Raw genomic sequence first — 144179 nt, forward strand, 5'->3', positions numbered from 1 at the left:
TCGGCGATGAAACAAAGAAATTGCGTCGGGATTTAATACAAAAGCCACAATGCCGACTTAAGTACAAGAGGAGTAAATCTTTTCATTGTTTGTGGTTTGTTTTGCATGATTCCTGTGAGATCATTATTAGATTCCGATTGACTACAGCAGCTTTACTCTACCCCTTGGACCTTCACATTGACGATGAATCACAGAAATTGCGTCGGGATTGAATACATAAGGAACAATAACGACTTAAGTACCAGAAGAGTAAATCTTCTCATTGTTTCTGGTTTGCTTTGAGCGTTTAATGGGAGATCAGTATTAGATTCCGATGGACTCTAACCTTTTTGGATCTTCACATTGACGATGAAACACAGAAATTGCGTCGGGATTTAATACAAAAGGCACAATGCCGACATAAGAACAAGCGGAGTAAATCTTCGTATTGTTTGTGGTTTGCTTGGAGCGTTTCATAGGAGATGAGTATAAGATTCCGATGCACTACTGCAGCTTTACTCTATCCCTTGGTCCTTCAAATTGACGATGAAACACAGAAATTGCGTCGGGATATAATACAAAAGGCTCAATGCCGACGTAAGTACAAGAAGAGGTAATCTTCTCATTGTTTCTGGTTTGCTTTGAGCGCTTCCTGGGAGATCAGTATTAGATTCCGATGCACTACAGAAGCATTACTCTATCCCTTGGACTTTCACATTGACGATGAGATACAGAAATTGCGTCGGGATTTAATACAAAAGGCACAATGCCGACTTAAGTACAAGAAGAGTAAATCTTCTCATTGTTTGAGGTTTACTTTGAGCGTTCCCTGGGAGATCAGTAACAGATTCCGATGCACTACTGCAGCATTACTCTAACCCTTGGACCTTCACATTGACGATGAAACACAGAAATTGCGTCGGGATTTAATGCAAAAGGCACAAAGTCGACTTACGTACAAGAGGAGTAAATCTTCTCATTGTTTGTGGTTTGCTTGGGGTGTTTCCTGGGAGATCAGTATATGATTCCCATGCACTACTGCAGCTTTACCAATACCTTGGACCTTCTCATTGACGATGAAACACTGAAATTGCGACGGGATTTAATACAAAAGGCACAATGCCGACATAAGTACAAGAAGAGTAATTCTTCTCATTGTTTATGGTTTGCTTTGGGCGTTTCCTGGGAGATTAGGTTTTGATTCCGATGCACTAATCTAGTTTTATTCTATCCCTTCGACTTTCACATTGACGATGAAACACAGATATTGCGTCGGGATTTAATACAAAAGGCACAATGCCGACTTAAGTACAAGAAGAGTAATTCATCTCATTTTTTGTGGTTGGCTTTCAGCTATTCCTGGGAGATCAGTATTAGATTCCGATGCACTACTGCAGATTTACTCTATCCCTTGGACCTTCACATTGACGATGAAACACAGAAGTTGTGTCGGGATTTAATACAAAGGAGACAATGCCGACATAACTACAAGAAGAGTAAATCTTCTCATTTTTTCTGGTTTGCTTTGAGCGTTTCCTGGGAGATTAGGTTTGGATTTCGATGCACTACTTTAGTTTTACTCTATCTCTAGGACTTTCACATTGACGATGAAACACAGATATTGCGTCGGGATTTAATACAAAAGGCACAATGCCGAATTAAGTACAAGAAGAGTTATTCATCTCATTTTTTGTGGTTCGCTTTGAGCGTTTCCTGGGTGATCAGTATTGATATTCCGATGCACCACTGCTGATTTTCTCTATCCCTTCGACCTTCGCATTGACGATGAACACAGAAACTGCGTCGGGATGTAATACAAATGGCACACTGCCGACCAAACTATCAGAAGAGTCAATCTTTTCATTTTTTGTGGTTTGCTTTGTGCGTTTCCTGGGAGATCAGTATTAGATTCCGATGCACAACTGCAGCTTTACTCTATCCCTTGGACCTTCACATTGACGATGAAACACAGAAATTGTGTCGGGATTTAATACAAAACGCACAATGCCGACTTAAGTAGAAGAAGAGTAATTAATCTCATTTTTTGTGGTTCGCTTTGAGTGTTTCCTGGGAGATCAGTATTGCAGTCCGATGCACTACTGCAGCTTTACTCTATCCCTTGGACCTTCACATTGACGATGAAACACAGAAATTGTGTCGGGATTTAATACAAAAGGACAAATGCCAAGTTAAGTACAAGAAGAAAAAATCTTCACATTGTTTGTGATTTGTTTTGAGCGTTTCCAGGAGGATCAATATTAGATTCCGATGCACTACTGCAGCTTTAATCTATCCCATGGACCTTCACATTGACAGTGCAACACAGAAATGGCGTCGGGATTTAATACAAAAGGCGCAATGTCAACTTAAGTACAAGAAGAGTAAATCTTCTCATTGTTTGTGATTTGCTTAGAGTTTTTCCTGGGGGATCAGTATTAGATTCCGATGCACTACTGCAGCTATACTCTATCCCTTGGACCTTCACATTGGCGATGAAACACAGTTATTGCGTCGGGATTTAATACAAAAGGCACAATGCCGACTTAAATACAAGAAGAGTACATCATTGCATTGTTTGTGGTTTGGTTTGAGCGTTTCCTGGTAGATCAGTATTACATTGCGATGCACAACTAAAGCTTTACACTATATCTTGGACCTCCACATTGACGATGAAGCACAGATATAGTGTCGGGATTTAATACAAAAGGCTCGTTGCCGACTTAAGTACTAGAACAGTAAATCCTCTCATTGTTTGTGGTTTGTTTTGAGCGTTTCCTGGGAGATCAGAATTATTTTTCGGTGCACTACTGAAGCATTACTCTATCCCGTGGACCTTGAAATTGACGATGAAACACAGAAATAGCGACGGGATTTAATACAAAATACACAATGCCGACTTAAGTACAAGAAGAGTTAATCTTCTCATTTTTTGTGGTTTGCTTTGAGCGATTCCTGGGAGATCAGTATTAGATTCCGATGCACTACAGAAGCATTACTCTATCCCTTGGACTTTCACATTGACGATGAGATACAGAAATTGCGTCGGGATTTAATACAAAAAGCACAATGCCGACTTAAGTACAAGAAGAGTAAATCTTCTCATTGTTTTAGGTGTACTCTGAGCGTTTCCTGGGAGTTCAGTAACAGATTCCGATGCACTACTGCAGCTTTACTCTAACCCTTGGACCTTCACTTTGACGATGAAACACAGAAATTGCGTCGGGATTTAATACAAAAGGCACAATGCCGACATAAGTACTAGAAGAGTAATTCTTCTCATTGTTTATGGTTAGCTTTGGGCGTTTCCTGGGAGATTAGGTTTTGATTCCGATGCACTAATGTAGTTTTATTCTATCCCTCGGACTTTCACATTGACGATGAAACACAGATATTGCGTCGGGATTTAATACGAAAGGCACAATGCCGACTTAAATACAAGAGGAGTACATCATTGCATTGTTTGTGGTTTGGTTTGAGCGTTTCCTGGTAGATCAGTATTAGATTGCGATGCACAACTAAAGCTTTACACTATATCTTGGACCTCCACGTTGACGATGAAGCACAGATATAGCGTCGGGATTTAATACAAAAGGCTCGTTGCCGACTTAAGTACTAGAACAGTAAATCCTCTCATTGTTTGTGGTTTGCTTTGAGCGTTTCCTGGGAGATCAGAATTATTTTTCGGTTCACTACTGAAGCATTACTCTATCCCGTGGACCTTGAAATTGACGATGAAACACAGAAATAGCGACGGGATTTAATACAAAATACACAATGCCGACTTAAGTACAAGAAGAGTTAATCTTCTCATTTTTTGTGGTTTGCTTTGAGCGATTCCTGGGAGATCAGTATTAGATTCCGATGCACTACAGAAGCATTACTCTATCCCTTGGACTTTCACATTGACGATGAGATACAGAAATTGCGTCGGGATTTAATACAAAAGGCACAATGCCGACTTAAGTACAAGAAGAGTAAATCTTCTCATTGTTTGAGGTTTACTTTGAGCGTTTCCTGGGAGATCAGTAACAGATTCCGATGCACTACTGCAGCTTTACTCTAACCCTTGGACCTTCACATTGACGATGAAACACAGAAATTGCGTCGGGATTTAATGCAAAAGGCACAAAGCCGACTTATGTACAAGAGGAGTAAATCTTCTCATTGTTTGTGGTTTGCTTGGGGTGTTTCCTGGGAGATCAATATATGATTCCCATGCACTACTGCAGCTTTACCAATACCTTGGACCTTCACATTGACGATGAAACACTGAAATTGCGACGGGATTTAATACAAAATGCAAAATGCCGACATAAGTACAAGAAGAGTAATTCTTCTCATTGTTTATGGTTTGCTTTGGGCGTTTCCTGGGAGATTAGGTTTTGATTCCGATGCACTAATCTAGTTTTATTCTATCCCTTGGACTTTCACATTGACGATGAAACACAGATATTGCGTCGGGATTTAATACAAAAGGCACAATGCCGACTTAAGTACAAGAAGAGTAATTCATCTCATTTTTTGTGGTTGGCTTTGAGCTATTCCTGGGAGATCAGTATTAGATTCCGATGCACTACTGCAGATTTACTCTATCCCTTGGACCTTCACATTGACGATGAAACACAGAAGTTGTGTCGGGATTTAATTCAAAGGAGACAATGCCGACATAACTACAAGAAGAGTAAATCTTCTCATTGTTTCTGGTTTGCTTTGAGCGTTTCCTGGGAGATTAGGTTTGGATTCCGATGCACTAATTTAGTTTTACTCTATCTCTTGGACTTTCACATTGACGATGAAACACAGATATTTCGTCGGGATTTAATACAAAAGGCACAATGCCGAATTAAGTACAAGAAGAGTAATTCATCTCATTTTTTGTGGTTCGCTTTGAGCGTTTCCTGGGTGATCAGTATTGATATTCCGATGCACCACTGCTGATTTTCTCTATCCCTTCGACCTTCGCATTGACGATGAACACAGAAACTGCGTCGGGATGTAATACAAAAGGCACACTGCCGACCAAAGTATCAGAAGAGTCAATCTTTTCATTTTTTGTGGTTTGCTTTGTGCGTTTCCTGGGAGATCAGTATTAGATTCCGATGCACTACTGCAGCTTTACTCTATCCCTTGGACCTTCACATTGACGATGAAACACAGAAATTGTGTCTGGATTTAATACAAAAGGCACAATGCCGACTTAAGTAGAAGAAGAGTAATTCATCTCATTTTTTGTGGTTCGCTTTGAGCGTTTCCTGGGAGATCAGTATTGCAGTCCGATGCACTACTGCAGCTTTACTCTATCCCTTGGACCTTCACATTGACGATGAAACACAGAAATTGTGTCGGGATTTAATACAAAAGGCACAATGCCAAGTTAAGTACAAGAAGAAAAAATCTTCACATTGTTTGTGATTTGTTTTGAGCGTTTCCAGGGGGATCAATATTAGATTCCGATGCACTACTGCAGCTTTAATCTATCCCACGGACTTTCACATTGACAGTGCAACACAGAAATGGCGTCGGGATTTAATACAAAAGGCGCAATGTCAACTTAAGTACAAGAAGAGTAAATCTTCTCATTGTTTGTGATTTGCTTAGAGTATTTCCTGGGGGATCAGTATTAGATTCCGATGCACTACTGCAGCTTTACTCTATCCCTTGGACCTTCACATTGGCGATGAAACACAGTTATTGCGTCGGGATTTAATACAAAAGGCACAATGCCGACTTAAATACAAGAAGAGTACATCATTGCATTGTTTGTGGTTTGGTTTGAGCGTTTCCTGGTAGATCAGTATTACATTGCGATGCACAACTAAAGCTTTACACTATATCTTGGACCTCCACATTGACGATGAAGCACAGATATAGCGTCGGGATTTAATACAAAAGGCTCGTTGCCGACTTAAGTACTAGAACAGTAAATCCTCTCATTGTTTGTGGTTCGCTTTGAGCGTTTCCTGGGAGATCAGAATTATTTTTCGGTGCACTACTGAAGCATTACTCTATCCTGTGGACCTTGAAATTGACGATGAAACACAGAAATAGCGACGGGATTTAATACAAAAAACACAATGCCGACTTAAGTACAAGAAGAGTTAATCTTCTCATTTTTTGTGGTTTGTTTTGAGCGTATCCAGGGAGATCGGTATTGAGATTCCGATGCACCACTGCAGATTTACTCAATCCCTTGGACCTTCACATTGACGATGAAACATAGAAATTGCGTCGGAATTTAATACAAAAGGCACACTGCCGACCTAAGTACAAGAAGAGTCTATCTTCTAATTGTTTGTGGTTTGATTTGAGCATTTCCTAGGAGATCAGTGTTAGATTCCGATGCACTACTGCAGCTTTACTCTATCCCTTGGGCCATCACAGTGACGGTGACACACAGAAATGGCGTCGGGATTTAATACAAAAGGCACAATGTCAACTTAAGGACAAGAAGACCTAATCTTCTCATTGTTTGTGGTTTGCTTTGAGCGTTTCCTGGGGGATCAGTATTAGATTCCAATACACTACTGCAGCTTTACTGCATCCCATGGACCTTTGCATTGACAATGAAACACAGAAATCGCGTTGGGATTCAATACAAAAGGCACAATGCCAACTTAAAAACATGAAGAGTAAATCTTCTGATTGTTTGTGGTTTGGTTTGAGCGTTTCCTGGGAGATAAGTATTGGATTCCGATACTCTACTGCAGCTTTACTCTATCCATTGAACCCTCACAATGACGATGAAACACAGAAATAGCGTCGGGTTTTAATAGAAAAGGCAGAATGCCGACGTAAGTACAAGATGAGTAAATCTTCTCATTCTTCGTGGTTTGCTTTGAGCGTTTCCTGGGAGATCAGTATTAGATTCCGATGCACTACTGCAGTTTTACTCTATCCCTTGGACCTTCACATTGACAATGAAACACAGAAATCGCGTCGGGATTTAATAGAAAAGGCACAATGCCGACTTAAAAACAAGAAGAGTAAATCTTCAGATTATTTGTGGTTTGGTTCGAGCATTTCCTGGGAGATAAGTATTGGGTTCCGATGCACTACTGCAGCTTTAATCTATCCATTAAACCTTCACATTGACGATGAAACACAGAAATAGCGTCAGAATTTAATACAAAAGGCACAATGCCGACGTAAGTACAAGATGAGTAAATCTTCTCATTGTTTGTGGTTTGCTTTGAGCGTTTCCTGGGAGATCAGTATTGAATTCCGATGCACTACTGCATCTTTGCCCTATCCCTTGGACCTTCATATTGCGCTGAAGCACAGAAATTGCGTCGGGATTTAATACAAAAGTCACAATGCCGACTTATGTACAAGAAGATTAAATCTTCTCGTTGTTTGTGGTTTGCCTTGAGCGTTTCCTGGGAGATCAGTATTAGATTGCGATGTACTACTGCAGCGTTATCCCTTGGATCTTCAAATTGACGATAAAACACAGATATTGGTTTTGGATCTAATGCAAAATGCACAATGCCGATCAAGTACAAGAAGAGTAACTCTTCTCAATGTTTGTGGTTTGGTTTGACCGTTTCCTGGGAAATAAGTATTCTATTCCGTTGCACCACTGCAGCTTTACTCTATCCCTTGGCCTTCACATTGACGATGAAACACAGAAATCGCGTCGGGATTTAGTACAAAAGGCACAATGCCGACATAGGTACATGAAGTGTAAATATTCTTATTGTTTGTGGTTTGCTTTGAGCGTTTCCTGGGAGATCAGTATTAGATTTCGGTGCACTACTGCAGCTTACTCTATAGCTTGGACGTACAAATTGACGATGAAACACAGAAATAGCGTGAGGATTTAATACAAAAGGCGCAATGCCGACTTGAGGACAAGTAGAGTAAATCTTCTCATTGTTTCTAGCTTGCTTTGAGCGTTTCCTGGGACATCAGTATTAGATTCCGATGCACGACTGCAGCATTACTCAATCCCTTGGACCTTCACATTAACGATGAAACCCAGAAATTGCGTCAGGATTTAATACAAAAGGCACAATGCCTACTAAAGGACAAGAAGAGTAAATCTTCACATTGCTTGTGATTTGCTTAAAGCGTTTCCTGGGAGATCAGTAATAGATTCCGATGCACTACTGCAGTTTTACTCTATCCCTTGGACCTTCACATTGACAATGAAACACAGAAATCGCGTCGGGATTTAATAGAAAAGGCACAATGCCGACTTAAAAACAAGAAGAGTAAATCTTCAGATTATTTGTGGTTTGGTTCGAGCATTTCCTGGGAGATAAGTATTGGGTTCCGATGCACTACTGCAGCTTTAATCTATCCATTAAACCTTCACATTGACGATGAAACACAGAAATAGCGTCAGAATTTAATACAAAAGGCACAATGCCGACGTAAGTACAAGATGAGTAAATCTTCTCATTGTTTGTGGTTTGCTTTGAGCGTTTCCTGGGAGATCAGTATTGAATTCCGATGCACTACTGCATCTTTGCCCTATCCCTTGGACCTTCACATTGCGCTGAAGCACAGAAATTGCGTCGGGATTTAATACAAAAGTCACAATGCCGACTTATGTACAAGAAGGGGTAATCTTCTCATTGTTTTTGGTTTGCTTTGAGCGTTTTCTGGGAGATCAGTATCAGATTCCGATTCTCTACTGCAGCTTTACTCTATCCCTTGGACCTTCACATTGACGATGAAGCACAGAAATTGCGTCGGGATTTAATGCAAAAGGCACAATGCCGCCAAAATACGCGAAGAGTAAGTCTTTTCATTGTTTGTGGTTTGGTTTGAGCGTTTCCTGTGTGACATGTATTAGATTACTCTTTCCCTTGGGCTTCACATTGACGATGAAACACAGAAATCGCGTCGGGATTTAATACAGAAGGCACAATGCCGACTTAAGTACAAGAGGAGGAAATCTTCTCATTGTTTGTGGTTTGCTTTGAGCGTTTCCTGGGAGATCAGTATTAGATTCCGATGCACTACTGCAACATTAACCCTTGGACCTTCAAATTTACGATGAAACACAGAAATTGGTTCGGGATCTAATGCAAAAGGCACAATGCCGATCAAGTACAAGAAGAGTAACTCTTCTCAATGTTTGTGGTTTGGTTTGAGCGTTTCCTGGGATGTATGTATTGGATTCCGATGCACTACTGCAGCTTTTCTCTATCCCTTGGGCCTTCACATTGACGATGAAACACAGAAATTGCGTCGGCATTTAATACAAAAGGCACAATGCAGACTTAAGTTCAAGAAGAGTAAATCTCCTCATTGTTTGTGATTTACTTTGAGCGCTTCCTGGGAGTTCAGGTTTGGATTCCAATGCACTACTGCAACCCTTGGAGCTTCACATTGACGATGAAACACAGAAATTGCGTCGGGATTTAATATAAAAGGCACAATGCCGACTTAAGTACAAGAAGAGTAAATCTTCTCATTGTTTGTGATTTGATTTAAGCGTTTCCTGGGAGATCAGTATTAGATTTCGATGCACTCTTGCAGCTTCACTCTATCCCTTGGACCTTCACATTGACGATGAAACACAGATATTGTCACGGGATTTAATACAAAAGCACAATGCCGACTTAAGTACAAGAAGAGGTAATCTTCTCATTGTTTTTGGTTTGCTTTGAGCGTTTTCTGGGAGATCAGTATTAGATTCCGATGCACTACTTCAGCTTTACTCTATCCCTTAGACCTTCACATTGACGATGAACCACAGAAATGGCGTCGGGATTTAATACAGAACGCACAATGCCGACTTAAATACAAGAAGAGTAAATTTTCACATTGTTTGTGGTTTGCTTTGAGCATTTCCTGGGGATCAATATTAGATTCCAATGCACTTCTGCATCTTTACTCTATCCCTTGGACCTTCACATTGACGATGAATGACAGAAATTGCATCGGGATTCAATAGAAAATGCTCAATGCCGACTTATGTAGAAGAAGGGTAACTCTTCTCAATGTTTGTGGTTTCCTTTGGGCGTTTCCTGGGAGATTAGAATTGTATTCCGATGCCTACTGCAGCTTTACTCTATCCCTTGGCCCTTCACATTGACGATGAAACACAGAAATTGCGTCGGGATTTACTACAAAAGGCACAATGCCGACTTAAGTACAAGAAGAGTAAATCCTCTCATTGTTCGTGGTTTACTTTGAGCGTTTTCTGCGAGATAGGCATTAGATTCCGTTGCACTACTGCAGCTTTACTGTATCCCTTGGACTTTCACATTGACGGTGAAACACAGAAATGGCGTCGGGATTTAATACATAAGGTAAAATGTCAATTTAAGTACAAGAAAAGTATATCTTCTCATTGTTTGTGGTTGGCTTTGAGTGTTTCCTGGGGGATCAGTATTAGATTCCGATGCACTACTGCTGCTTTACTCTATCCCTTGGACCTTCACATTGACGATGAAACACAGAAATCGTGTCGGCATTTATTAAAAAAGGCACAATGCCGACATAAAAACAAGAAGAATAAATCTTAAGATTGTTTGTGGTTTGGTTCGAGCGTTTCCTGGGAAATAAGTATTGTATTCCGATGCACTACTGCAGCTTTACTCTATCCCTTGGACCTTCACATTGACGATGAAACACAGAAATTGCGTCGGCATTTAATACAAAAGGCACAATGCCGACTTAAGTACAAGAAGAGTAAATCTTCTCATTGTTTGTGGTTAACTTTGAGCGTTTCCTGGGAGATCAGGTTTGCATTCCGATGCACTACTGCAGCTTTACTCTATCACTTGTAGCTTCACATTGACGATGAAACACAGAAATTGCGTCGGATTTAATACAAATGCACAATGCCGACTTACGTACAAGAAGAGGTAATCTTCTCATTGTTTTTGGTTTGCTTTGAGCGTTTTCTGGGAGATCAGTATCAGATTCCGAATCTCTACTGCGGCTTCACTCTATCCCTTGGACCTTCACATTGACGATGAAACACAGAAATTGCTTCCGGATTTAATACAAAAGGCATAATGCCGACTTAAGTACAAGAAGAGTAATTCTTCGCATTGTTTCTGGTTTGCTTTGAGCGCTTCCCGGGAGATCAGTATTAGATTCCGATGCACTATTGCAGCTTTACTCTATCCCTTGAAACTTCACATTGACGATGAAACACAGATATTGCGTCGGGATTTAATACAAAAGGCACAATGCCGACTTAAGTACAAAAAGAGTAAATCATCTCATTTTTTGTGATTCGCTTTGAGCGTTTCCTGGGAGATCAGTATTAGATTCCGATGCACAACTTCCGCTTTACTCTATCCCTTCGACCCTCACATTGACGATGAACACAGAAACAGCATCGGGATGTAATACAAAAGGCACACTGCCGACCTAAGTATCAGAAGAGTCAATCTTCTCATTGTTTGTGGTCTGCTTTGTGCGTTTCCTGGTAGATCAGTATTAGATTCGGAAGCACTACTTCAGCCTTACTCTATCCCTTAGACCTTCACATTGACGATGAAACACACAAATTGCGTCGTGATTTAATACAGAACGCACAATGCAGACTTAAGTACAAGAAGAGTAAATTTTCACATTGTTTGTGGTTTGCTTTAAGCGTTTCCTGGGGATCAATATTAGATTCCAATGCACTTCTGCATCTTTATTGTATCCCTTGGACCTTCACATTGAGGATGAATGACAGAAATTGCTTCGGGATTCAATAGAAAAGGCTCAATGCCGACATATGTACAAGAAGAGTAACTCTTCCCAATGTTTGTGGTTTCCTTTGAGCGTTTCCTGGGAGATAAGAATTGGATTCCGATGCCTACTGCAGCTTTACTCTATCCCTTGGACCTTCACATTGACGATGAAACACAGAAATTGCGTCGGGATTTAATACAAAATGCACAATGCCGACTTAAATACATGAAGAGTAAATCTTTCCATTTTTTGTGGTTTGGTTTGAGCGTTTCCTGGGAGATCAGTATTACATCCAGATGCACTACTGCAGCGTTATTCCTTTCACCTTCACATTGATGATGAAACACAGAGATTGGGTCGGGGTTTAGTTCATAAGGCACAATGCCGACTTAAGTATAAGAAGAGTAAGTATTGTCATTATTTATAGTTTGCTTTGATCGTTTCCTGGGAGATCAGTATTAGATTCCGATGCACTACTGCAGCGTTATCCCTTGGACCTTCTAATTGGCGAGGAAACACAGAAATTGCGGCAGGATTTCATTCAAAAGTCACAATGCCGACTTAAGTGCAAGAAGAGTTAATCTTCTCATTGTTTGTGGTTTGCTTTGAGCGTTTCCTGACAGATCAGTATTAGATTCCGACGCACTCTTGCAGCTTCACTCTATCCCTTGGACCTTCACATTGACGATGAAACACAGAAATTGCTTCCGGATTTAATACATAAGGCACAATGTCAACTTAAGTACAAGAAAAGTATATCTTCTCATTGTTTGTGGTTTGCTTTGAGTGTTTCCTGGGGATCAGTATTAGATTACGTTGCACTACTGCTGCTTTACTCTATCCCTTGGACCTTCACATTGACGATAAAACACAGAAATCGTGTCCTCATTTATTACAAAAGGCACAATGCCGACTTAAAAACAAGAAGAGTAAATCTTCAGATTGTTTGTGGTTTGGTTCGAGCGTTTCCTGGGAAATAAGTCTTGGATTCCGATGCACTACTGCTGCTTTACTCTATCCCTTGGACCTTCACATTGACGATGAACCACAGATATCGTGTCCTCATTTATTACAAAAGGCACAATGCCGACTTAAAAACAAGAAGAGTAAATCTTCAGATTGTTTATGGTTTGGTTTGAGCATTTCCTGTGTGACATGTATTAGATTCCGATGCGGTACTGCAGCTTTACTCTTTCCCTTGGCCTTTACATTGACGATGAAACACAGAAATCGCGTCGGTGTTTAGTTCATAAGGCACAATGCCGACTTAAGTATAAGAAGAGTAAATATTGTCATTATTTATAGTTTGCTTTGATCGTTTCCTGGGAGATCAGTATTAGATTCCGATGCACTACTGCAGCGTTATCCCTTGGATCTTCTAATTGGCGAGGAAACACAGAAATTGCGGCAGGATTTCATTGAAAAGTCACAATGCCGACTTAAGTGCAAGAAGAGTTAATCTTCTCATTCTTTGTGGTTTGCTTTGAGCGTTTCCTGGCAGATCAGTATTAGATTCCGACGCACTCTAGCAGCTTCACTCTATCCCTTGGACCTTCACATTGACGATGAAACACAGAAATTGCTTCCGGATTTAATACAAAACGCACAATGCCGACTTAAGTACAAGAAGAGTAAATCTTCTCATTGATTGTGGTTTGGTTTGAGCGTTTCCTGGGAGATCAGTATTACATTCGGATGCACTACTGCAGCGTTATTCCTTGGACCTTCACATTGACGATGAAACACAGAAATTGGGTCGGGATGTTATACAAAAGGCACAACGCCGACTTAAGTACAAGAAAAGTAACTCTTCTCAATGTTTGTGGTTTGGTTTGAGCGTTTCCTAGGAAATAAGTATTGGATTCCGATGCACTACTACAGCTTTACTCTATCCCTTGGACCTTCACATTGACGATGAAAGACAGAAATGGCGTCGGGATTTAATACAAAAGGCGCAATGGCGACTTAAGTACAAGAAGAGTAACTCTTCTCAATGTTTGTGGGTTGGTCTGAGCGTTTCCTGGGAGATCAGTATTGGATTCCGATGCACTACTGCAGCTTTACGCTATCCCTTGGACCTTCACATTGACGATGAAACACAGAGATTGCGTCGGGATTTAACAAGAAGGGCACAATGCCGACATAAGCACAAGAAGAGTAAATCTTCTCATTGTTCGTGGTTTGCTTTGAGCGTTGCCTGCGAGATAAGTGTTAGTTTCCGGTGCACTACTGCAGCTTTACTCTAACCCTTTAACCTTCAGATTGACGATGAAACACATAAATTGCGTCGGGATTTAATACAAAAGTCACAATGTTAACTTAAGTACAAGAAGAGTAACTCTTCTCAATGTTTGTGGTTTGGTTTGAGCGTTTCCGGGTAGATAAGTATTGGATTCCGATGCACTACTGCAGCTTTACTCTATCCCTTGAACCTTCACATTGCGATGAAGCACAGAAATTGCGTCGGGATTTAATACAAAAGTTACAATGCCGACTTATGTACAAGAAGAGGTAATCTTCTCATTGTTTTTGGTTTGCTTTGACCGTTTTCTGGGAGATCAGTATCAGATTCCGATTCTCTACTGCAGCTTTACTCTATCTCTTGGACATTCACATTGACGGTGAAGCACAGAAATTTCGTCGGGATTTAATGCAAAAGGCACAATGCCGCCTAAATACGCGAAGAGTAAGTCTTCTCATTGTTTGTGGTTTGGTTTGAGCGTTTCCTGTGTGACATGTATTAGATTCCGATGCAGTACTGCAGCTTTACTCTTGCCCTTGGCCTTCACATTGACGATGAAACACAGAAATCGCGTCGGAATTTAATACAAAAGGCACAATGCCGACTTAAGTACAAGAGGAGTAAATCTTCTCATTGTTTGTGATTTTGTTTAAGCGTTTCCTGGGAGATCAGTATTAGATTCCGATGCACTACTGCAGCGTTATCCCTTGGACCTTCAAATTTACGATGAAACACCGAAATTTGGTCGGGATCTAATGCAAAAGGCACAATTCCGATTAAGTACAAGAAGAGTAACTCTTCTCAATGTTTGTGGTTTGGTTTGATCGTTTCCTGGGAAATAAGTATTGGATTCCGATGCACTACTGCAGCTTTACTCTATCCCTTGGACCTTCACATTGACGATGGAACACAGAAATTGCGTCGGCATTTAATACAAAAGGCACAATGCCGACTTAAGTACAAGAAGGGTAAATCATCTCATTGTTTGTGGTTTACTTTGAGCGTTTCCTGGGAGATCAGGTTTGGATATCGATGCACTACTGCAGCTTTACTCTATCCCTTGGAGCTTCACATTGACGATGAGACACAGAAATTGCGTCGGATTTAATACAAAAGCAAAATGCCGACTTAAGTACAAGAGGTGTAAATCTTCTCATTGTTTGTGGTTTGCTTTGAGCGTTTCCTGCGAGATCAGTAGTAGATTCCGGTGCACTACTGAAGCTTTACTCTATTGCTTGGACCTTCACATTGACGATGAAACACAGAAATTGCGTCGGGATTTAATAAGAAAGGCACAATGCCAACGTAAAAACATGAAGAGTAAACCTTCTCATTGATTGTGGTTTGGTTTGAGCGTTTCCTGGGAAATAAGTATTGGATTCCGATGCACTACTGGAGCTTTACTCTATCCCTTGGACCTTCACATTCACGATGAAACACAGGAATGGCGTCGGGATTTAATAAAAGAGGCACAATACTGACCTAAGTACAAGAAGTGTAAATCTTCTCATTGTTTGTGATTTACTTTGAGCGTTTCCTGGTAGATCAGTATTAGATTCCGATGCACTACTTCGGCTTTATCCCTTGGACCTTCAAATTGACGATGAAACACAGAAATTGGGTTGGGATGTTACACAAAAGGCACAATGGCGACTTAAGTACAAGAAGAGTAACTCTTCTCAATGATTGAGGTTTGGTTTGCGCGTTTCCTGGTAGATAAGTATTGGATTCAGATGCACTACTGCAACTTTACTCTATCCCTTGGACCTTCACATTGACGATGAAAAACAGAGATTGCGTCGGGATTTAGTACAAAAGTCACAATGTTAACTTAAGTACAAGAAGAGTAAATCTTCTCATTGATAGAGGTTTGCTTTGAGCGTATCCTGGGAGATCAGTATTAGATTCCGATGGACTACTGCTGCATTACTCTATCCCTTGGACCTTCACATTGACGACGAAACACAGAAATTGCGTCGGGTTTTAAAACAAAAGGCACAATGCCGTCTTAAAAACGAGAAGAGTAAATCTTCTCATTGTTTGTGGTTTTGTTTGAGCGTTCCCTGGGAGACAAGTATTGGATTCCGATGCACTACTGCAGCTTTACTCTATCCCTTGGACCTTCACATTGACGATGAAACACAGAAATTGCGTCGGGATTTACTACTAAAGGCACAGTGCCGAGTAAGGTACAATATGAGAAAATCTTCTCATTGTTCGTGGTTTTCTTGGAGCTTTTCCTGTGTGATCAGTATTAGATTCCGATTCACTACTGCAGTTTTACCCTATCCCTTGGAGCTTCACATTGCGATGATGCACAGAAATTGTGGCGGGACTTAATACAATAGTCATAATGCCGACTTAAGTAGAAGAAGATTCAATCTTCTCAATGTTTGTGGTTTGCTTTGAGCGTTTCATGCTTGATCAGTATTAGATTCCGATGCACTAATGCAGCTTTGCGCTATCCGCTGGACCTTCGCATTGACGATGAAACACAGAAATTGCGTCGGGAATTAATACAAAAGGCTCAATGCCGACTTAAGTACAAGAAGAGTAACTCTCCTCAATGTTTGTGGTTTGGTTTAAGCGTTTCCTGCGTAATAAGTATTGGATTCCGATGCACTACTGCAGCTTTACTCAATCGCTTGGACCTTCACATTGACGATGTAACACAGATATAGCGTCGGGATTTAATACAAAAGGCACAATGCCGACTTAAATACATTTAGAGTAACTCTCCTGAATGTTTGTGGTTTGGTTTGAGCGTTTCCTGCGAAATAAGTGTTGGATTCCGATGCACTACTGCAGCTTTACTCTATCTCTTGGACAATCACATTGACGATGAAACACAGAAAATGCGTCGTGATTTAATACAAAAAGCAGAATTCCGACTGAAGTACAAGAAGAGTAAATCTTCTCATTGTTTGTGGTTTGGTTTGAGCGTTTTTTGGGAGATAAGTATTAGATTCCGATGCACTACTGCAGCTTTACTCTATCAATTTGACCTTCACATTGACGATAAAACACAGAAATTGCGTCGCGAATTAATACAAAAGGCACTATGCCGACTTAAGTACAGGAAGAGTAACTCCTTTTAATGTTTGTGGTTTGGTTTGAGCGTTTCCTGGGAAATAAGTATTGGATTCCGATGCACTACTGCAGCTTTACTCTATCCCTTCGAATTTCACATTGACGATGAAACACAGAAATTGCGTCGGGATTTAATACAAAAGACACAATGCTGACTTAAGTACAAGAAGTGTAAATCTTCTCATTGTTTATGATTTGCTTTGAGCGTTTCCTGGGAGATCAGTATTAGATTCCGATGCACTACTGCAGCTTTACTCTATCCCTTGGACCTTCACATTGACGATGAAACACAGAAATTGCGTCGGGAATTAATACAAAAGGCAAAAGCCGACTTAAGTACAAGAAGAGTAAATCTTCTCATTGTTTGTGGTTGTTTTGAGCGTTTCCTGGGAGATCACTATTAGATTTCAATAAACTACTGCAGCTTTACTCTATCCCTTGGACCTTCACATTGACGATGAAACACAGAAATTGCGTCGGGAGTTATTATAAGAGGCACAATGCTGACTTAAGTACAAGAAGAGTAAATGGTCTCATAGTTTGTGGTTTGCTTTGAGCGTTTCCTGGTAGATCAGTATTAGACTCAAATGCAATACTACAGATTTACTCCATCCCTTGGACCTTCACATTGGCAATGAAACACAGAAATTGCGTCTGGATTTAATACAAAACGCACCATGTCGACTTAAGTACAAGAAGAGTAAATCTTTCCACTGATTGTGATTTGCTATAAGCCTTTCCTTGGAGATCAGTATTAGATTCAAATGCACTACTGCAGCCATGCTCTATCCCTTGGACCTTCACATTGACGATGAAACACGGAAATTGCGTCGGGATTTAATACAAAAGGCACAATACCAACTTACGTACAAGAAGAGTAAATCCTCTCACCGTCTGTGGATGGCTTTGAGCGTTTCCTGGGAGATCAGTATTAGATTCCGAAGCACTACTGCAGCTTTACTGTATACCTTGGACCTTCACACTGACGATGAATCACAGATAATGCGTCGAGATTTAATTCAAAAGGCTCAATGACGCCTTGAGTACAAGAAGAGTAAATCTTCTCATTCTCTGTGGTTTGCTTTGAGCGTTACCTAGGAGATCAATATTAAATTTCGATGCACTACTGCAGCTTTAGTCTATCCATTGGACCTTCACATCGACGATGAAACCAAAAAATTGCGTCGGGATTTAATACAAAAGGCAAATGCCGACTTAGGTACAAGAAGAGTAAATCTTCTCATAGTTTGTGGTTTGCTTTGAGCGTTTTCTGGGAGATTCGACTGCAGCTTTCCTCTATCCCTTGGACCTTCACATTGAGGATGAAACACAGAAAGTGTGTTGGGATTTGATACAAAAGGCACAATGCCGACTGAAGTACAAGATGAGTAAAACTTCTCATTGTTTGTGGTTTGTTTTGAGCGTTTCCTGGGAGATCGGTATTAGATTCCGACGCACTACTGCAGCCTTACTCTATCCCTTGGACCTTCACATTGACAATGAAACACAAAAATTTTGTCGGGATATAATACAAAAGGCACAATGCCGATTTAAGAACAAGAGTGAGTAAAACTTCTCATTGTTTGTGGTTGGCTTTGAGCGTTTCCTGGGAGTTCAGTATTACATTCCGATGCACTACTGCTGCTTTACTCAATTCCTTGGACCTTCGAATTGGCGATGAATTCCTGAAATTGTGTCGAGATTTAATACAAAAGGCACAATGCTGACGTAAGTACAAGAAGAGTAAATCGTCTCACTGTTTCTGGTTTGCTTTGAGCGTTTCCTGGGAGATCAGTATGAGATTCCGATGCACTACTGCAGCTTTACTCTATCCCTTGGACCTTCACACTGACGATGAATCACAGATAATGCGTCGAGATTTAATTCAAAAGGCATCATGCCGACTTAAGTACAAGAAGAGTAAAACTTCTCATTGTTTGTGGTTGGCTTTGAGCGTTTCCTGGGTGGATCAGTATTAGATCCCGATGCACTACTGCAGCTTTACTCTATTACTTGGACCTTCACATTGACTATGAAACACAGATATTGCGACGGGATTTAATACAAAAGGCACAATACTTACTTAAGTACAAGAAGAGTAAATCTTCTCATTGTCTGTGGTTTGCTTTGAGGGTTACCTGGGAGATCAGTATTAAATTTCGATGCACTACTGCAGCTTTAATCTATCTCTTGGACCTTTACATCGACGATGAAACACAGAAAGTGCATCGGGATTTAATACATGAGGCAGAATGCCGACTTAAGTACAAGATGAGTCAAACTCCTCCTTGTTTGTGGTTTGCTTTGAGCGTTTTCTGGGAGATCAGTATTAGATTCCGATGCACAACTGCAGCTTTAATCTATCCCTTGGACCTTCACATTGACGATGAAACACAGAAATTCCGTCGGGATTTAATACAAAAGGCACAATGCTGACTTAAGTACAAGAAGAGTAAATCTTTTCATTGTTTGAGTTTGCTTTCAGCATTTCCTGGGAGATTAGTTTTAGAGTCCGATGCACTACTGCAGCTTTACCCTATCCTTTGGACCTTCACGTTGACGATGAAACACAGAAATTGCGTCGGGAATTAATACAAAAGGCAAATGCCGACTTAAGTACTAGAAGAGTAAATCTTCTCATTGTTAATGGTTTGTTTTGAGCGTTTCCTGGGAGATCACTATTAGATTTCAATGGACTACTGCAGCTTTACTCAATCCCTTGGACCTTCACATTGACGATGAAGCACAGAAAGTGCGTCGGGATTTAACATAAGAGGCACAATGCCCACTTAAGTAGAAGAAGAGTAAATCTTCTCATAGTTTGTGGTTAGCTTTGAGCGTTTCCTGGTAGATCAGTATTAGATTCCAATGCAATACTACAGATATACTCCATCCCTTGGACCATCACATTGACAATGAAACTCATAAAATGCGTCTGGATTTAATAAAAAAGGCACAATGCCGACTTAAGTACAAGATGAGTAAATCTTCTCATGGTTTGTGGTTTGCTTTGAGCGTTTCCTGGGAGTTAGCAATTAGATTCCAATGCACTACTATAGCTTTACTCTAGACCGTGGAGCTTCACATTGACGATGAAACACAGAAATTGCGTCGGAATTTAATACAAAAGCACAATGCCGACTTAAGTACAAGAAGAGTAATTCCTCTCACTGTTTGTGTTATGCTCTGAGCGTTTCCTGGGAGATCAGTATTAGATAGCGATGCACTACTGCAGCTTTACTCTATCCCTTAGACCTTCAGATTGACGATGAAACACAGAAATTGCGTCGGGATTTAATAGAAAAGGCACAATACTCACTTAAGTATAAGAAGAGTAAATCTTCTCATTGTCTGTGGTTTGTTTTGAGCTTTTCCTGGGAGATCAGTATTAGATTTCGATGCACTACTGCAGCTTTACTCTATCCCTTGGACCTTCACATTGACGATGAAACACAGAAATTGCGTCGGGATTTATTACAAGAGGCTCAATGCCGACGTAAGTACAAGAAGAGTAAATCTTCTCATAGTTTGTGGTTTGCTTTGAGCGTTTCCTGGTAGATCAGTATTACATTCCAATGCAATACTACAGATTTACTCCATCCCTTGGACCTTCACATTGACAATGAAACATATAACTTGCGTCCGAATTTAATACAAAAGGCACAATGCCGACTTAAGTACAGGAAGAGTAAATCTTCTCATGGTTTGTGGTTTGCTTTGTGCGTTTCCTGGGAGTTCGGTATTAGAGTCCGATGCACTACTGCAGCTTTACCCTATCCCTAGGACCTTCACATTGACGATGAAGCACAGAAAGTGCGTCGGGATTTAATACAAAAGGCGCAATGCCGAATTAAGTACAAGATGAGTTATCTTCTCATGGTTTGTGGTTTGCTTTGAGCGTTTCCTGGGAGTTCAGTAATAGTGTCCGATGGACTACTGCAGCTTTACCCTATCCCTTGGACCTTCACATTGATGATGAAACACAGAAATTGGGTCGGGAATTAATACAATAGGCAAAAGCCGACTTAAGTACAAGAAGAGTAAATCTTATCATTGTTTGTGGTTTGTTTTGAGCGTTTCCTGGGAGATCACTATTAGATTTCATTGCACTACTGCAGCGTTACTCTAACCCTTGGACCTTAAAATTGACGATGAAACACAGAAATTGCGTCCGGAGTTATTATAAGAGGCACAATGCCGACTTAAGTACTGAAGAGTAAATCTTCTTCTAGTATGTGGTTTGCTTTGAGCGTTTCCTGGTAGATCAGTATTAGATTCCAATGCAATACTACAGATTTACTCCATCCCTTGGACCTTCACATTGACAATGAAACACAGAAATTGCGTCGGGATTTAGTACAAAAGGCACAGTGCCGACTTAAGTACAAGAAGAGTAAATCTTCACATAGTTAGTGGTTTGCTTTGAGCGTTTTCTGGGAGATCTGTATTAGATTTCGATGCCCGACTGCAGCTTTCCACTATCCCTTGGACCTTCACATTGAGGATGAAACACAGAAAGTGTGTTGGGCTTTGATACAAAAGGCACAATGCCGAATTAAGTACAAGATGAGTAAAACTTCTCCTTGTTAGTGGTTTGCTTTGATCGTTTTCTGGGAGATCAGTATTAGATTCCGATGCACTACTGCAGCTCTACTCTATCCGTTGGACCTTCACATTGACGATGAAATACAGAAATTGCGTCGGGATTTATTACAAGAGGCACAATGCCGATTTAAGTACAAGAACAGTAAATCTTCTCATAGATTGTGGTTTGCTTTGAGCGTTTCCTGGTAGATCAGTATTAAATTCCAATGCAATACTACAGATTCACTCCATCCCTTGGACGTTCACATTGACAATGAAACACAGAATTTGCGTCGGGATTTAATACAAAATTTACAATGCCGACTTAAGTACAAGAAGAGTAAATCTTCGCATGGTTTGTGGTTTGCTTTGAGCGTTTCCTGGGAGTTCAGTGTTTGATTCCGATGCACTACTGCAGCTTCACTATATCCCTTGGACCTTCAAATTGACGATGAAACACAAAAATTACGTCGGGATTTAATACAAAAAGCACAATGCCGACATAAGTACAAGAATAGTAAATATTCCCACTGTTTGTGATTTGCCATGCGCGTTTCTGGGGAGATCAGTATTAGATTCCGATGCACTACTGCAGCATTACTCTATCCCTTGGACCTTCACATTGACGATGAAACACAGATAATGCGTCGAGACTTAATACAAAATGCACAATGACAACATCAGTACAAGAAGAGTAAATGTTCTCATTGTCTGTGGTTTGCTTTGAGCGTTTCCTGGGAGATCAGTATTAAATTCCGATGCACTACTGCACCTTAACTCCATCCCTTGGACCTTCACATCGACGATGAAAAATAGAAATTGCGTTGGGATTTAATACAAAAGGCAAATGCCGACTTAAGTACAAGAGTAAGTAAATCTTCTCATAGTTTGTGGTTGGCTTTAATCGTTTTCTGCGAGATCAGTATTACATTCCGATGCACTACTGCATCTTTGCTCAATTCCTTGGACCTTCAAATTTTAGATGAATTACTGAAATTGTGTCGGGATTTAATACAAAAGGCACAATGCCGACTTAGGTTCAAGAAGAGTAAATGTTCTCATTGTTTGTGTTTTCCTTTGAGGGTTTTCTGGGAGTTCAGTATTAGATTCCAATAAACTACTGTAGCTTTACTCTATCCCTTGGACCTTCACATTGACGCTGAAACACAGAGATTGCGTCGGGATTTAATACAAAAGGCACAATGCCAACTTAATTACAAGAAAAGTAATTCTTCTCATTGTTTGTGTTTTCCTTTGAGGGTTTTCTGGGATTTCAGTATTAGATTCCAATGAACTACTGTAGCTTTACTCTATCCCTTGGACCTTCACATTGACGATGAAACACAAAAATTGCATCGGGATTTAATACAATAGGCACAATACCGACTTAAGTACAGGAAGAGTAAATCTTCTCACTGTCTGTGGTTAATTTTGAGCGTTTCCTGGGAGATCAGTATTAGATTCCGAATCTCTACTGCAGCTTTACTCTATCCCTTGGACCTTCACATTGACGATGAAACACAGATAATGCGTCGAGACTTAATACAAAATGCACAATGACAACTTCAGTACAAGAAGCGTAAATCTTCTCATTGTCTGTGGTTTGCTTTGAGCGTTTCCTGGGAGATGAGTATTAAATTCCGATGCACTACTGCACCTTAACTCCATCCCTTGGACCTTCACATCGACGATGAAACACAGAAATTGCGTTGAGATTTAATACAAAAGGCAAATGCCGACTTAAGAACAAGAGTAACTAAATCTTCTCATAGTTTGTGGTTGGCTTTAAGCGTTTCCTGCGAGATCAGTATTACATTCCGATGCACTACTGGATCTTTACTCAATTCCTTGGACCTTCAAATTTTAGATGAATTACTGAAATTGTGTTGGGATTTAATACAAAAGGCACAATGCCGACTTAGGTACAAGAAGATTAAATCTTCTGATTGTCTGTGGTTTGCTTTGAGCGTTTCCTGGGAGATCAGTATTTAATTCAGATGCACTACTGCACCTTAACTCCATCCCTTGGACCTTCACATCGACGATGAAACACAGAAATTGCGTCGGGACTTAATACAAAAGGCTAAATACCGACTTAAGTACAAGAAGAGTAAGTCTTCTCGTTGTCTGTGGTTTGTTTTGAGCGTTTCCTGGGAGATCACTATTAGATTTCAATGCTCTACTGCAGCATTACTCTACACCTTGGACTTTCACATTGACGATGAAACACAGAAATTACGTCGGGATTTAATACAAAGGCACAATACCGACTTGAGTACAAGAAGAGTAAATTCTCTCATTGTCTGTGGTTTGCTTTGAGTGTTTCCTGGGAGATCAGTATTAGATTCAGATGTACTACTGCAGCTTTACTCTATCCCTTGGACCTTCACTTTGACAATGAAACACAGAAATAGCGTCGGTATTTAATACAAAAGGCACAATGCCGACATAAGTGCAAGCGTGAGTAAATCTTCTCATTGTTTATGGTTTGCTTTGAGCGTTTCCTAGGAGATCAGTATTACATTCCGATGCACTATTGCAGTTATACTCAATTCCTTGGAACTTCACATTGACGATGAAACACTGAAATTGCGTCGGGATTTCATACAAAAGGCATAATGCCGACTTAAGTACAAGAAGAGTAAATCTTTTCATAGTTTATGGTTTCCTTTGAGCGTTTCCTGGCAGAACATTATTAGATTCCGATGCACCACTGCAGCTTTTCTCTATCCCTTGGACCTTCACATTGACTTTGACACACAGATATTGCGTCGGGATTTAATACAAAAGGCACAATGCCGACTTGAGTACAAGAAGAGTAAATCTTCTCCTTGTTTGTGGTTTGCTTTGAGGGTTTTCTGGGAGAACAGTATTACATTCCGATGCACTACTGCAGCTTTACTCTATCCCTTAGACCTTCACATTGACGATGAAACACAGAAATTTCGTCGGGATTTAATACAAAAGGCACAATGCCGACTTAAGTACAAGAGTGAGTAAATCTTCTCATTGATTGTGGTTTGCTTTGAGCGTTTCCTAGGAGTTAAGTATTACATTCCTATGCACTACTGCAGCTTTAGTCTATCTCTTGGAGCTTCACATTGACGATGAAACACAGAAATTGCGTCGGAATTTAATACAAAAAGCACAATGCCGACTTAAGTACAAGAAGTCTTCTCAAAGTTTGTGGTTTCATTTGAGCGTTTCCTGGGAGATCAGTATTACATTCCGATGCACTACGGCAGCCTTACTCTATCCCTTGGACCTTCACATTGACGATGAAACACAGAAATTCCGTCGGTATTTAATACAAAAGGCACAATGTCGACTTAAGTACAAGAGTGAGTAAATCTTCTCATTGTTTGTGGTTGGCGTTGAGCGTTTCCTGGGAGATCAGTATTACATTCCGATGCACAACTGCAGCTCTACTCTATCCCTTGGACCTTCACATTCACGATAAAACACAGAAATTGCTTCGGGATTTAATACAAAAGGCGCAATGCCGACCTAAGTACAAGAAGAGTAAGTCTTCTCTTTGTTTGTGGTTTGTTTCTGAGCGTTTCCTGGGAAATCAAATTAGATTCCGATGCACTACTGCAGCTTCACTCTATCCCTTGGAGCATCACATTGACGATGAAACACAGTAATTGTGTCGGGATTTAATACAAAAGGCACAATGCCGACTTAAGTACAAGAAGAGTAATTCTTCACATTGTTTGTGGTTTGATTTGAGCGCTTTATGGGAGATCAGTATTAGATTCCGATGTACTAATGCAGCTTTACTACATCCCTTGGACCTTCACATTGACGATAAAAAACAGAAATTGCTTTGGGATTTAATACAAAATGCACAATGCCGACATAAGTACAAGAATAGTAAATGTCCTCATTGTTCGTGGTTTGCTTTGAGCGTTTCCTGGGGTAACAGTTTTAGATTCCGAACCACTACTGCAGCTTTACTCTATCCCTTGGACCTTCACATTGACGATGAAACACAGAAATTGCGTCCGGATTTAATCCAAAATCACAATGCCGACTTAAGTACAAGAGTGAGTAAATCTTCTGATTGTTTGTGGTTGGATTTGAGCGTTTCTTGGGAGATCAGTATTACATTCCGATGCACTACTGCAGCTTCACTCAATTCCATGGACCTTCAAATTGACGATCAAACACTGATATTGCGTCTGGATTTAATACAAAAAGCACAATGTCGACTTAAGTACAAGAAGAGTAAATATTCTCATTGTTTGTTGTTTGTTTTAATCATTTCCTTGGAGATCCCTATTAGATTTCAATGCACTACTGCTGCTTTACTCTATCCCTTGGACCCTAACATTGACGATGAAACACAGAAATCGCGTCGGGATTAATTACAAAAGGCACAATGCCGACTTAAGTACAAGTTGAGTACTTCTTCGCATAGTTTGTGGTTTGCTTTGAGCGTTTCCTCGTAGATCAGTATTAGATTCCAATGCAATACTACAGATATACTCCGTCCCTTGGACCTTCAAATTTACAATGAAACACAGAAATTGCGTCGTGATTTAATGCAAAAGGCACCATGCCGACTTAAGTACAAGAAGAGTAAATCCTCTGACTGTTTGTGATATGCTATGAGCGTTTCCTGGGAGATCAGTATTAGATTACGATGCACTACCGCAGCCTTACTCTATCCCTTGGAACTTCGTATTGTCAATGAAACACAGAAATTGCGTCGGGATTTAATACAAAAGGTAAATGCCGACTTAAGTACAAGAAGAGTAAATCTTATCATTGTTTGTGGTTTGTTTTGAGCGTTTCCTTGGAGATCCCTATTAGATTTCAATTCAGTACTGCAGCTTTACTCTATCCCTTGGACCCTCCCATTGACGATGAAACACAGAAAAAGCGTCGGGATTTATTACAAAAGGCACAATGCCGACTTACGTACAAGATAAGTAAATCTTCTCATTGTTTGTGGTTTGCTTTGAGCGTTTCCTGGGAGATCAGTATTAGATTCCAATGCACTACTGCTGCCTTACTCTATCCCTTATACCTACACATTGACGATGAAACACAGAAATTGCGTCTGGATTTAATACAAAAGGCACAATTCCGACTTAAGTACAAGAAGAGTAAATCTTCTCAATGTCTGTGGTTTGTTTTGAGCGTTTCCTGGGAGATGAGTATTAGATTCCGATGCACTACTGCAACTTTACTCTATCCCTTGGACCTTCACATTGACGATGAAATACACAAATTGGGTAGGGATTTAATACAAAAGGCACAATGCCAACTTCAGTGCAAGAAGAGTAAATCTTCTCATTGTTTGTTGTTTGATTTGAGCGTGTCCTGGGAGATCAGTATTTGAATCCGATGCACTACTGCAGCTTTACTCTCTCCCTTGGACCTACACAATGACGACGAAACACAGAAATAGCGTCGGGATTTAATACCAAAGGCACATTGCCGACTTAAGTACAAGAAGAGTAAATCTACTCATTGTTTGTGGATTGATTTGAGCGTTTCCTGGGAGATTATTATTAGATTTCTATGCACTACTGCAGCTTTACTCTATCCCTAGGATCTTCACATTGATGATGAAACACAGAAATTGCGTCAGGATTTATTACAAAAGGCACAATGCCGACTTAAGTACAAGAAGAGTAATAATTCACATTGTTTCTGGTTTGCTTTGAGCGTTTTCTGGGAGATCAGTATTAGATTCCGATGCACTACTTCAGTATTACTCTATCCGTTGGACCTTCACGTTGACGAAGAGTTTGTGCTTTGAGCGGCTTCTGGGAGACCAGTATTAGACTCCGATGCACCAGTGCAGATTTACTGTATCCCTTGGGCCTTGACATTGACCACAAAGCACAAAAAACGCATCGGGATTGAATACAAAATGCAAAATGCCGGCTGAAATACAAGAAGTGTGAATCTTATAAGACTTTGTTTTTCGAGCGATTGCTGATTAACCAGTATTAGATTCCGATGCACCAGTGCAGTTTTACTGTATCCCTTGGACCTTGACATTGACCATGAAACACAACTATTGCATCGGGATTGAATACAAAAGGCTGAATGCCGACTTAAGTACTAGAAGACTGAATCTTTTAAGAATTTGTGCTTTGAGGGGCTTATGGGATACCAGTATTAGATACCGATGCACCAGCGCAGGTTTACTGTATCCCTTGGACCTTCACATTGACCATGTATCCCACAAATTGCATCGGGATTGAATACGGAGTGGACATTGCCGACTTAAGTACAAGAAGAGTGAATCTTCTAAGAGTTTGTGGTTTGACCTCCTGGGAGACCAGTATTAGATTCCAATTCATCTGTGCAGGTTTACTGTATCCCCTGAACCTTCACATTTCCCATGAAACACAGAAATTGCATTGGGACGGAATACAAAAGGGACAATGCAGACTTAAGTACATGAAGAGTGATTCTTCTAAGAATTTGTGGTTTCTTCGGTTCCTGGGAGACGAGTATTAGATTCCGATGCATCAGTGCAGGTTTACTGTATACCTTGAGCTTTTACATTGTCCATCAAACACAGCAATTGCATCGGGATTGAATACAAGAGGCACAATGCCAACTAAAGTACAAGAAGTGTGAATAATCTAGGTGAGAGTGCTTTGAGCGACTCCTCGGAGACGAGTATTAGATTCCGACGCACCAGTGCAGTTTTACTGTATCCCTTGGACCTTCACATTGACCATGAAATACAGAAATCGCAATGGGGTTGCATACGAAAGGCACTATAAAGGCTGAAGTACAAGAAGAGTGAATCTTCTAAGAGTTTGTGGTTTGAGCGGCTGCTGGGAGACCAGTATTAGGTTGCGATGAACCAGTGTAGGTTTACTGTATCCCTTGGACATTCACATTGACCATGAAAAACAGAGAATGCATTGGATTGAATACAAAAGGGACAATGCCGACTTAAGTACTGGAAGAGTGAATCTTCTATGTGTTTGGGGTTTGAGTGACTCTTGGGAGACCAGTATTACATTCCGATGCACCAGTGCACGTTTCTGTATCCCTTGGACCTTAAAATTGACCATGAACCACAGAAATTGCATTGGGATTGAATGCAAAGGGGACAGTGCCAACAAGAGTACACCAAGAGCGAATTTTCTAAGACTTTGTGGTTTGATCGGCTCGTGGGAGACAAGTATTAGATTCCGATGCACCAGCGCAGGTTTATTGTATCCCTTGGACCTTCACATTGTCCATGAAACACAAATATCGCATCGGGATTGAATACAAAAGGCACAATGACGACTTAAGTACAAGAATAATGAATCTTCTAAGAGTTTGTGCTTCGAGCGGCTTCTGGGAGACCAGTATCAGATTCCGATGCACCAGTGCAGGTTTACTGTATCCCTTGGACCTTCACATTGACCATGAAACACAGCAATTGCATCGGGATTGAATACAAATTGCACAATGCCAACTTAAGTACAAGAAGAGTGAATCTTCTAAGAGTTTGTGGTTTTGGCGGCTCCTGGGAAACCAGTACTACATTCCGATGCACCAGTGCAGGTTTACTGTATCACTTATACCTTCACATTGACCATGAAACTGTGCATTTGGATCGGGATTGAATTCAAAAGGCATAATGCCAGCTTAAGTATAAAAAGAATGAATCTTCTAAGAGTTTGAGGTTTGAGCGGCTCCTGGGAGGCCAGTATTAGATTCCGATGCACCAGTGCAAGGTTACTGTATCCGATGGACGTTCACAATGACCATGAAATAGTGGAAAGTGCATCGTGATTGAATACAAAAGGGACAATGCCGACTTAAGTACAAGAAGAGTGAATCTTCAATGAGATTGTGGTTTGAGCGGCTCCTGGGAGACCAGTAGTAGATTCCGATACACCAGTGTAGGTTTACTGTACCCCTTGGACCTTCACATTGACCATGAAACACAGAAATTGCATCGGGATTGAATACAAAAGGAATAATGCCGACTAAAGTACATGAAGAGCGAATCTTTTAAGAAATTGTGCTTTGAGCGGCTCCTGGGAGACCAGTAATAGATTACGAAGCACCAGTGCATGTTTACTGTATCCCTCGGACCTTCACATTGAATATGAAACACAGCAATTGCATTTGGATTGAATACAAATTTCACAATTCCAACTTAAGTACAAGAAGAGTGAATCTTCTAAGAGTTTGTCTTTTGGGGGGCTCCTGGGAAACCAGTATTACATTCCGATGCACCAGTGCAGGTTTACTGCATCCCTTATACCTTCACATTGACCATAAATCTCTGCATTTGGATCGGGATTGAATTCAAAAGGCATAATTCCAACTTAAGTATAAGAAGAGTCAATCTTCTAAGAGTTTGTGGTTTGAGCGGCTCCTTGGAGGCCAGTATTAGATTCCAATGGACCAGTGCAGGTTAGTGTATCCATTGGACATTCACAATGACCATGAAAAAGAGAAATGGAATCGTGATTGAATACAAAAGTAACAATGCAGGCTTAAGTACAAGAAGAGTGAATCTTCATTGAGATTGTGGTTTTTAGCGCTCCTGGGAGACCAGTATATATTCTGCTGCACCAGTGTAGGTTTACTGTACCCTTTGGACCTTCACATTGACCATGAAACACAGAAATTGCTTCGGGATTGAATGCTAGAGGGATAATGCCGACTTAAGTACATGAAGAGTGAATTATCTAAGAATTTGTGCTTTGAGCGGTTCCTGGGAGACCAGTATTAGTTTCCGTAGCACCAGTGCTTGTTTACTGTATCCCTCGGACCTTCACATTGACCATGAAACACAGAAATTGCATCGGGATTGAATACAAAAGGGACATGGCCGACTTAAGTACAAGAAAAGTGAATCTTCTAAGAGTTTGTGTTTGAGAGGCTCCTGGGACACCAGTATTCGATTCCAATGCACCAGTGCTGGTTCACTGTATCCCATGGACCTTCACATTGACCATGAAACACACATATCGCATCGGGATTGAATACAAAATGGACAATGCCGATTTAAGTACAAGAAGAGTGAATAGTGTAAGAGTTTGTGCTTTGAGCGGCTCCTGAGAGACCAGTACTAGATTCCGATGCAGCAGTGCGGGTTTACTGTATCCCTTGGACTTTCACATTGACCATGAAACACAGAAATTCGATCGGGATTGAATGCAAAATGGAGAATGCCGACTTAAGTACAAGAAGAGTGAATGTTCTAAGAGTTTGTGGTTTGAGCGGGCCCTGGGAGACCAGTATTAGATTCCGATGCACCAGTGCAGGTTTACTGTATCCCTTGGACCTTCACATTGACTATGAAACGCAGCAATTGCATCGGGATTGAATACAAAAGGGACAATGCTGACTTAGGTACAAGAAGAATGAATCTGCTAAGAGTTTGTGGTTAGTGCGGCCCCTGGGAGACTAATATTCGGTTCCGATGCACCAGTGCAGGTTTACTGTATCACGTGGACCTTCACATTGATAATGAAACAGAGATATTGCATCGGGATGGAATACAAAAGGCGCAATGCCGACTTAATACAAGAAGTGTGAATCTTCTAAGAGTTTGTGGTTTGAGCGGCTCCTGGGAGAAAAGTATTAGATTCCGATGCACCAGTGCAGGTTTACTGTATCCCTTGGACCTTCACATTGACGATGAAACACAGAAATTGCATCGGGATTGAATACAAAAGTGACAATGCTGACTTAAGTACAAGAAGAGTGAATCTTCTAAGAGTTTGTGCATTGAGCGGATCGTGGGAGACCATTATCAGATTCCGAAGCACCAGTGCAGGTTTACTGTATCCCTTGGACCTTGACATTGACCATGAAGCACAGAAATTACATCAGGATTGAATACGAAAGGGACAATGACTATTAAGTACAAGAAGTGTGAATCTTCTAAGAGGTTGTGGCTTGCACGTCTCCTGGTAGACCAGTATTAGATTCCGATACACCAGTGCAGGTATGCTGTATCCCTTGGACCTTCACATTGACCATGAAACACAGAACTTACGTCGGGATGGAATACAAAATGGATGATGCCGACATAAGTACAAGAAGAATGAATCTTCTATGAGTTTGTCGTTTGGGCCGGTCCTGGGAGACCAATATTAGATTCCGATGCACCAGTGCAGGTTTACTGTATCACTTGGACCTTCACATTGACCATGAAACAGAGAAATTGCATCGGGATTGAATACAAAAGGGACAATGCCGACTTAAGTACAATAAGAGTGAATCTTCTAAGAGTTTGTGGTTTGAGCGGCTCCTGGGAAACCACTATTAGATTCCGATGCACCAGTGCAGGTTTGCTGTATACTTGGGACCTTCACATTGACCATGAAACACAGCAATTGCGTCGGGATTGGATACAAAAGGCACAATGCCAACTTAAGTACAAGAAGAATGAATCTTCAAAGAGTTTGTCGTTTGATCGTCTGCTGGGGGACAAGTATTAGATTCCGATGCACCAGTGCAGGTTTACTGCATCCCTTGGCCCTTCATATTGTCCATGAAGCGCAGATATCACATCGGGATTGAATACAAAAGGCACAATGCCGACTTAAGTACAAGAAGAGTGAATCTTCGATGTGGTTGTGGTGTGATCGGCTCCTGGGTGTCCAGTGTTAGATTCCGATGCACCGGTGCGGGTTTTCTGTATCCCTTGGACCTTCACATTGACCATGAAACCTAGAATTTGCATCGAGATTGAATACAAAAGGGACAATGCCGACTTAAGTAAAAGAAGAGTGAATCTTCTAAGCGTTTGCGGTTTGATCTGCTCCTGGGAGACCAGTGTTAGTTTACGCTGCACCAGTGCAGGTTTATTGCATCCCTTGGAACTTCACTGTGACCGTGAAACACAGAAATCGCATTGGGATTGAATACAAAAGGCAAAATGCCGGTTGAAGTACAAGAAGAGTGAATCTTCTAAGAGTTTGTGGTTTGAGCGGCTCCTGGGAAACCAGTATTAGATTCCGTTGCACCAGTGCAGGTATGCTGTATCCCTTGGACCTTCACATTGACCATGAAACACAGATATCGCATCGGGATTGAATTCAAACGGCACAATACCAACTTAAGTACAAAAAGAGTAAATCTTCAAAGACCTTTTCCATTGAGCCGCTCCTTCTAGACCAGTATTAGATTCCGATGCACCAGTACAAGTTTACTGTATCCCTTGGACGTTCCCATTGACCATGAAACACGGCAATTGCATCGGGATTGAATACAAAAGCCACAATGCCAACTAAAGTACAAGATGAGTGAATCTTCTAACAGCTTGTGATTTGAGTGGATCCTGGGAGACCAGTTTTGGATTCCGATCCACCAGTGAAGGGTTAACTGTATCCCATGGACCTTCACATTGACCATGAAACACAGCAATTGCATCGGGATTGAATACAAAAGGCATAATGCCGATTTAAGTACAAGTTGAGTACATCTTCTCATAGTTTGTGGTTTGCTTTGAGCGTTTCCTGGTAGATCAGTATTAGATTCCAATGCAATACTACAGATATACTCCATCCCTTGGACCTTCAAATTGACAATGAAACACATAGATTGCGTCTGGATTTAATACAAAATGCACAATGCCGACTTAAGTACAAGAAGAGTAAATCTTCTCATGGTTTGTGATTTGCTTTGGGCGTTTCCTGGGCGTTCGGTAATAGATTCCTATGCACTACTGCAGCTTTACGTTATCCCTTGGACCTTCACATTGACGATGAAACACAGAAATTGCGTCGTGATTTAATGCAAAAGGCACCATGCCGACTTAAGTACAAGAAGAGTAAATCCTCTCACTGTTTGTGATATGCTATGAGCGTTTCCTGGGAGATCAGTCTTAGATTACGATGCACTACTGCAGCCTTACTCTATCCCTTGGAACTTCGTATTGTCGATGAAACACAGAAATTGCGTCGGGATTTAATACAAAAGGTAAATGCCGACTTAAGTACAAGAAGAGTAAATCTTATCATTGTTTGTGGTTTGTTTTGAGCGTTTCCTTGGAGATCCCTATTAGATTTCAATTCACTACTGCAGCTTTACTCTATCCCTTGGACCCTCACATTGACGATGAAACACAGAAAAAGCGTCGGGATTTATTACAAAAGGCACAATGCCGACTTAAGTACAAGATAAGTAAATCTTCTCATTGTTTGTGGTTTGCTTTGAGCGTTTCCTGGGAGTTCAGTATTAGAGTCCGATGCACTACTGCAGCATTACCCTATCCCTTGGACCTACACATTGACGGTGAAACACAGAAATTGCGTCGGGAATTAATACAATAGGCAAAAGCTAACTTAACTACAACAAGATTAAATCTTCTCATTGTTTGTGGTTTGTTTTGAGCGTTTCCTGGGAGATCACTATTAGATTTCAATGCACTACTGCAGCTTTACTCTATTCCTTGGACTTTCACATTGACGATGAAACACAGAAATTGCGTCGGGATTTATCACAAGAGGCACAATGCGAGCTTAAGTACAAGAAGAGTAAATCTTCTTATTGTTTGTGGTTTGCTTTGAGCGTTTCCTGGGCGTTCGGTATTAGATTCCGATGCACTACCGCAGCTTTACGTTATCCCTTGGACCTTCACATTGACGATGAAACACAGAAATTGCGTCGGGATTTAATACAACAGGCAACATGCCGACTTAAGTACAAGAAGAGCAAATCCTCTCACTGTTTGTGATATGCTATGAGCGTTTCCTGGGAGATCAGTATTAGATTCCAATGCACTACTGCAGCCTTACTCTATCCCTTATACCTTCACATTGACGATGAAACACAGAAATTGCGTCTGGATTTAATACAAAAGGCACAATTCCGACTTAAGTTCAAGAAGAGTAAATCTTCTCAATGTCTGTGGTTTGTTTTGAGCGTTTCCTGGGAGATGAGTATTAGATTCCGATGCACTACTGCAACTTTACTCTATCCCTTGGACCTTCACATTGACGATGAAATACACAAATTGGGTCGGGATTTAATACAAAAGGCACAATGCCAACTTCAGTGCAAGAAGAGTAAATCTTCTCATTGTTTGTTGTTTGATTTGAGCGTGTTCTGGGAGATCAGTATTAGAATCCGATGCACTACTGCAGCTTTACTCTCTCCCTTGGACCTACACAATGACGACGAAACACAGAAATAGCTTCGGGATTTAATACCAAAGGCACATTGCCGACTTAAGTACAAGAAGACTAAATCTACTCATTGTTTGCGGATTGATTTGAGCGTTTCCTGGGAGATTATTATTAGATTTCTATGCACTACTGCAGCTTTACTCTATCCCTAGGATCTTCACATTGATGATGAAACACAGAAATTGCGTCAGGATTTATTACAAAAGGCACAATGCTGACTTAAGTACAAGAAGAGTAATAATTCACATTGTTTCTGGTTTGCTTTGAGCGTTTTCTGGGAGATCAGTATTAGATTCCGATGCACTACTTCAGTATTACTCTATCCGTTGGACCTTCACGTTGACGAAGAGTTTGTGCTTTGAGCGGCTTCCGGGAGACCAGTATTAGACTCCGATGCACCAGTGCAGATTTACTGTATCCCTTGGGCCTTGACATTGACCACAAAGCACAAAAAACGCATCTGGATTGAATACAAAATGCAAAATGCCGGCTGAAATACAAGAAGTGTGAATCTTATAAGACTTTGTTTTTCGAGCGGCTGCTGATTAACCAGTATTAGATTCCGATGCACCAGTGCAGTATTACTGTATCCCTTGGACCTTGACATTGACCATGAAACACAGCTATTGCATCGGGATTGAATACAAAAGGCTGAATGCCGACATAAGTACTAGAAGACTGAATCTTTTAAGAATTTGTGCTTTGAGGGGCTTATGGGATACCTGTATTAGATACCGATGCACCAGCGCAGGTTTACTGTATCCCTTGGACCTTCACATTGACCATGTATCCCACAAATTGCATCGGGATTGAATACAGAGTGGACATTGCCGACTTAAGTACAAGAAGAGTGAATCTTCTAAGAGTTTGTGGTTTGACCTCCTGGGAGACCAGTATTAGATTCCAATTCATCTGTGCAGGTTTACTGTATCCCCTGAACCTTCACATTTCCCATGAAACACAGAAATTGCATTGGGACGGAGTACAAAAGGGACAATGCAGACTTAAGTACATGAAGAGTGAATCTTCTAAGAATTTGTGGTTTCTTCGGTTCCTGGGAGACGAGTATTAGATTCCGATGCATCAGTGCAGGTTTACTGTATACCTTGAGCTTTTACATTGTCCATCAAACACAGCAATTGCATCGGGATTGAATACAAGAGGCACAATGCCAACTAAAGTACAAGAAGTGTGAATAATCTAGGTGAGAGTGCTTTGAGCGACTCCTCGGAGACGAGTATTAGATTCCGACGCACCAGTGCAGTTTTACTGTATCCCTTGGACCTTCACATTGACCATGAAATACAGAAATCGCAATGGGGTTGAATACGAAAGGCACAATAACGGCTGAAGTACAAGAAGAGTGAATCTTCTAAGAGTTTGTGGTTTGAGCGGCTGCTGGGAGACCAGTATTAGGTTCCGATGAACCAGTGTAGGTTTACTGTATCCCTTGGACATTCACATTGACCATGAAAAACAGAAAATGCATTGGATTGAATACAAAAGGGACAATGCCGACTTAAGTACTGGAAGAGTGAATCTTCTATGTGTTTGGGGCTTGAGCGACTCTTGGGAGTCCAGTATTACATTCCGATGCACCAGTGCACGTTTCTGTATCCCTTGGACCTTCAAATTGACCAAGAAACACAGAAATTGCATTGGGATTGAATGCAAAGGGGACAGTGCCAACAAGAGTACACGAAGAGCGAATTTTCTAAGACTTTGTGGTTTGATCGGCTCGTGGGAGACAAGTATTAGATTCCGATGCACCAGTGCAGGTTTATTGTATCCCTTGGACCTTCACATTGTCCATGAAACACAAATATCGCATCGGGATTGAATACAAAAGGCACAATGCCGACTTAAGTACAAGAATAATGAATCTTCTAAGAGTTTGTGCTTCGAGCGGCTTCTGGGAGACCAGTATCAGATTCCGATGCACCAGTGCATGTTTACCGTATCCCTTGGACCTTCACATTGACCATGAAACACAGCAATTGCATCGGGATTGAATACAAATTGCACAATGCCAACTTAAGTACAAGAAGAGTGAATCTTCTAAGAGTTTGTGGTTTTGGCGGCTCTTGGGAAACCAGTATTACATTCCGATGCACCAGTACAGGTTTTCTGTATCACTTATACCTTCACATTGACCATGAAACTGTGCATTTGGATCGGGATTGAATTCAAAAGGCATAATGCCAGCTTAAGTATAAAAAGAATGAATCTTCTAAGAGTTTGTGGTTTGAGCGGCTCCTGGGAGGTCAGTATTAGATTCCGATGCACCAGTGCAAGGTTACTGTATCCGATGGACGTTCACAATGACCATGAAATAGAGGAAAGTGCATCGTGATTGAATACAAAAGGGACAATGCCGACTTAAGTACAAGAAGAGTGAATCTTCAATGAGATTGTGGTTTGAGCGGCTCCTGGGAGACCAGTAGTAGATTCCGATACACCAGTGTAGGTTTACTGTACCCCTTGGACCTTCACATTGACCATGAAACACAGAAATTGCATCGGGATTGAATACAAAAGGAATAATGCCGACTAAAGTACATGAAGAGTGAATCTTTTAAGAAATTGTGCTTTGAGCGGCTCCTGGGAGACCAGTAATAGATTACGAAGCACCAGTGCATGTTTACTGTATCCCTCGGACCTTCACATTGAATATGAAACACAGCAATTGCATTTGGATTGAATACAAATTTCACAATTCCAACTTAAGTACAAGAAGAGTGAATCTTCTAAGAGTTTGTCTTTTGGGGGGCTCCTGGGAAACCAGTATTACATTCCGATGCACCAGTGCAGGTTTACTGCATCCCTTATACCTTCACATTGACCTTAAATCTCTGCATTTGGATCGGGATTGAATTCAAAAGGCATAATGCCAACTTAAGTATAAGAAGAGACAATCTTCTAAGAGTTTGTGGTTTGAGCGGCTCCTTGGAGGCCAGTATTAGATTCCAATGGACCAGTGCAGGTTAGTGTATCCATTGGACATTCACAATGACCATGAAAAACAGAAATGGAATCGTGATTGAATACAAAAGTGACAATGCCGGCTTAAGTACAAGAAGAGTGAATCTTCATTGAGATTGTGGTTTTTAGCGCTCCTGGGAGACCAGTATTTATTCTGCTGCACCAGTGTAGGTTTACTGTACCCTTTGGACCTTCACATTGACCATGAAACACAGAAATTGCTTCGGGATTGAATGCTAGAGGGATAATGCCGACTTAAGTACATGAAGAGTGAATCATCTAAGAATTTGTGCTTTGAGCGGTTCCTGGGAGACCAGTATTAGTTTCCGTAGCACCAGTGCTTGTTTACTGTATCCCTCGGACCTTCACATTGACCATGAAACACAGAAATTGCATCGGGATTGAATACAAAAGGGACATGGCCGACTTAAGTACAAGAAGAGTGAATAGTGTAAGAGTTTGTGCTTTGAGCGGCTCCTGAGAGACCAGTACTAGATTCCGATGCAGCAGTGCGGGTTTACTGTATCCCTTGGACTTTCACATTCACCATGAAACACAGAAATTAGATCGGGATTGAATGCAAAATGGAGAATGCCGACTTAAGTACAAGAAGAGTGAATGTTCCAAGAGTTTGAGGTTTGAGCGGGTCCTGGGAGACCAGTATTAGATTCCGATGCACCAGTGCAGGTTTACTGTATCCCTTGGACCTTCACATTGACTATGAAAGTCAGCAATTGCATCGGGATTGAATACAAAAGGGACAATGCTGACTTAGGTACAAGTAGAATGAATCTGGTAAGAGTTTGTGGTTAGTGCGGCCCCTGGGAGACTAATATTCGGTTCCGATGCACCAGTGCAGGTTTACTGTATCACGTGGACCTTCACATTGATAATGAAACAGAGATATTGCATCGGGATGGAATACAAAAGGCGCAATGCCGACTTTTTACAAGAAGTGTGAATCTTCTAAGAGTTTGTGGTTTGAGCGGCTCCTGGGAGAAAAGTATTAGATTCCGATGCACCAGTGCATGTTTACTGTATCCCTTGGACCTTCACATTGACGATGAAACACAGAAATTGCATCGGGATTGAATACAAAAGTGACAATGCTGACTTAAGTACAAGAAGAGTGAATCTTCTAAGAGTTTGTGCATTGAGCGGATCGTGGGAGACCATTATCAGATTCCGAAGCACCAGTGCAGGTTTACTGTATCCCTTGGACCTTGACATTGACCATGAAACACAGAAATTACATCAGGATTGAATACGAAAGGGACAATGACTATTAAGTACAAGAAGTGTGAATCTTCTAAGAGGATGTGGCTTGCACGTCTCCTGGTAGACCAGTATTAGATTCCGATACACCAGTGCAGGTATGCTGTATCCCTTGGACCTTCACATTGACCATGAAACACAGAACTTACGTCGGGATGGAATGCAAAATGGATGATGCCGACATAAGTACAAGAGGAATGAATCTTCTATGAGTTTGTCGTTTGAGCTGGTCCTGGGAGACCAATATTAGATTCCGATGCACCAGTGCAGGTTTACTGTATCACTTGGACCTTCACATTGACCATGAAACGGAGAAATTGCATCGGGATTGAATACAAAAGGGACAATGCCGACTTAAGTACAATAAGAGTGAATCTTCTAAGAGTTTGTGGTTTGAGCGGCTCCTGGGAAACCACTATTAGATTCCGATGCACCAGTGCAGGTTTGCTGTATCCTTGGGACCTTCACATTGACCATGAAACACAGCAATTGAATCGGGATTGGATACAAAAGGCACAATGCCGACTTAAGTACAAGAAGAATGAATCTTCAAAGAGTTTGTCGTTTGATCGTCTGCTGGGGGACAAGTATTAGATTCCGATGCACCAGTGCAGGTTTACTGCATCCCTTGGCCCTTCATATTGTCCATGAAGCGCAGATATCACATCGGGATTGAATACAAAAGGCACAATGCCGACTTAAGTACAAGAAGAGTGTATCTTCAATGTGTTTGTGGTTTGATCGGCTCCTGGGTGTCCAGTGTTAGATTCCGATGCACCGGTGCGGGTTTTCTGTATCCCTTGGACCTTCACATTGACCATGAAACACAGAATTTGCATCGAGATTGAATACAAATGGGACAATGCCGACTTAAGTACAAGAAGAGTGAATCTTCTAAGTGTTTGTGGTTTGAGCGGCTCCTGGGTGACCAGTATTCGATTCCGATGCACCGGTGCCGGTTTACTGTATCCCTTGGACCTTCACATTGACCGTGAAACCTAGAATTTGCATCGAGATTGAATACAAAAGGGACAATGCCGACTTAAGTAAAAGAAGAGTGAATCTTCTAAGCGTTTGCGGTTTGATCTGCTCCTGGGAGACCAGTGTTAGTTTACGCTGCACCAGTGCAGGTTTATTGCATCCCTTGGAACTTCACTGTGACCATGAAACACAGAAATCGCATTGGGATTGAATACAAAAGGCAAAATGCCGGTTGAAGTTCAAGAAGAGTGAATCTTCTAAGAGTTTGTGGTTTGAGCGGCTCCTGGGAAACCAGTATTAGATTCCGTTGCACCAGTGCAGGTATGCTGTATCCCTTGGACCTTCACATTGACCATGAAACACAGATATCGCATCGGGATTGAATTCAAACGGCACAATACCAACTTAAGTACAAAAAGAGTAAATCTTCAAAGACCTTTTCCATTGAGCCGCTCCTTCTAGACCAGTATTAGATTCCGATGCACCAGTACAAGTTTACTGTATCCTTTGGACGTTCCCATTGACCATGAAACACGGCAATTGCATCGGGATTGAATACAAAAGCCACAATGCCAACTCAAGTACAAGATGAGTGAATCTTCTAACAGCTTGTGATTTGAGTGGATCCTGGGAGACCAGTTTTGGATTCCGATCCACCAGTGAAGGGCTAACTGTATCCCATGGACCTTCACATTGACCATGAAACACAGCAATTGCATCGGGATTGATATACAAAAGGCATAATGCCGACATAAGTACAAGAAGAGTGGATCTTCTAAGAGTTTGTGCTTTGAGAGGCTCTTAGGAGAGTAGTATTAGATTCCGATGCACCAGTGCAGGTTTACTGTATCCCTTGGAGCGTCACATTGACCATGAAACACACCAATTGCATCGGGATTGAATACAAATTGCACAATGCCAACTTAAATACGAGGAGAGTGAATCTTCTAAGAGTTTGTGGTTTGGGCGGCTCCTCGGAAACCAGTATTACATTCCGATGCTCCAGTGCAGGTTTACTGTATCCCTTATACCTTCACATTGACCACGAATCTCTGCATTTAGATCGGGATTGAATTCGAAAGGCATAATGCCAACTTAAGTATAAAAAGAGTGAATCTTCTAAGAGTTTGTGGTTTGAGCAGCTCCTGGGAGGCCAGTATTAGATTCCGATGCACCAGTGCAGGGTTAGTGTATCCGTTGGACGTTCACAATGACCATGAAAAAGAGAAAAGTGCATCGTGATTGAATACAAAAGGGACAATGCCGTCTTAAGTACAAGAAGAGTGAATCTTCAATGAGATTGTGGTTTGAGCGGCTCCTGGGAGACCAGTAGTAGATTCTGATGCACCAGTGTAGGTTTACTGTACCCCTTGGAACTTCACATTGACCATGAAACACAGAAATTGCATCGGGATTGAATACAAAAGGGATAATGCAGACTTAAGTACATGAAGAGTGAATCTTTTAAGAAATTGTGTTTGAGCGGCTTCTGGGAGACCAGTATTAGATTCCGAAGCACCAGTGCATGTTTACTGTATCCCTCGGACCTTCACATTGACCATGAAACAAAGAAATTGCATCGGGATTGAATACAAAAGGGGCATGGCCGACTTAAGTACAAGAAGAGTGAATCTTCTAAGAGTTTGTGTTTGGGCTGCTCCTGGGAGACCAGAATCAGATTCCAATGCACCAGTGCATGGTTACTGTATCCCTTGGACCTTCACATTGTCCATGAAACACAGATATCGCATCGGGATTGAATACAAAAGGCACAATGCCGACTTAAATTCAAGAATAGTGAATCTTCTAAGAGTTTGTGCTTTGAGCGGCTCCTGGGAGATCAGTATCAGATTCCAATGCACCAGTGCAGGTTTACTGTATCCCTTGGACCTTCACATTGAATATGAAAAACAGTAATTTCATCGGGATTGAATACAAATTGAACAATGCCAACTTAAGTACAAGAAGCGTGAATCTTCTAAGAGTTTGTCTTTTGGGCGGATCCTGGGAAACCAGTATTACATTATGATGCACCAGTGCAGGTTTACTGCATCCCTTATACCTTCACTTTGACCATAAATCTCTGCATTAGGATCGGGATTGAATTCAAAAGGCATAATGCTAACTTAAGTATAAGAAGAGTGAATCTTCTAAGAGTTTGTGGTTTGAGCGGCTCCTGGGAGGCCAGTATTAGATTCCAATGCACCAGTGCAGGTTACTGTATCCGTTGGACGCTCACAATGACCATGAAAAAGAGAAATGGAATCGCGATTGAATACAAAAGTGACAATGCCGGCTTAAGTAAGAGAAGAGTGAATCTTCAATGAGATTGTGGTTTGAGCGGCTCGTGGGAGACCAGTATATATTCTGATGCACCACTGTAGGTTTACTGTACCCTTTGGACCTTCACAATGACCGTGAAACACAGAAATTGCATCGGAATTGAATACAAAAGGGATAATGCCGACTTAAGTACATGAAGAGTGAATCTTCAAAGAATTAGTGCTTTGAGCGGCTCCTGGGAGACCTGTATTAGATTTGGAAGCACCAATGCATGTTTACTGTATCCCTCCGACGTTCGAATTGACCATGAAACACAGAAATTGCATCGGAATTGAATACAAAAGTGACAATGCTGACTTAAGTACAAGAAGAGAGAATCTTCTAAGAGTTTGTGCTTTGAGCGGATCCTGGGAGACCAGTATTAGATTCCGAAGCACCAGTGCAAGTTTACTGTATCCCTTGGACCTTCACATTGACCATGAAGCACAGATATTGCGCCAGGATTTAATACAAAATACACAATACCGACTTATGTACAAGAAGAGTAAATCATTTCATTGTCTGTGGTTTGTTTTGAGCGTTTCCTGGGAGATCAGTATTAGATTCCGATGCACTACTGCAGCTTTACTCTATCCCTTGGACCTTCACATTGACGATGAAACAGAGATATTGCGTCGGGATTTAATACAAAAGGCACAATGACGACTTGAGTAGAAGAAGACTAAATCTTTTCATTGACTATGGTTTGTTTTGAGGGTTTCTTGGGAGATCAGTATTAGATTCCGATGCACTACTGCAGCTTTACTCTATCCCTTGGACCGTCACATTGACGATGAAACACAGATATTGCGTCGGGATTTAATACAAAAGGAACAATGACGACTTGAGTACAAGAAGATTAAATCTTTTCATTGTCTCTGACTAGCTTTGTGCGTTTCCTGGAGATCAGTAATAGATTCCGATGAACTACTGCAACTTTATCACTTGGACCTTCACATTGACGATGAAACACAGAAATTGCGTCCGGATTTAATACATAAGGCACAATGCCGACTTAAGTACAAGAGTAAGTAAATCTCCTGTTTGTTTGTGGTTGGATTTGAGCGTTTTCTGGGAGATCAGTATTACATTCCGACGCACTACTGCAGCTTCACTCAATTCCTTGGACCTTCCAATTGACGATGAAACACTGAAATTGCGTCGGGATTTAATACAAAAGGCACAATGCCGACTTAAGTGCAAGAAGAGTAAATCGTCCCATTGTTTCTGGTTTGTTTGAGCGTTCCTGGGAGATCAGTATTATATTCCGATGCACTACTGCAGCTTTACTCTATCCCTTGGACCTTCACATTGACGATAAAACACAGAAATTGCGTAGGGATTTAATAAAAACGGCACAATGACGACTTAAGTACAAGATGAGTAAATCTTCTCATAGTTTGTGGATTGCTTTTGAGCGTTTCCTGTGAGATCATATTAGATTCCGATGCACTACTGCAGCTTATCTCTATCCCTTGGAGCTTCACATTGACGATGTTACACAGAAATTGTGTCGGGATTTAGTACTAAAGGCACAATGCCGACACAAGTACAAACGGAGTAAATCTTCTCATTGTTTGTGGTTTGCTTTGATCGTTTTCTGGGAGGTCAATATTAGATTCCGATGCACTACTGCAGCTTTACACTACCCCTTGGACCTTCACATTGCCGATGAAACACACAAATTGGGTAGGAATTTAATACAAAAGGCACAATGCCAACTTGAGTACAAGAAGAGTAAATCTTCTCATCGTTTGTTGTTTGATTTGAGCGTGTCCTGGGAGATCAGTATTAGAATCCGATGCTCTACTGCAGCTTTACTCTATCCCTTGGACCTACACATTGACGATGAAACACAGGAATTGCGTCGGGATTTAATACCAAAGGCACAATGCCGACTTAAGTACAAGAAGTGTAATAATTCACATTGTTTCTGGTTTGCTTTGAGCGTTTTCTCGGTGATCAGTATTAGATTCCGATGCACTACTGCAGTATTACTCTATCCGTTGGACCTTCACGTTGACGAAGAGTTTGTGCTTTGAGCGGCTCCTGGGAGAGCAGTATTAGACTCCGATGCACCACTGCAGGTTTACTGTATCCCTTGGACCTTGACATTGACCACAAAGCACAAAAAACGCATCGGGATTGAATACAAAATGCAAAATGCCGGCTAAAATACAAGAAGTGTGAATCTTATAAGACTTTGTGGTTTGAGCGGCTCCTGATTAACCAGTATTAGATTCCGATGCACCAGTGCAGTTTTACTGTATCCCTTGGACCTTGACATTGACCATGAAACACAGCAATTGCATCGGGATTGAATACAAAAGGCTGAATGCCGACTTAAGTACAAGAATAGTGAATCTTCTAAGAGTTTGTGCTTCGAGCGGCTTCTATGATACCAGTATTAGATACCGATGCACCAGCGCAGGTTTACTGTATCCCTTGGACCTTCACATTGACCATGAAACCCAGAAATTGTATCGGTATTGAATACAAAGTGTACATTGCCGACTTAAGTACATGAAGAATGAATCTTCTAAGAATTTGTGGTTTCATCGGTTCCTGTGAGACCAGTATTAGATTCCGATGCACCAGTGCAGTTTTACTGTATCCCTTGGACCTTCCATTAACCATGAAACACAGAAATCGCATTGGGATTGAATACGAAAGGCACAATAACGGCTGAAGTACAAGAAGAGTGAATCTTCTAAGGGTTTGTGGTTTGAGCGGCTGCTGTGAGACCAGAATTAGGTTCCGATGAACCAGTGTAGGTTTACTGTATCCTTTGGACCTTCACATTGACCATGAAAAACAGAGAATGCATCGGATTGAATAAAAAAAGGGACAATGCCGACTTAAGTACTGGAAGAGTAAATCTTCTATGTGTTTGTGGTTTGAGCGACTCTTGGGAGACCAGTATTACATTCTGATGCACCGGTGCACGTTTCTGTATCTCTTGGACCTTCACATTGACCATGAAACACAGAAATTGCATTGGGATTGAATACAAAGGGGCCTGTGCGGACAAGAGTACACGAGGAGCGAATTTTCTAAGAGTTTGTGGTTTGATCTGCTCCTGGGAGACAAGTATTAGATTCCGATGCACCATTGCAGGTTTATTGTATCCCTTGGACCTTCAATTGTCCATGAAACTCAGATATCGCATCGGGATTGAATACAAAAGGCACAAAACCGACTTAAGTACAAGAATAGTGAATCTTCTAAGAGTTTGTGCTTCGAGCGGCTCCTGGGAGACCAGTATTAGATTCCGATGCACCAGTGCATGTTTACTGTATCCCTCGGACCTTCACATTGACCATGAAACACAGATATTGCATCGGGATTGAATACAAAAGGGGCATGGCCGACTTAAGTACAAGAAGATTGAATCTTCTAAGAGTTTGTGTTTGAGCGGTTCCTGGGAGACCAGTATTAGATTCCGATGCACCACTGCAGGTTGACTGTATCCCTTGGACCTTCTCATTAACCATGAAACACAGAAATCGCATCGGGATTGAATACAAAATGGACAATGCCGACTTAAGTACTAGAAGAGAGAATATTCTAAGGGTTTGCGTTTGAGCGGCTCCTGGGAGACCAGAGTCAGATTCCGATGCACCAGTGCATGGTTAGTGTATCCCTTGGACCTTCACATTGTCCATGAAACACAGATATCGCATCGGGATTGAATACAAAAGGCACAATGCCGACTTAAGTACAAGAATAGTGAACCTTCTAACAGTTTGTGCTTCGAGCGGCTCCTGGGAGACCAGTATTAGATCCCGATGCACCAGTGCAGGTTTACTGCATCCCTTGGACCTTCACATTGAATATGAAAAACAGCAACTGCATTGGGATTGAATACAAATCGCACAATGCCAACTAAAGTACAAGAAGAGTGAATCTTCTAAGAGTTTGTCTTTTGGGCGGCTCCTGGGAAACCAGTATTAGATTTCGATGCACGAGTGCCGGTTTACTGTATTCTTGGACCACCACATTGACATTGAAACACCGAAACTGCATCGGGACTGATCACAAATGGGACAATGCCGACTTAAGTACAAGAGGAGTGAATCGTCTCAGAGTTTGAGGTTTGAGCGGCTTCTGGGAGACCAGTATTAGATTCCGATACACCAGTCCAGCTTTACTATATCCCATGGACCTTCACATTGACCATGAAAAACAGCAATTGCATCGGGATTGTATACAAAAGGGACAATGCCGACTTACATTCAGGAAGAGTGAATCTTTTAAGAGTTTGTCATTTGAGCGGCTCCTGGGGGACCAGTATTAGATTCCAATGCACCAGTGCAGGTTTACTGTATCCCTTAGACATTCAAATTGACCATGAAAGACAGAAATCGCATCGGGAATGAGTACAAAATGGACAATGCCGACTTAAGTACAAGAAGAGTGAATCTCCTAAGAGTTTGTTGTTTAAGCGGCTCCTGGGAGATGAGTATTAGATTCCGATGCACGAGTGCAGGTTTACTATATCCGTTGGACCTACACATTGACCATGAAACACAGAAATTGGATCAGGATTGAATACAAAAGGGACAATGCCGACTTATGTACAATAAGAGTGAATCTTCTAAGAGTTTGTGGTTTGAGCGGCTCCTGGGAAACCAGTATTAGATTCCGATGCACCAGTGCAGGTTTACTGTATCCTTGGGACCTTCACATTGACCATGAAACACAGCAATTGCATCGGGATTGAATACAAAAGGCACAATGAAAACTGAAGTACAAGACGAGTGAATTTTTCTATGAGTTTAAGCTTTGAGCGGCTCCTGGGAGACCAGTTTTAAATTCCAATGCACCAGTGCAAGTTCACTGTATTCCTTTTACTTTCACATTAACAATGACACACAGATATTGCATCGGGACTGATTACAAAAGAGACAATGCCGATATAAGTACAAGAAGAGTGAATCTTCTAAGTGTCTGTGATTTGAGCGGCTCCTGGGAAACCAGTATTAGATTCCGATGCACCAGTGCAGGTTTACTGTATCCTTGGGACCTTCACATTGACCATGAAACACAGCAATTGCATCGGGATTGAATACAAAAGGCACAATGGAAAACTGAAGTACAAGACGAGTGAATTTTTCTATGAGTTTAAGCTTTGAGCGGCTCCTGGGAGACCAGTTTTAAATTCCAATGCACCAGTGCAAGTTCACTGTATTCCTTTTACTTTCACATTAACAATGACACACAGATATTGCATCGGGACTGATCACAAAAGGGACAATGCCGACTTAAGTACAAGAGAAGTGAATCGTCTCAGAGTTTGAGGTTTGAGCGGCTTCTGGGTGACCAGTATTGGATTCCGATGAACCAGTGCAGGTTTACTGTATCCCTTGGGCCTTCACATTGACCATGAAAAACAGAAATTGCATCGGATTGAATGCAAAAGGGACAATACCGACATAACTACAAGAAGAGTGAATGTGCTAACAGTTTGTGGTTTGATCGGCTCCTGGGAGACCAGTATTAGATTCCGATATACCAGTGCAGGTTTACTATATCCCGTGGACCTTCACATTGACCATGATACACAGCAATTGAATCGGGATTGTATACAAAAGGGACAATGCCGACTTAAATTCAACAGGAGTGAATCTTTTAAGAGTTTGTCGTTTGCGTGCCCCCTGGGGGACCAGTATTAGATTCCGATGCACCAGTGCAGGTTTACTGTATCCCTTGGACCTTTAAATTGACCATGAAAGACAGAAATCGCATCGTGATTGAATACAAAAGGGACAATGCCGACTAAAGTACAAGAAGAGTGAATCTCCTAAGAGTTTGTGGTTTGAGCGGCTCCTGGGAGATGAGTATTAGATTCCGATTCACGAGTGGAGGTTTACTGTATCCGTTGGACCTCCACATAGACCATGAAACACAGAAATTGGATCGGGATTGAATACAAAATGGACAATGCCGACTTAAGTACAAGAAGAGTGAATCCTCTAAGACATTGTGCTTAGAGGGGCTCCTGGCAGACCAGTATTACATTCCGAAGCAGCAGTGCGGGTTAACTATATCCCTTGGACCTTCACTTTGACCATGAAAATTAGAGATTAGATTGGGAATGAATACAAAAGGAGAATGCCGACATAAGTACAAGTAGAGTGAATCTTCTATGAGTTTGTCGATTGAGCGGATCCTGGGAGACCAGTATTAGATTCCGATGCACCAGTGCAGGTTTACTGTATCACTTGGACCTTCACATTGGCCATGAAACAGAGAAATTGCATCAGGATTGAATACAAAAGGGACAATGCCGACTTATGTACAATAAGAGTGAATCTTCAAAGAGTTTGTGGTTTGAGCGGCTCCTGGGAAACCAGTATTAGATTCCGATGCACCAGTGCAGGTTTACTGTATCCTTGGGACCTTCACATTGACCATGAAACACAGCAATTGCATCGGGATTGAATACAAAAGGCACAATGGAAAACTGAAGTACAAGACGAGTGAATTTTCTATGAGTTTGAACTTTGAGCGGTTCCTGGGAGACCAGTTTTAAATTCCAATGCACCAGTGCCGGTTCACTGTACTCCTTTTACTTTCACATTAACAATGAATCACAGATATTGCATCGGGACTGATTACAAAAGAGACAATGCCGAAATAAGTACAAGAAGAGTGAATCTTCTAAGATTTTGTGCTTTGAGCGGCTCCTGGGAGACCATATTGGATTCCGATGCACCAGTGCACGTTTACTGTATCCCTTGGACCTTCACAATGACCATGAAACACAGCATTTGGATCGGGATATAATACAAAACGCATAATGCGAACTTAAGTACAAGAAGAGTGAATCTTCTAAGAGAGTGTGGTTTGAGCGGCTCCTGGGAATCCAGTAATAGTTTCCGATGCACTAGTGTAGGTTTACTGTGCCCTTTGGACCTTCACATTGACCATGAAACACAGAAATTAGATCGGGATTGAATACAAAAGGGACAATGCTGACTTAAGTACATCAAGAGTGAATCTTTCAAGAGTTTGTGCTTTGAGCGGATCCAGGGAGCCCAGTATTAGATTCCGAAGCACCAATCCAGGTTTACTGTATCCCTTGGACCTTCACATTGACCATGAAACACAGAAATTACATCGGCATGAATACAAAAGGGACAATGACTAATTAAGTACAAGATGTGTGAATCTTCTAAGAGGTTGTAGCTTGAGCGGCTCCTGGGAGACCAGTATTAGATTCCGATACACCAGTGCAGGTTTTTTTTGTCAATTGGACCTTCACATTGACCATGAAACACAGAAATTAGATCGGGATTGAATACAAAATGGAGAATGCCGACTTAAGTACAAAAAGAGTGATTCTTCTAAGATTTTGCGGTTTGATCGGCTCCTGGGAGTCCAGTTTTAGATTCCGTTGCACCAGTGCAGGTCTACCGTATCCCTTGGACTCTCACATTGTCCATGACGCACAGATATCACATCGGGATTGAATTTCAAAGGCACAATGCCTACTGAAGTACAAGAAGACTGAATCTTCAAAGAGTTTGTGCTTTGAGCGGCTCCTGGGAGGCAAGTATTAAATCTCGATGCACCAGTGCAGGTTTACTGTATCCCTTGGACCTACACATTGACCATGAAACGCAGAAATCGCACCGGGATTGAATACAAGAGGCCCAATGCCGACTTAAGTACAAGAAGAGTGAATGTGCTAAGAGTTTGTGGTTTGAGTGGCTCCTGGCAGACCAGTATTAGATTCCGATGCAGCAGTGCGGGTTTTGCTGTATCCCTTGGACCTTCACATTGACCATGAATCACAGAGATTATATCGGGAATGTAAAAAAAAGGAGAATGCCGACATAAGTGCAAGAAGAGTGAATCTTCTATGAGTTTGTCGTTTGAGCGGATCCTGGGAGACGAGTATTAGATTCCGATGCACCAGTGCAGGTCTACTGTATCCCTTGGACTCTCACATTGTCCATGACGAACAGATATCGCATCGGGATTGAATTCAAGAGTCACAATGGCCACTTACGTACAAGAAGGGTGAATCTTCTAAGATTTTGTGTTTGAGCGGCTCCTGGGATACCAGTATTAGATTCTGATGCACCAGTGCAGGTTTACTGTATCCCTTGGACCTCGCATTGACCACGAAACTCAGACATCGAATCGGGATTGAATAGAAAAAGCACAATACCGGCTGAAGTACAAGAAGAGTGAATCCTCCAAGAGTTTGTGGTTTGTGCGGCTCCTGGGATACCAGTATCAGATTCCGATGCACCAGTGCAGGTTTACTGTATCCCTTGGACCCCTCACATTGACCAGGAAACATAGCAATTGCATCGGGATTGAAAACAAAAGGCACAGTGACAAGTTAAGTACAAGAAAAGTGAATCTTCTAAGAGTTTGTGCTATGAGCGGCTCCTGGGAGACCAGTATTAGACTCCGATGCACCAGTGCAGGTTTACTGCATCCCTTGGACCATGACATTCACCATGAAACACAGAAATCACATCGGGATTGAATACAAAAGGCACAATGCCAACTTGAGTACAAGAAGAAAGAATCCTCTAAGAGTTTGTGCCTGGAGCGGCTCCTGGTAGACCAGTATTAGATTCCGATGCACCAGTGCAGGTTTACAGTATTCCTTGGACCTTGACATTGTCCACAAAGCACAAAAAACGCATCGGGATTGAATACAAAATTCAAAATGCCGGCTAAAGTACAAGAAGTGTGAATCTTTTAAGACTTTGTGGTTTGAGCGGCTCCTGATTAACCAGTATTAGATTCCGATGCACCAGTGCAGTTTTACTGTATCCCTTGGTCCTTGACATTGACCATGAAACACAGCAATTGCATCGGGATTGAATACAAAAGGCTGACTGCCAACTTAACTTCTAGAAGACTGAATCTTCTAAGAACTTGTGCATTGAGCGGCTCCTGGGAGACCAGTATTAGATTCCGATGCACCAGCGCAGGTATACTGTATCCCTTGGACCTTCACATTGTCCATGAATCACAGGTATCGCATCGGGATTGAATACAAAAGGCACAATGTCGACTTAAGTACAAGAAGAGTGAATTTTCTAAGGGTTTGTGCTTTGAGCGGCTCCTGGGAGACCAGTATTAGATTCTGATGCACCAGTGCTGGTTAACTGTAACACATGGACCTTCGCATTGACCATGAAAGAGAACTTGCATCGGAATAGATTACGAAGGGCACAATGCCGGCTGAAGTACAAGAAGAGTGAATCTTCTAAGACATTGTGGTTTGAGCGGTTCCTGGGAAACCAGTATTAGATTCCGATGCACCAGTGCAGGATTACTGTATCCCTTGGACCTTCACATTGACCATGAATTAGAGAAATTGCATCGGAATTGAATACAAAAGGGACAATGCCGACATAAGTACAAGAGGATTGAGTCTTCGAAGAGTTTGTGGTATGATCGGCTCCTGGGAGACAAGTAGTAGATTCCGATGCACCATTGCAGGCTTATTGTATCCCTTGGACCTTCGCATTGACCATGAAGCACAGCAATTGCATCGGGATTGAATACAAAAGGCACAATGCCAACTTAAGTACAAGAAGAGTGAATCTTCTAAGAGTTTGAGCTTTGAGCGGCTCCTGGGAGACCAGTATTAGATTTCGATGCACGAGTGCAGGTTTACTATATTCTTGGACCACCACATTGACATTGAAACACCGAAACTGCATCGGGACTGATCACAAATGGGACAATGCCGACTTAAGTACAAGAGGAGTGAATCGTCTCAGAGTTTGAGGTTTGAGCGGCTTCTGGGAGACCAGTATTAGATTCCGATACACCAGTCCAGCTTTACTATATCCCATGGACCTTCACATTGACCATGAAAAACAGCAATTGCATCGGGATTGTATACAAAAGGGACAATGCCGACTTACATTCAGGAAGAGTGAATCTTTTAAGAGTTTGTCATTTGAGCGGCTCCTGGGGGACCAGTATTAGATTCCAATGCACCAGTGCAGGTTTACTGTATCCCTTAGACATTCAAATTGACCATGAAAGAGAGAAATCGCATCGGGAATGAGTACAAAAAGGACAATGCCGACTTAAGTACAAGAAGAGTGAATCTCCTAAGAGTTTGTTGTTTAAGCGGCTCCTGGGAGATGAGTATTAGATTCCGATGCACGAGTGCAGGTTTACTATATCCGTTGGACCTACACATTGACCATGAAACACAGAAATTGGATCAGGATTGAATACAAAAGGCACAATGCCGACTTAAGTACAAGAGAAGTGAATCGTCTCAGAGTTTGAGGTTTGAGCGGCTTCTGGGTGACCAGTATTGGATTCCGATGAACCAGTGCAGGTTTACTGTATCCCTTGGGCCTTCACATTGACCATGAAAAACAGAAATTGCATCGGATTGAATGCAGAAGGGACAATACCGACATAAGTACAAGAAGAGTGAATGTGCTAACAGTTTGTGGTTTGATCGGCTCCTGGGAGACCAGTATTAGATTCCGATATACCAGTGCAGCTTTACTATATCCCGTGGACCTTCACATTGACCATGATACACAGCAATTGAATCGGGATTGTATACAAAAGGGACAATGCCGACTTAAATTCAACAGGAGTGAATCTTTTAAGAGTTTGTCGTTTGCGCGCCCCTGGGGGACCAGTATTAGATTCCGATGCACCAGTGCAGGTTTACTGTATCCCTTGGACCTTTAAATTGACCATGAAAGACAGAAATCGCATCGTGATTGAATACAAAAGGGACAATGCCGACTAAAGTACAAGAAGAGTGAATCTCCAAAGAGTTTGTGGTTTGAGCGGCTCCTGGGAGATGAGTATTAGATTCCGATGCACCAGTGCAGGTTTACTGTATCCTTGGGACCTTCACATTGACCATGAAACACAGCAATTGCATCGGGATTGAATTCAAAAGGCACAATGGAAAACTGAAGTACAAGACGAGTGAATTTTCTATGAGTTTGAACTTTGAGCGGTTCCTGGGAGACCAGTTTTAAATTCCAATGCACCAGTTCCGGTTCACTGTACTCCTTTTACTTTCACATTAACAATGAATCACAGATATTGCATCGGGACTGATTACAAAAGAGACAATGCCGAAATAAGTACAAGAAGAGTGAATCTTCTAAGATTTTGTGCTTTGAGCGGCTCCTGGGAGAACAGTATTAGACTTCGATGCACCAGTGCAGGTTTACTGTACCCCTTAGACCATGACATTCACCATGAAACACAGAAATCACATCGGGATTGAATACAAAAGGCACAATGCCAACTTAAGTACAAGAAGAAAGAATCTTCTAAGAGTTTATGCCTGGAGCGGTTCCTGGGAGACCAGTATTAGATTCCGATGCACCAGTGCAGGGTTACAGTATTCCTTGGACCATGACATTGACCACAAAGCACAAAAAACGCATCGGGATTGAACACAAAATGCAAAATGCCGGCTAAAGTACAAGAAGTGTGAATCTTATAAGACTTTGTGGTTTGAGCGGCTCCTGATTAACCAGTATTAGATTCCGATGCACCAGTGAAGTTTTACTGTATCCCTTGGTCCTTGACATTGACCATAAAACACAGCAATTGCATCGGGATTGAATACAAAAGGCTGAATAGCAACTTAAGTACTAGAATACTGAATCTTCTAAGAATTTGTGCTTTGAGCGGATCCTGGGAGACCGGTATTAGATTCCGATGCACCAGCGCAGGATTACTGTATCCCTTGGACCTTCACATTGATCATGAAATACAGAAATTGCATCGGTATTGAATACAAAGTGGACATTGCCGACTTAAGTACAAGAAGAGTGAATCTTCTAAGAGTTTGTGGTTTGATCACCTCCTGGGAGATCAGTATTATATTCCGATGCATCAGTGCAGGTTTACTGTAACCGCTGAACCTTCACATTTTCCATGAAACACAGATATCGCATCGGGATTGAATACAACTGGCACAATGCCGACTTAAGTACATGAAGAGTGAATCTTCTAAGATTTTGTGGTTTGATCGGCTCCTGGGAGGCCAGTACTAGATTCCGATGCAACAGTGCAGGTTTACTGTATCCCTTGGACCTTCACATTGTCCATGAATCACAGATATCGCATCGGGATTGAATACAAAAGCCATAATGTCGACTTAAGTACAAGAAGAGTGGATGTTATAAGGGTTTGTGTATTGAGCGGCTCCTGGGAGACCAGTATTAGATTCCGATGCACCAGTGTTTTTTAACTGTATCACACGGACCTTCGCATTGTCCATGAAAGAGATATTGCATCGGAATTGATTACAAAGGGCACAATGCCGGCTGAAGTACAAGAAGAGTGAATCTTCTAAGACTTTGTGGTTTGAGCGGTTCCTGAGAAACCAGTATTAGATTCCGATGCACCAGTGCTGGATTACTGTATCCCTAGGACCTTCACATTGACCATGAATTAGAGAAATTGCATCGGAATTGAATACAAAAGGGACAATGCCGACATAAAAACAAGAGGATTGCGTCTTCTAAGAGTTTGTGGTTTGAGCGACTCCTGGGAAACCAGTATTAGATTCCGATGCAAAAGTGCAGGTTTACTGTATCCTTTGGACGTTCGCATTGACCATGAAGTACAGCAAATGCATCGGGATTGAATACAAAAGGCACAATGCCAACTTAAGTACAAGAAGAGTGAATCTTCTAAGAGTTTGAGCTTTGAGCGGCTATTGGGAGAGCAGTATTAGATTCCGATGCACGTGTGCAGGTTTACTGTATTCCTTGGACCACCACATTGACAATGATACACCGAAATTGTATCGGGACTGATCACAAAAGGGACAATGCCGACTTAAGTACAAGAGGAGTGAATCGTGTAAGAGTTTGAGGTTTGAGCGGCTTCTGGGATACCAGTATTAGATTCCGATGCAAAAGTGCAGGTTTACTGTACCCTTTGGACCTTCGCATTGACCATGAAGCACAGCAATTGCATCGGATTGAATGCAAAAGGGACAATACAGACATAATTACAAGAAGAGTGAATCTTCTAAGTGATTGTGTTATGAGAGGCTCCTGGGAGGCCAGTATTAGATTTCGATGTACCACTGCAGGGTTACTGTATCCCTTGGACCTTCACATTGGCCATGAAACACAGAAATTGAATCGGGATTTAATGCAAAGGGGACAACGCCGACTTAAGTACAAGAAGAGTGAATCATCTAAGATATTGTGCTCTGAGCGGCTCCTGGGAGACCAGTATTAGATTCCGATGCACCAGTGCCGGTTTACTATATCCCTTGGACCTCGCATTGACCACGAAACACAGAATTCGCATTGCGATTCAATGGAAAAGGCACAATGCCAGCAGAAGTACAAGAAGAGTGGATCTTCTAAGAGCTTGTGGTTTGAGTGGCTCCTGGGGAACCAGTATTAGATTCCGTTGCACCAGTGCAGGTTTACTGGATCCCATGGCCCTCCACATTGGCCATGAAACACAGCAGTTGCATCGGGATTTAATACAAAAGGCACAGTGCCAACTTAAGTACAAGAAGAGTGAATCTTTAAGAGTTTGTGCTTTGAGCGGCTCCTGGGAGACCAATAATATATTCCGATGCACCAGTGCAGGTTAGTTGTATGCCTTGGACCTCGACATTGACCATGAAAACATAGAAATCGCATCGGGATTGAATACCAAAGGCACAATGCCTACTTAAGTACAAGAAGATTGAATCTTCTAAGAGTTTGTGCTTTGGGCGGTTCCTGGGAGACTACGATTAAATTCCGGTGCACCAGTGCAGGTTAACTGTATCCCTTGGACGTTCACATTGACAATGAACACAGCAATTGAATCGGGATAGAATAGAAAAGGCACAATAGCTACTTAAGTACAAGATGAGTGTATCTTCTAAGAGTTTGCGCTTAGAGCGGCTCCTGGGAGACCAGTATTAGATTCCGATGCACCAGTGCAGGTTTACTGTATCCCTCGGACCTTCACATTGACAACGAAGCACAGAAATCGCAACGGGATTATATATAAAATGCACAATGCCATCTGAAGTACAAGAAGAGTGAATCTTCTAAGAGTTTGTGCTTTGAGCGGCTCCTGGGAGAACAGTAATAGATTCCGATGCACCGGTGTATGTTTACTGTATCCCTTGGACATACACATTTACCATGAAACACAGAAATTGCATCGGGATTGAATATAAAGGGGACAATGCCGACTTAATTACAAGAAGAGTGAATCTTCTAAGATTTTGTAGTTTGAGCGGCTCTTGGGAGTCAAGAATTAAGTTCCGATGCATCAGTGCACATTTATTGTACCTCTCGTACCGTCACAATATCCATGAAATACAGATATCGCATCGGGATTGTACCCAAATGCACAATGCCGACTTAAGTACAAGATGAGTGAATCTTCTAAGAGTTTGTGATTTGAGCGGTTTCTGGGAGACCAGTATTAGATTCCGTTGCACCAGTGCAGGTTTACTATATCCCTTGGACATTCACATTGACCATGAAACACAGAAATTAGATCGGGACTGAATACAAAAGGCACAATGCCGACTTCAGTATAAGAAGAGTGGATCATTTAAGAGTTTGTGCTTTGAGCGGCTCTTAGGAGACTAGTATTAGATTCCGATGCACCAGTGCAGGTTTACTGTATCCCTTGGACATTGCCATTGACCATGAAATACAGAAATTGCTTGGGACGGAATACAAAAGGGACAATGCCGACTTATGTACAAGAAGAGGGAATCTTCTAAGAGTTTGTGCTTTATGCGGCTCCTGGGATACAAGTATTCGATTCCGATGCACCAGTGAAGGGTACCTGTATCCCTTGGACCTTCTCATTGTGCATGAAACACAGATATCGCATCGGGACTGAATACAAAAGTCACAAAACCAACTTAAGTACAAGAAGAGTGAATCTTCTATAAGTTTGTGCTGTGAGCGGTTCCTGGGGGACCAGTACTAGATTCCGATGCACCAGTGCAGGTTTCCTGTATCCCTTGGACCTTCACATTTACTATGAATCCCAGAATTTGCATCGGGATTGAATACAAAAGGGACAATGCCGACTTAGATTCAAGAAGAGTGAATCTTCTAAGTGTATGTGGTTTGAGCGGCTCCTGGGAGACTTGTATTTGATTCCGATGCACCAGTGCAAGTTTACTGTATACCGTGGACCTACACATTGACCATGAAACATAGAAAACGCATCGGGATTGGATACAAAAGGCACAATAATGGCTGAAGTACAAGAAGAGTGAATCTTCTAAGAGTTTTTGGTTTGAGCGGCTCCTGGGTGACCAGTATTAGATTCCGATGCACCGGTGCGGGTTTACTGTATCCTTGGACCTTCACATTGACCATGAAACACGAAATTCGCATCGGAATTGAATACGAAGGGGACAATGCCGACTTAAGTACAAGAAGACTGAATCTTCAATGTGTTTGTGGTTTGAACGGCTCCGGGGTGACCAGTATTAGATTCCGATGCACCGGTGCAGGTTTACTGTATTCCTTGGACCTTCACATTGACCATGAAAGACAGAAATTGTATCGAGAATGAATACAAAGGGGATAATGCCGACTTAAATACAAGAAGAGTGAATCTTCTAAGAGTTTGTGGTTTGATGTGCTCCTGGAAGACCGGGATAAGTTTCCGATGCACCAGTGCAGGTTTACTGTATCCCTTGGACCTTCACATTGACCATGAAACACAGAAATCGCATCGGGATTGAGTACCAAAGGCACAATACTGGTTGAAGTACAAGAAGATTGAATCTTCTAAGAGTTTGTGGTTTTAGCGGCTCCTTGGAAACCAGTATTAGATTCCGATGCACCAGTGCAGGTTTACTGTAGCCTTAGACCTTCACATTGACCATGAAACACAGCAATTGCATCGCGATTTAATACAAATGTCACAATGCCAACTTAAGGACAAGAACAGCGAACCCTCCAAGAGTTTGTGCTTTGTGCGGCCCCTGGGAAACCAGTAATAGATTCCGATGCACCAGTAGAGTTTCACTGTATCCCATGGACCTTCACATTGACCATGAAACACAGAAATTACGTCGGGATTGAATACAAAAGGGACAATACCGAATTAAGTACAAGAAAGGTCAATCCGCTAAGAGTCTGTGGTTAGAGCGGCTCCTGGGAGACCAGTATTAGATTCCGATGCACCAGTTAAGGTTTACTGTCTCCCTTGGACATTCACATTGACCATGAAACATAGAAATTAAATTTAGATTGAATACAAAAGGGACAATGCCGACTTAAGTGCAAGAAGAGCGTATCTTCTAAGAGATTGTGCTTTGAGCGGCTCCTGGGGGACCAGTATTAGATTCCGACGCACCAGTGCACGTTTACTGTATCCCTTGGACCTTCACATTGACCATGAAACACAGAGATTATATCGCGATTGAGTACAAAAGGGACAATGCCTACTTAAGTACAAGAAGAGTGAATCTTCTAAGAGTTTGTGCTTTGATCGGCACCTGGGAGACCAGTATTAGCTTTCGATGAACCGGTGCAGGTTTACTGTATCACTTGGTCCTTCACATTGACCATGAAACACTGAAATTGCATCGGCTTTCATTACAAAATGGACATGGCTGACTTAAGTACAAGAAGAGTGAATGTTCTAAGAGTTTGTGGTTTGAGCGGCTCCTGGGAGACCAGTATTAGGTAACGATGCACCAGTGCACGTTCACTGTGTCCCTTGGACCTTCACATTGACCATGAAACACAGAAATTAGATCGGGATTGAATACAAAATGGACAATGCCGACATAAGTACAAGATGGATGAATCTTCTAAAAATTTGTGGTTTGAGCGGCTCCTGGGAGACCAGTATTCGATTCCGATGCAAAAGTGCAGGTTTACTGTATCCCTTGGATCTTCATATTGACCATGAAACACAGATATCGCATCGGAATTGAATACAAAAGGGACAATACCAACTTAAGTACAAGAAGAGTGAATCTTCAAAGACATTTTCCATTGAGCCGCTCCTTTTAGACCAGTATTAGATTCCGATGCACCAGTACAAGTTTACAGTATTCCTTGGACCCTCCCATTTACGATGAAACACGGCAATTGCATAGGGATTGAAAACAAAAGGCACAATGCCAACTTAAGTACAAGATGAGTGAATCTTCTAAGAGCTTGTGATTTGAGCGGCTCATGGGAGACCAGTTTTGGATTCCGATGCACCAGTGAAGGGTTAACTGTATCCCATGGACCTTCACATTGACCATGAAACACAGCAATTGTATCGGGATTGAATACAAAATGCACAATGCCGACTTCAGTATAAGAAGAGTGGATCATTTAAGAGTTTGTGCTTTGAGCGGCTCTTAGGAGACTAGTATTAGATTCCGATGCACCACTGCAGGTTTACTGTATCCCTTGGACATTGCCATTGACCATGAAATACAGAAATTGCTTGGGACGGAATACAAAAGGGACAATGCCGACTTAAGTACAAGAACAGTGAATCTTATAAGAGGTGTGGTTTGAGCGGCTCCTGGCAAACCAGTATCAGATTTCGATGAACCAGTGCATAATTACTGTATCCCTTGGACCTTTACATTGACCATCAAAAACAGAAATTGCATCCGATTGAATACGAAAGGGACAATGCCGACTTAAGTACAAGAAGACTGAATCTTCAATGTGTTCTACATCTACATCTACATTGATACTCCGCAAGCCACCCAACGGTGTGTGGCGGAGGGCACTTTACGTGCCACTGTCATTACCTCCCTTTCCTGTTCCAGTCGCGTATGGTTCGCGGGAAGAACGACTGTCTGAAAGCCTCCGTGCGCGCTCTAATCTCTCTAATTTTACATTCGTGATCTCCTCGGGAGGTATAAGTAGGGGGAAGCAATATATTTGATACCTCATCCAGAAACGCACCCTCTCGAAACCTGGCGAGCAAGCTACACCGCGATGCAGAGCGCCTCTCTTGCAGAGTCTGCCACTTGAGTTTATTAAACATCTCCGTAACGCTATCACGGTTACCAAATAACCCAGTGACGAATCGCGCCGCTCTTCTTTGGATCTTCTCTATCTCCTCCGTCAACCCGACCTGGTACGGATCCCACACTGATGAGCAATACTCAAGTATAGGTCGAACGAGTGTTTTGTAAGCCACCTCCTTTGTTGATGGACTACATTTTCTAAGCACTCTCCCAATGAATCTCAACCTGGTACCCGCCTTACCAACAATTAGTTTTATATGATCATTCCACTTCAAATCGTTCCGTACGCATACTCCCAGATATTTTACAGAAGTAACTGCTACCAGTGTTTGTTCCGCTATCATATAATCATACAATAAAGGATCCTTCTTTCTATGTATTCGCAATACATTACATTTGTCTATGTTAAGGGTCAGTTGCCACTCCCTGCACCAAGTGCCTATCCGCTGCAGATCTTCCTGTATTTCGCTACAATTTTCTAATGCAGCAACTTCTCTGTATACTACAGCATCATCCGCGAAAAGCCGCATGGAACTTCCGACACTATCTACTAAGTCATTTATATATATTGTGAAAAGCAATGGTCCCATAACACTCCCCTGTGGCACGCCAGAGGTTACTTTAACGTCTGTAGACGTCTCTCCATTGATAACAACATGCTGTGTTCTGTTTGCTAAAAACTCTTCAATCCAGCCACACAGCTGGTCTGATATTCCGTAGGCTCTTACTTTGTTTATCAGGCGACAGTGCGGAACTGTATCGAACGCCTTCCGGAAGTCAAGAAAAATAGCATCTACCTGGGAGCCTGTATCTAATATTTTCTGGGTCTCATGAACAAATAAAGCGAGTTGGGTCTCACACGATCGCTGTTTCCGGAATCCATGTTGATTCCCACATAGTAGATTCTGGGTTTCCAGAAATGACATGATACGCGAGCAAAAAACATGTTCTAAAATTCTACAAGAGATCGACGTAAGAGATATAGGTCTATAGTTTTGCGCATCTGCCCGACGACCCTTCTTGAAGACTGGGACTATCTGTGCTCTTTTCCAATCATTTGGAACCCTCCGTTCCTCTAGAGACTTGCGGTACACGGCTGTTAGAAGGGGGGCAAGTTCTTTCGCGTACTCTGTGTAGAATCGAATTGGTATCCCGTCAGGTCCAGTGGACTTTCCTCTATTGAGTGATTCCAGTTGCTTTTCTATTCCTTGGACACTTATTTCGATGTCAGCCATTTTTTCGATTGTGCGAGGATTTAGAGAAGGAACTGCAGTGCGGTCTTCCTCTGTGAAACAGCTTTGGAAAAAGGTGTTTAGTATTTCAGCTTTACGCGTGTCATCCTCTGTTTCAATGCCATCATCATCATCCCGTAGTGTCTGGATATGCTGTTTCGAGCCACTTACTGATTTAACGTAAGACCAGAACTGCCTAGGATTTTCTGTCAAGTCGGTACATAGAATTTTACTTTCGAATTCAATGAACGCTTCACGCATAGCCCTCCTTACGCTAACTTTGACATCGTTTAGCTTCTGTTTGTCTGAGAGGTTTTGGCTGCGTTTAAACTTGGAGTGGAGCTCTCTTTGCTTTCGCAGTAGTTTCCTAACTTTGTTGTTGTACCACGGTGGGGTTTTCCCGTCCCTCACAGTTTTACTCGGCACGTACCTGTCCAAAACGCATTTTACGATTGCCTTGAACTTTTTCCATAAACACTCAACATTGTCAGTGTCGGAACAGAAATTTTCGTTTTGATCTGTTAGGTAGTCTGAAATCTGCCTTCTATTACTCTTGCTAAACAGATAAACCTTCCTCCCTTTTTTTATATTCCTATTAACTTCCATATTCAGGGATGCTGCAACGGCCTTATGATCACTGATTCCCTGTTCTGTACATACAGATTCGAAAAGTTCGGGTCTGTTTGTTATCAGTAGGTCCAATATGTTATCTCCACGAGTCGGTTCTCTGTTTAATTGCTCGAGGTAATTTTCGGATAGTGCACTCAGTATAATATCACTCGATGCTCTGTCCCTACCACCCGTCCTAAACATCTGAGTGTCCCAGTCTATATCTGGTAAATTGAAATCTCCACCTAAGACTATAACATGCTGAGAAAATTTATGTGAAATGTATTCCAAATTTTCTCTCAGTTGTTCTGCCACTAATGCTGCTGAGTCGGGAGGTCGGTAAAAGGAGCCAATTATTAACCTAGTTCGGTTGTTTAGTGTAACCTCCACCCATAATAATTCACAGGAACTATCCACTTCTACTTCACTACAGGATAAACTACTACTAACAGCGATGAACACTCCACCACCGGTTGCATGCAATCTATCCTTTCTAAACACCGTCTGTACCTTTGTAAAAATTTCGGCAGAATTTATCTCTGGCTTAAGCCAGCTTTCTGTACCTATAACGATTTCAGCTTCGGTGCTTTCTATCAGCGCTTGAAGTTCCGGTACTTTACCAACGCAGCTTCGACAGTTGACAATTACAATACCGATTGCTGCTTGGTCCCCGCATGTCCTGACTTTGCCCCGCACCCGTTGAGGCTGTTGCCCTTTCTGTACTTGAAACTGTTTGTGGTTTGAACGGCTCCGGGGTGACCAGTATTAGATTCCGATGCACCGGTGCAGGTTTACTGTATTCCTTGGACCTTCACATTGACCATGAAAGACAGAAATTGTATCGAGAATGAATACAAAGGGGATAATGCCGACTTAAATAAAAGAAGAGTGAATCTTCTAAGAGTTTGTGGTTTGATGTGCTCCTGGAAGACCGGGATAAGTTTCCGATGCACCAGTGCAGGTTTACTGTATCCCTTGGACCTTCACATTGACCATGAAACACAGAAATCGCATCGGGATTGAATACCAAAGGCACAATACTGGTTGAAGTACAAGAAGATTGAATCTTCTAAGAGTTTGTGGTTTTAGCGGCTCCTTGGAAACCAGTATTAGATTCCGATGCACCGGTGCAGGTTTACTGTAGCCTTAGACCTTCACATTGACCATGAAACACAGCAATTGCATCGCGATTTAATACAAATGTCACAATGCCAACTTAAGGACAAGAACAGCGAACCCTCCAAGAGTTTGTGCTTTGTGCGGCCCCTGGGAAACCAGTAATAGATTCCGATGCACCAGTAGAGTTTCACTGTATCCCTTGGACCTTCACACTGACCATGAAACACAGAAATTACGTCGGGATTGAATACAAAAGGGACAATACCGAATTAAGTACAAGAAAGGTCAATCCGCTAAGAGTCTGTGGTTAGAGCGGCTCCTGGGAGACCAGTATTAGATTCCGATGCACCAGTTAAGGTTTACTGTCTCCCTTGGACATTCACATTGACCATGAAACATAGAAATTAAATTTAGATTGAATACAAAAGGGACAATGCCGACTTAAGTGCAAGAAGAGCGTATCTTCTAAGTGATTGTGCTTTGAGCGGCTCCTGGGGGACCAGTATTAGATTCCGACGCACCAGTGCACGTTTACTGTATCCCTTGGACCTTCACATTGACCATGAAACACAGAGATTATATCGCGATTGAGTACAAAAGGGACAATGCCTACTTAAGTACAAGAAGAGTGAATCTTCTAAGCGTTTGTGCTTTGATCGGCACCTGGGAGACCAGTATTAGCTTTCGATGAACCGGTGCAGGTTTACTCTATCACTTGGTCCTTCACATTGACCATGAAACACTGAAATTGCATCGGCTTTCATTACAAAATGGACATGGCCGACTTAAGTACAAGAAGAGTGAATGTTCTAAGAGTTTGTGGTTTGAGCGGCTCCTGGGAGACCAGTATTAGGTTACGATGCACCAGTGCACGTTCACTGTGTCCCTTGGACCTTCACATTGACCATGAAACACAGAAATTAGATCGGGATTGAATACAAAATGGACAATGCCGACATAAGTACAAGATGGATGAATCTTCTAAAAATTTGTGGTTTGAGCGGCTCCTGGGAGACCAGTATTAGATTCCGATGCAAAAGTGCAGGTTTACTGTATCCCTTGGATCTTCATATTGACCATGAAACACAGATATCGCATCGGAATTGAATACAAAAGGGACAATACCAACTTAAGTACAAGAAGAGTGAATCTTCAAAGACATTTTCCATTGAGCCGCTCCTTTTAGACCAGTATTAGATTCCGATGCACCAGTACAAGTTTACAGTATTCCTTGGACCCTCCCATTTACGATGAAACACGGCAATTGCATAGGGATTGAAAACAAAAGGCACAATGCCAACTTAAGTACAAGATGAGTGAATCTTCTAAGAGCTTGTGATTTGAGCGGTTCATGGGAGACCAGTTTTGGATTCCGATGCACCAGTGAAGGGTTAACTGTATCCCATGGACCTTCACATTGACCATGAAACACAGCAATTGTATCGGGATTGAATACAAAATGCACAATGCCGACTTCAGTATAAGAAGAGTGGATCATTTAAGAGTTTGTGCTTTGAGCGGCTCTTAGGAGACTAGTATTAGATTCCGATGCACCACTGCAGGTTTACTGTATCCCTTGGACATTGCCATTGACCATGAAATACAGAAATTGCTTGGGACGGAATACAAAAGGGACAATGCCGACTTAAGTACAAGAACAGTGAATCTTATAAGAGGTGTGGTTTGAGCGGCTCCTGGCAAACCAGTATCAGATTTCGATGAACCAGTGCATAATTACTGTATACCTTGGACCTTTACATTGACCATCAAAAACAGAAATTGCATCCGATTGAATACGAAAGGGACAATGCTGACTTAAGTACAAGAAGAGTGAATCTTCTAAGAGATTGTGGTTTGATCGGCTCCTGGGAGACCAGTATTAGATTGGGATGCACCAGTGCAGGTTTGCTGTATCCCTTGGACCTCCACTTTGTCCATCAGGCTTAGATATCGCATTGGGATTGAATACAAAAGGCACAATGCTGACTTATGTACAAGAAGAGGGAATCTTCTAAGAGTTTGTGCTTTATGCAGCTCCTGGGATATAAGTATTCGATTCCGGTGCACCAGTGAAGTGTAACTGTATCCCTTGGACCTTCTCATTGTGCATGAAACACAGACATCGCATCGCGACTGAATACAAAAGGCACAAAACCAACTTAAGTACAAGAAGAGTGAATCTTCTATAAGTTTGTGATTTGAGCGGTTCCTGGGGGACCAGTACCAGATTCCGATGCACCAGTGCAGGTTTCCTGTATCCCTTGGACCTTCACATTTACTATGAATCCCAGAATTTGCATCCGGATTGAATACAAAAGGGACAATGCCGACTTAGTTTCAAGAAGAGTGAATCTTCTAAGTGTATGTGGTTTGAGCGGCTCCTGGGAGACTTGTATTTGATTCCGATGCATCAGTGCAAGTTTACTGTATACCGTGGACCTACACATTGACCATGAAACACAGAAATCGCATCGGGATTGGATACAAAAGGCAGAATAATGGCTGAAGTACAAGAAGAGTGAATCTTCTAAGAGTTTTTGGTTTGAGCGGCTCCTGGGTGACCAGTATTAGATTCCGATGCACCGGTGCGGGTTTACTGTATCCTTGGACCTTCACATTGACCATGAAACACGTAATTCGCATCGGAATTGAATACGAAGGGGACAATGCCGACTTAAGTACAAGAAGACTGAATCTTCTATGTGTTTGTGGTTTGAGCGGCTCCGGGGTGACCAGTATTAGATTCCGATGCACCGGTGCAGGTTTACTGTATCCCTTGGACCTTCACATTGACCATGAAACACAGAAATTGTATCGAGTTTGAATACAAAGGGGATAATGCCGACTTAAATACAAGTAGAGTGAATCTTCTAAGAGTTTGTGGTTTGATGTGCTCCTGGAAGACCAGGATAAGTTTCCGATGCACCAGTGCAGGTTTACTGTATTCCTTGGAGCTTCACATTGACCATGAAACACAGAAATCGCATCGGGATTGAATACCAAAGGCACAATACTGGATGAAGTACAAGAAGATTGAATCTTCTAAGAGTTTGTGGTTTTAGCGGCTCCTGGGAAACCAGTATTAGATTCCGATGCACCAGTGCAGGTTTACTGTAGCCTTAGACCTTCACATTGACCATGAAACACAGCAATTGCATCGCGATTTAATACAAATGTCACAATGCCAACTTAAGGACAAGAACAGCGAACCCTCCAAGAGTTTGTGCTTTGTGCGGCCCCTGTGAATCCAGTAATAGATTCCGATGCACCAGTAGAGGTTCACTGTATCCCTTGGACCTTCACATTGACCATGAAACACAGAAATTACGTCGGGATTGAATACAAAAGGGTCAATACCGAATTAAGTACAAGAAAGGAAAATCCTCTAAGAGTCTGTGGTTAGAGCGGCTCCTGGGAGACCAGTATTAGATTCCGATGCACCAGTTAAGGTTTACTGTCTCCCTTTGACATTCACATTGACCATGAAACATAGAAATTAAATTTAGATTGAATACAAAAGGGACAATGCCGACTTAAGTACAAGAAGAGTGAATCCTCTAAGAGTTTGTGGTATGAGTGGCACCTTGGAGACCAGTATTAGATTCCGATGCACCACCGCAGGTGTAGTGTATCCCTTGGATCTTCACATTTACCATGAAACACAGAAATTGCGACGGCATTAAATACTAAAGGGACAATGCCGACTTAAGTGCAAGAAGAGCGTATCTTCTAAGAGATTGTGCTTTGAGCGGCTCCTGGGGGACCAGTATTAGATTCCGACGCACCAGTGCACGTTTACTGTATCCCTTGGACCTTCACATTGACCATGAAACACAGAAATTATATCGCGATTGAGTACAAAAGGGACAATGCCTACTTAAGTACAAGAAGAGTGAATCTTCTAAGAGTTTGTGCTTTGATCGGCACCTGGGAGACCAGTATTAGCTTTCGATGAACCGGTGCAGGTTTACTGTATCACTTGGTCCTTCACATTGACCATGAAACACTGAAATTGCATCGGCATTCATTACAAAATGGACATGGCCGACTTAAGTACAAGAAGAGTGAATGTTCTAAGAGTTTGTGGTTTGAGCGGCTCCTGGGAGACCAGTATTAGGTTACGATGCACCAGTGCACGTTTACTGTGTCCCTTGGACCTTCACATTGTCCATGAAACACAGAAATCGCATCGGGATTGAATACAAAAGGCACAATGCCGAATAAAGTACAAGAAGAGTGAATCTTTTAAGTGTTATTGCTTTGAGCGGCACCTGGGAGATCAGTATACGTTTCCGGTGCACCAGTGCAGGTATACTGTATCCCTTGGACCTTCACATTGACCATGAAACACAGCAATTGCATCGGGATTGAATACAAAAGCATAATGCCAACTTAAGTGCAAGAAGAGTGAATCTTCTAAGAGGTTGTGGTTTGAGTGGCTCCTGGGAGACCATTATTAGATTCCGATGCACCTGTGCAGGTTTACTGTATCCCTTATAACTCTACATTGACCATGAAACACAGAAATTGCATCGGGATTGAACACAAAACGGACAATGCCGACTTAAGTACAAGAAGAGTGTATCTTCTTAGAGTTTGTGCCTTGAGCGGCTCCTGGGAGCCGAGTATTAGATTCCGTTGCACCAGTGCAAGTTTACTGTATCACTTGTACCTTCACATTGACCATGAAACACAGAAATAGTATCGTGATTGAATACAAAAGGGACAATTTGGTCTAAAGTGCAAGAAGAGTGAATCTTCTAAGAGTTTGTGGTTTGTGCGGCTCCTGGAAGTCCAGTATTAGATTCCAATGCGTCAGTGCAGGTTTACTGTATCCCTTGGACCTTCACATTGACCATGAAACACAGAGATTGCATCGGGATTGAATACAATAGGGACACTGCTGACTTAAGTACAAGACGAGTGAATCTTCTAAGAGTTTGTGGTTTGAGCGGCTCCTGGGAGACGAGTATTTGATTCCGATGCACCAGTGCAATTGCTATGTATCCCTTGGACCTTCACATTTACCATGAAACACAGAAATTGCGTCGGGATTGAATACAAAAGGGAATATGCCGGCTTAAGTGCAAGCACAGTGAATTTTCTAAGAGTTTGTGGTTTGAACGGCTCCTGGGAGACCCTATTAGATTCCGATGCACCAGTGCAGGTTGACGGTATCACTTGGACCTTCACATTGACCATGAATTACAGCAAATGCATCGGGATTGAATGCAAAATGCACAATGCCAAATTAAGTACTCGAAGAGTGAATTTTCTAAGAGTTTGTGCTTTACGCGGCTCCTGGGAGTCCAGTATTTGATTCCAATGCACCAGTGCAGGTTTACTGTATCCCTTGCACCGTCACATTGACCATGAAACACAGAAATTGCATCGGGATTGAATACAAAAGGGACAATGAGGACTTAAGTACAAGAAGAGTGAATCTTCTAAGAGTTTGTCATTGAAGCGGCTCCTGGGAGACTAGTGTTAGGTTCCGATGCACCAGTGCAGCTTTACTGTATCCCTTGGACCTTCACATTGTGCATGAAACACAGAAATCGCATCAGGATTGAATACAAAATGTACAATGCCGAATAAAGTACAAGAACAGTGAATCTTCTAAGAATTTGTGATTTGAGCGGCTCCTGGGAGACCAGTATTAGATTCCGATGCACCAGTGCCGGTTTACTGTCTCCATTGGACCTTCACATTGTCCATGAAACACAGAAATCGCATCGCGATTGAATACAAAATGCACAATGCCGAATAAAGTACAAGAAGAGTTAATCCTTTAAGAGTATTTGCATTAAGCGGCACCTGGGAGACCAGTATACGATTCCGGTGCACCAGTGCAGGTATACTGTATCCCTTGGACCTTCTCATTGAGCATGAAACACTGCAATTGCATCGGGATGTAATACAAAATGCATAATGCCAACTTAAGTACAGGAGGAGTGAATCTTCTAAGAGTTGGTGGTTTGAGCAGCTCCTGGGACACCAGTATTAAATTCCGATGCACCAGTGCAGGTTTACTGTATCCCTTGGACCTTCCCATTGACCGTGAAACACAGTAATCGCTTCGGGATTGAAGACAAAAGGGACAATGCCGACATATGTACAAGAAAAGTGAATCGACTAAGAGTTTGTTCTTTGAGCGGCTCCTGGGAGACCAGTATTAGAATCCGATGCACCTGTGCAGGTTTACTGAATCCCTTGGACCTTCACATTGACTACCAAACACAGAAATTGCATCGGGGTTGAATACAAAGGCACAATGCCAACTTAAGTGCAAGAAGAGTTCAATATCTAAGAGTTTGTAGTTTGAGCGGCTCCTGGGGAACCAGTATTAGATTCCGGTGCACCAGTGAAGGTTTACTGTATCCCTTGGACCTTCATATTGACCATGAAACACAGAAATTGAATTTGGATTTAATACAAAACGGACAATGCCAACTTAGGTACAAGAAGAGTGACTCTTCTAAGTGTTTGTGGTTAGAGCGGCTCCTGGGACTCCAATATTAGATTCCGTTGCACCAGTGCAAGTTTACTGTATCAGTTGTACCTTCACATTGACCATGAAACACAGAAATTGCATCGGTATTGAATACAAAAGGGACAACGTCGCCTTAAGTACAAGAAGAGTGAATCATCTAAGAGTTTGTGCATTGAGCGGCTCCTGGGAGACCATTATTAGATTCCGATACACCAGTGCAGGTTTACTGTATCCCTTAGACCTTCACATTGACCACGAAACACAGCAATTGCATCGGGATTGAATACAAAAGCATAATGCCAACTTGAGTGCAAGAAGAGTGAATCTTCTAAGAGGTTGTGGTTTGAGTGGCTCCTGGGAGACCAGTATTAGATTCCGATGCACCTGTGCAGGTTTACTGTATCCCTTATAACTCTACATTGACCATGAAACACAGAAATTGCATCGGGATTGAACACAAAACGGACAATGCCGACTTAAGTACAAGATGAGTGTATCTTCTTAGAGTTTGTGCTTTGATCGGCTCCTTGGAGCCGAGTATTGATTCCGTTGCACCAGTGCAAGTTTACTGTATCACTTGTACCTTCACATTGACCATGAAATACAGAAATACTATCGTGATTGAATACAAAAGGACAATTTGGTCTTAAGTGCAAGAAGAGTGAATCTTCTAAGAGTTTATGGTTTGTGCGGCTCCTGGGAGTCCAGTATTAGATTCCAATGCGTCAGTGCGGGTTTACTGTATCCCTTGGACCTTCACATTGACCATGAAACACAGAAATTGCATCGGGATTGAATACAAAAGGGACACTGCTGATTTAAGTACAAGACGAGTGAATCTTCTAAGAGTTTGTGGTTTGAGCGGCTCCTTGGGGACCAGTATTACATTCCGACGCACCAGTGCAGATTTACTGTATCCCTTGGACCTTCACATTGACAATGAAACACAGAAATTACATCGGGATTGAATACAAAAGGGACAATGACGACTTCAGTACAAGAAGAGTGAATCTTCTAGGAGCTCGTATTTCAAGCGGCTCCTGGGAGACCAGTATTATATTCCGATACACCAGTGCGGGTTTACTGTATCCCTTGGACCTTCACATTGACCATGAAACACAGAAAATGCATCGGGATTGAATACAAAAGGGAGTATGCCGGCTTAAGTGCAAGCACAGTGAATTTTCTAAGAGTTTGTGGTTTGAACGGCTCCTGGGAGACCAGTATTAGATTCCGATGCACCAGTGCAGGTCTACTGTATCCCTTGGACCTTCACATTGACCATGAATTACAGCAAATGCATCGGGATTGAATGCAAAATGCACAATGCCAAATTAAGTACTAGAAGAGTGATTTTTTTAAGAATTTAAGCTTTGAGCGGCTCCTGGGAGTCCAGTATTTGATTCCATTGCACCAGTGCAGGTTTACTGTATCCCTTGGAACTTCACATTGACCATGAAACACAGAAATTGCATCGGGATTGAATACAAAAGGGACAATGAGGACTTAAGTACAAGAATTGTGAATCTTCTAAGAGTTTGTCGTTTAAGCGGCTCCTGGGAGACTAGTGTTAGGTTCCGATGCACCAGTGCAGCTTTACTGTATCCCTTGGACCTTCACATTGTGCATGAAACACAGAAATCGCATCAGGATTGAATACAAAATGTACAATGCCGAATAAAGTACAAGAAGAGTGAATCTTCTAAGAATTTGTGATTTGAGCGGCTCCTGGGAGACCAGTATTAGATTCCGATTCACCAGTGCAGGTCTACTGTATCCCTTGGACCTTCACATTGACCATGAAACACAGAAATTGCATCAGGATTGAATACAAAAGGGACAATGCCGACTTAATTACAAGAAGAGTGAATCTTCTAAGAGTTTGTGGTTTGGGCGGCCCCTGGCAGACCAGTATTAGATTCCGATGAACCAGAGCAAGCTTACTGTATCACTTGGACCTTCACATTGATCAGGAAACACAGTTAGTGCATCGGGATTGAATACAAAAGGGACAATGCCGACTTAAGTACAAGAAGATTGAATCCTCTAAGAGTTTGTGGTTTGGGCGGCTCCTGGGAGACCAGTATTAGATTCCGATGCACCAGTGCAGGTTAACTGTATCCCTTGGACCTTCACATTATTCATGAAGACAGATATTGCATCGGGTTTGAATACAAAAGGGACAATGCAGACTAAAGTACAAGAAGAATGAATCCTCTAAGAGTTTGTGTTTTGAGCGGCTCCTGGGGACCAGTATTAGATTCCGATGCACCAGTGCAGGTTTACTGTATCCCTTGGACCTTCACATTGACCATGAAACACAGAAATTGCATCTGGATTGCGTACAAAAGGGACAATGCCGACTTAAGTACAAGTAGAGCGATTCTTCTAAGAATTTGTCCTTTGAGCGGCCCTGGGAGACCAGCATTAGATTCCGATGCACCAGTGCAGATTTACTGTATCCCTTGGACCTTCAAATTGACCATGAAACAGAGAAATTGCATCGGGATTGAATACAAAAGTGACAATGCCGACTCAAGTACAAGAAGAATGGATCTTCTAAGAGTTTGTGGTTTGAGCGGCTCCTGGGAGACCAGTATTAGATTCCAATACACCAGTGCGGGTTTACTGTATCCCTTAGACCTTCACATTGACCTTGAAACACAGAAATTGCATCGGGATTGAATACAAAAGGGACTATGCCGACTTAAGTACAAAAAGAGTGAATCTTCTAAGAGTTTGTGGTTTGAGCGGCTCCTGGAAGACCAGTATTAGATTCCGATGCACCAGTGCAGGTTTACTGTATCCCTTAGACCTTCACATTAACCAAGAAACACAGAAATTGCATCGGGATTGGATACAAAAGGGACAAGCCGACTTCAGTACAAGAAGAGTGAATCTTCTAAGAGTTTGTGGTTTGAGCGGCTCCTGGGAGACCAGTATTAGATTCCGATGCACCAGTGCAGGTTTACTGTAATTCTAGGACCTTCCCATCGACCGTGAAACACAGAAATCTCATAGGGATTCAATACAAAACGCACAATGCCGTCTTAAGTACAAGAAAAGTGAATCTACTAACAGTTTGTACTTTGAGCGGCTCCTGGGAGACCAGTATTAGATACCGATGCACCTGTGCAAGTTTACTGTGTCCCTTGGACCTTCACATTGACCATGAAACACAGAAATTGCATCGGGATTAAATACAATAGGGACAATGTCGACTTAAGTACAAGAAGATTGAATCTTCTATGAATTTGTTCAGGATTGGACCCTCGGAGACCAGTATTAGATTCCGATGCACCAGTGCAGGTTTACTGTATCCCTTGGACTTTCACAATGACCATGAAACACATAAATTACAACGGGATTGAATATAAAAGCGACAATGACAACTTAAGAACAAGAAGAGTTGATATTCTTAGAGTGTGTGGTTTGAGCGGCTCCTGGAAGACCAGTTTTAAATTCCGTTGCTCCAGTGCAGGTTTACTGTATCCCTTGAGCATTCGCATTGACCATGAAATACAGAATTAGCATCGGGATTGAATACAAAAGGCACAATGCCGACTTAAGTACCAGAAGAGTAAATCTACTAAAAGTATGTGGTTTGAACGGCTCCTGGCAGGCCAGTATTAGATTCCGATGCTACAGTGCCAGTTTACTGTATCCCTTGGACCTTCACATTCACGATTAAACACAGCAATTGCATCGGGATTGAATAAAAAAAGGACAATGCCGACTTAAGTACAATAACAGTGAATCTTCTAAGTATTTGTACATTGAGCGGCTCCTGGGAGACCAGTATTTTATTCCGATGCACCAGTCCAGGTTTACTGTATCCCTTAGACCTTCACATTAACCATGAAACACAGATATTCCATCGGGATTGAATACAAAAGGGATAATGCAGACTTAAATTCAAGAAGGATGATTCTTCTAAGATTTTGTTGTTAAAGCGGCACCTGGGAGACCAGTATTACAATCCGATTAACCAGTGCAGGTTTACTGTATCCCTTGGACCCTCACATTGACCGTGAATGACAGAAATCGCATCGGGATTGAATACAACATGCACAATGCCGACATAAGTACAAGAAGAGTGATTCTACTAAGAGTTTGTGGTTTGAGCGGCTCCGCGCAGACCAGTATTAGATTCCGATGCACCAGTGCAGGTTTACTGCATCCCTAGGACCTTAACATTGACCATTAAAAACAAAAATATCATCCGAATTGTATACAAAATTGACAATGCTGACTTAAGTACAAGAAGAACGAATCTTCTAAGTGTTTGTGGTTTGAGCGGCTCCTGGGAGACCAGTACTAGTTTCCGATGCACCAGTGCAGGTTAAGTGTATCACTGTGACCTTCAAATTGACCATGAATCAGAGAAATTGCATCGGGATTGAATAAAAAATCCACAATGCCGACTTAAGCACATGAAGACTGAATCTCCTAAGAGTTTGTGGTTAGAGACGCTCCTGAGAGACCAGTATTAGTTTCCGATGCGCCAGTGCAGGTTCACTGTATCCCTTGGATCTTCACATTGACCATGGAAACAGATATTGCTTCGGGATTGAATACAAAAGGGACAATGCCGACTTAGGTTCAAGAAGAGTGAATCCTCTAAGAGTTTGGGGTTTGAGCGGCCTCTGGGAGACCAGTACCAGATTCCGATGCAACAGTGCAGGTTTTCTGTATCACTTGGACATTCACATTGACCATGAAAACAGAAATTGCGTCGGGTTTGAATACAAAAAGGGACAATGCCGACTTAGGTTCAAGAAGAGTGAATCCTCTAAGAGTCTGTGGTAAGAGCGGCCTCTGGGAGACCAGTACTAGATTCCGATGCAACAGTGCAGGTTTTCTGTATCACTTGGACCTTCACATTGACCATGAAACACAGAAATTGCATTGGGATTGAATAAAAAGGGACAATACCGACTTAAGTACAATAAGAGTGAATCTTCTAAGTATTTGTACTTTGAGCGGCTCTTGGCAGACCAGTATTTTATTCCGATGCACAAGTCCAGTTTTACTGTTTCCCTTAGACCGTCACATTGACCATGAAACACAGAAATTCCATCAGGATTGATACAAAATGGACAATGCCGACTTAAATTCAAGAAGAATGATTCTTCTAAGATTTTTTTGGTTTGAGCGGCACCTTGGAGACCAGAATTACATTCCGATGCACCAGTGCAGGTTTACTGTATCCCTTGGACCTTCACATTGACCGTGAATGACAGAAATCGCATCGGGATTGAATACAACATGCACAATGCCGAGATAAGTACAAGAAGAGTGATTCTACTAAGAGTTTGTGTTTTGAGCGGCTCCTGGCAGACCAGTATTAGATTCCGATGCACCAGTGCAGGTTTTCTGTATCCCTTGGACTTTCACATTGACCATGAAACACAGCAATTGCATCGGGATTGAATACAAAGGGCACAATGCCAACTTAAGTACTAGAAGACTGAATCTTATAAGAGTTTGTGGTTTGAGCGGCTCCTGAGGGACCAGTATTAGATTCCGATGCACTAGTGCACGTGTAGTGTTTTCCTTGGACTATCACATTGACCATGAAACACTGAAATTGCATCGGGATTAAATACAAAGGGGACAATGCCAACTTAAATTCAAGAAGAATGAATCCTCTAAGATTTTGAGGTTTGAGCGGCTCCTGGGAGAACAGTATTACATTCCGATGCACCAGTGCAGGTTTACTGTATCTCTTGGACTTTTACTTTGACCATGAAACTCAGCATCTGCATCGGGTTTGAATACAAACGGCACAATGCCAACTTAAGTACAAGAAGAGTGAATCTTCTAAGAGTTTGTGCTTTAAGCGGCTCCTGGGATACCAGTATTAGATTTCGATGCATCAGTGCAGTTTTACTGTATCCCTTGGACCTTCACATTGACCATGAAGCACAGAAATTACATCGGGATTGAACACAAAAGCGACAATGACGATTTAAGTACAAGAAGAACGAATCTCCTAAGAGTTTGTGGTTTGAGAGGCTCCTGGGAGACCAGTATTAGATTCCGATGGACCAGTGCAGGTTTACTGTATCCCTTGGGCCTTCGCATTGACCATGAAAAACAGAATTACATCGGGATTGAATACAAAACGTAAATGCCGACTTAAGTACAAAAAGATTGAATCTTTAAAGAGTTTGTGGTTTGAGAGGCGTATGGGAGACCAGTATTAGATTCCGATGCACCAATGCAGGTTTTCTGTATCCCTTGGACCTTCATATTGACCATGAAACACAGAAATTGCATCGGGATTAAATACAAAAGGGACGATGCCGACTTAAATTCAAGTATTATGAATCCTCTAAAATTTGGTTGTTTGAGATTCTCCTGGGAGACTAGTATTAGATTCCGATGCACCATTGAAGGTGTACTGTATCCGTTGGACCTTCACATTGACCGTGAGACGCAGAAATCGCATCGGGATGCGGTACAAAATGCACAATGCCGACTTAAGTACCAGAAGAGTAAATCTACTAAGAGTTCTGCTTTATGCGGCTCCTGGCAGACTAGTACTAGATTCCGATGCACCAGTGCCGGTTTACTGTATCCCTTGGACCTTCACATTGACCATTAAACACATCAATTGCATTGGGATCGATTACAAAAGTCACAATGCCAATTTAAGTACAAGAAGAGTGAATCTACTAAGACTTTATGGTTTGAGCAACTCCTGGGAGACCAGTATTAGATTCCACTGCACCAGTGCAGGTTTACTGTATCCCTTGTACTTTCCCATTGACCATGAAACACAGCAATTGCATCGGAATTAAATACAAACGGCACAATGCCAACTTAAGTACTAGAACAGTGAATCTTCTATAAGATTGTGGTTTGAGCGGCTCCTGGGAGATCAGTACTAGATTCCGTTGCACCAGTGCGGGTTTTCTGTATCACTTGGACATTCTAATTGACAATGAAACACAGAAATTGCATCGGGATTGAATACAAAAGGGACAATGCCGACTTAAATTTGAGAAGAATGATTCTTCTAAGATTTTGTGGTTTGAGCGGCACCTGGAAGATTAGTATTAGTTTCCGATGCACCAGTGCAGGTTTACTGTATCCCTTGGACCTTCACATTGACCGTGAAAGACAGAAATCGCATCGGGATTGAATACAACATACACAATGCCGACATAAGTACAAGAAGAGTGAATCTACTAAGAGTTTGTAGTTTAAGCGGCTGCTGGCAGACCAGTATTAGATTCCGATGCACCAGTGCAGATTTACTGTATCCCTTGCACCTTCAAATTGACCATTAAAAACAAAAATATCATCGGGATTGAATACATAAGGGACAATGCCGACTTAAGTACATGATGTGTGAGTCTTCTAGGAGTTTGTGGTTTGAGCGGCTCCTGGGAGACCTGTTTTAGATTCCGATGCACCAGTGCAGGTTTACTGTATGCCTTGGACTTTCTCATTGACCAGGAAACACAGACGTCTGATCAGGATTGAATACAAAATGGACAATGCCGACTTAAGTACAAGGAGAATGAATCTTGTAAGATTTTGTTGTTTGAGCGGCTCCTGGGAGACCAGCATTAGATTCCGATGCACCAGTACATTTTCACTGTATCCCTTGGAGCTTCACATTCAGCATGAAGCACAGAAATAGCATTGGGATTGAATACAATAGGGACCTTGCCAACATAAGTACCAGAAGACTGAATCTTCTAAGAGTTTGTGGTTTCAGCGGCTGCTGGGAGACCAGTATTCGATTCCGATGCACCAGTGCTGCTTTACTGTATCACTTGAACCTTCACAGAGACTATGAAACACAGCAATTGAATCGGGATCGAATACAAACATCATAATGCCAAATTAAGTACTAGAAGAGTGAATTTTCTAAATGTTTGTGGTTTGAGCGGCTCCTGGGAGACCAGTATTAGATTCCGATGCACCAGTGCAGGTTTACTGTATCACATGGACCGTCACATTGACCATGAATTCAGAAATTGCATCGGGTTTGAATACAAAAGGGAAAATGCCGACTTAAGTACAAGAAGAGTGAATCTTCTAAGAGTTTATGGTTCGAGCGGCTCCTGGGAGACCAGTATTACATTCCGATGCACCAGTGCAGGTTTACTGTATCCCTTGGACCTTCACATTGACCATGAAACACAGAAATTAGATCGGAATTTAATACAAAAGAGACAATGCCAACTTAAGTATAAGAAGAGTGAATCTACCATGAGTTTGTGCTTTGAGCAGCTCCTGCGAGACCAGTATTAGATTCCGATGCACCAGTGCAGGTTTACTGTATCACTTGGACCTTCAGATTGACCATGAAACACAGAAATAGCATATGAATTGAATACAAAAGGGAAAATGCCGACTTAAATACAAGAAGAGCGAATCTTCTAAGAGTTTGTGCTTTGAGCGGCTCCTGGGAGACCAGTATTAGATTCCGATGTACCAGTGCTGGATTACTGTATCCCTTGGTCCTTCACAAATACCGTGAGACACAGAAATCGCTTCGGGATTGAATACAAAACGCACAATGCCGTCTTAAGTACAAGAAGAGTGGATCTACTAAGAGTTTGTGCTTTAAGCGGCTTCTGGCAGACTAGTATTAGATTCCGATGCACCAGTGTAGGTTTACTGTATCCATTGGACCTTCACATTGACCATTAAACACACCAATTGCATCGGGATAGAATAAAATAGTCTCAATGCCAACTTATGTACCAGCAGACTGAACCTTCTAAGAGTTTGTGTGTTGGAGCGGCTACTGGGTTGACCAGTACTAGATTCCGATGCACCAATGCAGGTTGTCTGTATCTCTTGGACCTTCACATAGACTATGAAACACAGCAATTGCATCGGGATTGAATACAAACGGTGCAATGCCAACCTATGTACTAGAAGAGTGAAAGTTTTAAGAGTTTGTGGTTTGAGCGGCTCCTGGGAGACCAGTATAAGATTCCGATGCACCAGTGCAGGTTTACTGTATCCCTAGGACCTTCACATTGACCATGAAACACAGAAATTACATAGGGATTGAATACAAAAGCGACAATGACGACTTAAGTACAAGAAGAGGTAATCTTCTAAGAGTTTGTGGTTTGAGCGGCTCCTGAGAGACCAGTATTAGATTCCGATGCACCAGTGCAGGTTTACTGTATCTCTTGGGCCTTCGCATTGACCATGAAATACAGAATTAGCATCGGGATCGAATACTAAAGGCAAACGCCGACTTATGTACAATAAGAGTGAATCTACTAAGAGGTTGTGCTTTGAGCGGCTACTGGCAGACCAGTATTAGATTCTGATGCACCAGTGCTGGTTTACTGTATCACTTGGACCTTCACATTGACCATGAAACACAGAAATTGCATATGAATTAAATACAAAAGGGACAATGCCGACTTAAATACAAGAAGAGTGTATCTTCTAAGAGTTTGTGCTTTGAGCGGCTCCTGGGAGACCAGTATTAGATTTCGATGCATCAGTGCAGGTTTACTGTATCCCTTGGACCTTCACATTGACCATGAAGCACAGAAATTACATCGGGATTGAACACAAAAGCGACAATGACGATTTAAGTACAAGAAGAGCGAATCTCGTAAGAGTTTCTGGTTAGAGCGGCTCCTGGGACACCAGAATTAGATTCCGATGCTCCAGAGCAGGTTTACTGTATGCCGTGGACCTTCACATTGACCATGAAACACAGATATTGCATAGGGATTGAATACAAAGGGGACAATGCCAACGTAAGTTCAAGAAGAGTGATGCTTCTAAACGTTTATGCTTTTTGCGGCTCCTAGGAGACCTGTATTAGATTCCGATGCAGCAGTGCAGATTTGCTGTATCCCTTGGACATTCATATTGACCATGAAACACAGACATTGCATCGGGATTGAATACAAAAGGGACAATGCCGACTTAAGTACAAGAAGAGTGAATCTTCTCAGAATTTGGCTTTTAAGCACCGCCTGGGAGACCTGTATAAGATTCCGACGCACCAGTGCAGTTTTACTGTATCCCTTGGACCTTCACATTGACCATGAAACACAGAAATCGAATCGGGATTGAATACAAAAAGCACAATGCCGACTTAAGTACAGGAAGAGTGAATCTACTAAGGGTCTGTGGTTTGAGCGGCTCCTGTGAGGCCAATATTAGATTCCCATGCACCAGAGCAGGTTTACTGTATCCCTTGGTCCTTCACATTGACCGTGAGACACAGAAGTCGCATCATGATAGAATACAAAATGCACAATGCTGACTTAAGTACAAGAAGAGTGAATCCACTAAGAGGTTTTTGACTTGAGCGGCTCCTGGAAGACCAGTATTAGACTCCGATGCACCAGTGCAGGTTTACTGTACTCCTTGGACCTTCACATTGATGATTAAAAACAGAAATTGCATCGGGATTGAATACAAAAGTCACAATGCCAACTTAAGTACAAGAAGACTGAATCATCTAAGACTTTGTGGTTGGAGCGGCTCCTGGGTAGACCAGTATTAGTTTCAGATGCACCAATGCCGGTTTACTGTATCCCTTGGACCATCACATAGACTATGAAACACAGCAATTGCACCGGCATTGAATACAAACGGTAGAATGCCAACTTATGTACTAGAAGAGTGAAAGTTCTAAGTGTTTGTGGTTTGAGCGGCTCCTGGGAGACCAGTATTAGATTCCGATGCACCAGTGCAGGTTTACTGTATCACATGGACCGTCACATTGACCATGAATACAGAAACTGTTCGGGTTTAAATACAAAAGGGACAATGCCGACTTAAGTACAAGAAGAGTGAATCTTCTAACAGATTATGGTTTGAGCGGCTCATGGGAGACCAGTATTACTTTCCGATGCACCAGTGCAGGTTTACTGTATCCCATGGACCTTCACATTGACCGTGAGACACAGAAATCGCATCGGGATTGAATACAAAACGCACAATGCCGACTTCAGTAAAAGAAGAGTGGATCTACTAAGAGTTTGTGCTTTAAGCGGCTCCTGGCAGAACAGTATTAGATTCCGATGCACCAGTGTAGGTTTACTGTATCCCTTGGACTTTCACATTGACCATCAAACACACCAATTGCATCGGGATTGAATTAATAAGTCACAATGCCAACTCAAGTACCAGCAGACTGAATCATCTAAGAGTTTGTGGTTTGAGCGGCTACTGGGTAGAGCAGTATTAGATTCCGAGCACCAATGCAGTTTTACTGTATCTCTTGGACCTTCACAAAGACTATGAAACACAGCAATTGCATCGGGATTGAATACAAACAGTACAATGCCAACCTATGTACTAGAAGAGTGAAAGTTCTAAGAGTTTGTGGTTTAAGCGGCTCCTGGGAGACCAGTATTAGATTCCGATGTACCAGTGCTGGTTTACTGCATCCCTTGGTCCTTCACATTGACCGTGAGACACAGAAATCGCATCGGGATTGAATACAAAACGCACAATGCCGACTAAAGTACAAGAAGAGTGGATCTACTAAGAGTTTGTGCTTTTAGCGGCTCCTGGCAGACCAATATTAGATTCCGATGCAAAAGTGTAGGTTTACTGTATCCCTTGGACCTTCACATTGACCATTAAAGACACCGGTTGCATCGGGATTGAATAAAAAAGTCACAATGCCAACTTAAGTACCAGCAGACTGAATTTTCTAAGAGTTTGTGGTTGGAGCGGCTCCTGGGTGACCAATATTGCATTCCGATGCACCAGTGCAGTTTTACTGTATCCCTTGGACCTTCACATTGACCATGTAACACAGAAATTAGATCGGAATTTAATACAAAAGAGAAAATGCCGACTTAAGTACAAGAAGAGTGAATCTTCTATGAGTTTGTTCTTTGAGCAGCTCCTGCGAGACCTGTATTAGATTCCGATGCACCAGTGCAGGTTTACTGTATCACTTGGACCTTCACATTGACCATGAAACACAGACATTGCATAGGGATTGAATACAAAGGGGACAATGCCAAGTTAAGTACAAGAAGAGTGATTCTTCTAAACGTTTATGCTTTTTGCGGCTCCTAGGAGACCTGTATTAGATTCCGATGCAACAGTGCAGATTTCCTGTATCCCTTGGACATTCATATTGACCATGAAACACAGACATTGCGTCGGGATTGAATACAAAAGGGACAATGCCAACTTAAGTACAAGAAGAGTGAATCTTCTCAGAATTTGGCTTTTAAGCGCCGCCTGGGAGACCTGTATCAGATTCCGATGCACCAGTGCAGGTTTACTGTATCCCTTGGACGTTCACATTGCCCATGAAACACATAAATTGCATCGGGATTGAATACAAAAAGAACAATGCCGACTTAAGTACAAGAAGAGTGAATCTATTAAGGGTCTGTGGTTTGCGCGGCTCCTGTGAGATCAATATTAGATTCCGATGCACCAGTGCAGGTTTACTGTATCCCTTGGTCCTTCACATTGACCGTGAGACACAGAAGTCGCATCGGAATATAATACAAAATGCACAATGCTGACTTAAGTACAAGAAGAGTGAATCCACTAAGAGTTTTTGCTTTGAGCGGCACCTGACAGACCAGTATTAGATTCCGATGCACCAGTGCAGGTTTACTGTATCCCTTGGACCTTCACATTGATAATTAAACACAGCAATTGAATCGGGATTGAATACATAAGTCACAATGCCAACTTAAGTACAAGAAGACTCAATCTTCTAAGACTTTGTGCTTTGAGCTGCGCCTGCGAGACCCGTATTAGATTCCGATTCACCAGTGCTGGTTTACTGTATCACTTAGACCTTCAGATTGACAATGAAACACAGATATAGCATATGAATTGAATACAAAAGGGACAATGCCGACGTAAATACAAGAAGAGGGAATCTTCTAAGAGTTTGTATTTCGAGCGGCTCCTTGGAGATCAGTATTACATTGCGATGCATCAGTGCAGGTTTACTGTATCCCTTGGACCTTCACATTGACCATGAAGCACAGAAAATACATCGGGATTGAACACAGAAGCGACAATGACGACTTAAGTACAAGAAGAGCGAATCTTCTTGGAGTTTGTGGTTTGAGCGGCTGCTGGGAGACCAGTATTCGATTCCGATGCACCAGTGCTGGTTTACTGTATCACTTGGACCTTCACATAGACTATGAAACACAGCAATTGAATCGGGATCGAATACAAACGGCACAATGCCAAATTAAATACTAGAAGAGTGAATTTTCTAAAAGTTTGTGGTTTCAGCGGCTCCTGGGAGACCAGTATTAGAATCCGATGCACCAGCGCAGGTTCACTGTATCCCTTGGACCGTCACATTGACCATGAAACACAGAAATTGCTTCGGGATTGAACACAAAAGGACAAAGCCGACTTAAGTACAAGAAGAGTGAATCTTCTAAGAGTTTGAAGTTTGAGCGGCCCCAGGGAGACCAGTATTACAGTCCCATGCACCAGTGCAGGTTTACTGTATCACTTGGACCTTCACATTGACCATGAAACACAGAAATTGCATAGGAATTTAATACAAACGGGACAATGCCTACTTAAGTACACGAAGAGTGAATCTTCTGAGAGTTTGTGGTTTGAGCGGCTCCTGGGAGACCAGTATAAGATTCCGATGCACCAGTGCAGGTTTACTGTATCACATGGACCGTCACATTGACAATGAATAAGAAATTGCATCGGGTTTGAATACAAAAGGGACAATGCCGACTTAAGTAGAAGAAGAGTGAATCTTCTAAGAGTTTGTGGTTTGAGCGGCTCTTTTGTATTAAATTCCGATCTAATTTCTGTGTTTCATGGTCAATGTGAAGGTCCAAGGGATACAGTAAACCTGCACTGGTGCATCGGAATGTAATACTGGTCTCCCAGGAGCCGCTCAAACCACAAACTCTTAGAAGACTCACTCTTTTTGTACTTAAGTTGGCATAGTCGTTTTTTATTAAATCCCGACCTAATTTCTGTGTTTCATGGTCAATGTGAAGGTCCAAGGGATACAGTAAGCCAGCACTGGTGCATGGGTATGTAATACTGGTCTCCCAGGAGCCGCTCAAACTTCAAACTCTTAGAAGATTCACTCTTCTTGTACTTAAGTCGGCATTGTGCCTTTTGTACTTAATCCCGAACCGATTTCTGTGTTTCATGGTCAATGTGAAGGTCCAAAGGATACAGTAAACCTGCACTGGTGCATCGGAATCTAATACTGGTCTGCCAGGAGCCGCTCAAACCACAATATCGTAGAGATTCAATCTTCTTGAATTTAAGTCGGCATTGTCTATTTTGTATTTAATCCCGATGCAATTTCTGTGTTTCATGGTCAATGTGAAGGTCCAAGAGATGCAGTACACCTGCACTGGTGCAATGGAATCTAATACTGGTCTCCCAGGAGCCGCTGAAACCACAAACTCTTAGAAGATTCACTCTTCTTGTACTTAAGTCGTCATTGTCGCTTTTGTGTTCAATGCCGATGTAATTTCTGTGTTTCATGGTCAATGTGAAGGTCCGAGGGATACAGTAAACCTGCACTGGTGCATCCGAATCTAATTCTGGTCTCCCAGGAGCCGCTCAAACCACAAACTCTTAGAAGATTCACTCTTCGTGTAGTTAAGTCGGCATTGTCACTTTTGTATTCACTTCCTATGCAATTTCGGTCGTTCATGGTCACTGTGAAGGTCCAAGTAATACAGTAAACCTGCACTGGTGCATCGGAATCTAATACTGGTTTGCCATGAACCGCTCAAAGCACATACTCTTAGTGGATTCACTCTTCTTGTACTTAAGGCGGCATTGTGCATCTTGTATTCTATCCCGATGCGATTTCTGTGTCTCACGATCATTGTGAAGGACCAAGGGATACAGTAAACCTGCACTGGTGCATCGGAATCTAATACTGGTCTCCCAGGAGCCGCTCAAACCACAGACTCTTAGAAGATTTACTCTTCTTGTACTTAAGTCGGCATTGTGCTTTTTGTATTCAATCCCGATCCGATATCCGTGTTTCATGGTCAATGTGAAGGTCCAAGGGATATAGTATAGCTGCACTGCTGCATCCGAATCTAATACAGGTCTCCCAAGAGCAGCTCAAACCACAAACTCTTAGAAGATTCACTCTTCTTGTACTTATGTCGGCATTGTCCCTTTTGTATTCAATCCCGACTCAATTTCTGTGTTTCATGGTCAATATGAAGTTCCAAGGGATACACTAAACCAGCAGTGATGCATCGGAATCTAATACTGGTCTCCCAGGAGCCGCTCAAAGCACAACCTCTTAGAAGATTCACTCTTCTTGTATTTACGTCGACATTGTCTCTTTTGTATTAAATTCCGATCTAATTTCTGTGTTTCATGGTCAATATGAAGGTCCAAGGGATATAGTAAACCTGCATGGTGCATCCGAATGTAATACTGGTCTCCCAGGAGCCGCTCATAAAACAAACTCTTAGAAGATTCACTCTTCTTGTACTTAAGTCAGCATTGTACCTTTTGTATTCAATCCCGATGTAATTTCTGTATTCATGGTCAATGTGACGGTCCATGTGATACAGTAACCCTGCACTTGTGCATCGGAATATAATACTGGTCTCCCAGGAGCCGCTCAAACCACAAACTCTTAGAGCTTTCACGCTTCTAGTACATAAACTGGCATTGTACCGTTTGTATTCAATTCCGATGCAATTGCTGTGCTTCATAGTCTATGTGAAGGTCCAAGGGATACAGAAAACCCTCATTGGTGCATCGGAATCTAATACTGGTCTACCCAGGAGCCGCTCCAACCACAAACTCTTAGGAGATTCAGTCTGCTGGTACTTAAGTTTGCATTGTGACATTTGTATTCAATCCCGATGATATTGGTGTGTTTAATGGTCAATGTGAAGGTCCAAGGGATACAGTAAACCTGCACTGGTGCATCGGAATCTAATACTGGTCTGCCAGTCGCCGCTTAAAGCACAAACTCTTGGTAGATTCACTCTCCTTGTACTTTTGTATTCAATCCCGATGCGATTTCTGTGTGTCACTTTCAATGTGAAGTATCAAGGGATACAGTAAACGTGCACTGTTGCATCGGAATCTAATACCGGCCCCCAAATAGCCTCTCAAACCACAAAATCGTAGAAATTCATCTTCTTGACTTAATGTCGGCACTGTCCCATTTGTGTTTAACCCCGATGCAATTTCTGTGTTTCATGGTCTATGTGAAGGTCCAAGAGAGACAGTACACCTGCACTGGTGCAATGGAATCTAATACTGGTCTCCCAGGAGCCGCTCATACCACAAACTCTTAGAAGATTCACTCTTTGTGTAGTTAAGTCGGCGTTGTCATTTTTGTATTCACTTCCTATGCAATATCTGTGTATCATGGTCACTGTGAAGGTCCAAGTGATACAGTAAACCTGCACTGGTGCATCGGAATCTAATACTGGTCTGCCATGAGCCGCTCGAAGCACAAACTCTTAGTGGATTCACTCTTGTTGTACTTAAGGCGGCATTGTGCATTTTGTATTGTATCCCGATCTGATTTCTGTGTCTCACGGTCAATGAGAAGGACCAAGGGATACAGTAAACCTGCACTGGTGCATCGGAATCTAAAACTGGTCCCCAGGAGCCACTCAAACCACAGACTCTTAGAGGATTCAATCTTCTTGTACTTAGATCGGCATTGTGCTTTTTGTATTCCAACTAGATGCAATTTCTGTATTCATCGTCAATGTGACGGTCCATGTGATACAGTAAACCTGCACTGGTGCATCGGAATCTAATACTGGTCTCCCAGGTGCCGCTCAAACCGCAAACACTTTGAACTTTCACTCTTCTAGTACATAAATTGGCATTGTACCGTTTGTATTCAATCCCAATGCAATTGCTGTGTTTCGTAGTCTATGTGAAGGTCGAACGTATTCAGTAAACCTGCATTGGTGCATCGGAATCTAATACTGGTCTGCCCAGAAGCCGCTCCAACCACAAAGTCTTAGAAGTTTCAGTCTTCTTGTACTTAAGTTGGATTTGTGACTGTTGTATTCAATCCCGATGCAATTGCCGTGTTTAATCGTCAAAGTGAAGGTCCAAGGGATACAGTAAACCTGCACTGGTGCATCGGAATCTAATACTGGTCAGCCAGGAACTGCTCAAAGCAAAACTCTTAGTGGTATCACTCTTCTTGTACTTGAGTCGGCATTGTGCATTTTGTATTCTATCCCGATGTGATTTCTGTGTCTCATGGTCGATGTGAAGGACCAAGGGATTCAGTAAACCTGCACTGGTGCATTGGAATCTAATACTGGTCTCCTAGCAGTCGCGCAAACCACAGACTCTTAGAAGATTCAATCTTCTTGTATTTAAGTCGGCATTGTCCCTTTTGTATTCAATTCATATGCAATTTCTGTGTTTCATAGTCAAGTATTTAAGTACAAGAATACTGAATCTTCTAAGACTTTGTCTTTGGAGCGGCTCCTGGGTAGACCAGTATAAGATTACGATGCACAATGCAGGTTTACTGTATCCCTTTGACCTTCACATTGCCTATGAAACACATAAATTGCATCGGGATTGAACACAAAAGGGACAAAGCCGACTTACGTACAAGAAGAGTGAATCTTCTAAGAGTTTGTACTTTGGGCGGCTCCTGGGAGACCAGTACTACATTCCGACGCACCAGTGCAGGCTTACTGTATCCCTCGGACCTTCACATTGACAATGAAACAGAGAATTTAGGTCGGTATTTAATAAAAAAGACAATGCCAACTTAAGTACAAGAAGAGTGAATATTCTAAGAGTTTGTGGTTTGAGCGGCTCCTGGGAGACCAGTATTAGATTCCGATGCACCAGTGCAGGTTCACTGTGTCACTTGGACCTTCACATTGACCATGAAACACAGAAATTGCATAGGAAGTGAATACAAAAGGCACAATGCCGACTGAAGTACACGAAGAGTGAATCTTCCAAGGGTTAGTGGTTAGAGCGGCCCCTGGGAGACCAGTATTAGATTCGGATGCACCAGTGCAGGTTTGCTGTATCCCTCGGACCTTCACATTGACCATGAAACACATATATTTCATCGGCATTGAACACAGAAGCGACAATGACGACGTAGGTACAAGAAGAGTGAATCTTCTAAGAGTTTGTGGTTGAGCGGCTCCTGGGAGACCAGTATTAGATTCCATTGCACCAGGGCAGGTGTACTGCATCTCTTGGACCTTCACATTGACCATGAAACACAGAATTTACATCGGGATTAAATACAAATGGGACAATGCCAACTTAAATTCAAGAAGATTGACTCTCTACGATATTGTGGTTTGAGCGACTACTGGGAGACCAGTATTAGATTCCGATGAACCAGTGGAGGTTTACTGCATTACTTGGACCTTCACATTGACCATGAAACACAGAAATCGGTTCGGGATTAAATACAGAAGGCACAATGCCGACTTAAATACAAGAAGAGTGAATCTTCAAAGAATTTGTGGTTTTAGCGGCTCCTGGGAGACCAGTATTAGATTCCGATGCACCAGTGCAGATTTACTGTATCTCTTGGACCTTCACATAGACCATCAAACACAGAAATTGCATCGGGGTTATATACAAATGGGACAGTGCCGACATAAATTCAAGAAGATTGATTCTCTACGATTTTGTGGTTTGTCCGGCTCCTGGGAGACTAGTAATAGATTCCGATGCACCAGTGCAGGTTTACTGTATCCCTCGGGCCTTCACATTGACCGTGAGATACAGAAATCGCATCGGGATTGGATACAAAATGCACAATGCCGACTTAAGTACAAGAAGAGTGAATCTACTAAGAGTTTGTTCTTTGAGCGGCTCCTGGCAGACCAGAATTAGATTCCGATGCACCAGTGCAGGTTTACTGTATCTCTTGGACCTTCACATTGACCATTAAACACACCAATTGCATCGGGATTGAATACAAAAGTCACAATGCCAACATAAGTACCAGAAGACTGAATCTTCTTAGAGTTTGTGGTTTGAGCGGCTCCTGGGAGACCAGTATTAGATTCCGATGCACCAATGCAGGTTTACTGTATCCCTTGGACCTTCACATAGACTATGAAGCACATCAATTGCATCGGGATTGAATGCAAACGGTACAATGCCAACTTAAGTACTAGAAGAGTGAAACCTCTAAGAGTTTGTGGATTGAGCGGCTTCTGGGAGAACAGTATTAGATACCGATGCACCAGTTCGGGTTTACTGTATCCATTGGACCGTCACATTGACCATGAAAACAGATATTGGATCGGGATTGAATACAAGAGGGACAATGCCGACTTAAGTACAAGAAGAGTGAATCTTCTAAGAGTTTGTGGTTTGAGCGGCTCCTGGGAGACCAGTATTAGATTCGGATGCTCCTGTGCAGCTTTACTATATCCGTTTGACCTTCACATTGACCATGAAACACAGAAATCGGATCGGGATTGAATACAAAAGGCACAATGCCGACTTAAGTACAAGAGGAGTGAATCTTCTAAGAGTTTGTGGTTTGAGCGGCGCCTGGGAGACCAGTATTAGATTCCGATGCAGCAGTGCAGCTTTACTATATCCCTTTTACCTTCACATTGACCATGAAACACAGATTTTGCATCGGTATTAAATACAAATGGGGGAATGCCGACTTAAATTCAAGAAGAATGAATCTCCACTATTTTGTGCTCTGAGCGGCTCCTGGGACACCAGTATATGATTCTGATGCACCAGTGCAGGTTTACTGTATCCTTTGGTCCTTCACAATTACCGTGAGACACCGAAATCGGATCGGGATTGAATACTAAAGGCACAAGTACAACAAGAGTGAATCTACTAAGAGTTAGTGCTTTGAGCGGTTCCTGGCAGACGAGTATTAGATCCCGATGCACCAGTGCAGGTTTACTGTATCCCTTCAACTTTCACATTGACCATTAAACACAGCATTTGCTTCAGGATTGAATACAAAAGTCACAATGCCAACTTAAGCACAAGAAGAGTGAATCTTCTAAGAGTTTGTGGATTGAGCGGCTTCTGGGAGACCAGTATTAGATACCGATGCACCAGTTCAGGTTTAGTGTATCCTTTGGACCTTGACATTGACCATGAAAACAGAAATTGCATCGGGATTGAATACAAAGGCGACAATGACCACTTAAGTACAAGAGGAGTGAATCGTCTAAGAAATTGCTTTTGAGCGGCTCCTGGGAGTCCAGTATTATATTCTGATGCACCAGTTCAAGTTTACTATATCCCTTCGCCTTCACATTGACCATGAAACACAGAAATGGCATCGGGATTGAATACAAAAGTGACAATGACGACTTAAGTACAAGAGGAGTGAATCTTCAAAGAGTTTGTGGTTTGAGCGGCTACTGGGAACCAGTATTAGATTCCGATGCAGCAGTGCAGGTTTACTGTATCCCATGGACCTTCGTATTGACCATTAAACACAGAAATTGCATTGGGATTAAAAACAAAAGGGACATTGCCGATTTAAATTCTAGCAGAACGAATCTTGTAAGATTTTGTGGTTTTAGTGGATCCTGGGAGACCGTTATTAGATTCCGATGCACCAGTGCAGGTTTACTGTATCCCTTGGACCTTCACATTCACCATGAATCACAGAAATTGCATCGGGATTGAATACAAAATTGACAATGCCGACTTTAATTCGAAAAAAATGAATCTTCTATGAGTTTGTGGTTTGAGCGGCTCTTGGGATACCAGTATTTGATTCCGATGCACCAGTGCAGGTTCACTGTAACCCTTGGACCATTACATTGTACATGAAACACAGAAATTGCATCGGGATTGAATACAAAAGGGACAATGCCGACTTAAGTACAAGAAGAGTGAATCTTCAAAGAGTATGTGGTTTGAGCGGCTCCTGGGAGACCAGTATTAGATTCCGATGCACCAGTGCAGGTTTACTGTATCCCTTGGACCTTCACATTGACCATGAAACACAGCAATTGCATCGGGATTTAATACAAACGGCACAATGCTAATCTAAGTACTAAAAGAGTGAAGCTTCTAAGAGTTTGTGGTTTCAGCGACTCCTGGGAGACCAGAATTAGATTCAGATACGCCAGTGCAGGTTTACTGTATCCTTTGGTCCTTCACAATTACCGTGAGACACAGAAATCGGATCGGGATTGAATACAAAAGGCACAATGCCGATTTAAGTACAAGAAGAGTGAATCTACAAAGAGTTAGTGCTTTGAGCGGTTCCTGGCAGACGAGTATTAGATCCCGATGCACCACTGCAGGTTTACTGTACCCCTTCGACCTTCACATTGACCATTAAACACAGCAATTGCATCAGGATTGAATACAAAAGATACAATGCCAGCTTAAGTACAAGAAGAGTGAATCTTCTAAGAATTTTTGCTTCGAGTGGATTCTGGGAGACCGGTATTAGATTCCGATGCACCAGTGCAGGTTTACTGTATCCCTTGGACCTTCACATTGACCATGAAACACAGAAATCGGATCGGGATTGAATACAAAAGGCACAATGCCGATTTAAGTACAAGAAGAGTGAATCTTCAAAGAGTTTGTGGTTTGAGCGGCTACTAGGAACCAGTATTAGATTCCGATTCACCAGTGCAGGTTTACTGTATCCCACGGACCTTCACATTGACCATGAAACACAGAAATGGCATCGGGATTGAATACAAAAGTGACAATGACGACGTAAGTACAAGAAGAGTGAATCTTCTAAGAATTTTTGCATCGAGTGGATTCTGGGAGACCAGTATTAGATTCCTATGCAACAGTGCTCGTTTACTGTCTCCCTTGGACCTTGACGTTGACCATGCCACAGAAATTAGGTCGGGATTGAATACCAAATGGACAATGCCGACTTAAGTACAAGAAGAGTGAGTCTTCTAAGAGTTTGTGGTTTTAGTGGCTCCTGGGAGACCAGTATTAGATTCCGATGCACCAGTGAAGGTTTACTGTATCCCTTGGACCTTCACATTGACCATGAATCACAGAAATTGCATCGGGATTGAATACAAAATTAACAATGCCGACTTAAATTCGCAAAAAATGAATCGTCTATGAGTTTGTGGATTGAGCGGCTCCTGGGATACCAGTATTAGATTCCGATGCACCAGTGCAGGTTCACTGTATCCCTTGGACCTTCACGTTGTACATGAAACACAGAAATTGCATCGGGATTGAATACAAAAGGGACAATGCCGACTTAAGTACAAGAAGCGTGAATATTAAAGGAGTATGTGGTTTGAGCGGCTCCTGGGAGACCAGTATCAGATTCCGATGCACCAGTGCAGGTTTACTGTAGCACTTGGACCTTCACATTGACCATGAAACACAGAAATAGCATCGGGATTGAATACAAAATGGACAATTCCGCCTTAAGTACAAGAAGAGTGAATCTTCTAAGAATTTGTCCTTTGAGCGGCTCCTGGGGAACCAGTATTAGATTCCGATCCACCAGTGAAGGTTTACTGTAGCACTTGGACCTTCACATTGACCATGAAACACAGAAATAGCATCGGGATTGAATACAAATTGCACAATTCCAACTTAAGTACAAGAAGAGTGAATCTTCAAATAGTTTGTGCTTGAGCGGCTCCCGGGAGACCAGTATCAGATTCCGATGCACCAGTGCAAGTTTACTGTGTCCCTTGGACTTTCGCATTGACCATGAAACACAGAAATTGCATAGGGATTGAATATAAGAGCGGCAATGCCGATTTAAGTACAAGAAGAGTGAATCTTCTAAGAGTTTGTGCTTTGAGCGGCTCCTGGGAGATCAGTGTTATATTCCAATGCACCAGTGCAGGTTTACTGTATCCCTTGGAGCTTCACATCGACCATGAAACACAGATATTGAGGGGGGATGAATACAAAAGGGAAAATGCCGCTTAAGTACAAGAAGAGTGAATCACCTAAGAGTTTGTGCTTTGAGCAGCTCCTGGGAGACCTGTATTAGATTCTGATCCACCAGTGCAGGTTAACTGTACCCCTTGGACCTTCACATTCACCATGAAACACAGAAATTGCATCGAAATTGAATACAATTGGTTCAATGCCGACTTAAGTACAAGTTGAGTGAATCTTCTAAGAGATTGTGCTTAGATCGTCTCCTGGGAGACCAGTATTATATTCCGATACACCAGTGCAGGTTTAAGGTATCACTTGGACCTTCACATTGACCATGAAACACAGAAATCGCATCGGGATTGAATACAAAAGGGACTATTCCGACTTAAGTACAAGAAGAGTGAATCTTCTAAGAATTTTTCCTTTGAGCGGCTCCTGGGAGACCAGTATTAGATTCCGATGCACCAGTGCAGGTTTACTGTATTCCTTGGACCTTCACATTGACCATGAAACACAGAAATCTGATCGGGATTGATTACAAATTGCACAATGCCAACTTAAGTACAAGAAGAGTGAATTTTAAAAGAGTTTGTGCTTTGAACGGCTCCTGGGAGACCAGTATTAGATTCCGATGCACCACTGCAAGTTTACTGTGTCCCTTGGACTTTCGCATTGACTATGAATCACAGAAATTGCATCGGTATTGAAATACAAAAGGCAAAATGCCGACTTAAATTCAAGACGAATGAATCTTCTAAGATTATGTGGTTTGAGCGGCTACTGGGAGACCAGTATTAGATTCCGATGCACCAGTGAAGGTTTACTGTATACCTTGGTCCTTCACATTGACAATGAAACACAGAAATTGCGTCGGGATTGGATACAAAAGGAACAATGCCGACTCAAGTACAAGTTGAGTGAATCTCCTAAGAGTTTGTGCTTTGAGCAGCTCCTGGGAGGCCTGTATTAGATTGTGATTCACCAATGCAGGTTAATTGTATCAATTGGACATTCACATTGACCATGAAAAACCGATATTGCATCGGCAATGAATACCAAAGGGACAATGCTGACTTAAGTACAAGAAGTTTGTGTTTGATCGGCTCCTGGGAGACCAGACATAGATTCCGATACACCAGTGCTGGTTTACTGTATCCTTTGGTCGTACACATTGACCATGAAACATAGAAATTGCATCGGGATTGAATATAAAAGGCACAATGCCGTCTTATGTGTAAGAAGAGTGAATCTTCGAAGAGTTTGTGCTTTGAGCGGCTCCTGGGAGACCAGTATTAGATTCCGATGCACCAGTGCTGTTTCACTGTATCCCCTGGAGCTTCACATCGACCATGAAATACGGAAATTGCATTGGCATTGAATACAAAAGGGACATTGCCGACTTAGGTACAAGGAGAGTGAATCTTCTAAGTGTTTGTGCTTTGAGCTTCTCCTGGGAGACCACTATTAGATTGCGATGCACCAGTGAAGGTATACTGTATCCCTTGGACCGTCACATTGACCATGAAACACGGAAATTGAATCGGGATTGATTACAAAAAGCACAATGACGACTTAAGTAAAAGAAGAATGAATCTTCAAAGAGTTTGTGATTTGTGCGGCTCCTGGGAGATCAGTATTAGATTCCGATGCACCAGTGCAGGTTGACTGTTTCATTTGGACCTTCACATTGACCATGAAACACGGATATTGCATCGGGATAGAATACAAAATCCACAAAGCCGACTTAAGTACAAGAAGAGTGAATCTTCTAAGAGTATGCGCTTTCAGCGGTTCCTGGGAGACCAGTATTAGATTCCGATGCACCAGTGCAGACGTAATTTATCCCTTGGACCTTCACAATGACCATGAAACACAGAAATTGCATCGGATTGAATAAAAATGGCCCAATGACGACATAAGTACAAGATGAGTGATTCTTCTAAGACTTTGTGATTTGAGCGGCTTCTGGGAGACCAGTATAAGATTCCGATGCACCAGTGTAGGTTTACTGTATCCCTTGGACGTTCACATTGCCTATGAAACACATAAATTGCATCGGGATTGACTACAAAAGGGACAAGCCGACTTACGTACAAGAAGAGTGAATATTCTAAGAGTTTGTAGTTTGGGCGGCTCCTGGGAGACCAGTACTACATTCCGACGCACCAGTGCAGGCTTACTGTATCCCTCGGACCTTCATATTGACAATGAAACAGAGAAATTAGGTCGGTATTTAATAAAAAAGACAATGCCAACTTAAGTACAAGAGGAGTGAATATTCTAAGAGTTTGTGGTTTGAGCGGCTCCTGGGAGACCAGTATTAGATTCCGATGCACCAGTGCAGGTTTACTGTGTCACTTGGACCTTCACATTGACCATGAAACACAGAAATTGCATAGGAAGTGAATACAAAAGGCACAATGCCGACTGAAGTACACGAAGAGTGAATCTTCCAAGGGTTAGTGCTTAGAGCGGCTCCTGGGAGACCAGTATTAGATTCGGATGCACCAGTGCAGGTTTGCTGTATCCCTCGGACCTTCACATTGACCATGAAACACATATATTTCATCGGTATTGAACACAGAAGTGACAATGACGACGTAGGTACAAGAAGAGTGAATCTTCTAAGAGTTTGTGGTTGAGCGGCTCCTGGGAGACCAGTATTAGATTCCATTGCACCAGGGCAGGTGTACTGCATCTCTTGGACCTTCACATTCACCATGAAACACGGAATTTGCATCGGGATTAAATACAAATGGGACAATGCCAACTTAAATTCAAGAAGATTGAGTCTCTACGATATAGTGGTTTGAGCGACTCCTGGGAGACCAGTATTAGATTCCGATGAACCAGTGCAGGTTTACTGCATCACTTGGACGTTCACATTGACCATGAAACACAGAAATCGGTTCGGGATTAAATACAGAAGGCACAATGCCGACTTAAATACAAGAAGAGTGAATCTTCAAAGAATTTGTGGTTTTAGCGGCTCCTGGGAGACCAGTATTATATTCCGATGCACCAGTGCAGGTTTACTGTATCTCTTGGACCTTCACATAGACCATCAAACACAGAAATTGCATCGGGGTTATATACAAATGGGACAGTGCCGACATAAATTCAAGAAGATTGATTCTCTACGATTTTGTGGTTTGACCGGCTCCTGGGAGACTAGTAATAGATTCCGATGCACCAGTGCAGGTTTACTGTATCCCTCGGGCCTTCACATTGACCGTGAGATACAGAAATCGCATCGGGATTGGATACAAAATGCACAATGCCGACTTAAGTACAAGAAGAGTGAATCTACTAAGAGGTTGTTCTTTGAGCGGCTCCTGGCAGACCAGTATTAGATTCCGATGCACCAGTGCAGGTTTACTGTATCTCTTGGACCTTCACATTGACCATTAAACACACCAATTGCATCGGGATTGAATACAAAAGTCACAATGCCAACATAAGTACCAGAAGACTGAATCTTCTTAGAGTTTGTGGTTTGAGCGGCTCCTGGGAGACCAGTATTAGATTCCGATGCACCAATGCAGGTTTACTGTATCCCTTGGACCTTCACATAGACTATGAAGCACATCAATTGCATCGGGATTGAATGCAAACGGTACAATGCCAACTTAAGTACTAGAAGAGTGAAACTTCTAAGAGTTTGTGGATTGAGCGGCTTCTGGGAGAACAGTATTAGATACCGATGCATCAGTTCAGGTTTACTGTATCCCTTGGACCGTCACATTGACCATGAAATCAGATATTGCATCGGGATTGAATACAAGAGGGACAATGCCGACAGTACAAGAAGAGTGAATCTTCTATGGGTTTGTGGTTTGAGCGGCTCCTGGGAGACCAGTATTAGATTCGGATGCTCCAGTGCAGCTTTACTATATCCGTTTGACCTTCACATTGACCATGAAACAGAGATTTTGCATCGGTATTAAATACAAATGGGGGAATGCCGACTTAAATTCAAGAAGAATGAATCTCCACTATTTTGTGCTCTGAGCGGCTCCTGGGACACCAGTATATGATTCCGATGCACCAGTGCAGGTTTACTGTATCCTTTGGTCCTTCACAATTACCGTGAGACACCGAAATCGGATCGGGATTGAATACTAAAGGCACATGTACAACAAGAGTGAATCTACTAAGAGTTAGTGCTTTGAGCGGTTCCTGGCAGACGAGTACTAGATCCCGATGCACCAGTGCAGGTTTACTGTATCCCTTCAACTTTCACATTGACCATTAAGCACAGCATTTGCATCAGGATTGAATACAAAAGTCACAATGCCAACTTAAGTACAAGAAGAGTGAATCTTCTAAGAGTTTGTGGATTGAGCGGCTTCTGGGAGACCAGTATTAGATACCGATGCACCAGTTCAGGTTTAGTGTATCCTTTGGACCTTGACATTGACCATGAAAACAGAAATTGCATCGGGATTGAATACAAAGGCGACAATGACCACTTAAGTACAAGAGAAGTGAATCGTCTAAGAAATTGCTTTTGAGCGGCTCCTGGGAGTCCAGTATTATATTCTGATGCACCAGTGCAAGTTTACTATATCCCTTGGCCTTCACATTGACCATGAAACACAGAAATGGCATCGGGATTGAATACAAAAGTGACAATGACGACTTAAGTACAAGAGGAGTGAATCTTCAAAGAGTTTGTGGTTTGAGCGGCTACTGGGAACCAGTATTAGATTCCGATGCACCAGTGCAGGTTTACTGTATCCCATGGACCTTCGTATTGACCATGAAACACAGAAATTGCATTGGGATTAAAAACAAAAGGGACATTGCCGATTTAAATTCTAGAAGAACGAATCTTGTAAGATTTTGTGGTTTTAGTGGATCCTGGGAGACCGTTATTAGATTCCGATGCACCAGTGCAGGTTTACTGTATCCCTTGGACCTTCACATTCACCATGAATCACAGAAATTGCATCGGGATTGAATACAAAATTGACAATGCCGACTTTAATTCGAAAAAAATGAATCTTCTATGAGTTTGTGGTTTGAGCGGCTCTTGGGATACCAGTACTAGATTCCGATGCACCAGTGCAGGTTCACTGTAACCCTTGGACCTTTACATTGTACATGAAACACAGAAATTGCATCGGGATTGAATACAAAAGGGACAATGCCGACTTAAGTACAACAAGAGTGTATCTTCAAAGATTATGTTGTTTGAGCGGCTCCTGGGAGACCAGTTTTAGATTCCGATGCACCAGTGCAGGTTTACTGTATCCCTCGGACCTTCACATTGACCATGAAACACAGCAATTGCATCGGGATTTAATACAAACGGCACAATGCTAATCTAAGTACTAAAAGAGTGAAGCTTCTAAGAGTTTGTGGTTTCAGCGACTCCTGGGAGACCAGAATTAGATTCAGATACGCCAGTGCAGGTTTACTGTATCCTTTGGTCCTTCACAATTACCGTGAGACACAGAAATCGGATCGGGATTGAATACAAAAGGCACAATGCCGATTTAAGTACAAGAAGAGTAAATCTACAAAGAGTTAGTGCTTTGAGCGGTTCCTGGCAGACGAGTATTAGATCCCGATGCACCACTGCAGGTTTACTGTACCCCTTCGACCTTCACATTGACCATTAAACACAGCAATTGCATCAGGATTGAATACAAAAGATACAATGCCAGCTTAAGTACAAGAAGAGTGAATCTTCTAAGAATTTTTGCTTCGAGTGGATTCTGGGAGACCGGTATTAGATTCCGATGCACCAGTGCAGGTTTACTGTATCCCTTGGACCTTCACATTGACCATGAAACACAGAAATCGGATCGGGATTGAATACAAAAGGCACAATGCCGATTTAAGTACAAGAAGAGTGAATCTTCAAAGAGTTTGTGGTTTGAGCGGCTACTGGGAACCAGTATTAGATTCCGATTCACCAGTGCAGCTTTACTGTATCCCACGGACCTTCACATTGACCATGAAACACAGAAATGGCATCGGGATTGAATACAAAAGTGACAATGACGACGTAAGTACAAGAAGAGTGAATCTTCTAAGAATTTTTGCATCGAGTGGATTCTGGGAGACCAGTATTAGATTCCTATGCACCAGTGCTCGTTTACTGTCTCCCTTGGACCTTGACGTTGACCATGCCACAGAAATTAGGTCGGGATTGAATACCAAATGGACAATGCCGACTTAAGTACAAGAAGAGTGAGTCTTCTAAGAGTTTGTGGTTTTAGTGGCTCCTGGGAGACCAGTATTAGATTCCGATGCACCAGTGAAGGTTTACTGTATCCCTTGGACCTTCACATTGACCATGAATCACAGAAATTGCATCGGGATTGAATACAAAATTAACAATGCCGACTTAAATTCGCAAAAAATGAATCGTCTATGAGTTTGTGGATTGAGCGGCTCCTGGGATACCAGTATTAGATTCCGATGCACCAGTGCAGGTTCACTGTATCCCTTGGACCTTCACGTTGTACATGAAACACAGAAATTGCATCGGGATTGAATACAAAAGGGACAATGCCGACTTAAGTACAAGAAGCGTGAATATTAAAGGAGTATGTGGTTTGAGCGGCTCCTGGGAGACCAGTATCAGATTCCGATGCACCAGTGCAGGTTTACTGTAGCACTTGGACCTTCACATTGACCATGAAACACAGAAATAGCATCGGGATTGAATACAAAATGGACAATTCCGACTTAAGTACAAGAAGAGTGAATCTTCTAAGAATTTGTCCTTTGAGCGGCTCCTGGGGAACCAGTATTAGATTCCGATCCACCAGTGCAGGTTTACTGTATCCCTTGGACCTTCACATTGACCATGAAACACAGAAATCTGGTCGGGATTGAATACAAATTGCACAATTCCAACTTAAGTACAAGAAGAGTGAATCTTCAAAGAGTTAGTGCTTGAGCGGCTCCCGGGAGACCAGTATCAGATTCCGATGCACCAGTGCAAGTTTACTGTGTCCCTTGGACTTTCGCATTGACCATGAAACACAGAAATTGCATAGGGATTGAATATAAGAGCGGCAATGCCGATTTAAGTACAAGAAGAGTGAATCTTCTAAGAGTTTGAGCTTTGAGCGGCTCCTGGGAGATCAGTGTTATATTCCAATGCACCAGTGCAGGTTTACTGTATCCCTTGGAGCTTCACATCGACCATGAAACACAGATATTGAGGGGGGATGAATACAAAAGGGAAAATGCCGCTTAAGTACAAGAAGAGTGAATCACCTAAGAGTTTGTGCTTTGAGCAGCTCCTGGGAGACCTGTATTAGATTCTGATCCACCAGTGCAGGTTAACTGTACCCCTTGGACCTTCACATTCACCATGAAACACAGAAATTGCATCGAAATTGAATACAATTGGTTCAATGCCGACTTAAGTACAAGTTGAGTGAATCTTCTAAGACATTGTGCTTAGATCGTCTCCTGGGAGACCAGTATTATATTCCGATGCACCAGTGCAGGTTTAAGGTATCACTTGGACCTTCACATTGACCATGAAACACAGAAATCGCATCGGGATTGAATACAAAAGGGACTATTCCGACTTAAGTACAAGAAGAGTGAATCTTCTAAGAATTTTTCCTTTGAGCGGCTCCTGGGAGAACAGTATTAGATTCCGATGCACCAGTGCAGGTTTACTGTATTCCTTGGACCTTCACATTGACCATGAAACACAGAAATCTGATCGGGATTGATTACAAATTGCACAATGCCAACTTAAGTACAAGAAGAGTGAATTTTAAAAGAGTTTGTGCTTTGAACGGCTCCTGGGAGACCAGTATTAGATTCCGATGCTCCACTGCAAGTTTACTGTGTCCCTTGGACTTTCGCATTGATTATGAATCACAGAAATTGCATCGGTATTGAAATACAAAAGGCAAAATGCCGACTTAAATTCAAGACGAATGAATCTTCTAAGATTATGTGGTTTGAGCGGCTACTGGGAGACTAGTATTAGATTCCGGTGCACCAGTGAAGGTTTACTGTATACCTTGGTCCTTCACATTGACAATGAAACACAGAAATTGCGTCGGGATTGGATACAAAAGGAACAATGCCGACTCAAGTACAAGTTGAGTGAATCTCCTAAGAGTTTGTGCTTTGAGCAGCTCCTGGGAGGCCTGTATTAGATTGTGATTCACCAATGCAGGTTAATTGTATCAATTGGACATTCACATTGACCATGAAAAACCGATATTGCATCGGCAATGAATACCAAAGGGACAATGCTGACTTAAGTACAAGAAGTTTGTGTTTGATCGGCTCCTGGGAGACCAGACATAGATTCCGATACACCAGTGCTGGTTTACTGTATCCTTTGGTCGTACACATTGACCATGAAACATAGAAATTGCATCGGGATTGAATATAAAAGGCACAATGGCGTCTTATGTGTAAGAAGAGTGAATCTTCGAAGAGTTTGTGCTTTGAGCGGCTCCTGGGAGACCAGTATTAGATTCCGATGCACCAGTGCTGTTTCACTGTATCCCCTGGAGCTTCACATTGACCATGAAATACGGAAATTGCATTGGCATTGAATACAAAAGGGACATTGCCGACTTAGGTACAAGGAGAGTGAATCTTCTAAGTGTTTGTGCTTTGAGCTTCTCCTGGGAGACCACTATTAGATTGCGATGCACCAGTGAAGGTATACTGTATCCCTTGGACCGTCACATTGACCATGAAACACGGAAATTGAATCGGGATTGATTACAAAAAGCACAATGACGACTTAAGTAAAAGAAGAATGAATCTTCAAGGAGTTTGTGATTTGTGCGGCTCCTGGGAGATCAGTATTAGATTCCGATGCACCAGTGCAGGTTGACTGTTTCATTTGGACCTTCACATTGACCATGAAACACGGATATTGCATCGGGATAGAATACAAAATCCACAAAGCCGACTTAAGTACAAGAAGAGTGAATCTTCTAAGAGTATGCGCTTTCAGCGGTTCCTGGGAGACCAGTATTAGATTCCGATGCACCAGTGCAGACGTACTGTATCCCTTGGACCTTCACAATGACCATGAAACACAGAAATTGCATCGAATTGAATAAAAATGGCCCAATGACGACATAAGTACAAGATGAGTGATTCTTCTAAGACTTTGTGATTTGAGCGGCTTCTGGGAGACCAGTATAAGATTCCGATGCACCAGTGTAGGTTTACTGTATCCCTTGGACGTTCACATTGCCTATGAAACACATAAATTGCATCGGGATTGAACACAAAAGGGACAAGCCGACTTACGTACAAGAAGAGTGAATATTCTAAGAGTTTGTAGTTTGGGCGGCTCCTGGGAGACCAGTACTACATTCCGACGCACCAGTGCAGGCTTACTGTATCCCTCGGACCTTCACATTGACAATGAAACAGAGAAATTAGGTCGGTATTTAATAAAAAAACAATGCCAACTTAAGTACAAGAAGAGTGAATATTCTAAGAGTTTGTGGTTTGAGCGGCTCCTGGGAGACCAGTATTAGATTCCGATGCACCAGTGCAGGTTTACTGTGTCACTTGGACCTTCACATTGACCATGAAACACAGAAATTACATAGGAAGTGAATACAAAAGGCACAATGCCGACTGAAGTACACGAAGAGTGAATCTTCCAAGGGTTAGTGCTTAGAGCGGCTCCTGGGAGACCAGCATTAGATTCGGATGCACCAGTGCAGGTTTGCTGTATCCCTCGGACCTTCACATTGACCATGAAACACATATATTTCATCGGTATTGAACACAGAAGTGACAATGACGACGTAGGTACAAGAAGAGTGAATCTTCTAAGAGTTTGTGGTTGAGCGGCTCCTGGGAGACCAGTATTAGATTCCATTGCACCAGGGCAGGTGTACTGCATCTCTTGGACCTTCACATTGACCATGAAACACAGAATTTGCATCGGGATTAAATACAAATGGGACAATGCCAACTTAAATTCAAGAAGATTGAGTCTCTACGATATAGTGGTTTGAGCGACTCCTGGGAGACCAGTATTAGATTCCGATGAACCAGTGCAGGTTTACTGCATCACTTGGACCTTCACATTGACCATGAAACACAGAAATCGGTTCGGGATTAAATACAGAATGCACAATGCCGACTTAAATACAAGAAGAGTGAATTTTCAAAGAATTTGTGGTTTTAGCGGCTCCTGGGAGACCTGTATTATATTCCGATGCACCAGTGCAGGTTTACTGTATCTCTTGGACCTTCACATAGACCATCAAACACAGAAATTGCATCGGGGTTATATACAAATGGGACAGTGCCGACATAAATTCAAGAAGATTGATTCTCTACGATTTTGTAGTTTGACCGGCTCCTGGGAGACTAGTAATAGATTCCGATGCACCAGTGCAGGTTTACTGTATCCCTCGGGCCTTCACATTGACCGTGAGATACAGAAATCGCATCGGGATTGGATACAAAATGCACAATGCCGACATAAGTACAAGAAGAGTGAATCTACTAAGAGTTTGTTCTTTGAGCGGCTCCTGGCAGACCAGTATTAGATTCCGATGCACCAGTGCAGGTTTACTGTATCTCTTGGACCTTCACACTGACCATTAAACACACCAATTGCATCGGGATTGAATACAAAAGTCACAATGCCAACATAAGTACCAGAAGACTGAATCTTCTTAGAGTTTGTGGTTTGAGCGGCTCCTGGGAGACCAGTATTAGATCCGATGCACCAATGCAGGTTTACTGTATCCCTTGGACCTTCACATAGACTATGAAGCACATCAATTGCATCGGGATTGAATGCAAACGGTACAATGCCAACTTAAGTACTAGAAGAGTGAAACTTCTAAGAGTTTATGGATTGAGCGGCTTCTGGGAGAACAGTATTAGATACCGATGCACCAGTTCAGGTTTACTGTATCCCTTGGACCGTCACATTGACCATGAAAACAGATATTGCATCGGGATTGAATACAAGAGGGACAATGCCGACTTAAGTACAAGAAGAGTGAATCTTCTAAGAGTTTGTGGTTTGAGCGGCTCCTGGGAGACCAGTATTAGATTCGGATGCTCCAGTGCAGCTTTACTATATCCGTTTGACCTTCACATTGACCATGAAACACAGAAATCGGATCGGGATTGAATACAAAAGGCACAATGCCGACTTAAGTACAAGAGGAGTGAATCTTCTAAGAGTTTGTGGTTTGAGCGGCGCCTGGGAGACCAGTATTAGATTCCGATGCAGCAGTGCAGCTTTACTATATCCCTTTTACCTTCACATTGACCATGAAACAGAGATTTTGCATCGGTATTAAATACAAATGGGGGAATGCCGACTTAAATTCAAGAAGAATGAATCTCCACTATTTTGTGCTCTGAGCGGCTCCTGGGACACCAGTATATGATTCCGATGCACCAGTGCAGGTTTACTGTATCCTTTGGTCCTTCACAATTACCGTGAGACACCGAAATCGGATCGGGATTGAATACTAAAGGCACAAGTACAACAAGAGTGAATCTACTAAGAGTTAGTGCTTTGAGCGGTTCCTGGCAGACGAGTATTAGATCCCGATGCACCAGTGCAGGTTTACTGTATCCCTTCAACTTTCACATTGACCATTAAACACAGCAATTGCATCAGGATTGAATACAAAAGTCACAATGCCAACTTAAGTACAAGAAGGGTGAATCTTCTAAGAGTTTGTGGCTTGAGCGGCTTCTGGGAGACCAGTATTAGATACCGATGCACCAGTTCAGGTTTATTGTATCCTTTGGACCTTGACATTGACCATGAAAACAGAAATTGCATCGGGATTGAATACAAAGGCGACAATGACCACTTAAGTATAAGAGGAGTGAATCGTCTAAGAAATTGCTTTTGACCGGCTCCTGGGCGTCCAGTATTATATTCTGATGCACCAGTGCAAGTTTACTATATCCCTTGGCCTTCACATTGACCATGAAACACAGAACTGGCATCGGGATTGAATACAAAAGTGACAATGACGACTAAAGTACAAGAAGAGTCAATCTTCAAAGAGTTTGTGGTTTGAGCGGCTACTGGGAACCAGTATTAGATTCCGATGCACCAGTGCAGGTTTACTGTATCCCATGGACCTTCGTATTGACCATGAAACACAGAAATTGCATTGGGATTAAAAACAAAAGGGACATTGCCGATTTAAATTCTACAAGAACGAATCTTGTAAGATTTTGTGGTTTTAGTGGATCCTGGGAGACCAGTATTAGATTCCGATGCACCAGTGCAGGTTTACTGTATCCCTTGGACCTTCACATTCACCATGAATCACAGAAATTGCATCGGGATTGAATACAAATTTGACAATGCCGACTTTAATTCGAAAAAAATGAATCTTCTATGAGTTTGTGGTTTGAACGGCTCTTGGGATACCAGTATTAGATTCCGATGCACAAGTGCAGGTTTACTGTATCCCTTGGACCTTCACATTGACCATGAAACACAGCAATTGCATCGGGATTTAATACAAACGGCACAATGCTAACCTAAGTACTAAAAGAGTGAGCTTCTAAGAGTTTGTGGTTTCAGCGACTCCTGGGAGACCAGAATTAGATTCAGATACGCCAGTGCAGGTTTACTGTATCCTTTGGTCCTTCACAATTACCGTGAGACACAGAAATCGGATCGGGATTGAATACAAAAGGCACAATGCCGATTTAAGTACAAGAAGAGTGAATCTACAAAGAGTTAGTGCTTTGAGCGGTTCCTGGCAGACGAGTATTAGATCCCGATGCACCACTGCAGGTTTACTGTACCCCTTCGACCTTCACCTTGACCATTAAATACAGCAATTGCATCAGGATTGAATACAAAGATATAATGCCAGCTTAAGTACAAGAAGAGTGAATCTTCTAAGAATTTTTGCTTCGAGTGGATTCTGGGAGACCGGTATTAGATTCCGATGCACCAGTGCAGGTTTACTGTATCCCTTGGACCTTCAGATTGACCATGACACACAGAAATCGGATCGGGATTGAATACAAAAGGCACAATGCCGATTTAAGTACAAGAAGAGTGAATCTTCAAAGAGTTTGTGGTTTGAGCGGCTACTGGGAACCAGTATTAGATTCCGATTCACCAGTGCAGGTTTACTGTATCCCACGGACCTTCACATTGACCATGAAACACAGAAATGGCATCGGGATTGAATACAAAAGTGACAATGACGACGTAAGTACAAGAAGAGTGAATCTTCTAAGAATTTTTGCATCGAGTGGATTCTGGGAGACCAGTATTAGATTCCTATGCACCACTGCTCGTTTACTGTCTCCCTTGGACCTTGACGTTGAATATGCCACAGAAATTAGGTCGGGATTGAATAGCAAATGGACAATGCCGACTTAAGTACAAGAAGAGTGAGTCTTCTAAGAGTTTGTGGTTTTAGTGGCTCCTGGGAGACCAGTATTAGATTCCGATGCACCAGTGAAGGTTTACTGTATCCCTTGGACCTTCACATTGACCATGAATCACAGAAATTGCATCGGGATTGAATACAAAATTAACAATGCCGACTTAAATTCGCAAAAAATGAATCTTCTATGAGTTTGTGGATTGAGCGGCTCCTGGGATACCAGTATTAGATTCCGATGCACCAGTGCAGGTTCACTGTATCTCTTGGACCTTCACATTGTACATGAAACACAGAAATTGTATCGGGATTGAATACAAAAGGGACAATGCCGACTTAAGTACAAGAAGCGTGAATATTAAAGGAGTATGTGGTTTGAGCGGCTCCTGGGAGACCAGTATCAGATTCCGATGCACCAGTGCAGGTTTACTGTAACACTTGGACCTTCACATTGACCATGAAACACAGAAATAGCATCGGGATTGAATACAAAATGGACAATTCGGACTTAAGTAAAAGAAGAGTAAATCTTCTAAGAATTTGTCCTTTGAGCGGCTCCTGGGGGACCAGTATTAGATTCCGATGCACCAGTGCAGGTTTACTGTATCCCTTGGACCTTCACATTGACCATGAAACACAGAAATCTGGTCGGGATTGAATACAAATTGCACAATTCCAACTTAAGTACAAGAAGAGTGAATCTTCAAAGAGTTAGTGCTTGAGCGGCTCCCGGGAGACCAATATCAGATTCCGATGCACCAGTGCAAGTTTACTGTGTCCCTTGGACTTTCGCATTGACCATGAAACAAAGAAATTGCATAGGGATTGAATATAAGAGGGGCAATGCCGATTTAAGTACAAGAAGAGTGAATCTTCTAAGAGTTTGTGCTTTGAGCGGCTCCTGGGAGATCAGTGTTAGATTCCAATGCACCAGTGCAGGTTTACTGTATCCCTTGGAGCTTCACATCGACCATGAAACACAGATATTGAGGGGGGATGAATACAAAAGGACAATGCCGCTTAAGTACAAGAAGAGTGAATCACCTAAGAGTTTGTGCTTTGAGCAGCTCCTGGGAGACCTGTATTAGATTCTGATCCACCAGTGCAGGTTAACTTTACCCCTTGGACCTTCACATTCACCATGAAACACAGAAATTGCATCGAAATTGAATACAATTGGTTCAATGCCGACTTAAGTACAAGTTAAGTGAATCTTCTAAGAGTTTGTGCTTTGATCGTCTCCTGGGAGACCAGTATTATATTCCGATGCACCAGTGCAGGTTTAAGGTATCACTTGGACCTTCACATTGACCATGAAACACAGAAATCGCATCGGGATTGAATACAAAAGGGACAATTCCGACTTAAGTACAAGAAGAGTGAATCTTCTAAGAATTTTTCCTTTGGGAGGCTCCTGGGAGACCAGTATTAGATTCCGATGCACCAGTTCAGGTTTACTGTATTCCTTGGACCTTCACATTGACCATGAAACACAGAAATCTGATCGGGATTGATTACAAATTGCACAATGCCTACTTAAGTACAAGAAGAGTGAATTTTAAAAGAGTTTGTGCTTTGAACGGCTCCTGGGAGACCAGTATTAGATTCCGATGCACCACTGCAAGTTTACTGTGTCCCTTGGACTTTCGCATTGACCATGAATCACAGAAATTGCATCGGTATTGAAATACAAAAGGCAAAATGCCGACTAAATTCAAGACGAATGAATCTTCTAAGATTATGTGGTTTGAGGGGCTACTGGGAGACCAGTATTAGATTCCGATGCACCAGTGAAGGTTTACTGTATACCTTGGTCCTTCACATTGACAATGAAACACAGAAATTGCGTCGGGATTGGATACAAAAGGAACAATGCCGACTTAAGTACAAGTTGAGTGAATCTCCTAAGAGTTTCTGCTTTGAGCAGCTCCTGGGAGACCTATATTAGATTGTGATTCACCAATGCAGGTTAATTGTATCAATTGGACATTCACATTGACCATGAAAAACCGATATTGCATCGGCAATGAATACCAAAGGGACAATGCTGACTTAAGTACAAGAAGTTTGTGTTTGATCGGCTCCTGGGAGACCAGACATAGAATCTGATACACCAGTGCTGGTTTACTGTATCCTTTGGTCGTACACATTGACCATGAAACATAGAAATTACATCGGGATTGAATACAAAAGGCACAATGCCGTCTTATGTGTAAGAAGAGTGAATCTTCGAAGAGTTTGTGCTTTGAGCGGCTCCTGGGAGACCAGTATTAGATTCCGATGCACCAGTGCTGTTTCACTGTATCCCCTGGAGCTTCACATTGACCATGAAATACGGAAATTGCATTGGCATTGAATACAAAAGGGACATTGCCGACTTAGGTACAAGGAGAGTGAATCTTCTAAGTGTTTGTGCTTTGAGCTTCTCCTGGGAGACCACTATTAGATTGCGATGCACCAGTGAAGGTATACTGTATCCCTTGGACCGTCACATTGACCATGAAACACGGAAATTGAATCGGGATTGATTACAAAAAGCACAATGACGACTTAAGTAAAAGAAGAATGAATCTTCAAAGAGTTTGTGATTTGTGCAGCTCCTGGGAGGTCAGTATTACATTCCGATGCACCAGTGCAGATTTACTGTATCCCTTGTACCTTCACATTGACCGTGAAACGCAGAAATTGCATCGGGATTGAATACAAGTGGCACATTGCCGACTTAAGTACAAGAAGAGTAAAATTCTAAGAGTTTGTGCTTTGATCGTCTCCTGGGGACAAGTATTATATTCCGATGCACCAGTGCAGGTTTACTGTATCCCTTGAAGCTTCATATTGACCATGAAGCACAGAAATTGCATCGGGAATGAATACAAAAGGTGCAATGCTGACTTAAGCACAAGATGAGTGAATCTTTTTCCAGTTTGTGCCTTGAACGGCTATTGGGAGACCAGTATTAGATTCCAATGCACCAGTGCTTTTTTACTGTATTCCTTGGACCTTCACATTGACCATGAAGCGTAGAAATTGCATTGTGATTGAATCTAAAAGGCTCAATGCAAACTTAAGTACAAGATGAGTGAATCTTCTAAGAGTTTGGGCTTTCAGCGGCTCTTGGTTGACCAGTATTAGATTAAGATGCACCAGTGCAACTTTACCGTATCCCTTGGACCTTCACATTGAATATTGAAACACAGAAATTGCATAGCGATTGAATACAAATAGCACAATATCGACTTAAGTACAAGAAGAGTCAATGTTCTAAGAATTTGTCCTTTGAGCGGCTCCTGGGAGACCAGTATTAGTTTCCGATACATCAGTGCAGGTTTACTGTATCCGCTGGACCTTCACATTGACCATGAAACACAGAAATTGCATCGAAATTGAATACAATAGGTTCAATGCCGACATAAGTACAATTTGAGTGAATCTTCTAAGAGTTTGTACTTTGTGCGGCTCCTGGGAGAACAGTATTAGATTCCGATGCACCAGTGCAGGTTTACTTTATACCTTGGACCTTCATATTGACAATGAAACATAGAAATTACGTCGGGATTGGATACAAAGGGGACAATGCCGATTTAGGTACAAGAAGAGTGAATCTTCTAAGGGTTTGTGTTTGAGTGGCTCCTGGGAGACCAGTATTAGTTTTCAATGCACCAGTGCAGGTTTACTGTATCACTTGGACCTTCACATTGACCATGAAACACAGATATTGCATCGGCAATGAATCGAAAAAGGGACAATGCTGACTTAAGTACAAGATGTTTGTGCTTTGAGCGGCTCCTGGGAGACCAGTTTTAGGTCCTGATACACCAGTACTGGTTTACTGTATCCTTTGGTCCTTCACATTGACCATGAAACTTAGAAATTGCATCGGGATATAATACAAAAGGCACAATGCCGTCTTATGTACAAGAAGAGTGAATCCTCGAAGAGTGTGCTTTGAGCGGCTCCTGGGAGACCAGTATTAGATTCCGATGCACCAGTGCTGTTTCACTGTATCCCCTGGAGCTTCACATTGACCATGAGACACAGAAATTGCATCGAATTGAATAAAATTTGCCCAATGCCGACATAAGTACAAGATGAGTGAATCTTCAAAGAGTTTGTGATTTGAGCGGCTCCTTGGAGACCTGTATTAGATTCCGATGCACCAGTGCAGGTTTACTGAATCCCTTGGACCTTCAAAATGACAATAAAACACAGAAACTGCATCGGGATAGAATACAAAAGGCACAATGAATACTTATATACAAGATGAGTGAATCTTCGAAGAAAAAGAAATGGCTCTGAGCACTATGGGACTCAACTGCTGAGGTCATTAGTCCCCTAGAACTTAGAACTAGTTAAACCTAACTAACCTAAGGACATCACAAACATCCATGCCCGAGGCAGGATTCGAACCTTCGACCGTAGCGGTCTTGCGGTTCCAGACTGCAGCGACTTTAACCGCACGGCCACTTCGGCCGGCGAATCTTCGAAGAGTTTGGGCTTTCAGCGGCTCCTCGGAGACCAGTATTAGATTAAGATGCACCAGTGCAGCTTTACCGTATCCCTTGGAACTTCACATTGATCGTGAAACACAGAAATTTCATCTGGATTGAATGCAAAAATCACAATGCCGACTTAAGTACAAGAAGAGTGAATCTTCTAAGAGTTTGTGCTTTGTGCGGCTCCTGGGAGAACACATTTAAATTCCGATGCACCAGCGCAGGTTTTCCATATCCCTTGGTCCTTCACATTGACCATGACACACAGAAATTGCATCGGGATTTAAGACAAATGACACAATGCCGACTCAAGTACAAGAAGAGTTAATTTTCTAAGAGTTTGTGCTTTGAGCGGCTCCTGGGAGACCAGTATTAGATTCAGAGGCACCAGTGCAGGTTTACTGTATCACTAGGACCTTCACATTGACCATGAAACACAGAAATTGCATAGCGATTGAATTCAAATGGCACAGTATCGACTTAAGTACAAGAAGAGTGAATCTTCTAAGAGTTTGTGCTTTGAGCGGCTCCTGGGAAACCAGTATTACATTCCGATGCACCAGTGCAAGTTTACTGTATCACTTGGACCTTCACAATGACCATGAAACACAGAAATTGCATCGGGATGCAATACAAAAGGGATAATGCCGACTTAAGTACAAGAAGAGTGAATCTTCTAAGAGTTAGTGTTTTGAGCGGCTCCTGGGAGATCAGTATTAGATTCCGATGCACCAGTGCAGGTTTACTGTATCCCTTGAAGATTCATATTGACCATGAAACACAGAAATTGCATCGGGAATAAATACAAAAGGTGCAATGCTGACTTAAGTACAAGAAGAGTGAATCTTTAACGTGTTTGTGACTTGAACGGCTATTGGGAGACCAGTATTAGATTCCGATGCACCAGTGTAGGTTTACTGTATTCCTTGGACATTCATATTGACCATGAAACGTAGAAATTGCATCCGGATTGAATAGAAAAGGCACAATGCCGTCTCAAGTACAGAAATAGTGAATCTTCTTAGAATTCGTGTTTGAGCGGCTCCTGGGAGGCCAGTATTAGATTACGATGCACCAGTGCAGGTTTGCTGTATCCCTTGGACCATCACATTGATCATGACACACAGACATTGCATCGGGATTGAATTCTAAAGGCACATCGCCTACTTAAGTTCAAGAAGAGTGCATCTTCGAAGAGTCTGTGCTTTGTTGGGCTTCTGGGAGACCATTATTAGATTCCTATGCACCAGTGCAGGTTTACTGTATGCCCTGGACCTTCACATAGACAATGAAACACAGAAATTGCATCGGGATTGAATACAAAAGGGACAATGCCGACTTAAGAACAAGAAGAGTGAATCTTCTAATATTTTGTGTTTGAGCGGCTCCTGGGAGACCAGCATTAGATTCCAATGCACCAATGCAGGTTTGCTGTATGCTTTGGTCATTCACATTGACCATGAAACAAAGAAATTGGATTGGGAATGAATACAATAGGGATAATGGCGACTTAAGTAAAAGAAGAGTGAATCTTCTAAGAGTTTGAGCTTTGAGCGGCTCCTAGGAGACAAGTATTACATTCCGGTGCACCAGTGCAGGATAACTACATCAATTGGACCTTCACATAGACGATGAAACTCACAAATTGCATCGGGATTGAATACAAAATTCCCAATGGCGACTTAAGTACAAGACGAGTGAATCTTCTAAGAGTTTGTATTTTCAATGGCTCCTGGGAGACCAATTTTAGATTCCGATGCACCAGTGCAGGTTCCCTGTATCACTTGGACCTTCACATTGACCATGAAACACAGAAATTGCATCGGGATTGATTACAAGAAGGGCAATCCCGAGTCAAGTACAAGAAGAGTGAATCTTCTAAGAATTTGTGCTTTGAGCGGGTCCTGGGAGACCAGTGTTAGATTCCGATGCACCAGTGCAGGTTCACTGTATGCCTTGTACCTTCACATTGACAGAGAAACAAAGAAATTGCATCGGGAGTGAATACAAGTGGCACAATGCCGACTTAAGTACAAAATGAGTGAATCTTCCAAGAGTTTGTGCTTTGATCGTCTCCTGGGAGACCAGTATTATATTCCGATGCACCAGTGCAGCTTTACTGTATCACTTGGACCTTCACATTGACCAAGATACACAGAAATTGCATCGGGATTGAATACAAAAGGGACAATGCCGACTTAAGTACAAGAAGAGTGAATCTTCTAAGAGTTTGTGCTTTGAGCGGCTCCTGGGAGACCAGTATTAGATACCAATGCACCAGTGCCGGTTTACTGTTTCCCTTGGACCTTCACATTGACCATGAAACACAGATATTGCATCGGCAATGGATCCAAAAGGGACAATGCTGACTTAAGTACAAGAAGTTTGTGCTTTGAGCGGCTCCTGGGAGACCAGTTTTGGTTCTGATACACCAGTACTGGTTTACTGTATCCTTTGGTCCTTCACATTGACCATGAAGCTTAGAAATTGCATCGGGATTTAATACAAGAGGCACAATGCCGTCGTATGTACAAGAAGAGTGAATCCTCGAAGAGTTGCTTTGAGCGGCTCCTGGGAGACCAGTATTAGATTCCGATGCACCAGTGCTATTTCACTGTATCCCATGGAGCTTCACATTGACCATGAGACACAGAAATTGCATCGAATTGAATAAAAATTGCCTAATGCCGACATAAGTAGAAGATGAGAAAATCTTCAAAGAGTTTGTGATTTGAGCGGCTCCTGGGAGACCGCTATTAGATTCCGATGCACCAGTGCAGGTTTACTGAATCCCTTGGACCTTCAAAAAGACAATAAAACACAGAAACTGCATCGGGATTGAATACAAAAGGCACAATGCCTACTTATATACAACATGAGTGAATCTTCGAAGAGTTTGGGCTTTCAGCGGCTCCTCGGAGACCAGTATTATATTAAGATGCACCAGTGCAGCTTTACCGTATCCCTTGGAACTTCACATTGACCGTGAAACACAGAAATTGCATCTGGATTGAATACAAAAATCACAATGCCGACTTAAGTACAAGAAGAGTGAATCTTCTAAGAGTTTGTGCTTTGAGCGGCTCCTGGAAGACCAGTATTAGATTCCGATGCACCAGTGCAGGTTTACTGTATCACTTGGACCTTCACATTGACCATGAAACGTAGAAATTGCATCCAGATTGAATACAAAAGGCACATCGCCTACTTAAGTACAAGAAGAGTGCATCTTCTAAGAGTTTGTTCAAAAGTACAAGAAGAGTGCATCTTCTAAGAGTTTGTTCTTTGTTGGGCTCCTGGGAGACCATTATTAGATTCCGATGCACCAATGCAGGTTTACTGTATGCCTTGGACATTCTCATTGACCATGAAACACAGAAATTGCATTGGGAATGAATACAATAGGGATAATGCCGACTTAAGTACAAGAGGAGTGAATCTTCTAAGAGTTTGTGCGATGAGCTAGTCCTGGGAGACCAGTATTAGATTCCGATGCAAAAGTGCAGATTTGATGTATCACTTGGACCTTCACATTGACCATGAAACACAGGTATTGCAACGGGATTGAATACAAAAGGGACAATGCCGACTTAGGAACAAGAAGAGTGAGTCTTCTAATAGTTTGTGTTTGACCAGCTCCTGGGCGACCAGTATTAGATTCCAATGCACCAGTGCAGGTTTACTGTATGCCTTTGACATTCACATTGACATTGGAACACAGAAATTGCATCAGGATTGCATACAAGAGGGATAATGCCGACTTAACTACAAGAAGAGTGAATCTTCTAAGAGTTTGTGCTTTGAGCGAATCCTGGCAAACCAGTATTAGATTCCGATGCAGCAGTGCCGGTTTGATGTATCCGTTGGACCTTCACATTGCCCATGAAAGTCAGAAATTTTATCGGGATTGAAAGCAAAAGCTACAACCCCGACATAAGTACAAGAAGAGTGAGTCTTCTAAGAGTTTGTGTTTTCAGCGGCCTTTCGGAGATCAGTATTAGATTCAGATGCACCAGTGCAGGTTTACTGTATCACTTGGACCTACACATTTACCATGAAACACAGATATTGCATCCGGATTGAATACAAAAGGGACAATGCCGACTTAGGTACAAGAAGAGTAAATTTTCTAAGTGTTTGTGCTTTGAGCGGCTCCTATGACTCCAGTATAAGATTCTGATGTACCAGTGCACGTTTACTGTATCCCTTTGACCTTCAAATTGAATGGGAAACGCTGAAACCGCATCGGGATTGAATGCAAAAGGCACAATGCCGACGTAAGTACAAGAAGAGTTAATCTTCTAATAGTTCGTGATTTGAGCGGCTCCTGGGTGACCAGTATTAGATTACAATGCACCAGTGAAGGTTTACTGTATCCCTTGGACCTATACATTGACCATTAGAGACAGAAATTGCACCGGGATTGAAATCAAAATGCACAATGCCAACTTAAGTACTAGAAGAGTGCATCTTCTACGAGTTTGTGGTTTGAGCGGCTCCTGGGACCCCTGTATTAGATTCCGATGCACCAGTACACGTTTACTGTAGCCCTCGGACCTTCACATTGACCATGAAACACTGAAATTGCATCGGGATTGAATACAAAAGGCACGATGACGTCTTATGTACAAGAAGAGTGAATCTTCTAAGAGTTTGTGCTTTGAGCGGCTCCTAGGAGACAAGTATTAGATTCCGATGCACCAGTACAGGTTAACTGTATCATTTGGACATTCACATTGACCATGAAAGACAGAAAATGCACCGGGATTAAATACAAAAGGCACAATGGCGACTTAAGTACAAGACGAGTGAATCTTCTAAGAGTTTGTATTTTGAACGGCTCCTGGGGGACCAGTATTAGATTCCGATGCACCATTGCAGGTTTACTGTATCGCTCTGACCGTCACATTGACCATGAAACACAGAAAAAGCATCGGGATTGAATACAATAAGGACTATTCCGACTTAAGTACAAGGAGAATATAATTTTGTAAGAGTTTGTGCTTTGAGCGGCTCCTGTGGGACCAGTACTAGATTCCGACGCGCCAGTGCAGGTTTACTGTATCCCTTGGGCCTTCACATTGACAATAAAAGACAGAAATTGCATCGAATTGAATAAAAATGGCCCAATGCAGACATAAGTACAAGATGAGTGAATCTTCTAAGAGTTTGTGATTTGAGCGGCTCCTGGGAGACCAGTATTAGATTCCGATGCACCAGTGCAGGTTTACTGAATCCCTTGGACCTTCACATAGACAATAAAACACAGAAACTGCATAGGGGTTGAATTTAAAAGGCACAATGCCTACTTATATACAAGATGAGTGAATCTTCGAAGAGTTTGATCTTTCAGCGGCTCCTCGGATACAAGTATTAGATTAAGATGCAACAGTGCAGCTTTACCGTATCCCTTGGACCTTCACATTGACCGTGAAACACAGAAATTGCATCTGGATTGAATACAAAAGGCACAACGCCGTCTTAAGTACAAGAAGAGTGAATCTTCTAAGAGTTTGTGCTTTGTGCGGCTCCTGGGAGACCACTTTTAAATTCTGATGCACCAGCGCGGGTTTGCCATATCCCTTGGTCCTTTACATTGACCATGACACACAGAAATTGCAACGGGATTGAAGACAAATGACACAATGCTGACTCAAGTACAAGAAAAGTGAATCTTCTAAGAGTTTGTGCTTTGAGCGGCTCCTGGGAGACCAGTATTAGATTCCGATGCACCAGTGTAGGTTTACTGTACCACTTGGACCTTCACATTGACCATGAAACACAGTCATTGCATCGGTATGGAATACAAAAGGGATAATGCCGACTTAATGACAAGAAGAGTGAATCTTCTAAGAGTTAGTGCTTTGAGCGGCTCCTGGGAGATCAGTATTAGATTCCGATGCACCAGTGCAGTTTTACTGTATCCCTTGAAGATTCATATTGACCATGAAACACAGAAATAGCATCGGGAATGAATACAAAAGGTGCAATGCTGACTTAACTACAAGAAGAGTGAATCTTTAACGAGTTTGTGCCTTGAACGGCTATTGGGAGACCAGTATTAGATTCCGATGCACCAGTGCATGTTTACTGTGTTCCTTGGACATCCACATTGACCATGAAACGTAGAAATTGCATCCAGATTGAATACAAAAGGCACAATGCCGTCTCAAGTACAGAAAGAGTGAATCTTCTAAGAATTCGTGTTTGAGCGGCACCTGGGAGACCAGTATTAGATTACGATGCACCAGTGCAGGTTTGCTGTATCCCTTGGACCTTCACATTGACCATGACACTCTGACATTGCATCGGGATTGAATACTAAAGGCACATTGCCTACTTAAGTACATGAAGAGTGCATCTTCGAAAAGTTTAATCTTTGTTGGGCTCCTGGGAGACCATTATTAGATTCCGATGCACCAGTGCAGGTTTACTGTATGCCTTTGACATTCACATAGACAATGAAACACAGAAATTGCATCGGGATTTTATACAAGAGGGATAATGCCGACTTAAGTACAAGAAGAGTGAATCTTCGAAGAGTTTGTGCTTTGAGCGAATCCTGGGAGACCAGTATTAGATTCCGATGCAGCAGTGCCGGTTTGATGTATCCGTTGGACTTTCACATTGCCCATGAAAGACAGAAATTTTATCGGGATTGAAAGCAAAAGATACAACGCCGACATAAGAACAAGAAGAGTGAGTCTTCTAAGAGTTTGTGTTTTCAGCGGTTCCTCGGAGATCAGTATTACATGAAGATGCACTAGTGCAGGTTTACTGTATCACTTGGACCTTCACATTTACCATGAAACACAGAAATTGCATCGGGATTGAATACAAAAGGCACGATGACTTCTTAAGTACCAGAAGAGTGAATCTTCTAAGACTTTGTGCTTTGAGCAGCTCCTAGGAGACAAGTATTAGATTCCGATGCACCAGTGCAGGTTAACTGTATCATTTGGACCTTCACATTGACCATGAAACACAGACATTGCACCGGGATTAAATACAAAAGGCACAATGGCGACTTAAGTACAAGACGAGTGAATCTTCTAAGAGTTTGTATTTTGAACGGCTACTGGGGGACCAGTATTGGATTTCGATGCACCATTGACGGTTTACTGCATCCCTTGGACCGTCACATGGACAATGAAACACAGAAATTGCATCGGGATTGAATACAAAAAGACAATCCCGATTTAATTACAAGGAGAGTGAATCTTCTAAGAGTTTGTGATTTGAGCGGCTCCTGGGAGACGAGTATTAGAATCCGACGCACCAGTGCAGGTTTACTGTATGCCTTTGCCCTTCACATTGACCATGAAACACAGAAATTGTATCGGGTTTGAATACAAAAGGCAAAATGCCGACTTGAGTACAAGATGAGTGGATCTTGGATGAGTTTGAGATTCCAGCGGCTCCTGGGAGAGCAGTATTAGATTCCGATTCACCTGTGCAGGTTAACTGTATCCCTTGGACCTTTACATTGCCCATGAAAAACAGAAATTGCATCGGGATTGAAATCAAAAGGTACAATGCCGATATAAGTACAAGAACAGTAAATCTTCTAAGAGTTTGTGCTTTGAGCGGCTCCTGTGAAACCAGTATTAGATCCCGATGCCCCAGTGCAGGTTTACTGTATCCCTTAGACCTTCACATTTACCATGAAACACGGAAATTGCATCGGGAAAGAATACAAAAAGCACAATGCCTACTTAAGTACAAGATGAGTGAATCGTTTAAGAGTTTGTGCTTTGAGCGGCTCATGGGAGACCAGTATTAGATACCAATGCACCAGTGCAGGTTTACTGTTTGCCTTGGCCCTTAACATTGACCATGAAACACAGAAATTTCATCGGGATTGCATATAAAAGCACAATGCCGTATTAAGTACAGGATGAGTGAATCTTCTAAGAGTTTGTGATTTGAGCGGCTCCTGGTAGCCCAGTATTAGATTCCGCTGCACCATTGCAGGTTTACTGAATCCCTTAGACCTTCACTATAACCAATGAAAGACAGAAATTGCATCAGGATTGAATACAAAAGTCACAACGCCGACTTAAGTACAAGAAGATTGAATCTTCTAAGAGTTTGTTATTTGAGCGTCTCCTGGAAGAACAGAATTAGATTTCGATGCAGCAGTGCAGGTTTACTGTATCCCTTGGACCTTCACATTGAGAATGATACACAGAAGTTGCATCGGGTTGGAATACAAATAACACTATGCCGACTTAAGTACAAGATGAGTGAATCTTCTAAGACTTTGTGCTTTGAGCGGCTCCTGGGAGACCAGTATTAGATTCTGATGCACCAGTGCCGGTTTACTGTATCCCTTGGATCTTCACATTGACAATGAAACACAGAAATTGCATCGGGATTGAATGCAAAGAGGACAATGCCGACTTAGGTACAAGAAGAGTGAATCTTCCAAGAGTTTTTGATTGAGCGGCTCCTGGGAGACCAGTATTAGATTCCGATGTACCAGTGCACGTTTACTGTATCCCTTGGACCTACAGATTGACCATGAAACACAGAAATTTCATCGCGATTGCATACAATAGCACAATGTCGTCTTAAGTACAAGAAGAGTGAATCTTCCAAGAGTTTGTGCTTTGGGCGGCTCCTGGGAGACCAGTACTAGATTCCGATGTACCAGTGCACGTTTACTGTATCCCTTGGACCTACACATTGACCATGAAACACAGAAATTTCATCGGGATTGCATACAATAGCACAATGTCGTCTTAAGTACAAGAAGAGTGAATCTTCCAAGAGTTTGTGCTTTGGGCGGCTCCTGGGAGACCAGTATTAAATTCCGATGCACCTCTGCAGGTTTACTGTATGCCTTGGACCTTCACATTCACCATGAAACACAGAAGGTATATCGGGTTTGAATACAAATGGCACAATGCCGACCTCAGTACAAGATGAGTGAATCGTCTATCAGTTTGTGCTTTGAGCGGCTCATGCGAGACCAGTATTAGATTCCAACGCACTAGTGCAGGTTTACTGTATGCCTTGGCCTTTCACATTGGCCATGAAACACCGAAATTACATCGGGATTGAAATCAAAAGGTACAATGCCGACATAAGTACAAGAAGAGTAAATCTTCTAAGAGTTTGTGTTTTGAGCGGCTCCTGGGATACCAGTATTATATTGCGATTCACCAGTGCAGGTTTACGGTCTCCCTTGGACTTTCACTTTGTCCATGAAGGACAGAAATTGCATCGGGGATGAAATCAAAAGGGACAATTCCGACTTATGTACATGAAGAGTGAATCTTCTAAGATTTTGTGCTTTCAGCGTCTCCGGGGAGACCAGCACTAGATTCCGATGCACCAGTGCACGTTTACTGTATTTCTTGGACCTTCACATTGACCATGAAACACAGACTCTGCATCGGGATTAAATACAAAAGGCACAATGCCGACTTAAATACAAGAAGAGTGAATCTTCTAAGAGTCAGTGTTTTGAGCGGCTCCTGAGGGACCAGTATTAGATTCCGATGCGCCAGTGCAGGTTTACTGTGTCCCTTGTCCCATCAACTTGACCATGAAACACAGAAATCGCATCGGGATTGAACACAAATGGGACAATGCCCACTTATGTACAAGAAGAGTGATTCTTCTAAGAGTTAGTGCTTTTAGAGGCTCCTGGGAGACCAGTATTATACCCTGACGCACCAGTGCAGGTATACTGTATCTTTCGGACCTTCACTTTATCAATGAAAGACTGAAATTGAGGAGGAGGAGGAGGAGGAGGAGATTAGTGTTTACCATCCCGTCAAAAGAAATTGCATCGGGATTGAATACAAAAGGCACAACGCCGACTTACGTACAAGAAGAGTGAATCTTCTAAGAGTTTGTGCTTTGAGCGGCTCCAGGGAGACCAGTATTGGATTCCGATGCACCAGTGCAGGTGTACTGTATCCCTTGTCCCTTTAACTTGACCGTGAAAAACAGAAATTGCATCGGGATTCAATACAAAGGGCACAATGCCGACTTAAGTACAAGAAGAGTGAATCTTCTAAGAGTTTGTGCTTTGAGCGGCTCCTGGGAGACCAGTATTAGATCCCGATGCACCTATGCAGGTTTACTGTATCCCTTGGACCTTCACATTGACCATGAAACACAGACATTGCAACGGGTTTCAATGAAAATGGCACAATGACGACTTAAGTACAAAATGAGTGAATCTTTTAAAAGTTTGTGCTTTGAACGGCTCCTAAGAGACCAGTATTAGATTTCGATGCACCAGTGCAGGTTAACTGTATCCCTTGGACCTTCACATTGACCATGAAACACATATATTTCATCGGGATTGCATACAAACGCACAATGCCGTCTTAAGTTCAAGAAGAGTGAATCTTCCAAGAGTTTGTGCTTTAAACGGCTGCTGGGAGACCAGTAATAGATTCCGATGCACCAGTGCAGGTTTACTGTATGCTTTGGACCTTCACGTTGACCATGAAACACAGAAAGTCCATCGGGATTGAAGAGAAAAGGGACAATGCCAACTTAAGTACAAGAAGAGTGGATCTTCTAACAGTTTGTGTTTTGAGCGGCTCCTGGGGGACCAGTATTAGATTCCGATGCACCAGTGCAGGTTTACTGTATCCCTTGCACCTTCACATTCACCATGAAACACAGAAATTGCAACGGGATTAAATACAAAAGGGACAATGCTGACTTAGGTACAAGAATAGTGAATTTTCTAAGAGTTTGTGCTTTGAGGGGCTCCTGGGACACCAGTATTACATTCCAATGTACCAGTGCACGTTTACTGTAACCCTTGGATCTTCAAATTGAAAATGAATCGCAGAAACCGCATCAGCATTGAATACAAAAGGCACATTGCCGACTTAAGTACAAGAAGAGGAATCTTCTAAGAGTTTGTGCTTTTAGCGGCTCCTTGGACCCCAGTATTAGATTCCGATGCACCATTGCAGGTTCACTGTATCCCTTGGACCGTCTCATTGACCATGAAACACAGAAATTGCATCGGGATTGAGTACAAAAGGGACAATGCCGACTGATGTGCCAGGAGAGTGAATTTTCTAAGAGTTTGTGATTTGAGCGGCTTCTGGGAGACCAGTATTAGATTCCGAGGCACCAGTGCAGGTTTACTGTATCCCTTGGACCTTCACATTGACCATGAAACACAGAAGTAGCATCGGGATTGAATACAAATGGCACAATGCCGACTTAAGTACAAGATGAGTGAATCTTCTAAGACTTTGTGCTTTGAGCAGCTCCTTGGAGACCACTATTAGATTCCGATGCACCAGTGCAGGTTTACGGAATCCCTTGGACCTTCACAATGGCCATCAAACACAGAAATTGCATCGGGATTGAGTACAAAAGGCACATTGCCGCCTTAAGTACAAGAAGAGGAATCTTCTAAGAGTTTGTGCTTTTAGCGGCTCCTTGGAGACCAGTATTAGATTCCAATGCACCAGTGCAGTTTACTGTATCCCTTGGACCTTCACATTTACCATGGAACACGGAAATTGCATCGGGAAGGAATACAAAAAGCACAATGCATACTTCAGTACAAGAAGAGTGAAGCGACTAAGAAATTGTGTTTGAGCGGCTCATGAGAGCCCAGTATTTGATTTTAATGCACCAGCGCAGTTTTACTGTATGCCTTGGACCTTCACACTGACCATGAAACACAGAAATTGCATCGGGGTTGAATACAAGTGGGAGAATGCCGACGTATGTCCAACAAGAGTGAATCTTCCAAGAGTTTGTGATTTAAACGGCTCCTGGTAGCCCAGTATTAGATTCCGATCCACCAGTGCAAGTTTACTATATCCCTTGGACCCTCACATTGACCATGAAACATAGAAATTGCATCGGGATTGAATACAAAAGGCACAATGCCGTCTAAAATAAAGATGAGTGACTCTTCTAAGAGTTTGTGCTTTGAGCGGCTCCTGGGAGACCAGTATTATATTCCGATTCACCAGTGCAGGTTTACGGTCTCCCTTGGACTTTCACATTGTCCATGAAGGACAGAAATTGCATCGGGGATGAAATCAAAAGGGACAACGCCGACTTATGTACATGAAGAGTGAATCTTCTAAGATTTTGTGCTTTCAGCGTCTCCGGGGAGACCAGCACTAGATTCCGATGCACCAGTGCAGGTTTACTGTATCTTTCGGACCTTCACTTTAACAATGAAAGACTGAAATTGAGGAGGTGGAGGAGGATGAGGAGGAGGAGATTAGTGAATCTTCTAAGAGTTTGTGATTTGAGAGGCTCCTGGGAGACCAGTGTTAGATTCCGCTGCACCAGTGCAGGTTTACTGAATACCTTGGACCTTCACTTTAACCAATGAAAGACAGAAATTGCATCGGGATTGAATACAAGAAGCACAACGTCGACTTAAGTACAAGCAGAGTGAATCTTCGAAGAGTTAGTAATTGAACCGGCTCCTGGGAAACTAGTATTGGATTCCGATGCACGTGTGCAGGTTTACTGTATCCCTTGGACCTTCACATTAACCATGAAACACAGTAGTTCATCGGGTTTGAATACAAATGGCACAATGCCGACTTAAGTACAAGATGAGTGAATCTTCTAAGAGTTTGTGTTTTGAACGGCTCTTGGGAGACCAGTAGTAGATTCCGATGCACCAGTGCACGTTTCCTGTATCCTTTGGACCTTCACATTGACCATGAAACACAGAAATTGCATCGGGATTGAATACAAAAGGCACAATGACTACTCAAATACAAGAAGAGTGAATCTTCTAAGAGTTTGTGATTTGAGCGGCTCCTGGGAGATCAGTAATAGATTCCGATGCACCAGTGCAGGTTTACAGTATGCCTTGGACCTCCTCATTGACCATGAAACACAGAAATTGCATTGGGATTGAATACAAGTGGGACAATGCCGACTTATGTACAAGAAGAGTGAATCTTTCAAGAGTTTGTGTTTTGAGCGGCTCCTGGTAGCCCAGTATTAGATTCCGAGGCACCAGTGCAGGTTTACTATATCCCTTGGACCTTCACATTGACCATGAAACACAGAAATTGCATCGGGATTGAATACAAAGAGGACAATGCCGGCTTAGGTGCAAGAAGAGTGAATCTTCCAAGAGTTCTTTTTTGAGCGGCTCCTGGGGATCAGCATTAGATTCCAATGCACCAGTGCAGGTTTACTGTATACCTTGGACCTCCATATTGAAAATGAATCGCAGAAACCGCATTGGGATTGAATACAAAGTGCACAATGACGACTTAACTACAAGAAGAGTGAATCTCCTAAGAGTTTGTGGTTTTGAACGGCTCCTGGGAGAACAGTATTAGATTCCGAAGCACCAGTGCAGGTTTACTGTAAGCCTTGGACCTTCACATTGACCATGAAACACAGAAATTGCATCGGGATTGAATACAAGTGTGACAATGCCGACTTATATACAAGAAGAGTGAATCTTCCAAGACTTTTTGTGCATTGAGAGGCTTCTGGTAGCCCAGTATTAGACTCCGACGCACCAGTGCAGGTTTTACTGTATCCCTTGGACCTTCACATTGACCATGAAACATAGAAAATGCATCGGGATTGAATACGAAAGTCACAATGACGACTTAAGTACACGAGGAGTGAATTTTCTAAGAGTTTGTAATTTGATCGGCTCCTGGGAAACCAGTATTAGATTCTGATGTGCCAGTGCAGATTTACTGTATCCCTTGGATCTTCACTTTGAGCATGAAAGACAGAAATTGCATCGGGATGGAATACAAATGGGACAATGCCGACTTATGTACAAGAAGAGTGAATCTTCTAAGAGTCTGTGCTTTGAGCGGCTCCTGGGAGACCAGTATTAGATCCCGATGCACCAGTGCATGTTTACTGTATCTGTTGGACCTTCACTTTGCTATAAAAGACTGAATTTGAGGAGGAGGAGGAGGAGGAGGAGATTAGTGTTTAACGTCCTGTCGGCACAAATTGCATCAGGATTGAATACAAAAGGCACATCGCCGACTTCAGTACAAGATGTGTGAATCCTCTAAGAGTTTGTCCTTTGAGCGGCACCTGGGAGACCAGTATTAGATTCCGATGCAGCAGTGCAGGTTTACTGTATCTCTTGGACCTTCACATTGACCATGAAACTCAGAAATTGCATTGGGTTTGAATACAAACGGCACAATGCCGTCTTAAGTACAACATGAGTGAATCTTCTAAGAGTTTCTGTTTTGAACGGCTCCTGGAAGACCAGTATTAGATTCCGATGCATCAGTGCACGTTTACTGTATCCTTTTGACCTTCACATTGACAATGAAACACAGAAATTGCATCGGGATTGAATACAAAGAGGACAATGCCGACATAGGTAAAATAAGAGTGAATCTACTAAGATTTTGTGTTGGAGCGGCATGTGGGAGACCAGTATTCTATTACAATGCACCAGTGCAGGTTCACTGTATGCCTTGGACTTTCACATTGACTATGAAACACAGAAATTGCATCGGGATTGAATACAAAGAGGACAATGCCGACTTAGGTACAAGAAGAGTGAATCTTCTAAGAATTTGTGTAGGAGCGGCTCGTGGGAGACCAGTATTAGGTTACAATGCACCAGTGCAGGTTCACTCTATGCCTTGGACCTTCACATTGACCATGAAACACAGAAATTGCGTTGGGATTGAATACAAGAGGCACAATGACTACTTAAATATAAGAAGAGTGAATCTTCTAAGAGTTTGTGCTTTGAGCGGATCCTGGGAGACCAGTATTAGATTCCGAAGCACCAGTTTGGGTCTACTGTATCCCTTGGGCCATCACATTGACCATGAAACACAGAAATTGCATCGGGATTGAATACAAAAGGCACAATAACTACTTAATTTCAAGAAGAGTGAATCTTCTAAGAGTTTGAACTTTGAGCGGCTCATGGGAGACCAGTATTAGGTTCCGATGAACCAGTGCAGGTTTACTGTATCCCTTGGACCCTCACATTGACCATGAAACACAGAAATCGCATCGGGATTGAATACAAAAGGCACAATTTCGACTTAAGTACAGGATGAGTGGATCATCTATGAGTTTGTGATTTAAGCGGCTCCTGGGGACCAGTATTAGATTACTATGCACCAGTGCAGGTTTACCGTATCCCTTTGGCCTTCACATTGCCCCTGAAACACAGAAATTGCATCAGGATTGAAATCAAAAGGTACAATGCCGACTTAAGTACAAGAAGAATGAATCACCTAAGAGTTTGTGGTTTCATCGGCCCCCGGGAGACCAGTATTAGATTCCGACGAACCAGTGCAGGTTTACTGAATCACTTGGACCTGCACATTGACCATGAGACAAAGAAAGTGCATCGGGATTGAATACAAAGGGGACAATGCCGACATAAGTACAAGAAGAGTGAATCTTCTAAGAGTTAGTGGTTTGAGCAGCTCCTGGGAGACCAGTATTAGCTTCCGATGCACCAGTGCAGGTTTACTGTATCCCTTGGACCTTCACATTGTCCATGACGCACAGAAATAGCATCGGGATTGAATACAAAATGCACAATGCCGAATAAAGTACAAGGAGAGAGGATGTTCGTAGATTTTGTGCTTTGAGCGGCTCCTAGGTGACCAGCATTAGATTCCGATGCACCATTGCAGGTTTACTGTATCCCTTGGACCGTCACATTGACCATGAAACACAGAAGTTGCATCGGGATGGAATACAAAAGGGACGATGCCGACTGAAGTACAAGGAGAATGAATATTGTAAGAGTTTGTGCATTGAGCGGCTCCTGGGAGACCGGTATTAGATTCCGATGCATCAGTGCAGAATTACTGTATCCCTTGAACCTTCACATTGACCATGTAGGACAGAAATTTCATCGTGGATGAAATCAAAAGGGACAATGCCGACTAACGTACATGAAGAGTGAATCTTCTAAGTTTTTGTGCTTTCAGCGTCTCCGGGGAGACCAGCATTAGATTCCGATCCACCAGTGCCGGTTTACTGTATCTCTTGGACCTTTACATTGAGCATGAAACCCAGAAATTGCATCGGCATTTAATACAAAAGGGACAATGACGACATAATTATAAAAGGAGTGAATTTTCTAAGAGTTTGTGATTTGAGCGGCTCCTGGGAGACCCGTATTAGATTCCGATGCACCAGTGCTGGTTTACTGTATCCCTTGGACCTTCACATTGACCATGAAACACAGAAATTGCATCAGGATCGAATACAAAAAGCACAGTGCCAACTTAAGTACAAGCAGAGTGAATCTTCTACGAGTTTGTACTTTGAGCGGCTCCTGGGAGACCTGTACTAGATTCCCATGCACCAGTGCACGTTCACTGTATCCCTTTGACCCTCACATTGACCATGAAACACAGAAATTGCATCGGGATTCAATACAAATGGGACAATGCCGACTTAAGTACAAGAAGAGTGAATTTTCTAAGACTATGTGGTTTGAGCAGCTCCTGGGACACCAGTATTAGATTCCGATGCACCTGTGCAGGTTTACTCTATCCCTTGGACCTTCACTTTGAGCATGAAGGACAGAAATTGCATCGGGATGGAATAGAAAAGGCACAATGCCGACTTAAGTACAAGATGAGTGAATCTTCTTAGATTTTGTGTTTTGAACGGCTCCTAGGAAACCAGTATTAGATTCCGATGCACCAGTGCAGGTTCACTGTATCCCTTTGACCTTCACATTGACAATGAAACACAGAAATTGCATCGGGATTGAATACAAAGAGGACAATGCCGACTTAGGTACAACAAGAGTGAATCTACTAATCGTTTGTGTTGGAGCGGCATGTGGGAGACCAGTATTCGATTACAATGCACCAGTGCGGGTTCACTGTATGCCTTGGACCTTCACATTGACTATGAAACATAGAAATTGGATCGGGATTGAATACATAAAGCACAATGAGTACTTAAGAACAAGATGAGTGAATCTTCAAAGTGTTTGTGCTTTGAGCGGATCCTGGGAGACCAGTATTAGATTCCGATGCACCAGTTCGGGTTTACTGTATCCCTTGGACCTTCACATTGACCATGAAACACAGAAATTGCATCGGGATTGAATACAAAAGGCACAATGACTACTTGAGTTCAAGAAGAGTGACTCTTCTAAGAGTAGGTGCTTTGAGCTGCTCATGGGAGACCAGTATTAGGTTCCGATGCACCAGAGCATGTTTACTGTATCCCTTGGACCCCCACATTGACCATGAAACTCAGAAATTGCATCGGGATTGAATACAAAATGCACAATGTCGACTTAAGTTCTGAATGAGTGGATCTTATATGAGTTTGTGATTTAAGCGGCTCTTGGGACCAGTATTAGATTACTACGCACCAGTGCAGGTTTACTGTATCCCTTCGACCTTAACATTTACCATGAAACACAGAAATTGCAACGGGATTGAATAGAAAAGAGACAATGCCGTCTTAGGTACAAGAAGAGTGAATTTTGTAAGAGTTTGTGCTTTGAGTGGCTCCTGGGACACCAGTATTATATTCCGATGTACCAGTGCACGTTTACTGTATCCCATGGACCTTCAAATTGAAAGTGAAACTTACAAAACCGCATCGGCATTGAATACAAAAGACACAATGCCGACTTAATTACAAGAAGAGTGAATCTTCTAAGAGTTTGTGTTTTGAGCGTCTCCTGGGGGACCAGAATTAGATCCCGATGCAACAGTGTAGGTTTACTGAATCCCTTCGACCTTCACATTGACCATGAAATTCAGAAATTGCTTTGGGATTGAAGACAAAAGGCACAGTATTAGTTTCCGATGCACCAGTGCAGGTTTCCTGTATCCGTTGGACATTCACATTGACCATGAGAGACAGAAATGGCATCGGGATTGAAATCAAAAGGCACAATGCCAACTTAAGTACAAGAAGAGTGAATCTCCTACAAGTTTGTGGTTTTAGCGGCTCCTGGGAGACCTGTATTAGATTCCGATCGACCACTTCCCATTTACTGTATCCCTTGTACCTTCACATTGACCATGAAACACAGAAATTGCATCGGGATTGAATACAAAGGGCACGATGACGACTTTAGTACAAGAAGAGTGAATCTTCTACGAGTTTGTGGTTTGGGCGGCTCCTGGGAAACAAGTATTAGATTGCGATGCACCAGTGCAGGTTGACTGTCTCATTTGAACCTTCACATTGACCATGAAACCCAGAAATTGCATCGGGATTGAATACAAAGAGGACAATTGCGACTTAGGTACACGATGCACGTTTACTGTAACCTTTTGACATTCACATTGACAATGAAACACAGAAATTGCATCGGGAATGAATACAAAAGGCACAATGCCGACTTAAATACAAGATGAGTGAATCTTCTAAGAGTTTGTGATTTGAGTGGCCCCTGGGAAATCAGCATTAGTTTCCGAATCACCAGTGCAGGTTTCCTGAATCCCTTGGACCTTCACATTCACCATGAAACACAGAAATTGCATCGGGATTGAATACAAAAGGCACAATGACTACTTAAATACAAGAAGAGTGAATCTTCTAAGAGTTTGTGATTTGAGCGGCTCCTGGGAGATCAGTATTAGATTCCGATGCACCAGTGCAGGTTTACTGTATGCCTTGGACCTTCACATTGACCATGAAACACAGAAATTGCATCGGGATTGAATACAAGTGGGACAATGCCGACTTATGTACAAGAAGAGTGAATATTCCAAGAGTTTGTGTTTTGAGCGGCTCCTGGTAGCCCAGTATTAGATTCCGACGCACCAGTGCTTGTTTACTATATCCCTTGGAACTTCACATTGACCATGAAACACAGAAATTGCTTCGGGATTGAATACAAAGAGGACAATGCCGGCTTTGGTGCAAGAAGAGTGAATCTTCCAAGAGTTTTTGTTTCAGCGGCTCCTGGGGACCAGCATTAGATTCCAATGCACCAGTGCAGATTTACTGTATCCCTTGGACCTCCATATTGAAAATGAATCGCAGAAACCGCATCGGGATTGAATACAAAGTGCACAATGACGACTTAAGTACAAGAAGAGTGAATTTTCTAAGAGTTTGTGATTTGAACGGCTCCTGGGAAACCAGTATTAGATTCCGATGTACCAGTGCAGGTTTACTGTATCCCTTGGATCTTCACATTCACCATGAAACACAGAAATTGCATCGGGATTGAATACAAGTGTGACAATGCCGACCTATGTACAAGAAAAGTGAATCTTCCAAGAATTTGTGCTTTGAGCGGCTCCTGGTAGCCCAGTGATAGATTCCGACGCACCAGTGCAGGTTTACTGTATCCCTTGGACCATCACATTGACCATGAAACATAGAAAATGCATCGGGATTGAATACAAAGTCACAATGACGACTTAAGTACACGAGGAGTGAATTTTCTAAGAGTTTGTGATTTGAACGGCTCCTGGGAAACCAGTATTAGATTCCGATGTACCAGTGCAGGTTTACTGTATCCCTTGGATCTTCACTTTGAGCATGAAACACAGAAATTGCATCGGGATGGAATACAAATGGGACAATGCCGACTTATGTACAAGAAGAGTGAATCTCCTAAGAGTCTGTGCTTTGAGCGGCTGCTGGGAGACCAGTATTAGATTCCGATGCCCCAGTGCACGTTTACTGTATCCTTTTGACCTTCACATCGACAATGAAACACAGAAAATGCATCAGGATTGAATACAAAGAGGACAATGCCGACATAGGTACAATAGGTGTGAATCTACTAAGAGTTTGTGTTGGAGCGGCATGTGGGAGACCAGTATTCGTTTACAATGCACCAGTGCAGGTTCACTGTATGCCTTGGACCTTCACATTGACCATGAAACACAGAAATTGCATCGGGATTGATTACAAAATGCACAATGTCGACTTAAGTTCAGGATGAGTTGATCTTCTATGAGTTTTTTGATTTGAGCGGCTCCTGGGGACCAGTATTAGATTACTACGCACCAGTGATAGTTTACTGTATCCCTTCGACCTTCACATTGCCCACGAAAGACAGAAATTGCATTGGGATTGAAATCACAAGGTCCAATGCCGACTTAAGTACAAGAAGGATGAATCTTCAAAGAGTTTGTGCCTTGAGCGGCTCCTGGGAGTCCAGTATTAGATTCCGAAGCACCAGTGCAGGTTTACTGTATCTCTTGGACCTTCACATTTACCATGAAACACAGAAATTGCATCGGGATTGAATCGAAAAGAGACGATGCCGACTTAGGTACAAGAAAAGTGAATTTTGTAAGAGTTTGTGTTTTGAGCGGCTCCTGGGGCACCAGTATTAGATTCCGATGTACCAGTGAACGTTTACTGTATCCCATGGACCTTCAAATTGAAAGTGAAACGCACAAACCGCATCGGCATTGAATATAAAAGGAACAATGCCGACTTAATTACGAGAAGAGTTAATCTTCTAGGGGTTTGTGCTTTGAGCGTCTCCTGGGAGATGAGAATTAGATTCCGATGCAACCGTGTAGGTTTACTGTATCCCTTGGACCTTCACATTGACCATGATACACCGAAATTGCATTGGGTTTGAAAAACAAATGGCACAATGCCGACTTAAGTACAAGATGAGTGAATCTTCTAAGAGTTTGTGTTTTGAACGGCTCCTGGGAGATTAGTATTAGATTCCGATGCTCCAGTGCAGGTTTACTGTATTCCTTTGAAATTCACATTGGCAATGAAACAGAAATTGCATCGGGATGGAATACAAAGAGGTCAATGCCGACTTAGGTACAATAAGAGTGAATCTACTAAGAGTTTGTGATGGAGCGGCATGTGGGAGACCAGTATTCGATTACAATGCACCAGTGCAGGTTCACTGTATGCCTTGGACCTTCACATTGACCATGACACACACAAATTGCATCGGGATTGAATATAAAAGCCACAATGACTACTTAAGTACAAGAAGAGTGAATCTTATAAGAGTTTGTGCTTTGAGCGGATCCTGGGAGACCAGTATTAGATTCCGATGCACCAGTTCGGGTTTACTGTATCCCTTGGTCCTTCACATTGACCATGAAACACAGAAATTGCATCGGGATTGAATACAAGTGGGACAATGCCGACTTATGTACAAGAAGAGTGAATCTTCCAAGAGTTTGTTTTATGAGCGTCTCCTGGCAGCCCAGTATTAGATTCCGATGTACCAGTGAACGTTTACTGTATCCCATGGACCTTCAAATTGAAAGTGAAACGCACAAACCGCATCGGCATTGAATATAAAAGGAACAATGCCGACTTAATTACAAGAAGAGTTAATCTTCTAGGGGTTTGTGCTTTGAGCGTCTCCTGGGAGATGAGAATTAGATTCCGATGCAACCGTGTAGGTTTACTGTATCCCTTGGACCTTCACATTGACCATGATACACCGAAATTGCATTGGGTTTGAAAAACAAATGGCACAATGCCGACTTAAGTACAAGATGAGTGAATCTTCTAAGAGTTTGTGTTTTAAACGGCTCCTGGGAGATTAGTATTAGATTCCGATGCTCCAGTGCAGGTTTACTGTATTCCTTTGAAATTCACATTGGCAATGAAACAGAAATTGCATCGGGATGGAATACAAAGAGGTCAATGCCGACTTAGGTACAATAAGAGTGAATCTACTAAGAGTTTGTGATGGAGCGGCATGTGGGAGACCAGTATTCGATTACAATGCACCAGTGCAGGTTCACTGTATGCCTTGGACCTTCACATTGACCATGACACACAGAAATTGCATCGGGATTGAATATAAAAGCCACAATGACTACTTAAGTACAAGAAGAGTGAATCTTATAAGAGTTTGTGCTTTGAGCGGATCCTGGGAGACCAGTATTAGATTCCGATGCACCAGTTCGGGTTTACTGTATCCCTTGGTCCTTCACATTGACCATGAAACACAGAAATTGCATCGGGATGGAATACAAATGGGACAATGCCGACTTATGTACAAGAAGAGTGAATCTCCTAAGAGTCTGTGCTTTGAGCGGCTGCTGGGAGACCAGTATTAGATTCCGATGCCCCAGTGCACGTTTACTGTATCCTTTTGACCTTCACATCGACAATGAAACACAGAAAATGCATCAGGATTGAATACAAAGAGGACAATGCCGACATAGGTACAATAGGTGTGAATCTACTAAGAGTTTGTGTTGGAGCGGCATGTGGGAGACCAGTATTCGTTTACAATGCACCAGTGCAGGTTCACTACATGCCTTGGACCTTCACATTGACCATGAAACACAGAAATTGCATCGGGATTGATTACAAAATGCACAATGTCGACTTAAGTTCAGGATGAGTTGATCTTCTATGAGTTTTTTGATTTGAGCGGCTCCTGGGGACCAGTATTAGATTACTACGCACCAGTGATAGTTTACTGTATCCCTTCGACCTTCACATTGCCCACGAAAGACAGAAATTGCATTGGGATTGAAATCACAAGGTCCAATGCCGACTTAAGTACAAGAAGGATGAATCTTCAAAGAGTTTGTGCCTTGAGCGGCTCCTGGGAGTCCAGTATTAGATTCCGAAGCACCAGTGCAGGTTTACTGTATCTCTTGGACCTTCACATTTACCATGAAACACAGAAATTGCATCGGGATTGAATCGAAAAGAGACAATGCCGACTTAGGTACAAGAAAAGTGAATTTTGTAAGAGTTTGTGTTTTGAGCGGCTCCTGGGGCACCAGTATTAGATTCCGATGTACCAGTGAACGTTTACTGTATCCCATGGACCTTCAAATTGAAAGTGAAACGCACAAACCGCATCGGCATTGAATATAAAAGGAACAATGCCGACTTAATTACAAGAAGAGTTAATCTTCTAGGGGTTTGTGCTTTGAGCGTCTCCTGGGAGATGAGAATTAGATTCCGATGCAACCGTGTAGGTTTACTGTATCCCTTGGACCTTCACATTGACCATGATACACCGAAATTGCATTGGGTTTGAAAAACAAATGGCACAATGCCGACTTAAGTACAAGATGAGTGAATCTTCTATGAGTTTGTGTTTTGAACGGCTCCTGGGAGATTAGTATTAGATTCCGATGCTCCAGTGCAGGTTTACTGTATTCCTTTGAAATTCACATTGGCAATGAAACAGAAATTGCATCGGGATGGAATACAAAGAGGTCAATGCCGACTTAGGTACAATAAGAGTGAATCTACTAAGAGTTTGTGATGGAGCGGCATGTGGGAGACCAGTATTCGATTACAATGCACCAGTGCAGGTTCACTGTATGCCTTGGACCTTCACATTGACCATGACACACAGAAATTGCATCGGGATTGAATATAAAAGCCACAATGACTACTTAAGTACAAGAAGAGTGAATCTTATAAGAGTTTGTGCTTTGAGCGGATCCTGGGAGACCAGTATTAGATTCCGATGCACCAGTTCGGGTTTACTGTATCCCTTGGTCCTTCACATTGACCATGAAACACAGAAATTGCATCGGGATTGAATACAAGTGGGACAATGCCGACTTATGTACAAGAAGAGTGAATCTTCCAAGAGTTTGTTTTATGAGCGTCTCCTGGCAGCCCAGTATTAGATTCCGATGTACCAGTGAACGTTTACTGTATCCCATTGACCTTCAAATTGAAAGTGAAACGCACAAACCGCATCGGCATTGAATATAAAAGGAACAATGCCGACTTAATTACAAGAAGAGTTAATCTTCTAGGGGTTTGTGCTTTGAGCGTCTTCTGGGAGATGAGAATTAGATTCCGATGCAACCGTGTAGGTTTACTGTATCCCTTGGACCTTCACATTGACCATGATACACCGAAATTGCATTGGGTTTGAAAAACAAATGGCACAATGCCGACTTAAGTACAAGATGAGTGAATCTTCTAAGAGTTTGTGTTTTGAACGGCTCCTGGGAGATTAGTATTAGATTCCGATGCTCCAGTGCAGGTTTACTGTATTCCTTTGAAATTCACATTGGCAATGAAACAGAAATTGCATCGGGATGGAATACAAAGAGGTCAATGCCGACTTAGGTACAATAAGAGTGAATCTACTAAGAGTTTGTGATGGAGCGGCATGTGGGAGACCAGTATTCGATTACAATGCACCAGTGCAGGTTCACTGTATGCCTTGGACCTTCACATTGACCATGACACACACAAATTGCATCGGGATTGAATATAAAAGCCACAATGACTACTTAAGTACAAGAAGAGTGAATCTTATAAGAGTTTGTGCTTTGAGCGGATCCTGGGAGACCAGTATTAGATTCCGATGCACCAGTTCGGGTTTACTGTATCCCTTGGTCCTTCACATTGACCATGAAACACAGAAATTGCATCGGGATTGAATACAAGTGGGACAATGCCGACTTATGTACAAGAAGAGTGAATCTTCCAAGAGTTTGTTTTATGAGCGGCTCCTGGCAGCCCAGTATTAGATTCCGACGCACCAGTACAGGTTTACTATATCCCTTGGACCTTCACATTGACCATGAAACACAGAAAATGCATCGGGATTGAATACAAAGAGGACAATGACGACTTAGGTACAAGAAGAGTGAATCTACTAAGAATTTGTGTTGGAGCGGCTCGTGGGAGACCAGTACTAGATTACAATGCACCAGTGCAGGTTCACTGCATGCCTTGGACCTTCACATTGACCATGAAACACAGAAACTGCATCGGGATTGAATACAAAAGGCACAATGACTACTTAAACACAAGAAGAGTGAATCTTCTAAGAGTTTGTGATTTGAGCGGCTCCTGGGAGATCAGTATTAGATTCCGATGCACCACTGCAGGTTTACTGTATCCCTTGACCTTCACATTGACCATGAAACACAGAAATTGCATCGGGATTGAATACAAGTGGGACAATGCCGACTTATGTACAAGAAGAGTGAATCTTCCAAGAGTTTGTTTTTTGAGCGGCTCCTGGCAGCCCAGTATTAGATTCCGACGCACCAGTGCAGGTTTACTATATCCCTTGGACCTTCACATTGACCATGAAACATAGAAAATGCATCGGGATTGAATACAAAAGCCATAATGACCACTCATGTACACGAAGAGTGAATTTTCTAGGAGTTTGTGATTTGATCGGCTCCTGGGAAACCAGTATTAGATTCCGATGTACCAGTGCAGGTTTACTGTATCCCTTGGATCTTCACTTTGAGCATGAAACACAGAAATTGCATCGGGATGGAATACAAATAGGACAATGCCGACTTATGTACAAGAAGAGTGAATCTTCTAAGAGTCTGTGCTTTGAGCGGCTCCTGGGAGACCAGTATCAGATCCCGATGCACCAGTGCAGGTTTACTGTATCTGTTGGACCTTCACTTTGACAATAAAAGACTGAATTTGAGGAGGAGGAGGAGGAGGAGGAGATTAGTGTTTAACGTCCTGTCGACTGAAATTGCATCAGGATTGAATACAAAAGGTACAACGCCGACTTCAGTACAAGAAGTGTGAATCTTCTAAGAGTTTGTCCTTTGAGCGGCTCCTGGGAGACCAGTATTAGATTCCTATGCAGCAGTGCAGGTTTACTGTATCTCTTGGACCTTCACATTGACCATGAAACACAGAAATTGCATTGGGTTTGAATACAAACGGCACAATGCCGACTTAAGTACAAGATGAGTGAATCTTCTAAGAGTTTGTGTTTTGAACGGCTCCTGGGAGACCAGTATTAGCTTCCGATGCACCAGTGCACGTTAACTTCATCCTTTTGACCTCCACATTGACAATGAAACACAGAAATTGCATCGGTATTGAATACAAAGAGGACAATGCCGACATAGGTACAATAAGAGTGAATCTACTAAGAGTTAGTGTTGGAGCGGCATGTGGGAGACCAGTATTCGATTACAATGCACCAGTGCAGGTTCACTGTATGCCTTGGACCTTCACATTGACCATGAAACACAGAAATTGCATCGCGATTGAATACAAAATGCACAATGTCGACTTAAGTTCAAGATGAGTGCATCTTCTATGAGTTTTTTTATTTGAGCGGCTCCTGGGGACCAGTATTAGATTACTACGCACCAGTGTAAGTTTACTGTATTCCTTCGACCTTCACATTGCCCACGAAAGACGGAAATTGCATCGGGATTGAAATCAAAAGGTACAATGCCGACTTAAGTACAAGAAGAATGAATCTTCAAAGAGTTTGTGCCTTGAGCGGCTCCTGGGAGTCCAGTATTAGATTCCGAAGCACCAGTGCAGGTTTACTGTATCCCTTGGACCTTCACATTTACCATGAAACACAGAAATTGCATCGGGATTGAATAGAAAAGAGACAATGCCGACTTAGGTACAAGAAGAGTGAATTTTTTAAGAGTTTGTGTTTTGAGCGGCTCCTGGGACACCAGTATTAGAGTCCGATGTACCAGTGCACGTTTACTGTATCCCATGGACCTTCAAATTGAAAGTGAAAAGCACAAACCGCATCGGAATTGAATATAAAAGGCACAATGCCGACTTAATTACAAGAAGAGTGAATCGTCTAAGGGTTTGTGCTTTGAGCGTCTCCTGGGAGATGAGAATTATATTCCGATGCAACCGTGTAGGTTTACTGTATCCCTTGGACCTTCACATTGACCATGATACACCGAAATTGCATTGGGTTTGAATACAAATGGCACAATGCCGACTTAAGTACAAGATGAGTGAATCTTCTAAGAGTTTGTGTTTTGAACGGCTCCTGGGAGACCAGTATTAGATTCCGATGCTCCAGTGCAGGTTTACTGTATTCCTTTGACCTTCACATTGAAAATGAAACTCAGAAATTGCATCGGGATGGAATACAAAGAGGACAATGCCGACTTAGGTGCAATAAGAGTGAATCTACTAAGAGTTTGTGATGGAGCGGCATGTGGGAGACCAGTATTCGATTACAATGCACCAGTGCAGGTTCACTGTATGCCTTGGACCTTCACATTGACCATGACACACAGAAATTGCATCGGGATTGAATACAAAAGGCACAATGGCAACATAAGTACAAGACGAGTGAATCTTGTAAGAGTTTGTACTTCAAACGGCCCCTGGGAGCCCAATGTTAGATTCCGATGCACCATTGCAGGTTTACTGTATCCCTTGGACCGTCACATTAACCATGAAACACAGATATTGCATCGGGATTGAATACAAAAGTCACAATGCCGACTTAATTACAAGAAGAGTGAATCTTCTAAGAGTTTGTGCTTTAAGCGTCTCCTGGGAGATGAGAATTATATTCCGATGCAACCGTGTAGGTTTACTGTATCCCTTGGGCCTTCACATTGACCGTGATACAAAGATATTGTTTCGGGATTGAATACAGAATGCACAATGACTACTTAAATACAAGAAGAGTGAATCTTCTAAGAGTTGGTGTTTGAACGGCTCCTGGGAGACCAGTATTAGATTCCGATGCTCCAGCGCAGGTTTACTGTATTCCTTTGACATTCACATTGACAATGAAACAGAGAAATTGCATCGGGATGGAATACAAAGAGGACAATGCCGACTTAGCTACAATAGGAGTGAATCTACAAAGTGTTTGTGTTGGAGCGGCATGTGGGAGACTAGTATGCGATTACAATGCACAAGTGCAGGTTCACTGTATGCCTTGGACCTTCACATTGACCATGACACACAGAAATTGCATCGGGATTGAATACAAAAGGCACAATGACTACTTAAGTACAAGACGAGTGAATGTTCCAAGAGTTTGTGCTTTGAACGGATCTTGGGAGACCAGTATTAGATTCCGATGCACCAGTTCGGGTTTACTGTATCCCTTGGACCTTCACATTGACCATGAAACACAGAAATTGCATCGGGATTGAATACAAAAGGGACAATGCCGACTTAGGTACATGATGAGTGAATTTTCTAAGAGTTTGTGTTTTGAGCAGCTCCTGGGACACCAGTATTAGATTCCGATGTACCAGTGCACGTTTACTGTATCCCTTGGACCTTCATATTGAAAATGAATCGCAGAAACCGCATCGGGATTGAATACAAAGTGCACAATGACGACTTCAGTACAAGAAGAGTGAATCTTTTAAGAGTTTGTGCTTTTGAACGGCTCCTGGGAGCTCAGTATTCGATTCCGATGCACCAGTGCAGGTTTACTGTAAGCCTTGGACCTTCACATTGACCATGAAACACAGAAATTGCATCGCGATTGAATACAAGTGGGACAATGCCGACTTATGTAGAAGAAGAGTGAATCTTCCAAGAGTATGTGCTTGGAGCGGCTCCTGGTAGCCCAGTATTAAATTCCGACACACCAGTGCAGGTTTACTATATCCCTTGGACCTTCACATTGACCACGAAACATAGAAAATGCATTGGGATTGAATACAAAAGGCACAATGACTACTTAAGTACAAGAAGAGTGAATCTTCTAAGAGTTTGTGCTTTGAGCGGATCCTGGGAGACCAGTATTAGATTCCGATGCACCAGTTCGGGTTTACTGTATCCCTTGGACCTTCACATTGACCATGAAACACAGAAATTGCATCGGGATTGAATACAAAAGGCACATTGCCGACTTAAGTACAAGATGAGTGAATCTTCTAAGAGTTTGTGCGTTGAGTGGCCCCTGGGAGATCAGTCTTAGTTTCCGATTCACCAGGGCAGGTTTCATGTATCCCTTGGACATTCACATTGACCATGAGAGACAGAAATTGCATAGGGATTGAAATCAAAAGGCACAATGCCAACTTAAGTACAAGAAGAGTGAATCTTCTACGAGTTTGTGGTTTTAGCGGCTTCTGGGAGACCTGTATTGAATTCCGATGGACCAGTTCTCATTTACTGTATCCCTTGAACCTTCACATTGAGCATGAAACACAGAAATTGCATCGGGATTGAATACAAGAGGCATAATGACTACTTAAAATCAAGAAGAATGAATCTTCTAAGAGTTTGTGCTTTGAGCGGCTCAAGGGAGACCAGTATTAGGTTCCGATGCACCAGAGCAGGTTTACTGTATCCCTTGGACCCTCACATTGACCATGACACACAGAAATTGCATCGGGATTGAATAAAAAAGGCACAATGTTGACTTAAGTAGAGGATGAGGGGATCTTCTATGAGTTTGTGATTTGAGCGGCTCCTGGGGACCCGTATTAGATTACTATGTACCAGTGCAGAATAACTGTGTACCTTCGACTTTCACATTGCCCACGAAAGACAGAAATTGCACCGGGATTGAAATCAAAAGGTACAATGCCGACTTAAGAACAAGAAGAATGAATCTTCTAAGAGTTTGTGCTTTGAGCGGCTCCTGGGAGACCAGTATTAGATTCCGATGCATCAGTGCAGGTTTACTGTATCCCTTGGACCTTTACATTGACCATGAAACACAGAAATCGCATCGGGATTGAACACAAAATGCACAATGGCGACATAAGTACAAGACGAGTGAATCTTCTAAGAGTTTGTACTTCGAACGGCCCCTGAGAGCCCAGTGTTAGATTCCGATGCACCATTGCAGGTTTACTGTATCCCTTGGACCGTCACATTAACCATGAAACACAGAAATTGCATCGGGATTTAATACAAAAGTGACAATGACGACTTAAGTACAAGGAGATTGAATCTTCTAAGAGTTTGTGCTTAGAAGGCTCCTGGGGGACCAGTATTAGATACCAACGAACCAGTGTAGGTTTACTGTTTCCCTTGGACCTTCACATTGACCATTAAACCTAGAAATTGCATCGGGATTGAATACAAAAAGCACAATGCCAACTTAAGTACAAGAAGACTGATTATTCTACGAGTTTGTGGTTTGGGCGGCTCCTGGTGGACTTGTATTGAATTCCTATGGACCAGTTCCCATTTACTGTATCCCTTGCACCTTCACATTGAACATGAAACACAGAAATTGCATCGGGATTGAATACAAAGAGGACAATGCCGACTTAGATACAAGAAGAGTGAATCTACTAAGAGTTTGTGTTGGAGCGGCTCGTAGGAGACCGGTATTAGATTACAATGCACCAGTGCAGGTTCACTGCATTCCTTGGACCTTCATATTGAAAATGAATCGCAGAAACCGCATCGGGATTGAATACAAAGTGCACAATGACGAGTTAAGTACAAGAAGAGTTAATCTTTTAAGAGTTTGTGCTTTTGAACGGCTCCTGGCAGCTCAGTATTCGATTGCGATGCACCAGTGCAGGTTTACTGTAAGCCTTGGACCTTCGCATTGAGCATGAAACACAGAAATTGCATCGGGATTGAATACAAAGGGCACGATGACGACTTAAGTACAAGAAGAGTGAATCTTCCATGAGCTTGTGATTTGAGCGGCTCCTGGGAGACCAGTATTAGATTACAATGAACCAGTTCTGGTTCACTGCATTCCTTGGACCTTCACATTGACCATGAAACACAGAAATTGCATCGGGATTGAATACAAAAGGCATAATGACTCCTTAAGTTCAAGAAGAGTGAATCTTCTAAGAGTCTGTGCCTTTAGCGGCTCCTGGGAGACCAGTATTAGATTCCGATGCACCAGTGCAGGTTTACTGTATCCCTTGGACCTCTACATTGACCATGAAACACAGAAATTGCATCGGGATTGAACACAAAATGCACAATGGCGACTTAAGTACAAGACGAGTGAATCTTCTAAGAGTTTGTACTTCGAACGGCCCCTGAGAGCCCAGTGTTAGATTCCGATGGACCATTGCAGGTTTATTGTATCCCTTGAACCGTCACATTAACCATGAAACACAGAAATTGCATCGGGATTGAATACAAAAGTGACAATGCCGACTTAAGTACAAGGGGATTGAATCTTCTAAGAGTTTGTGTTTTGAGCGGCTCCTGGGGGACCAGTATTAGATTCCAACGAACCAGTGTAGGTTTTCTGTATCCCTTGGACCTTCAAATTGACCATGAAACCTAGAAATTGCATCGCGATTGAATACAAAAAGCACAATGCCAACTTAAGTACAAGAAGAGTGATTCTTCTACGAGTTTGTGGTTTGGGCGGCTCCTGGTGGACCTGTATTACATTCCGATGCACCGGTGCACGTTCATTGTATCCCTTTGACCTTCACATTGACCGTGAAACACAGAAATTGCATCGGGATTGAATACAAGTAGGACAATGCCGACTTATGTATAAAAAGAGTGAATATTTGAAGAGTATGTGGTTTCCGGGGAAACTAGTTTTAGATTCCGACGGACCAGTGCAGGTTTACTACATCCCTTGGACCTTCACATTGACCATGAAAGACAGAAATTGCATCTGGATTGAATACAAAGGGCACAATGCCAACCTAAGTACAAGAAGAGTGAATCACCTAAGAGTTTGTGGTTTCAGCGGCTCCTGGGAGACCAGTAATAGATTGCGTTGAACCAGTGCAGGTTTACTGAATCACCTGGACCTTCACATTGACCATGAGACAAAGAAAGTGCATCGGGATTGAGTACAAAAGTGACAATGCCGACATAAGTACAAGAAGAGTGAATCTTCTAAGCGTTAGTGGTTTGAGCGGCTCCTGGGAGACCAGTATTAGATTCCGATGCACCATTGCAGGTATACTGTATCCCTTGGACCGTCACATTGACCATGAAACACAGATATTGCATCGGGATGGAATACAAAATGGACAATGCCGACTTAAGTACAAGGAGAGTGAATCTTGTAAGAGTTTGTGCATTGAGCGGCTCCTGGGAGACCAGTATTAGATTCCGACGCACCAGTGCAGGTTTACTGTATTCCTTGGACCTTCACATTGACCATGAAACACAGAAATTGCATCGGGATGGAATACAAAAGGGACAATGCTGACTTAAGTACAAGGAGAGTGAATCTTGTAAGATTTTTTACATTGAGCGGATCCTGGGAGACCAGTATTAGATTCCGATGCACCAGTTCGGGTTTACTGTATCCCTTGGACCTTCACATTGACCATGAAACACAGAAATTGCATCGGGATTGAATACAAAGGGCACAATGCCGACTTAAGTACAAGAAGAGTGAATCTTCTAAGAAATTGTGCTTTGAGCGGCTCCAGGAAGACCTGTATTAGATTCCGATGCACCAGTGCACGTTAACTGTATCCCTTTGACCTTCAGATTGACAATGAAACATAGAAATTGCATCGAGATTCAATACAAATGGGACAATGCCGACATAAGTACAAGAAGAGTGAATTTTCTAAGACTATGTGGTTTGAGCAGCTCCTGGGAGACCTGTATTTGATTCTGATTCACCAGTGCAGGTTTACTGAATCCCTTGGACCTTCACATTGACATTGAAACACAGAAATTGCATCGGGATTGAATACAAAAGGCACAACGCCGACTTAATTACAAGAAGAGTGAATCTTCTAAGAGTTTCTGCTTTGAGCGGCACGTGGGTGACCAGTATTAGATTCCGATGCACCAGTGCAGGTTTACTGTATCCCTTGGACCTTCACATTGACAATGAAACACAGAAATTGCAACGCGTTTGAATACAAATGGCACAATGCCGACTTAAGTACAAGATGAGTGAATCTTCTAAGAGTTTGTGCTTTGACCGGCTCCTGGGAGACCAGTATTAGAATCCGATGAACCAGTGCAGGTTTACTGTGTCCCTTTGACCTTCACATTGACATTGAAACACAGAAATTGCTTCGGGATTGAATACAAAGAGGTCAATGCCCTCTTAGGTACAAGAAGAGTGTATCTACTAAGAGTTGGTGTGGAGCGGCTCGTGGGAGACGAGTACTAGATTACAATGCACCAGTGCAGGTTTACTGTATGCCTTGGACCTTCACATTGACAATGAAACACAGAAATAGCATCGGGATTGAATACAAAGATGACAATGCCGACCTAGATGCAAGAAGAGTGAATCTTTCAAGAGTTATTGTTTGCGCGGCTCCTGGGGACCAGTATTAGATTCCAATGCACCAGTGCAGGTTTACTGTCTCCATTGGACCTTCTCATTGACCATGAAACACAGAAATTGTATCGGGATTGAATACAAGAGGGCAAGCAGAGTAAATCTTCTGCGAGTTTGTGCTTTGAGCGGATCCTGGGAGACCTGTATTAGATTCCGATGCCCCAGTGCTGGTTTACTGTATCCCTAGGACATTCACATTTACCATGAAACACGGATATTGCATCGGGAAATAACACAAAAGGCACAATGCCTACTTCAGTACAAGAAGAGTGAATCGTCAAAGAAATTACGCTTTGAGCGGCTCCTGGCAGGCCAGTATTTGATTCCAATGCACCAGTGCAGGTTTACTGTATGCCTTGGACCTTCACATTGACCATGAAACACAGAAACTGCATCGGGATTAAATACAAAAGGCACAATGGCGACTTAAGTACAAGAAGAGTGAATCACCTAAGAGTTTGTGGTTTCAGCGGCTCCTGGGAGACCGGTATTACAGTCCGATGCACCAGTGCAGGTTTACTGTGTCCCTTGGACCTTCACATTGTCCATGACACACAGAAATAGCATCGGGATTGAATACAAAATGCACAATGCCGAATAAAGTACAAGGTGAGAGGATGTTCTAAGAGTTTGTGCTTTGAGCGGCTCCTGGGTGACCAGTATTAGATTCCGATGCACCAGTGCAGCTTTACTGTATCCCTTGGACCTTCTCATTGACAATGAAACACAGAAATTGCATCGGATTGAATACAAAAGGCACAATGGTGACTTAAGTACAAGACGAGTGAATCTTATTAGAGTTTGTATTTTGAACGGCTCCTGGGAGACTAGTATTAGATTCCAATGCACCATTGCAGGTTTACTGTATCACCTTGACCGTCACATCGACCATGAAACACAAAAATTGCATCGGGATGGAATACAAAGGGGACAATGCCGACTTAAGTACAAGGAGAGTGAATCTTGTAAGAGTTTGTGCTTTGAGC

This window comes from Schistocerca serialis, chromosome 3 (assembly GCF_023864345.2).
Source record: "Schistocerca serialis cubense isolate TAMUIC-IGC-003099 chromosome 3, iqSchSeri2.2, whole genome shotgun sequence".
NCBI classification, from domain to species: Eukaryota; Metazoa; Arthropoda; class Insecta; order Orthoptera; family Acrididae; genus Schistocerca; species Schistocerca serialis.